Source organism: Enhydra lutris, unplaced genomic scaffold (assembly GCF_002288905.1).
Source record: "Enhydra lutris kenyoni isolate GAN:26980312 unplaced genomic scaffold, ASM228890v2 scaffoldscaffold42, whole genome shotgun sequence".
NCBI lineage: Eukaryota > Metazoa > Chordata > Mammalia > Carnivora > Mustelidae > Enhydra > Enhydra lutris.
In genome coordinates, this window is record NW_019154126.1 from 12,480,693 (window position 1) to 12,624,871 (window position 144,179).

General features: G+C 38.9%; 1 protein-coding gene across 3 annotated transcripts; it reads left to right on the forward strand.

Moving 5' to 3' along the window:
- Positions 1-5,309: 5,309 nt before the first annotated feature.
- LOC111155548 (UPF2, regulator of nonsense mediated mRNA decay) lies at positions 5,310-116,533 on the forward strand. 3 transcript variants are annotated; one of them, XM_022515762.1, is made up of 22 exons: positions 5,310-5,384; positions 10,793-11,172; positions 14,519-15,298; positions 24,698-24,858; positions 31,699-31,896; positions 40,289-40,438; positions 42,426-42,529; positions 47,330-47,415; positions 64,379-64,487; positions 73,006-73,119; positions 75,354-75,470; positions 77,178-77,363; positions 79,628-79,831; positions 80,526-80,801; positions 82,987-83,170; positions 88,513-88,652; positions 91,980-92,084; positions 92,388-92,486; positions 98,854-99,021; positions 108,087-108,228; positions 109,375-109,495; positions 115,241-116,523. In XM_022515762.1, exons 2-22 carry the CDS (start codon positions 10,811-10,813, stop codon positions 115,248-115,250), a joined length of 3,816 nt encoding a protein of 1,271 aa, XP_022371470.1. In that variant the 5' UTR covers positions 5,310-5,384; positions 10,793-10,810; the 3' UTR covers positions 115,251-116,523. The 3 variants fall into 3 exon arrangements, with proteins under 3 accessions (XP_022371470.1, XP_022371472.1, XP_022371471.1); XM_022515763.1 differs by lacking the exon at positions 5,310-5,384 and adding an exon at positions 9,765-10,365 and having other exon boundaries at positions 10,570-11,172; positions 115,241-116,533; XM_022515764.1 differs by lacking the exon at positions 115,241-116,523 and having other exon boundaries at positions 109,375-109,499.
- Positions 116,534-144,179: the final 27,646 nt, after the last annotated feature.

The window sequence follows — 144,179 nt, forward strand, 5'->3', positions numbered from 1 at the left end:
GACTGTGTTTCCTATTTCCGAAATGGCTTAGTACCAGCTAACACAGAGCATACACTGTGAGCACTGTGCTAAATTATTTTTTTGAATCACCTCATTTACTGTTCACAAAGCCCTATGAAAAAGTACTGTTATTATCAAATTTTTTAAATACTTTATGTATGTATGTATGTATTTATATATTTAAGGGATGGGTGGCATGCGAGTAGGAGTTGAGGCAGAGGGAGAGGGAGAGAGAGAATCCCAAGCTGACTCCAGGCCCGGCATTGAGTCAACATGGGGCTCAATCTCATGACCCTGAGATCACAACCTGAGCTGAAATAGTCGGCTGCTTAATCAACTGAGTCACCCAGATGCCCCTATTATCAAGATTTTTTAAGAATTAAGAGCTGTGACCTAAACTGGTTAAAGAATTAGCCCATGCTCAAATAGCCGGTATATTTTGGAACTAGAATTTGAATTCACGTAGTCTGACTTCAGAGATGCATGCACCTTGCTTTCCATGGACCAGTTCTCTTTCATCCTCTTTCAAAAGCCTCAGCTCCTCTGGATTTGTTCATTCCGTCTATAGTCTCAGTTACTGCAGCTCTCCAGAACAACATTCTGATGTCCTCATTTGTCCCCTTTAATTCACTAAAGTTCTTGGCTTTGTTAAGAAGAAAAGCACAAGCCCCAAATGGAGTCGTTTAGGTTAAAGGCCTCCCTTCAGCAAACCAAGACTTAATACTAAACCTAATTGCAGTTTCAGTCCCCACAGGAACATAACCTTTAACCAGTCAACATGGAATTTCCTGGTCAGTAGTAGAATATATACTGGTAGACCACTTCTTCCCCTCAGGAAGGTTAACTTGTCTAAAACAATGAATTCTTTGCTAATAATTTCCTTTATTCCCCTCTTTGCTTTAAACACTGTCCTTTTTCTACAGCTTGATGGAGCTTTTTTCTGTTTGCTAGATGGGATGCTGCCCGATTCATGAATCATTTAACAAGGCCAATTAGATCTTCAAATTGACTCGGTTAAAAAAATTTTTTTTTTAAGATTTTATTCATTTATTTGACAGAGAGAGATCACAAGCAGGCAGAGAGGCAGGCAGAGAGAGCGGAGGAAGCAGGCTCCCCGCTGAGCAGAGAGCCCGATGCAGGGCTCGATCCCAGGACCCTGAGATCATGACCTGAGCTGAAGGCAGCGGCTTAACCCACTGAGCCACCCAGGCGCCCCTAAATTTTTGTTATTAAACAGCTCTTTCATCACCATTTTCTTGGCAATCTCTACTGTTAATCCATTAACTCCAAACACACTCACACATATACCTCATTCCCCTTAACTTCCCTCCAAACCCAGCTGAGATTCCATGATCTTTCATGACTATCATCTTCTTGCACACACATAATCCCCCTACTTTTCACTTTCTTTGTCATCACTCTCATGGGTGGGGAGCCACAGCCTTGACTAAAACTAACTGTTCATCTCTTCTGGAGAAATTGGCATATGTAGGCTGCATGGTTTTAAAATTCATGATCAGAAACACCAAGTAGTGTCAGCAGCAATCCTGTATCTCCATTGCTTTCATGCTCTTCAAGCTGTCTCTTTTCTATTTTCCCCCCTCTTTTCAACTTCCTCCAATCTCTCCCTTACCCCACTCTTACTGATGACCTTGCTTCCAATTTCATGTATCTAGGAGGAAGTCCTTTACAATCCCCCTTCCAAGTCTATAAGCCTATCTGTCCATGCATTCATCTTTGTTTTCTCTCTTAATGTCTTGTGGAAATGCCATTACTTCTATCAAAAGCACTCTTTCTTCTCCTTCTCCTTCTTCTTCTTTTCCCTTAAGATTTATATATTTAGGGTGCCTGGATGGCTCAGTCGGTTAAGCGTCAGCCTTCAGCTCAGGTAGTGATCCTAGGGTCCTAGGATCAAGCCCTGCTTTGGGCTCCCTGCTCAGTGGGGAGTCTTCTCCCTCTCCCTCTGCCTCTCCCCTTGCTTGTGCTCTTTCTCTCTTTCTCAAATAATTAAATCTTTTAAAAAAAGATTTAATTATCTTTAAATCTTTATTATCTTTAAATTTTTTAAAAAAGATTTTATTACCTTTAATAAAATCTTAGAGAGAGAGAGAGAGGGAGACTGGAGGCAGGCGGTGGCGGGGGTGGGAGGACAGCAGGAGAGGAAGAGAATCTCAAGCAGACTCCAAGCTCCCCATGGAGCCCAACACATGGGCCTCATCTCACAATCCTGAGATCAGGACCTGAGCCGAAACCAAGAGTTGGATGCTTAACTGACTGAGCCATCCAGGTGCCCCTCAAAGGCACTCTTTCTTTGTACTTCAGATTCTATTTCTTCTCACTACCACAAGGATTTTGCTCATTGTTACCTTTTTTCTTTCTCCCTGCATCATTAATATTTACCCCCCTACTGGATTATGCCCAGGAGTATACTTCCTCTATATCTCTCTTTAAAAATACAAAAAGATACAAACATAAAAGACACAAATCTAGCTTAAATTAGTCAAACTAGACATCAGCTTCTAAAAGATGGAGGTAGATTTATTTAAGATATAGCGCACATTCAGCAGGGCACCAGGCAGTTCATATCACATGAACCCCGTTTTTTTTTTTTTTAAATTTAGGATTTATCCTGCCCTGAAATTGTAATTGCTTTCTCTTGCCTTTGCTTTCTTATGCGAAGCAGCATTGTAACTGGGTTTTAAATAGAAAATAGTATCATGTAAATTATATGTATATCCGTTTTTTCATTCGGTGTAGTTCTGTCAACTGAAGCAGGCAAAGAGGAAAAGGCATTTTTTAGAATTTCCTCAAATAATGAAATATCTAGATAGACACTTAAAAACTAATTATAATGTAGTTACAGAAAATAGTGAAGTTTGAATGATCAGAATGCAAAAATGGTGACTTCTTCAGAGAATTGTATTTCTTCCAGTTAGACATTGCAAATGGTATCCTCACACCAGAAAGCGTTGGTGGCTTTTGACATTTTTCTTTGGAAGGAAGACAACAGGGACCGTTTTCAGTCTATGAAAAAGGCTAGGCATTAAGGCAGTGGGATACATCAGAAAAAGCTTGGGTTTTTGGAGTTGGACTTGTGTGTAACAGTATGTTTACTTGTTTTGTGATATTGAATTAATCTTTCTGTGACTCAGTTTCTATAAAATGGGGATTGTAATACTTATAGGATTATTATGATTATTAATTAAATAACAAATTTAAAATAAGCAGAAGGTCAATAAAAATGCTCTCCTTTTGATCCCTGTATTCACATGATTTCCTTTTAATACCTCATGAAAGGTAAAGACCGACTTGGATAGGCATATTTATTCATTAATAGCATAGAGGTAAATTTTCTTAAGGTAGGCAGAGAAAATGAGAAAAACTTTTCCAAAAGAACAGCAGTGGCCATTTCCAGTATGGTGGTTTGGGACAGTTCTCTTCTGTTTTGTTGTTTTTTTGAAGTAGGCTCCACGCCTAGCATGGAGCCTAATGCAGGACTTGAATTCACAATAGTGAAATCCAGACCCGAGTTGATATCAAGAACGAAATGCTAGGGGCGCCTGGGTGGTTCAGTGGGTTAAAGCCTCTGTCTTAGGTCATGATCCCAGGGTCCTGGTAGCGAGCCCGGCATCGGACTCTCCGCTCGGCGGGGAGCCTGCTTCCGTTCTTCCTCTCTCTCTGCCTGCCTCTCTGCCTGTTTGTGGTCTCTGTCTGTCAAATAAATGGATAAAATCTTAAAAAAAAAAAAAAAGAAAGAAATCATTAAAAAAAAAAAAAAAAGAATGAAATGCTTAACTGACTGAGCCACCCAGGTGCCTCCCTCCTACTCATTAATCAGTGTATAGAATAACAGCATATCTTTCTCTTTCACTACCCTTTAAATGATTGACCTATTAGCAATGTTTTGGAAAAAAAAATCTAAGTACAGTAAACATCAACACTCAATTTGTGAAGGCGATTTGCCTGCTACTAATAACTGTAAAGCGAACCAGTGAATAGAGGCAAATGGCCAAAAGCTGAATGCAAATGAATCTAGATCCAGCTCATGTATTTGAGGTTGGTAGCAGCTCATTTTGCGGGCTTCTGTATCAGGTGAGGCGCCACATGTCAAGCAAGAATCAAGACCAGTTTTGCACCCTTGTTCCTTTGGCTCCTGACCAGTCAAAACCAACCAGTATGAACACCCAGTGAGATCATGTTAGCAGATTCAAGCACTGTTTTGATAAAAATCGGAGGCCAGATACAGAGGAGATACACAATTTAAGAGCAGTTAAGTTGTGTGGATAAACGAACACCCATTTTAAAAAGTTGACTTGGTTTTGCATTTGGAAGAAATGACAAGACCAGCCAATTTTTTAGACAAGTGATTACATTCAGTAACTCAGATCATTCCATTTTAATTTTTTAAAAAATTTGCTTGCTAGGACAGGGTACTTTCTAAGATAGGTTGAGAAAAACCTCTGTTCTTCACTCTGGGTTGTTTTTATGTCGAACACCCAAAAAGTGCTTCTGGAAATTCCCCCACGGGACTTTCGTAGTCTTTCTAGGGCACTCTTAAATCTAGACCCATTCCTAACCAACTTTTACATTTCCCACCAGCCATACTCTTTTTAGCTTCTCCGGTTTCCAACTTCCTAAATCTTCAACCTCTCCTCTCAAATTAGTCCAATCAAACTTTCCCTTCTTAGACCTCTTCCTTACGTTCGCTCCAGGAAACTCCCCTGAGAATCACGTGGCCAAATTTGTCCTTAATGGCGTTCCGTAATTCTCCTACTGTTCCACCGCCCTTCCTTACCTCCTGTTAGCTCCGCCCCCCCCCCTTCTAGCCCCCCCCCCCCCCCCCCGCCGCCAAGTGCCTGCGCCTGCGCATCTACAATTCAGGCGCTTTCCCTTTCCTGGCGACCAATCCACTTCCTGCCTCCGGTCCTTGGACCACTCCTCCCCTCCGCTGGGGACCTCACTTGATATGCTGGTTGTGGCTGCCCTGTTCATTGCCTGTCTGAAAAACTGGCTCCTCTTCTCCGGTGGACAATTTCAATAAGTCTCTATCTGTAGCGCACCTGTCTGAGCCTTTGTTCGCGATCCGCCACTTCGGGGTTAAGCTAAGGGCATCGATATGCCGGGGGCAGGGAGACCCGGACAGTTTTCGATCAGGCAAGCGCCCGAACAGCTTCCTTCTTTCCTCCTCCCTCCGCCCCGCCCCCATTCGCAGCCCGGCCGCGCTGGTGAGTGGCGGGCGGGAGGGCCGGCGGGCGGAGGGAGGAGGGGGAGCTGAGGGAAGGCGGGCCCTCGGCTGCGAGATAGGGGGGGGGAGGGGAGGGGAGAGCCCGAGCGCTGGAGTTGGTGCTGGGAAACCCGGGGCTAATGTTGACAACAGGCTCGAGGTGAGTCCCGGGGAACCTCCTTCCCCTCCGCTTCAACGATCGGGAGGAAGCGGGGCCGGGGGGCACCGGCCTGGACTCCTACTCCCTGAGGGACCCAAGAGGCGACTCCGCACCCCAGCTCTCCGGGGGCGGCGAGCAGTAGACGGACCGCAGCTCCGGCGTCGTCCTCCTCAGACCCCTCTCCCGGAGACTCCGATCAACGCGGGCGCCCCCGGCCCGGGGCAGACATGAGGGGCAGTCGAGGGGGTGTCTGCCCCACATGCCCGGGCTGGGCCTCGGGGCTGAAGGCGGGCAGCCTGCTGTGGCGGGGTGAAGGTGTTTGGGGGTGTGGAGTAGAGCGAGGGGAGGTTGGGGAAAGCTCTTCGGGAGCCGGGAGGGAAGCGAGGGCGAGGAAGTGGGGAGGGTGCGTTGAGTGGGAGGATGTGGAGTAGGGAGACCAGCCGGAGAGTCTCGGTCTCGGGTGGTGAGGGAGTGTGGGGTGAGAAGTTAGGGTTGGGGCGAGGATGGTCAACGAAGGTGACCGTAGGTACTCGTAAGAAGGAGAGTTGTGGCGGGGAAGCGTGTGGGGTATGGGAATGTGCAGCCGGAGCAGGGGTTTGTGGGAGATACGTGTGGAGGGGAAGGGGTTTCGGTGTTTGGGAAGGGTGGGCATGGGTTATTTGGTTTACTTCTTTTTAGTCCCATAGGCTGAGGGTTCTTTGCTTTGCCTTCGCCTTCATCCCAAAGCTCCTAGTATTTACTCTCATTGGTACTTTTGAACTGAGGAGATCATCACAAGGTATTTGGTTGTCAGGTTGACCAGACAGAGCCAGCTTACGAGTTTGGGGTACACACTGAGCTGGGCCATCAGCTCTCCTGCTCTTTTAGGACTTGTATGTGGTAATGCATCAGACCAAAGTAAAACGATCACTCACCCTTATCGTTTATTGTAGTTTTTAGGTGTTTATAAAAATTGTACAACTCATCAAGAAAACCAGTTTTGAACTCTGGTGAAATTTATAAAAACTTTGAACGAGTCCTTGATATTAAGGGCTTTTTATAAAGCCAGACACTGGGAGATAAAGCCCTTGTGCAGTTGGGGCTTAGGACATTTTGAATAACACAGAATGAAAAGGTGAAACAGTATTGTCTTTCTCTGGACTATTTTCAGAGCAGTCTGATTGTGATTTCATACATGGTCCATATGGTACTTTGCTAGAGGACTATCTCTAAAAGGGAAACACCCTTACTCTGCACTCTGTCCCCTGGTACACTCCCTGGGTACCTGTTTTGCTAATGAAGTAGTTCTACTTTCTTTTGGACATTCAGAGTATGTTTAGAAAATCAAATAAAATATACAGCCCAAAGGCCAGGGCACTACTTGGGGAGCTAGGAAGGTGGTTTTAAAACATGGCTTCCTTTTAAGGACTGGCTGTAATTGTATTGAGTAATTTGTAAGAACTAAAAAAAGATCACTAATATTGATCTTGATTATTTTGAGATGAAATCTATTTATAATTTAAGTTTTTACTTGAAAAACATTTTGAAATAGTTCAGTTAAAATATTTGGGTGTTTATTAAAGCATGATTGTCAAAATAATTTAAAGAAATATTAGCATTTCACTAAACAGTTTAATTGACAGTACAAATGCATACGGATCTAAATTAGGTTCTTGGTATATTTTGTTTGGCTTTTAAAATCTTGAGTCATATATAGTGGAGAAGAGCACTGGACAGTGAGTCTTGACCCAGCCATTAAACTAGTGTAATCGGGCAGGTCACGCCTCTGCTGCCATGTCAATGTAAAAATTGAGAATTGGAGTAAAGTCTGGTGGTCCTAATTCTAAAAAAAAAAATCTCATCTTCCAATGAACTTTTCAGTGTTCTGTGTGAAAGAATAAACATTTATTGAATGCCTTCTTGATACTACCTTCCATGTTAGTAGATTAAGAATTCTGTAGGAGATGTAGAAATACCTCCACTTTATCAATGAATAGACTCAGAAGTAAAGTTTCCCAGTTCCCATAGCTAGCAGGTTGCAGAGTTGGGATGCAAACTTTAAAAGTCTGACTTCAAAGCCTATACTGTTTTCACATGTTGCATTGCTGGTGTTTACATGGTCTTTACATTTCTGTCACATTTTTTGTTCACTGAAATTTAGTTCAAAGTGTATTTTGGGTATGGATATGCTTTTAATACAAGGATGAAGTGATTCAAAGAAGTTATCAGTATGAAGATTTAAGGGTCTTACTTTTTATGTTCTAGAGCAGGATCAATTCATGAGTGCCTGCTACAGTTTGATATAATAGGCACTTAAACATTTATTTTTTTTTAAAGATTTTTTATTGATTTGACAGAGAGAGAAATCACAAGTAGGCAGAAAGGCAGGCAGAGGTGGGGGGAGGCAGGCTTCCGAGATCATGACCTGAGCTGAAGGCAGAGGCTTAACCCACTGAGCCACCCAGGCGCCCCTAAACATTTATTGAATGAATAAATACTGTAGAGAGTCACAAAAGTTTAGGAGACTCTGTAAAGCTAATACATGATCTTTTATGAATTTGTTAGATTCCAAGTGAATTTAATGTTTTTATAGAACTTAATATCTAAATTATCGTCATAAATGAAACATTACTTGTAAATTTTTAGGCCATTCTTTTTATTTTCTGTAGTTCTTGTATCATTGAAGTATCGCTTGTTGATAAACTTCACTTCAGAAAATACCAACTCTGTATATAAAGAGTATTATTTTTTTGCGCATAATGACAAATATCCCTAAGTAAGATTGTATTGTTAACATTAGGAATTATCTTCTCCTGTATGTTTTAGCTAGGGTCTAACAAAAGTTAAAAGTGTTGTAAAAACTGCTTAGCCATTATCAGGGACTTTTTCAATTCAGATGCATAAGTCTATGATTTGTCAATATCTGTGATCAAGTCTTCCACCTCACAGTTTGGTACTCTCAAGGTTCTTAATAACTTTAGCTGAGAGTATGGGTTCCAATTCCAGCTGTCACCAGCTGTGGAGGCCTTGGTCAAGTCTCAGTTAACTCATTGATAAAATAGGGAAAATAATACCCACCTCATAAAGATTTTAGTATTAAATGAGATAATGTGTGTAAGATGTTTACTGTGTGGTCAGTGAGTGGTAGCTATGAGTACTTTCTTTAAAGTTTGCTTGGTTTAGGGCATGGTTTTTTCACACTAAAGGTGGTTATTTGAAGCTGCTATTCTTCCCAGATGATACAAATGTCAAGACTGCCTTGACACGCAAGTAAGTAATTATGCTGTTTGGCGTTTTAATGATTGCTTCAACAGGATTAAGAGCTTTTTTTCTTGAGTTCCACCACTGAGGTTAACTGAAGCCTTTGGGCGTCATTGTTAAAATAAGTGCACAGAAGGTAGAATGTAGGGGCGCCTGGGTGGCTCAGTCAGTTAAGTGTCTGTCTTCAGCTCAGGTCATGATCCTAGAGTCCTGGGATCAGGCCCCACAAGAGCTCCCTGCTTCTCCCTCTCCTCCCCACTCATTCTCTCTCTCTCTCTTAAATAAGTAAATAAAATCTTAAAAAGAAAATAAATGCATAGAATGTGGACCTGGAGGAGAGTCAGAGTAAAGGAGAAAAAGGGAAGGGAAGAGATGGTTGAGAGAAAATAGAGTGTTGCTTGTGCCTCCAAAAATTACTTAAAGGGCTTCTATTGGCCTGGGTTTTTTTTCTGTGATAACATCCTATTGGACTGCTGAAATAAATGTATTGTGTTTATAAAATATTTATTATTGCAAATGTTTTGTTTGCTAACCTAGTTTTTATTGCTATAACTTAAAATCTGTGTTTGAAAATGATTAAGAATACTGTGTATATTTTTAGCTCTTAATAAAATTAGGAACTTTAAATAGTTTAATTCTGTATTAAATAGAAAGTATTTTGATTTTCTCATATACAATTTTCAGATGATGTAGGACTTACAACATGAAGCACTATCCATAAAAGAAATTACATTAGAACACTAGTTCTAAGTAGAGAAATTTTTTAGGAAAGAAAAATGCTGAATTTTGCTAAGAATTACAGTTTTTTGTCCCCCAGTTTATTTCCATTTAACTGTATAGAGCCTGTACTGTCAACCAGTGTTATCCAGTAGAACTTTCTGTGATAATTAAAATGTTGTGTTTCTGCACTGTCTGATGTGGTAGCTGCTAGTCATGTGAAATTGAGCGCTTGAAATATGGGTAGTGACTGAAGAACAAAATTTCAAACTCTTAATTAATTTTCATGTAAGTAGCCATGTGTGGCTAGTGCACTGTTTTTCAGCTGGTGGTGATTTTGTCCCCAGGCAACATTTGGCAGTTTCTGGAGTAGTTTTTGGTTGTCAGAAGTGGGGAGATGACTGCTGGCACCTCCTTAGTAGAAAGGCAGGGATGCTGCAAACATAAAGTGCACAAAATAGTGTCAGTATCCTCCCTTCCCCCACCAAAACTCCCAAAGAATTAGCTTGCCTGAAATGGTAGTAGTGCCAAGCCTGAGAAATCCTGAGCTGGTGGCTACTGTATTGGCAGATGTAGACAGAATATACAGATTTTGTAAACATCATTATGTTTATTAATAGATTAATTTTGACTAGTACTAATGAAAAGATTAAAAGTCTAGTATAATTTGAGATAGTTGATGGTTTCTGTATTCGAAAGTTTGATAAGGTTAGAATGATAACGTGAAATCTGTCTTCTGTCGTCTCTTTTGTCATGTCAGTTCATTTATAGGAGGCAAGAGCTTATGTTCCAACTTAAAAACTTCTATTCCATGTTGTGTGAAATATGTCACCAGCACCTCCTAACAGATGTGAAATGTTGGGATTAAAACGGATTGAAAATATTCTCAGATACATACTGAAGTATTTAATTGAATGTTATGTTTTGTAGTTGCTAATGGTTGAATTTGGGTAGTGAGTATGTGGAGGTTGGTTATATTGCGCTCTATACTTTTGTTTGTGTTTCAGTTTTTCCTTAATAAAAAGCAAAAAAATGGGGCGCCTGGGTGGCTCAATGGGTTGAGCCTCTGCCTTCCGCTCAGGTCATGATCTCAGGGTCCTGGGATCGAGCCCCACATTGGGCTCTCTGCTCGGTGGGGAGCCTGCTTTCCCCCATCTCTCTCTGCCTGCCTCTCACCTACTTGTGATCTCTGTTGGTCAAAGAAATAAATAAAATCTTTTAAAAAAAGGTAAAAAAATACTTAGATGAGGTGTAACTAATAAAGATAGGATGTGGAGTGTAACCAAGAAATTATTTTTATCACAGAAATAGTGTTCATTTTGCATGCATTTATTTAATCTTCCACAACAATTTCATTAATATGTTCTGTTTAGAAAACAGTGTCACATTACTAAAAGTCACTGCATCTACAATAGTACAAAGAATACTGACATTCTTTTTTACTCTTACAGATTGTTCTGGGTAACATAATGCCAGCTGAGCGTAAAAAGCCAGCAAGTATGGAAGAAAAAGAAACTTTACTAAACAACAAGGAAAAAGACTGCAGTGAAAGGCGGCCAGTGAGTAGCAGGGAGAAACCAAAAGATGAGATCAAGCTTACTGCCAAGAAGGAGGTTATTAAGGTCCCTGAAGATAAAAAGAAGAAACTGGAAGAAGATAAGAGAAAAAAAGAAGACAAGGACCGAAAGAAAAAAGAAGAAGAAAAGGTGAAGGCAGAGGAAGAATTAAAGAAAAAAGAGGAAGAAGAAAAAAAGAAACATGAAGAGGAAGAGAAAAAGAAGCAAGAAGAGCAGGCAAAACGTCAGCAAGAAGAAGAAGCTGCCCAGTTGAAGTAAGAGCAGTTATTGATATGAAGGAATGGGAAGATTGAAATAGTAGGAAAGCAGTGATTATTTGGATCAGACTTCTGGGTGCACTTCAACGAGAGTATCTTCGGTTACTTGATCTGTTATTTTCAGTGACTAGAGGCATGCTTATGATGCTTTAATAATTTGCATTTTTTTTTAAAGATTTTATTTATTTATTTGACAGAGATCACAAGCAGGCAGAGAGGCAGGCAGAGGGAGAGGGGAAAGCAGGCTCCCCGCTGAGCAGAGAGCCCCATGCAGGGCTCGATCCCACAACCCTGAGATCATGACCTGAGCTGAAGGCAGAGGCTTAACCCACTGAGCCACCCAGGTGCCCCCTAATTATTTGTATTAAATAATAGGAATTTTAACATATTTTTTGAGGTGTGGAGTAATCTGGATTGTTTCTGACTTTTTTAAAAGCTTTTTTTTCTGGTCTCTGTCTTATGTTGAAAATCTTCAGTTCTTAATGGGTCTTATTTGCTAAATTCTTAATATGTGCGAGGCACTACAAAATATATCAGCACATGTCCTAAAGGCAGCCGTAACGATCCTTGTTTGAAAGACTAATAAAATGAAGTTTGAGGAGGTTACAGTGAACAGTGGAGTTGCTGGGTTTTTTGAACCTAGGTGACTTTAAAAACTTGTCCCTAAAAAGAATGCCATAATGCTTCCCATTTTTATTTTCATCTAAATCTGTTTTTAGGGACGCCTAGCTTAATTGGTTAAGTGTCTGTCTTTGGCACAGGTCATGGTCCCAGGGTCCTTGGATCGAGCTCCACGTCTGGCTCCCTGCTCAGCAGGGTGTCTGCTTCTCCCTCTGCTTCTCCTCCTGTTCATGCCTGTTTTGCTCATGCACGTGTGTGCTCTTGCTCTCTCTCTCTCTTTCCCTGAAATAAAATCTTTAAAAAAATATATATATATATTTTTAACCTTGTAAATCTATATAGGTAGCATAATGACCTGGAGAAAAGCAGTAATTCTCAGGAAGACTACTAGGATGTAGCATGAGTGACAACTGTTGAGTAGCATGGGCTGTCCCCTTTGTGTGTGTGTGTGTGTGTGTGTGTGCGCGCGTGCGCGTGCTCAACTAGGAATTTTCATGGATCTGTGTGTGTGTGTGTGCACAAATAGGAATTTTCATGGATCTCTAGAACAGCTCAACCACCTATTCTCCTACCAAAGTTCTTTAGCCCTTCTATTTTTAGTGAGGTACTGGAGCCTTATGTGTGGAAGGCAGTAGTAGAGGCCAGTTTGGGAATATTCAGAGCCATGATTCTTGAGAGTTTCTTGCTTATAATTTACTTAAAAAAAAAAAACAAACAAAAAAACAACTTAAAAGGAGCTGTGGACCCATAAAGAATGAGGTGGGCACAAAATGAGATTGATGTAAATGTGAGTGTTAACACTTGATTTTAAGGCTCATGAAAAAAAGAACGTAATGTATTTCACTGCTTATTTTATTTTAATTACATGTTAAAATTAAACTATTTTAAATTTGTGCTAAAAATGTATTCAAATTAATTATAAAATATTCAGAAGGATATTCAATTTCACTGTGACTTTTGCTCTTCCCTCTACCCTAGTATAGAAAGAGCAAAAAAAAAAACCAAAAAAAAACCCCACACACAAAAAAACCCCCCAAAACCCCACAAACAAACAAACGAAAAAACCAAACCACCAGACTCCCAACTTCTTATTGGGAAAAATCCAGATATGCAAAAAACAGAGTAGAATAACGAACCAGTCCTCCCAACTCCCTCAACTGTCTATCTACTCAGCATCAACAATTATCCCCTTTTTTCTTGGAGTACTTTAAAGCATTATTTTTTCAGTGGTAAATATTTCATTTATGTATCTTAAAGTATTTCTATTGCAGATGAAAATGGACTTACTTAAGGCATATACATGATGAGTTATTCTTAAAGTGTGCTCTCACTGTTAATCCTTTATTTTGTGTGTAGCTGGGAGACTCCGAGAGATACTCATATATCCTGTGTTCCCAGTGATGGATGCAACTTCTTGTTAACTTACTGTGGCTTTTAGTTGAAAAGTCATAGAAGTGTAGCTCAGGGATGGTTATCTCTGAAAGGTACAAATCTGTTTTTTAGAAATTTATATTTTAAAGTTACATACTTTGGTATCACAGTAGCCTCAAAGTCAGATTGTACCTTCCTGCTCCTGCTCAAGTTATTTTACTACTTTTGCGATTTAAACATGTTCCATTTTTAAATTTTTTTTTTCAGGATAAACTGTTAGCTTTTTTTAAAATTAAAGGAGTTGTATCTTATAATTATCTTCTGGTTCCTTTTCAGATTTTCTTAATTACACTTGAAATTTAAGACCCAAACTGAGAAAGGTACTTTATTAGAGGTTTGGTTTAGCCTGAAAAATATGGAAAAGTGGTACTTAACATATCAAAACATTTTTTTTTTTTTAAAGATTTTATTTATTTATTTGACAGACAGAGATCACAAGTAGGCAGAGAGGAAGGCAGAGAGAGAGGAGAAAGCAGGCTCCCCGATGAGCAGAGAGCCCGATGTGAGACTCGATCCCAGGACCCTGGGATCATGACCTGAGCTGAAGGCAGAGGCTTTAACCTGCTGAGCCACCCAGGTGCCCCCATATCAAAACATTTTTAATGCATTTTTTAATAAACATTGTTCTTTAAAATATTCTTAGTGGACATTTTTCTTTTCCCCTATATTCCCAGTGCTTTTATCTGTTTTAGGTCTTATATCTTTCCCAGGCATATTATTTTGTATTTTTCATTTAGTGCTTTGTGTGTTTAATCCATTAATTTTTGTAGCTTTATTGAGGTAGAATTGACAAAAGTATTTTATCCATTTAGTTTGCCAGTTGACAGAATGATGTTGCTCTAGTTAGTCAGAATCATCCACTCTGCAACATTTGGTATTTTCAGTATACTGGGTTCTTACCATCCTAAGTCATTAATAAAATGTCTTTAGAAGTTGGAAAAGGGATGCCTGGCTGGCTCAGCTGGTATAGCATGCAACTTTTGATCTCAGGATTGTGAATTTGAACCCCATCTGGATGCAGAGATTATTTAAAAACATAATCTTAAAGTCAGGGTACCTGGGTGGTTCAGTTGGTTAAGTGTCTGACTCTTGTTCAGGTCTTGATTTCAGGGTTGTGAGTTGAAAAAAAAATCGGAAAAAAGGTAGGAAAAGGGCTTTTTGTGTGTTTCGTTTCTTTAGGATGCTGATCCTTATACGATTATGTTTTCATTGTCTTTCAGTCTTATGACATTTGTCAGTGATTTTTCAAAATATACAAGGTATTTTATTTACGTGTTTGTTTTTTATGTAGAGAGAAAGAGGAATCCCTTCAGCTTCATCAGGAAGCCTGGGAACGACATCAGTTAAGGAAGGACCTTCGTAGCAAAAACCAAAATGCTCCAGACAACCGACCAGAGGAAAATTTCTTCAGCCGACTAGACTCAAGTTTGAAGAAAAATACTGCTTTTGTCAAGAAACTAAAAACTATTACGGAACAACAGAGAGACTCCTTGTCCCATGATTTTAATGGCCTAAATTTAAGCAAATACATTGCAGAAGCTGTAGCTTCTATTGTGGAAGCAAAGCTAAAAATATCTGATGTGAACTGTGCTGTGCACTTGTGCTCTCTCTTTCACCAGCGTTATGCCGACTTCGCTCCATCACTTCTTCAGGTTTGGAAAAAACATTTTGAAGCGAGGAAAGAAGAGAAAACGCCTAACATTACCAAGTTAAGAACTGATTTGCGTTTCATTGCAGAATTGACAATAGTTGGGATTTTCACTGATAAGGAAGGTCTTTCCTTAATCTATGAACAGCTAAAAAATATTATTAATGCTGATCGGGAATCCCATACTCATGTTTCTGTGGTGATTAGTTTTTGTCGACATTGTGGAGATGATATAGCTGGACTTGTGCCACGGAAAGTGAAGAGTGCTGCAGAGAAGTTTAATTTGAGTTTTCCTCCTAGTGAGATAATTAGTCCAGAGAAACAACAACCTTTCCAGAATCTTTTAAAAGAATACTTTACATCTTTGACCAAACACCTGAAAAGGGACCACAGGGAGCTTCAGAATACTGAGAGACAAAACAGGTGATTTTCAAATATTTCTCAGAATTGAGAATTTGTTTTGGAGCTCATACTTAAAAATTTCCAAAGTCTTCATTCATGCCACTGAAAGAACTTGTGGAAAGGGCTCATTGCAGGTGATTTCTTAACATTTCCAGGAGAATTTCAAAGTCCCAGTCTAAGTACTCATGTTTAAATGGGAGTCTGTGATAGATTTTATTTATAAATTTGAAAGAAATCTGGCAAGTATATGGTGATTTTTACTTTGTGGATGTGTTTTCTTCCTGTGACTTAAAAAAAAACTCCTTGATGTTGAGGGATAAATTTTCTTTTTCTGTCGCTTTAACGTAACCTGCTGTTATTTTTGTGTGTTTTGTTGTGCCCTCTCTATAATAGTTTTGCTTTCATTGTTTTGTATCCTTCTTATTGATGTCACTGTTGATAGTACTACTTCTTAGAAGATGAGTCTTTAGAGCAGAAATGAGAAAAAGTACAAGTTAGATGTGAAAAAAAATTTCTTAAATGCTACTATGTAAAGTGCATTTATAGGAGTCTTTCTCCTGGGAACATCCATTTAAAGTTTCAGGGAATAATGTGGAATAATGTAGGCCTGTGGTAATTAGTGAAGATACCTGATTGAGCGGCCACCTTTGACTGCTGTGTAGCCTCTGTACCTGGAAGGTATCAACAAGTTAGAAGCTGGGAGGCGTCAACAAGTGAGAAGCTGATGTAGTTGGTGGGCAGTAGATCAGTTTTTATGGAGGGTGCATTTGGAGGAGGGCTGAGGAGTACAGAAAGGAGACAACAGCAGTAACGTTTGGCTGAGTACTTTGCACCTGTTTAAAGTGCATGGTTAAGAGTCTGAAATTGCTGTTTTTCAAGAAGTAGTATGGGAGGGTACACTTTATTTCTGTAAACCTGCAGTTGCGAAGGACGTGCTGGTTTATTCAGAAGGTGATTGACTTAACTAGAAGCGAAGACTGTAGCAGTACAGTTAGGTCTGCATCAAGATAGGTCCACAGACCATATGACTAAACCGTGATGGTTGAGGGTCACTCAGGATGGGAGAGTTTAAGATGGCAATGGTGTTCCTCAGGGTTTCTTTAAAAAAAAAAAAGAAAAAAAAGATCTTTGTTTTGTGCTTTTGAATAGTGAGGTCTGTTTTAAACTTCGAATAGGCAACTTCAGGGTGTATTTATGTAGTCAGTAATGAGTTTAAAAAGAAAATGGTGGCCCTCTAATTCTTACATATTTAAGGTATCTTAATTACAGCTGACATAGTGTTTTGTCATTTTCTTAGTCCTTCCCCCCCCCCCCATATGTTCTACCTAATACCTCATGGCTGATTTTATAGTATGCTTTGATTACTTTTTATTGGCTACTTTAGGGATTTTGTGTGTGTGTTTACTTCTGATTGGCCTCAAGGGAGCTTAGAGGGTAGAGTCTACAATGATTTAATCCAATCATCTTACCAGTGCAAGAGTCCATTTTATAGATTATCTGACAGATAAAGTATTCTTTCTTTGAAAGTGCCATTCCAGTGTTGGCACACCTACTTACTGGGAATTCAAGCGGCAATTTAACTTCCCATAAAATGGTTCCCTTTGATTTAACTTCTGGTAAATCTGGATTTTGATTTCTGGTACAATGAAATAAAGCGGCTTAAAATGGGGGTTCATGAACTGTTTACCTATTTGCAATGAATTAAGTATAGGAACAGACAAAGCATTTAGACATCTTTATAACAGTTTTCCATAGTTCTTATATTGTTACTGTATTTTATAAAAGCATCTGTAGTGATGAGGAAAAAAAACTAATTCCTTTACCATAGGTAGTTTGAGAAACACTGATGTGGGACATGTCTCCTCTTTCATACCCATGATAATAGCTCAGATATTTGCAGACTGCTAGGATGTTTCCCTTTTCATCTTCTCAAGGCTAAACACCTCTTGTTCCTTCAGCTTGTTGCATGATTCCTACACGCCTATCCTTAGGACATTCGTTTTGGATGCATTTTTTTCCTACTGTAACCTCAGATTCCATTGCTTTTTATAGCTGCCTTGTCATTCTTTTGACTGTGAACTTGTATATACCAGAAGATTAATTTCTCAAATGAACCGCTGCCAGACCAGTTCTTCACCTTGAACTAGTGGAAATCATCTCTTAAACCTGAATGCATTTACCTCTTTCAACTTTATTTAGATGTTTTTGGCATATTACTTTATCCTAATGATAATTTTGAATATTGATTATGTTATTATCTGCTGTATATATTATTATGTACTTACATGCTGGTCCCATTCACCTTTGATAAGCAGACCTGTTCTTTTATATTATTCAAGTCGTCATGAAAATTTTGAACGGGATGTAGTGTTAAGAGCATGATTTTGTGGCCTTTACCTAGAAATTTTTACTCATTTAAAGAGAACTGTTAACGTGTGGTTATTAGAGGAGGTTATTTACCTAGTATAAATTCACCTAGCATTGTAGCAGTCATTTTATCATGGGATACTGTCTACTTAGATGTAATAATTTGGGAGATGGGAAAAATTTTTTTTTTTTAAGATTTTATTTATTTGACAGAGAGAGAGTGAGAGTACAAGCCAGGTGACAGAGGAAGAGGGAGAAGCAGGTCCTCTGCTGAGCAGGGAGCCCAGTGTGGGGCTTGATCCCGGGACCCTGGTAAAATGACCTGAGCTGAAGGCAGCTGCTTAACTGACTGAGCCATTCAGGCAGCCAGGGAGATGGGAAAGTCTTAATCACAGTGTAGAAAATAATTGGCCTATGGCTTAATAAATAACTCATGCCTTAGGATAGCTTTAAATTGAGCAGCCTCTGTAGTGTAGATTTGAATACCTGACTGACTGAGAGAACATGAGGAATGGATTAGTGGAGTCCCTTGGCCTAGTATTAGTACATCACAGTGTACTGTTAAAATGACCAGTTTCCCAAGGTTTTCCCTTCCTGGTCATTACCCAGTAGGTGTTTTGAGATTATTCTACATCATGGGAACAATTGTGGACAATAGTCTACCCAGTAAGGTTTCTTTTAGGCATGGTAATGCTGGAAATCTCAGTGCTGAGCTAGCGGATATTTAAGACTCATGCAGTTAAATTACTTTAAGCCTTTATTCAATATCTTAATAATGACAGTTAAAAAAATGCTTTCTATTTTCAGTCTGTGAGACCTAAATGCTTTGGGTCATTTTAATTAACTTGGGAGATGGCACTGTTCATAGAGGTTGTGAAGTCTTTGTCTATACTCATTAAAGTCTATACTTAAGAATTCTTTCAGCCAAATTAAAAAAATAGAATAATAAAATCTCTGGTATTTTCTAAGAGACACTAATGAGTGAATGAAGACAGTGACTGGATAAGACCTGTTGAGCCTTAGCTGTTCTTTTCTCATGTTACGTGGGCTGATACTACAGGTGTTAGATAGCTAGTCCTGTTTCAAAGCCCCTATAAGCAAGTAATACAGCTGACCTTAGGATTTGGTGAATTCTCATAAATTTGACCTTGTTAGCTTTTTGTACCTCAAAGAACTTTTAAAATACATTTTGATTAAGTGATTGATCCTGGGGAGTATAATTAATACTTACACATTTGAAAATATGTGGTAACATCTGCCAGTTTAGAGTTAATAGCTTTAACTTGGTAGGTTTTGCTTTTTATAATATTCGGTGCTCTTTTTACTTAAAATGCTTTGTGCTATGAGATATTATCCTCATGAAGGTAATATGGCCTACTATTTTTTGGCATTTAATAAAAATTGAAGAAATTATTTAATTTTATTAGATATAATTTAATATGTAACTGTTTCTTGCAGAAGTGAAATCATGAATTCATATATTAAGTCAGTTCTTGCTTGAATAATTTTGAAATGTCTTAATTCCTTTCTTTCTCCCTAACTGGTGGGAATGGTGGCAAAAGTTTCTTTTTTCAGTAGTGGTGAATAGGACCTTTATGATAACGTGTTCAGACAGCGCTAAGTGATTTGATTGAAAGTATAGGAGAAAGATAAGTAGAATGTAGGCTTTCCCCGTTGTTAATAAAATCGGAGATTTATTTCATTTATTGCAAATTCATGCAGTATTACTTTGCCAGTGTTAAAACTTAAAAGCACATTAATGTAAAATTAAGTAGTGTTGCTTTTACCTTCCTCTTTCCTTCCAGGTAAGTTGTACCTTGCTTTTATAGGTGGAATGTTTGATAAATTGTATAGCATTTAAGCACTATTAAGATGTTCTTTCACTGTACTTAAGGCTCAACGAGGCTTTAACAATTTTGTAAGTACTCTAAAATAGTTACATCTTTCCTGAAATTCTCTCTCATTCAATGGCTTTGACAGTTACTTAATAAATACTTGATTGAGTAGTTATGCTTATTATGCTGTAGTGTCTTTTCATACAGGATTTTAAGACACCCATAACCAAATTTTTCTTTTAAATTTTATTTATTTATTTGACAGAGAGCAGGCACAAGCAGGTGGAGTAGCAGGCAGAGGAAGAGGGAAAAGCAGGCTCCCTTCTGAGCAAGGAGTCTGACACAGGGCTCAATCCCAGGACCCTGGGATCATGACCTGAGCCGAAGGCAGTTGCTTAACCAGCTGAGCCACCTAGGCACCCCATAACCAAATTGTAAAATGAAACCAAAAGAAAATTTCATTGGCTTGAAAATTTGACTAATTGCTAAAGGAGACAAGTGAAACCTAGTTGTTTTTCATAGTCTGCTTTATGATTATTTTTTTCAAGATTTTGGCCATGTGTTCTGTGTTATTTTGCATGACTGTATTAGCTCAAAGCTAAAATGGATTTTCTGTGTTCTTGCCAAGATTTCTTTTCTTTTTTAATTTGGCTAATACAAGATCAAATAATATTTGGCATTGAAGATCTTACCTTTTTCACAGTGGGCTGTCGCATTTTTTTCTCATTAAAATACTGTTGTACATTGATAAAGTGCATCACGTGTTTGATTTTAATTGACCTTCATAGTACCCTTGAAAGAAATACTTCTGTTTTGAAGGTGATCAGATCTAGGGATTAAAGAGCTTGCCCATTGTGATTTATATAGCAAGTGACAGATACAGTTCTTTCCATACCTCGTCGTATTGTACTTTTCACAATTTCCATATTACTCATCTTCATCTCCATTTAGTACTTGTACTTGATTTTATTTTATTTTATTTTATTTTATTTTTTTTAAAGATTTTATTTATTTATTTGACAGAGAGAGATCACAAGTAGAGAGGCAGGCAGAGAGAGAGAGAGAGAGGGAAGCAGGCTCCCTGCTGAGCAGAGAGCCCGATGCGGGACTCAATCCCAGGACCCTGAGATCATGACCTGAGCCGAAGGCAGCGGCTTAACCCACTGAGCCACCCAGGTGCCCCTTGTACTTGATTTTAAAGTGTCTGGTAAACACAGTAGCCTCTAAGTACTTACCAAGTGAGATCCAAACAGAAGAACCCGAAGGAATATAAAATAAACACCCCAGTGTGAGAAGGCTTGCCGTTGATATATGCATTTGAGAGACATTCTGATTTCAGTATAGGGTACCAAGTGGGTAATTTTAATTTGGGAGGCAGTATAGTCTAATAGTTGTAAGCATGGACTCTGGAGCCAGTCTCCTTGGGTTCAAATCTTAGATCTGTTATTTACTCAGTTCTGTAATTCTTGGCAAGTTATCTCACATCTCTGTGCTTCAGTTTTCTCTTTGTGAAATGGAATAATAGCAGTCTACCTCTGAGATAAATGTGAGTGATGCAGTGAATTCACGTGTAAAAGCACTTTTAATAACAGTATCTGGCTCATTGTAAGTATAAATGTGAGTTTATTATTTGTAATATATTGCCTGCTTAATCCTTCAGAAAGACTTGATGAGAATTTCTCTTGTGCCTTTTGATGATTTTGAAAATGTGTATTTTTAAAACAATGCAAAACAACAGTAAACAGTATATAAAATAAAAGAACGAAAGTGTCAAGCAATAAGAAAGATTTATAAAAGGAAAACAAAACAAAAATATGTCTTTTAATAGAATTTTTTTGAGGCATTTATGACTTTTCTCATGAGATAGAATGCTCCATTCAAGAATGGACTATTTGATATTTTCTGTCAGCTTTACAGTGTTGAATTAGTAATATAAAAAACACTAGAAATCAAAGATTGATGTACCTTAGGATTGCTTCCAGATAGTGATAACTCATCATCGAGTGAAGGAGGTCTACTATCTTGTATTTTTATTACAATGAATAAGATTTGGAATTAATTTTGTTTTCATTGTTTTTTACATCTTTAAAATGCTCCCAGTAACTCCCTATTTTATAGTGATGTCATGAGAGAGAATGTACTCACTTGCAATACATTTAACAGATGATGATTCAGTGAACTCTAATTATAGCACGGATTGGCAAACTATGGCCCACAGGCCAGGTAGACCCACCACTATTTTTTAAAACAGCTGGTGAGCTAAGAATAAGAATGGTTAGGAAAAAAATCAAAAGAGAAATATTTTGTGAAATACTAAAATTATATGAGTTCAAATTTCAGTGTCCATAGATAAAGTTTTATTGGAACATAGTCATGTTCATTTGTTTATGTATTATCTATGGCTGCTTTTGTGCCGTATCAGCAGAGTTGAGTAGCTGCAACAAAGAATGTGTGGTCTGTAAAGCCTAAAATACTTATATCTGGACACTTTGCAGAAATAGTTTGCTAACCTCTAATTTATGACCATCTCAAAAAGAATGGCTTCTATTCAACTTTCTGAATATATGTCCTTCTGAAGAGATTGTAATTAAAATGATATGTGATAAATCATGTATTTAGCTTGATTTTGCATAGTGATATAGTCCCATGGAATTCTCATAAGAAAATTTGGTGAGATTTATACAAGAGAGTAGGTACTTTGGTCAAATGTGCTGCATAATGTTTAGTTCCCTCATATAGGTCTTCTAAAAAAGTTAATCAAACTGAAAATCTTTTCCAGGGGATTTCATAAACATAAAAAACTGCCATGTATGGTATAGTCATTAAAAGTTGTTTCATTTTAATTTGATGGGCACTTCTAAATGACTCTAGGGATTTTGAATGTTCAGGTACCTATGATGCATTTATTTCTCTGCTTGAAATTTATAGTCTTACGAGGTGTTGTGTGTTTAGTCTGATGCTTAGTAAATATATTAAATAAATGGTCAAGGAAAATATGTAGGACTAAGTAAATTTTGTGTATGACAGAACTCTTCCAATGCCATTTCATTGATATCTTGTGCTGCTTGCTAAGCTTTTAGTGTAAGATATGATTAGAAAATACATCTGCCAAAACCTAAGCTTTTGTCCTGAGGACTGTTCTCGCTAGGTTTGACCTAAGCACATGTAGGTTAAGCAGTTAGGTAAAATAGTACTGTTAAAAAATTTGATCATGGGATTGAGCTTTGGGGGAGTGTGGGAGTTACCTCTGGAGCTTCAGAATTTCTAATTTGTTTTAGGGTGATTGGAAAGGAACTGGAATGTGTACAGAGGGAACTATCATAGAATTAAATCACTGTTAATTGATCGAATGCGAAGTCACAGGCAGATGTTTGAAAATGAGATTGATATTGGAGAAAGTATCAGTCTTTTACATTGTGATAAAATAGTCATCACTTTATTACTGCTTATATATTATAAATGCTTGGTGAATATATAACCTAAAACTGCATATATGTTCTTCAGATTACTAGAATGTCAGAACTTGTTAGAGAAAGTTCCAGGTTCTGTTATTTTGAGATGTTTTCCAATTTCTTTTCAAGTACTGAAATAATTTTGCATCCTAATTGTCAGTAGATGTTTTGAAATCTCTCAGGACTGTTACTATCACTCTGAACATAATCTTACAGTTAATCTTACAGTAAATCTTACAGAATAAACTGAAGTTTTTATTGACTAACATTTTTTCTAATAGTACACTGCAGAACATTTTAGAATAGCCTACTTTTGAGTATTAATTTAAACAATTTATTTAATTTTAGTGTCTTTTTTATCTTCAAAAATGATACAACTTCTAATTAAAAGTTCTAACAAGCTTCCTCATTCAGAGTAATAGTCATTGCTTTCATGAGTTCAGCATTTTTGAATGTTTTGGGTTTAGAATTCATTCATAAAACTTACTGAAAGAATTTTTTCCTGTAAAATTAGTTTGAAATCAGTGGTTAAAGAGAGAAACTCTATTCTTGTTCATTGAATGATACTAGTGTACTTTTAAATAGTAAGAAAATGAGTGAAAATTCTTCGTTTTGAATTCCTAATAGGCTGGATTTGAAAACAGAAGATTGGATTTAATGAATAGTATCCTATGCATTGATCTACCCTGTGCTTATAATGAGAGCTGATATTCCTAACTTAGAAAATGTTGGCTGGAATGTTACAGCATTTAAACAAAAGTTTATGTGGGTAGAAATCGGGTAAGATAGGAAAATTTGGAAATTGTTCTAGGTAAGCTGGGATGAGTAAATTTAGGCATGGTTTTTCACTTTATTTTCTGTAGCTCTTAATAAGATAACATCACCAAAAAACACCTCATTTTCTTCCTTGTTCATAAGAAAACTCAAATGACAAGTAATAAAAAACTTGCATATTTTGAAAATAACTTTATTTATATTTATAATTGGCTTTTTGAAACATACTGTATTTGCAGTAAGGTTTTACATTTCACATGTTATTATGTATGTACTTAGTCATAAGTAGATGCAGGTATAGACATCTCAGCTATCTGTTTATATAGTAAGATTTTTATTTCACTGTTCATTTTGAAAATTTTCAATAGTTCTGTATTTCTGATTATGGGTGGCTTATTAGTGATTTGTTTGTAGAGTGGAAGACTAGTTGTATTCTCTGTTCCTGAGATGGCCTGGCCTTGCTTAAGTGTGTTGCTCCATTAATATTCATTAAATGGATAAATAACCAGTACTTGTACAGTAAACTGAGAATTGGCTGTTTGGGAGATGTGGGCTTTTTCAAAAAATCTTGATTCAAATCATTGTAAAAAAATTTAAGGATACTGATTTTATAACCTGTTGTTTTGAATAGTAACTTTTTTAGGTATGTTAAGTATTTTTGATTAACTATCTGAAGGGAGTATTTTTAACAAAATACTTTTAAAATAATTTTTAATTAGTGGCATTGTCAAATTTTACATTTCTGCAGGCATAGTTAATCACAATCACCTTTGAAGAATTAATGTTGAAGTTTAATTGCTTAGGTGAATTTGATTATACCAGTTTTAATTTTCAGATACATCTTGAAAATGTTAATAAAAATAAATTGAAGAAAATATGCAAAAAGCTTATGTGATAAAATAAAATTTTATGGAACATTCCCAGTGTAACAATACATGATGATCACATGTATTTTGATGAGATTATCAGATTATTTCATCATTTGTTTATAGGCGTATTCTCCATTCTAAAGGGGAGCTAAGTGAAGATAGACATAAACAGTATGAGGAATTTGCTATGTCATATCAGAAGCTGCTGGCAAATTCTCAATCCTTAGCAGACCTCTTGGATGAAAATATGCCAGATCTTCCTCAAGACAAACCAACACCAGAAGGTAAGATAGCCCTAAAAACATTGTGATTTTTCAGTAAGCACTATCACTTGTCTTTACTTTGTCAGGTGTATAGTATTGAAAATTTAAGTTTTAAACATGCCTTTAAAATGTTTTAAATAAAGTACAGTGTTAAGACCTAATAAGGACTTTGGGGGCGCCTGGGTGGCTCAGTGGGTTAAAGCCTCTGCCTTCGGCTCGGGTCATGATCCCAGGGTCCTGGGATCGAGCCCCGCATCGGGCTCTCTGCTCAGCAGGGAGCCTGCTTCCCCCTCTCTCTCTGCCTGCCTCTCTGCCTATTTGTGATCTCTGTCTGTCAAATAAATAAATAAATAAAATCTTAAAAAAAAAAAAAGACCTAATAAGGACTTTGAAAAGCTGCTATTTGAAACACTCCTATGAATGGAAAAGGCTTTGCACTCAGAGAACAATAATTAACTCATGATTTTATGATGCAGTCCTTCGGGTTCTTTTATATTAGGTATCTTTGAATTATATCCAACAGGGGCCTCTTTTTATTTTTTTTTTTAAGATTTTATTTATTAGAGCAAGCACATTTCAGGGGGCAGGGAGGAAAAGAGCGGGAGGGAGAGGGAGAGGGAAAGAATCTAAGAATCTCAAGCAGACTCTGTGCTGAGCGTGGAGCAGGTCACTGCGCTAGATCCCACAACCCTGAGATCATGACCTGAGCGAAAACCAAGAGTTGGACACTTAACCAGCTGAGCAGCCCAGGTGCCTCCAATAGGGGCCTGTCTTAAACCATAGTTGGGGTTATAAAAGGATTCACTTTATTTTTCATAAGGTGGAATGGATTTTTGGGATTCTAATATTTTTTATATTTATTTTTAATCTATTTGTTTTGAATGATACAGTATCTTAAATTGTTATTTAGAATTAAAAGTTACCTTACAGTTTTGTGAGATAAATTGTTTATCATTTTGTGAGATGAGTTTTCCATACTATTTCAAAGGTGTTTTAAAGTTCCATTTTGATTGTCCTTAGGTTGGTAGGGCTCTTAATACATTAATCTGTCACATCAGCTACTTTATATAATAATTATATTTACATTAGTAGGTGTGTTAATGTGTTACTAATCCTCAAGCTATCTGGCAATCCTGTTCACTTAAGAATTTTAAGAGTAAAGTATTTGTAAGATAGCCTTCTATAATACCAAAAGATATTTTATATTTTACATCTCAATAAGAAACAATTAGTGTATAGTGTGAATGTATTTATTTTATTAAATTTATATATAATCATGTGTATAATGCCTACTAATTTTTATATCCCTTCATCAGTGAACCTCAAAATTTTTGGTTTTTTAAAAGAAGTTCCACTGTGGGCGCCTGGGTGGCTCAGTGGGTTAAAGCCTCTGCCTTCGGCTCAGGTCATGATCCCGGGGTCCTGGGATCGAGTCCCGCATCAGGCTCTCTGCTCAGCAGGGAGCCTGTTTCTCTGTCTCTCTCTGCCTGCCTCTCTGCCTACTTGTGATCTCTGTCTGTCAAGTAAATAAATAAAATCTTAAAAAAAAAAAAAAGAAGTTCCACTGTATAATTTGTGTTTGTTTTAATCTGGCAGGCTTCTTGGAACTTTTCAGTATATTTATTGCATTTTAGAACCAAAATCTTTGATATTGTTTGGCATTGATTTGGTATTGATTTATTTCTACTGAAATTTAAGGTAGTTGTTCTTTTAATGTTAAATGACTTGAAAAGTATTTTTAGGCATTTTCTAGAGGTAACAGGCCAACACAACACAAAATTCTGTCCTCATTTTAAAAGATATTTTAACCAGGTATAGAATTTTAGGGTGACATTTTTTTCTTTGAATACTTTTTTTATTTTTTATTTATTTATTTTTTTACATATTGTGTATTTTTCCTCTGGCTGCTTTAAAATTTCTTAATTATGATGTGGCTAGGTGTGGTTTTCTTTATTGGATTTCCTGAATCTTTGAGTTTATAATTTTCATCAAATTCAGAGAATCCTGACCCTTTTTTCTTCAAATATATTTTCTGTTACTCTTCCACCTGCTACAGAGATGTAATTATAACTATGTTAGGTGGTTTGAAGTTGTCTTTTTTATTCTCTAATACTTTTTTCTCTGTGTTTTGTATTGGATAGTTTCTATTGCTGTGTCTTCAAATTCACTAGTCTTTTATTTTACAGTGTCTGATATACTATTAATCTTTTTTAAAAAGATTTATTTAAGAGGGAGAGAAAGCACAAATGGAAGGGGCAGAGCGGAAGAGGGAGAGAGAATCTCAAGCAGACTCTGTGCTGATCTTGCGCTTGATCTCACAATGCTGAGATCATTACCTGAGCTGAAACCAAGAGTCTGATGATCAGCTGTGCTACCCAGGTGCCCCATATTATTAATATTAGAGATGTAATTTTTATTTCTAGAAGCTTGTTATATTTTCCAGGGTCTCAAACATGCTTAGTCTGTCTCCTAGCTTATTGAGTATATGAAATATAGTTAGAATATCTGTTTTAATGTCCTTATTTACTAATTTTATCATATATGTCATTTCTGTGTTGGTTTTTAATTAAGTGATTTATCTTCTCTACAGCTCTTATATTTTTCCTACATTTTGCCTTTTCATCATATTTAAATTGGATAACTGCTGGATAGTTTTGTATTTTTTTTTTAAACACTATTCTTTTTTTTTTTTTTTTAAAGATTTTATTTTATTTATTTATTTGACAGACGAAGATCACAAGTAGGCAGAGAAGCAGGCAGAGAGAGAGGAGGAAGCAGGCTCTCCGCAGAGCGGAGAGCCCAATGTGGGGCTCGATCCTGGGACCTTGGGATCATGACCTGAGCCAAAGGCAGAGGCTTTAACCCACTGAGCCACCCAGGCGCCCCGATAGTTTTGTATTCTTAGAAATGTCATTGACCTTCATTCTGGGGCACAGTTAAGCTACTTTGAAATAGTTTTACCCTTTTCAGGTTGGTTTTGTTAGTTGGGATCAGAGCAGCCTTTAGTCTAGGGCAAATTTTCCCTATTACAGAAGCAATATCCTTCTATACTCTATTTGATTTCCCATGAATATTCTATGAAGATTCATAGTAGTTATTTTCCCAATCTCAACAAGTTCCCTCAGACATAGGGGCTGATCAGTATTCTGCTGAACATTCAGGAGGAGACCTCTACTGATCTTTAAGGTCTGTCTCTGTGCTTTTCTTCTCTGCGGCACTCTGTCCTGCAGTATCTGGCCGCATGGGCTAGAGTCTGGCCACACTCTCAGCTTCTGTTGTTTTCATCTCACGGAGATTCTGGGGTCTGCTTTACTTCTCCCTTACTTGGCTATACCCTGGAAAATCTTATCAGGCAATAAGCTATAGGAGTTAATTGTAGGGCTCAGGTTTTTTGTTTCTTCTCTCTAGGAATCACTTTCCTGTGCTATCTTATATCCTGTTCAAAAGCTTATGTATGTATTGTCTGGTTGGGTTTTTTTTAGTTGTTTTAGAACACTGGTGCCTCATCTTGGTCTGAAGAGGCCTGAACTTTTTTTTTTTTTTTTAAGATTTTATTTATTTATTTGAGAGAGAGAGACAGTGAGAGAGAGCATGAGCGAGGAGAAGGTCAGAGAGAGAAGCAGACTCCCCATGGAGCTGGGAGCCCGATGTGGGACTCAATCCCGGGACTCCCAGGATCATGACCTGAGCCGAAGGCAGTCGTCCAACCAACTGAGCCACCCAGGTGTCCCGAGGCCTGAACTTTTAAGTGATCAGAATACAGGTTCCTGCCCTGCTGAAATGAGATTGTATTATATATACTGTTCTGCAACTACTCTCTTTTTTACATTTTATTTTTATTTTTTAAGTTTTTTAAAAATTCCAGTCATTTAACATATCGTGTAATATTAGTTTCAGGTGTACAGTATAGTGATTCAATACTTCCATAGGGTATATGTATTTTAAGTTTAAATATATAAAGTTAAATATTCTTCCAGAGAAATTTACATGCTACTAGCTATGTGAGAATGAGTTTTTCCTTACGTTCTTACTGTATTGTAGTTCTTGACTTTTATCTTCTGAGTGAGGTTGAGCATCTTTTCTTTAAGTTCATTGGCTGTTTTATATATATGTTTGTTTCTCTGTGACATACTTGTTGACATACTTTGAATCCTTTACCCCTGCCTTTTCTTTTTAATCAAATATTTATCTATTTTTAATTAAAGTATAAAAGCACTTTGCATATTTAAGAAATTATTCTTTGTCATATGCATTGCAAATAGTTTCCTGTGATTATCTACTGCTTTTCGACTTCGTAGCATTTTTTTCCTTCTCAGAAGTTGATTTTTTCTTAATTTATAATTACTGTGCAAATGCATTTTTCATATATGTAAAATATTCATGGATATTACAGAGTAGAAAGTGAAAGTCTCTTGTCTTATGCATTCTGCTTTCCAAGCTATCAATGGTTAACAGTTTAATATGCCTCTATCCAGACTTTTTAGTACAAAATACATATGTAAAATATATAATCAGATTTTGATACATAGCTTTCTTGTTAATTTATATAGTATGTTATTTTGTATTAACTTTTCTATTTCAATAACATATTTTTGAGAAATTACTGAATTCAGATAAATATGCTTCATTCTTTTAGTGTCTCATTAATATTACAGAGTGTATATATGCATTTTGTCAGCCCTTTTTGGTAGATATTTAGATTCTGTTCAGTTTTGCTCTGTTACAAACAGTGCTACAGTGAATATCCTTATAAATCGTATTCACATTTTCTTTTATTTCTTTGGTATAGATTCCTGGAGGGAATCTTACAGGATCAAAGATTATACTGATCTTAAATATTGATAGATACTGGGGCGCCTGGGTGGTTCAGCGCCTGCCTTTAGCTCAGGTCATGATTCCAGAGTCCGGTATTGAGCCCCATGTGAGCCCCGTGTTGGGCTGTGCACAGAGGGGAGCCTGATTCTCCATCTCCCTCTGCCTGCTGCTCACCTGCTTGTGCTCTTTATCTCTCTGTCAAATAAGTAAATAAAATGTTAAAAATAAAATAAAATAAATATTGATAGATACTGACAGATGACAATCCTTAATGCTGTGTTAATTTATACTCTAGATAAGAGAGTGCTTATTTCCCTGTGGGCTTGTCAACATTTGCTTATATCAGTCTTTTAAACATAATCTAATGTGTTGCAGTGATAAATGTTAGTTTTATTTAACATTATCCTTTTTAGTATTGAGGTTAAGGTTCTTTTCATACGGTCTTTTACTTAACCTGTTCAGGGGCTTTATCCATTTTCTGTTGGGATTTTGGTCTTTGCTTGTAGGCCTCTTTATGTTATGAATATTAATTTCTTTGTATGAATATTGCCAGTATTGTCTTCAATTTTGTTTGTCTTCGCTTTTGTTTATATTTTTCATTGCACAAAAGTTATAAATTTATCAGTCTTTTATACTATATGGGTTTGGTGCTCTGTGTTTAAATATATGTGCTGTAAGGCATATAAGGAGTGTGTTAGGGAGCCAGTGTTGTGTTGATTTTTGCACTTGGTCTTGTTTTTGCTATGAAATGAATCATTTTCTTATGGCTTTTTTTTTTTTTTAAAGATTTTATGTATTTATTTGAGAGAGAGAGAAAGAGCATGAGAAGGGGGAGGGTCTGAGGGAGAAGCAGATTCCCTGCTAAGCAGGGAGTCTGATGTGGGACTCGATCCTGGGACTCCAGGACCATGACCTGAGCTGAAGGTAGTTGCTTAACCAGCTGAGCCCAGGCATTCCTCTTATGGTTATTTTTAATCTATATGATCATTCTCCTACTTACAGTTCTAGTTAGGAGAGAAGCACAGTGAGAATAGATAAATTCATGAGTGATCTCATGATCATGAAGTTGGATATTAATTTTATTCTTCTGATTTTAAGAAGTTATAGTTGTATGTAAAAGGTAGATTCTGTGTGTGTGTGTGTGTGTGTGTGTGTGTGTGTGTGTGCATGTGCATGTACATGTGCAAATATTTGTGTGGTTTTCTACCATCTACTGAAATATTTTCTTACTTTTTCTTCTTCTGTTCTTTTTCAGTTATTTATCACTTGACACTTTATAGCAACCTGCCTTATACCACGGATTATACCAAAGAATCATACCAAAGCTTAATTAGAACCTTATGGTTTACTTCTGGGGCACCTGACTGGCACAATTGGCAGAGCATTGACTCTTTTTTTTTTTTTTTTTTTTTTTTGAGAGAGGGAGGGAGATCGCGAGCGTGCGTGTGCGCGCGCACACACACACACACACACACACACACACATGAGTGGAGTGAGGGCAGAGGCAGAGGGAGAAGCAGACTCCCCACTGAGCAGGGGAGCCTGACACAGGGCTTGATCTCAGGAACCTGAGCTCAAGGCAGATGCTTAACTCCCAGAGCCACCCAGGCACCCCAGAGAGCATGTGACTCTTGATCTCAGTGTTGTGACTTTGAGCCCCACATTGGGTACAGGGATTACTTAAAAAAAAATCTTAAATATTTTTTGGTTTACTTAGGAAGATAATTGTGATATAAGTGGTACAGAGGGTTGGGAGTCATAAAAAAAAATGCTTTATGGGAGATGTGAATATTTTAGGAATGGTGAGGCTTATGTATTTCTTATATAAGAGAAAAAGCATCTTTCACATATGTTGTCCTCTAGTCTGTCCTGATTTGATATTAAAGATGATTACATGAACAGTCCAGAGTATGTGTTGATTGAAGAAGCTTCTATTAATTGAAACACTCCGGATTCATCAGTTGTAAAATAGAAAATATCTTGTTACATGGTTTTGCATACTATACCTGCAATGGTTTTAATTTCCTCTGGCTTATTTTATTGTAGAGCATGGGCCTGGAATTGATATTTTTACACCTGGTAAGCCTGGAGAATATGACTTGGAAGGTGGTATATGGGAAGATGAAGATGCTCGGAATTTTTATGAAAACCTCATTGATTTGAAAGCTTTTGTTCCAGCCATCTTGTTTAAAGATAATGAGAAAAGTTGTCAGAATAAAGATTCCAACAAAGATGATTCCAAAGGTAAATTCTAGAGGATAAATTTTTACATTAAGTGCTGTAAAAATTAATTTTAAATTAATATTTGTAAAAGTATTTTTTTAGTTACTAGTTTTGCAGTATGAACATTGAGTCGTTAGATTAAATAGATGACAGAATAACATGGAATGGAGCATGAAAGGGTGATAGATGACATAATTTCAACAGTACCAAAACATTTATGTTAATGTGAAATAATTTGAAAATGTTTGTTTATAATGTAATGAGTTCATGTGAGATCTTGGTAAGAGCTGAAATTCTCCCAGTTGGAGAATTTTCCCAGTTAGGAGAAGTGTCAGTTCCGTGGTGCTCTTTACCTATAAGACTCTTTCTAGGCCAGATAACCCTAACTCTTTGTGAAGGAGAGTTAATTTAGAGAAATCACAAGCTTTGAGATCATTAACATGGTGGAAGGTCCTGAATACCAGTCACTCCATGTTTTCTAAAGGGAATTCTGCCAAATTAGAGATGGGGGGGAAATGGGAGGGAATGGTGGCAGGGATTTGTAGAGATAGCAGATAATTTTTTTTAAATGTACTTTTGTAATCCGATATATTTATTAGGGAACTCGTGTAAAAAAATGATAGCTAGTAATTTTTATTTAATAATCACTTCATGCCAAACATCATTTTAGTACTTTATAAGTAAAACATTGTTTAATTCTCTTAATAATCCTGTGAAGTACAGCTACTGTTATTGTCCCTGTTTTCAGATGAGGAAACTGGCACGAAAGGGTCGAGTAACTACCCAGGTTTAAGTAACTTAACACAGCTAGTGAGAGGTGGATCTGAAATTTCAGCCTTGTTAATGAATGACTTGGGCCCTAAATTCCTGTGTTAACACTGCTTTTTGAGTTATGTTAAGATTAGTAATTTACGTGCCTTACACTAGAAACTAGAAAGTAATATTCTTTGCTTTTGATGCAGGTATTATAACACATACTTCTAAAACAGTCCATCATTCCTATATCATGAAACAGTTTCTCTGCATTCCTCCCTTTCTCTAACCCCTGGCAAATATCAATTTGCATTCTGTGTCTGTGGATTTATTTTTAGTGTGTCATATAATTGGAGTCACAAAAGTATGATCTCTTGTCTTTTTCTTAGCATCATGTTTTGGAGGTATATTCACATTGTACTTTTGTCAGTACTCCATTCCTATTTATGGTTGAACTATATTTCATTTTGTCTGTGTATCACATCAGTGGACTTTGAGCTTTTTATTTTTTTAGTTGAAGTATAGTTGACATGTTATATTAGTTTCAGGTGTACAACATTGTGATTAGACAGTTCTGTATGTTGTATGGTACTCACCACTGTAAGTATAGTTATCATCTGTCACCATACAAAGCTATTATAATAACTACAGACTGGGAGAAGATACTTGCAAATGCTATCTCTGATAAGGGGTTAATATCCAGAATATATAAAGAACTCCTACAACTCAACACCAAAAAGCCACATAATTTGATTAAAACATGGGCAGAGGATCTGAATATACTTTTTTTTTTTTTTTAAGATTTTATTTATTTATTTGACAGAGATCACAAGTAGGCAGAGAGGCAGGCAGAGAGAGAGGAGGAAGCAGGCTCTCCGCTGAGCAGAGAGCCCGATGCGGGGCTCGATCCCAGGACCCCGGGATCAGGACCCGAGCCAAAGGCAGAGGCCCAACCCACTGAGCCACCCAGGCGCCCCCTGAATATACTTTTTTTGAAGAAGACATATAGATGGCCAATAGACCATGAAAAGATGCTCAACACCACTACTCACCAAGGAAATACAAATCAAAACCACAGTGAGATATCACCTCCCACCAGTCCAGATCACTAGTATCAAAAAGACAAAAAATCAGAGGTGTTGGTGAGAATGTGGAGAAAAAGGGATCTTCATTATTATTGGTGGGAATATAAATTGGTACTACAGATAGAAAACAGTATGGAATTTCCTCAAAAAATTAAAAGTAGCAATATCATACAATCCACTAATTCCACTATTGGGTATTTGGGAGAACAAAAACAGTAATTTGAAAGGATATATGCACCCCTATGTTTATTGTAGCACCATTTACAGTAGTCAGAATGTAGAAGCAAAATAAGTTCCTGTTGATAGATGTGAATGGGTAAGAGGATATGGCATATATATAAAATGAAATGTTAGTCATAAGAAAGAATAAAACCTTGGGCGCCTGGTACTCGGGTAGTTAAGTGTTTGCCTTCCTCTCAGGTCATGATCTCAAGGTCCTGGGATGGAGCCCTGCATCTGGACTCCCTGCTCAGCAGGAGGGTCTGCTTCTCCCTTTGCCCCTGCCTGCCCCACTCCCCTGCCCCCTCAACTTGTGTTTTCTCACTCACTCTCAAATAAATAAAATCTTAAAAAAAAAAAGTAGAATAAGATCTTATTTGCAACAACTTGGGTGTTGTTGGATTGACCTAGAGAATATTATGCGAAGTAAAAGAAGTCTGACAAAGACAAATACCATATGATTTCATTTATACGTGGAATCTGAAAAACAAATGAAAAGAAAAAGAAAAAAAACCAGAAACATATTTATCAATACACCCAACAAACTGGCGGTTTCCAGAGGGGAGGGATGCAGACGGATGGATGAAATAGGTGAAGGGGATTAAGAAATACAAACTTCTATGTTTAACTTTTAGAACTCTCAAACTGTTTTACAGTGGCTGGACCATGTTAACATTCCTACATTTCTCTACATCCTTACCAGCACTTGTTTTATGATTTTCTTTTTCCTACAGCCGTCCTACTGGGTGTAAAGGTGGTATTGTAGTTTCGATTATGTTTTCCTAATGACTAGTGATGTTGCATATGTTTTCATGTGGTTGGTGACCATTTGCATATCTCTTTTTAAGTCCTTTGTCTATTTTTTAACTAAGTCATCTTATTGTTGTAAGAATTTTTTAAATATTCTGGATATTAGACCCTTATCAGATTTGCAGATATTTTTCCCACTCCAAAGATTGTCTTTTTACTTTCTTGATAATGTCCTTTGACACACAAAAACTTTTTTTTTTTTTAATATTAGACTTCATTTTTTAGAGCTTTAAAGCTTTAGGTTCACAGCAAAATTAAGCTGAAAGTATACAGTTCCCGTATCCCCCGTCCCTCCACACACATACAGCATCCCCCACTGTCAATATCCCAACCACAGTGGTGCATATGTTACAGGTAACGTATGTAGTAACATATCACCCAAACACCTAAAGTTTTTAACTGAAAGCTTTTTTTTAAAGGATCAGTTTTGTTTTCCTTTTTCATATATAACATATATTTAAAATGGGGGATAGGGTGGTGCTGCATACTAATTGAAAGAAGAGTAATAAAACAATTTCATTTTATGACATTATTTAGAATCTAAGTTCTAAAGTATACTGAATGTGAAATGAAAAACAGGCTATTTTTTAAAATTTTATTTTTATTTAAATTTAGTTAACATATAATGTATTAATGGTTTCAGAGGTAGAGGTCAGCAATGCATCAGTCTTACATAATACCCAGTGCTCAGTACATTACATATCTTCCTTAATGTCCATCCCCCAGTTACCCCACCCTCCACCCCACTCCCTTCCAGCAACCCTTAGTGTTTCCTATGCTTAAGAGTCTCTTGTGGTTTGTCTCCTGCTCTGATTTCATCTTTTTTTTTTTCTTCTCTTCCCCTATGATTCCCTGTTTTGTTTCTTAAATTCCACAGTCAGTGAGATCATATGATAGTTGTCTCTCTCTGACTTATTTCGCTTAGCCTAACACCCTGTAGTTCCATCTATGTTGTTGCAAATGGCAAGATCTTTTTATTTTTTGATGGCTGAGTAGTATTCCAAAAATTAGGCTATTTTTGTGTAAACGATAGAGTTGAGGTCATCCTATGGTAAGAATGCCATAGGATGGTGGTACCATAAAAATATGTGGTACTATATTGTGGTACCATAAAAATATAAAAACCTCTTGGTTAATCTCAAAGATGTTCTTACCTTAAGATAAATTTTACTTTATATTTTATGGAAAGTAGTGTTGAAATATTTGAAATGTTTCAGGAAGTATAAGGAAAAAATACATAAAATGCTCATTTTAGATACCTACTGCTCAGTTTTGTCAGTTAAAGTTTCTCAGAAGGCATTTCCTCATATAGGTACAACTGAAGCCCTGAGGAGTAGTTTCTAAAACATTAGTTACCTCAGTATTTCTTTCTGCCATGGTAGGTTTTTCATAGCATCATTCAAGTTTGACTTACTTGAAGGGTTCTAATATTTGTTTTTCTTTGAGGTAGTGGGATTAGGGTATCAACCTCTCTTGTGAGATAATGTACTGAGGGACATGGACGAGACAAATATGAGCAAGTCTGCGGACTTACAGTCACATTAGTGGGGAGCAGCCTGGGCCTCAAAGAATTAGAATATGAAGGAAAGTAGGAGTGGGGCCATAGGAAAAGTATAAGAACTGTGGCAGTTGAGACAGTGGGGCTGGGGGCACCTGGGTGGCTCAGTCAGTTAAGCTTCTGACTCTTGATTTCAGGTCATGATCTCAGGGTTGTGAGATTGAGCCCTGAGCATGCAGCTCCTTTGCTCATAGTGGAGTCAGTTTGGGATTCTCTCTGTTCTTCTCCCTTGTCTCCTCCCCCCCACCCCATACACCATGCACTCTCTCAAATCTTTAAAAAACAAAAACAAAAACAAACCGCATGGGGTCAGTAACCATGGTTGGAGATCAGATAAAACTCTGTGGCAGAAATGGACTTTTGTGACAGACTTTTTGAAGCTTAACTTGAATTTTGACAAGAGATACTGGGGTGGACCTTCTAAGTAGAGAGAATGGCATGAAAAAAAAAAAAGACACAGAAGCTGGAAATTATCTAGTATATTTGGAGAGGAAATAAGGATCAAATAATTCATTCTGCCTTTTTAGAAGATATAATAAATTTGGAGGGTAGTGAAAAATTCATTTGAATTATCTCACTACAGACCATGAGTATCATTTATTTGAAGTTTAAATAACATAGATGCATAGATGTGATTGATACACAGCTTTTTGTTACTGTTTTGTTACTTTCTGTTAAAAGGTTACTCTGTCAGTGGTATAGGATAAATTAGAAATATGGTGTGGACCAGCAAGTCTCTGTTTTAGTAATAGATCAATCCTGTGAACAGTATTATGAAAGGAGAAGGGGGGATATGGTCTTATGTACAGAAATATACCCAAGAATGAATAGATCAAAATTGGTGACTGACTAAGCAGTTGAACTTATTAAAAGAAAGAAAATGCTATTTTATTTGGTAGAGGTATTCTGTGGATAAAAAATTATAGGACAGTTTCTACTAGTAACTGGTTTGAACTTAAGGCATCTCTCTTTACCTTTCATTGTTACCAGTAGGATAGAAATTAATCTTCCCAAACTGCTCCAGCCCTGAAATTACCTCAAACCACTAACTTAGATACCTCTGTGTCCTTATACCTTACCTTCTCAGGTACCCTCACTGCCCCTCTTCTGCCTCTTTTGAGACATCTAGTCCCTTGTTTGGCTTCCTCAGTTTTTAAAAATTTTTAACTTTGTATTTATTTTTTATTTTTTTTGGCCTTCCAGTAGTTTCCACCTGCCTTCACTTACCTTCTTTTCTAGATTGCATGCTGCTATACATCTTTAATATTTCTCTTACACATTCTTTCTCCTTCTGTCCTTCATTCATACATGCCTATCAAGTTCAGCCCTGATGAACTCAGTCATCCACCATATATTGATTTCTGTATCCAAACTGTTGAGTTCTCTTAGAGATGATCATTTTGATAGCTTGATAACTTGATAAATTCATGGTCACCAATCTCAACTAGGTTCTCAACACTGCATGGAAACTTGACCAAATCTCTGTCCTTAGTTCCCTCTCCCACACTCCGTAATACATTTTCATTGTCTCCAGTTTTCATTCTGCTTCCCTCCTTAGCAGAAGATGATGTGCAATATAGTACTTCATAAAGAAGATGGAGGCCTTCAGATATAATTCCCTCAACAGTGTACCCCTTCTAATTTATAAATCTGCCTGTCTTAGGGCTTATACAATGTTTCTTCCCTGGGTGATAAGGTAAAATTCTGCAACTTCTGTATAAGGCCAGGTGATCTTCTTGCTCTGAATCTTGTTTCCTCCTTTGTCCTGAACCCTGTGGCAGTCCATTATCCCTTTTTATCTCTTTGATATCAAATTCTCTGTCTCTCTTTCCTTCTCTCTACTGGATCCTTAATCTCAGTATTCAAACATACTCCCATCTTTAAAAAACAAAACAGATCAAAGCAAATTGTGAATACTCTGAAACCTCCTGGGCCTCCCATCCTTTGTCGGCTACTGTCCTGTCTCTTTTTTATGTAGTCCTTTTGAAACACGCAGATTGTTCACTATCTTACTTCCTCATTAGTCTACTTCAGTCTGGCCCAGCCTCACCTCTACACCGAAACTGTTTTTTGCGAAAATTACCAGTCAAGTTCATGTTGCTTTATCTCATGGGCAGGTTCCAGTCTCTGTCTCATTTGATCTCTCAAACCATTCAACACAGTTTACTATTTCCTTTGTGGAGTATTTCCATTCCGTGGCTTCTGTGGCACTAACCCTTCTTGTCTTCTCTACTTATCTTCAGTTTCCACTTTCATTGGACCTTTTAAATGTCAGTGTTTTTCAGGGTCCGATAGAAGAGGAAGGAGCAGTCACTGTAGTAATCAAGTCTGCTTATTTCAACCTTTTATATGTATCTGAGATTGGTTTTGTTCTTACTGCTTCTATTCTAATCTAAGGAACTGTTGTCTTTTAACCTGGGCCACTGTATGATTCTTCCTCCCTGGCTGCCCTGGATTTGTTCTTGCTGCCTTCCGTACATTCTAAAAATTAATTTTAATGGCTTATAGAATCAAATTCTAAAAATTAATTTTACTCTCCTGTCTTTTAATGGCTTTACATTTATTTGGAAGATAATGTAAACTTGTTAACCTTGTCTCTTGGACCCTGTACAGTTTGTTGTAGGTCTTCCTCTCCAATATCTGACACCACATTACCCTTACTTTTTTCGCCTTTTTAGCATCTGCAGCAGGATAGTCCTCTTGCTTCATGGTCTTCCCTCGTCATGTTTTCTGTTTGTAATCCTCTCTTTACCACATTCCTCTGACTCACTTGTGTATATTAATTTAATTTCCTTGGATAAATTATACATTTCTTGAGAGCAAGAGTCACATTTATGCTTTTTGTGAATGTTCAGTTTAGCATAGTTTTGAATACATAGTAGCTGGTAGTAAATGTTGGTTTTTTTTGATAGCTAGACATCAGAGAATACTGGGAAATGAGTATATGCTCCATATGGGCAGGGGTTTTTATCTCGTGCAAAGTGGTATCCTTGTTGTTTAGAACAGTAGTTAGCATGTAAGAATTTAAGTGTTAGTTGAATGGAAGGGTAAATGAATGAGAAAACTGTCTCCAATAGAGGTAGCAGAACCAATCCATATTAGAGTTTCGATTCTTCCAAATATGGGATGGGATCATGTATCAGTAAAACATTTCTGCTTTTACTGCAGAAATTACGAGATTAGAGACTCCAAGAGAAGATGAGGCTGAGAAATATAATTTCAGTGGACACCCTAAGTCTACTACTTTTTAAAGCATAAAGTCTTGAACTCGGGCTTTTTTGTTTCTTTCATTTATGAAAATTTTCAAACACAAAAGTAAGGGTAATCCATTGAACATTATGGCAATATTGTTGAAATTGAGTTTACTTCCGCTTTCATTTTTATCCTTTCTGTTGAGCCTTATTACCAACTCCTGGCCATTTTCCTTGGTTTTGTTGCATTTTTTAATTTCTTCTAACCCCTGACAGCTGAATTATAAGGATGTTTCCCCAATTGGTCTTTTTGCATCTGGTCTTTCTGATTAATCTTGTGTATTGTTGCTAAGTCAGTTTTCACGTCACCTCACATTTAAATGTTATCCCCTGCTCATGACCCAACAAAGCTCATACTGTGTAAAAGAGAAAGTCTGAACTTGTCATCATGGAGTTTGAGATCCACCTTAATCTGAGTCCACTTTATCTAATCAACTTTATTTTCCTCTCTTTACCATGTATGTCTCCATCCATCCATCCATCCATCTACCCACCCACCCATTCCTTCGGTTAATAGATGGCTTATAGAATCAAAGAAGTTATGGTTTTTGTTCTCAATGAGTATACTATATTTTATAAAATCTGAGAATATTAAATATATACTCAAGTTTATTGCCAGGTATATATGTAGATTCTAAGACAAATGATGCAGGTTTTGTGAATTCTTATCTGTTTTTGTGACAGGATTTCATTATGACTTTTAATTCAGAGATAACTGATTCTTTGTTTTCAAATAGAGACAAAAGAACCTAAAGATAATAAGGAAGTATCAAATCCTGATGATTTGGAACTTGAGTTGGAGAATCTAGAAATTAATGATGACACCTTGGAGTTAGAGGGTGGAGATGAAGCTGAGGATCTCACAAAGAAACTTCTTGACGAGCAAGGTGAGTGTTATTTTGCTAACAATTTAATTCTTGATTAATTTTTATACACAGAGCTCCTCCTTTACTCTTTAGTTCTCTATTTTCCTGTTCTTTCCAGGCCATCACTTTTTTGGAATTTGATTTGGAATAGAAACATAACATGTCCCATGTAATGTGAATACACGCTTTAATGATCATCCAAATTCTCAATATCTTAATAGATATTTCTTCTGCATCTTTACTTGCTAGTTTGTCCTGAATTTATTTTAATTTATGGTATGATCTTTACAGTCTTAACATAAAAGTATTTGAAAGTTATTCTAAAATGGTTGAGAGATAAAAAGACAATTAGTAGATCAGTTTGTTATAATTTTATTTGTTTTTATAATTGAGTAATACTTTGTATTTAGTAAAAAAAAGTTACATTGTTAATTATTCCCTAAATACTTCCTATTAGGTTTTTTTTAATTAGTTAGGACTTTTTATTGAAGTACAGTTAACATACAGTATGTTATATTAGGGACAGGTGTACAATATGATGATTCAGTGATTCTGTACATTATCGGTGCTCATCATGATGTCTACTCCTGATCCCCTTTATCTATTTTATCTGCCTGCTCACCTGCCTCCCCCCTGGCAACCACCAATTCTCTGTATTTGAGAGTCTTTTATGTTTGTCTCTTTTTTCTTTGTTCGCTTGTTTTGTTTCTTAAATTCCACATATGAGTGAAATCCTATGTTATTTGTTTTTCTCTGACTTATTTCACTTAGCATTATACTCTTTAGGTCTATCCATGTGTTGCAAATGGCAATATCTCATTCTTTTTATGGCTGTTAGTAATATTTCATATATATATATACACACATATATATATATGTACCACATCTTTTTTTTTTTTTTTTTAAGATTTTATTTATTTATTTGACAGACAGAGATCACAAGCAGGCAGAGAAAGAGGAGGAAGCAGGCTCCCCGCTGAGCAGAGAGCCCGATGCGGGGCTCGATCCCAGAACCCTGAGATCATGACCTGAGCTGAAGGCAGCGGCTTAACCCACTGAGCCACCCAGGCGCCCCTATATGTACCACATCTTTATTACCACCCATTTATTAGCTGGGATTTTTTTATTAGAAGGATACCTTTTGTCGGTATTGCTTACTTCTCTATTGTCTTCATTGTTTCCTACTGCAGATTTTTTTTTTTTAAGATTTTATTTATTTATTTGTCAGAGAGGTAGAGTACAGGCAGGCAGAGTGGCAGGCAGAGGCAGAGGGAGAAGCAGGCTCCCTGCGGAGCAAGGTGCCTGATATGGGACTCGATCCCAGGGCGCTGGGATCATGACCTGAACCAAAGGCAGCCGGTTAACTGACTGAGCCACCCAGCCATCTCTACTGCAGATTTTCAGATTTTCTTTTCTCCATGTCATGAAGGGAGGGTGGGCATGGTTGGAGGCTGCCCTAGGCCCAGGTCCTATCAGCTGTTAACATCGAAGGACAAGAGAGTCTCTCTCAGTGTCTGTACATAAGTATCATGGAAGGATTTGGCTAGAGGTTGCCTGTGGCTAAGAGGAAGGCAATATGCTGTGCTGTGGCTGTGTCCTTCCCTATCAGAATCCCATGGGTTGCCTTCAAAGGCAAGCAAGTGATGGGAGGGCTGTTATTACTTGAAGACATGGGGGTGGGATGCTCAGCAGATAAAAATAACAAATTTACTGTAAAACTACATGCAGTTTATGTTTGAGTTTTTATGTCTAATGCAAAAGTTTGCCTTTTCATATTTGATACCTGAAAGCCTATAGTGTCTTTGGGTTCTGATTCTAGATAATACCCAGATATTAGGGTAATAGCTTCCATTTTTCATAAAAATGTTTCCATAAAAAGGCTTCCATTTTTTCATAAAAAATCCAGATTATCTATTTGCCAAATAACTTAAAATTGAATGTTTCTATTCTTGTCTGTATTGTCTCTTTGTATTTTTTTTAACCTATTTAAAAAATAATTTTATATTAGAACAAGAGGATGAAGAAGCCAGCACTGGATCTCATCTCAAGCTCATAGTAGATGCTTTCCTCCAGCAGTTGCCCAACTGTGTCAACCGAGATCTGATAGACAAGGTATAATTGTCATGGTTTAACTTTATGCAAGCACATAGACCTTGTGGGATAGCTCTAATTAGGAACGCCTTTGGGTTTTGGACAGTTTTGGCCATAGAATGAATTATGTCTTCAAGTGGACTCTTGGGAATCCAAGATAAACATAGAAAATTGGAGCCAATTTGTAGATGTTATCTCTTAGTGTGAAACTGTGTCTAGAATTGGCTTGATGCTTCTCCCCTTCATATAGAGACCCCACAGTTTGAAAAATATGGTTTTAGACCCGAAATTCTTAACGTATGCTTTGTCAGTTCCTGGAGTCTTCTGAGGCGCTTTCATGAGGTCTGTAAAGTTAAAACTCTTTTCATACCAAAACTAGGGTCCCCCCCAACTAGCTTTGCCTTTTCATTGTTTTTGACATTTGAAAAAGCAACTGGCAATTTAGCATGAGTGGGTGAAAACTGTGCTAGTAGCCTTTGTATTCTTTGCTGCCATGATTTGCAATTAAAAAGAGAATGCTACTTTCACTTAAGACTCTCCTTGATGACTGTAAAAATTTATGATTTTATTTCATTCGATCTTTGAATGCACATCCTTTTAATCTGAAAAAATGGGACTTTCATATAAGGCACTTCTGCTTTCTCAAGGTTGTCTTGGGAAAATCCAGTTGTGTGATTGAGTTTCGAGCTGAACTAGTTGCTTTTTTCATAGAATACCATTTTTACTTGAAAGAAGTGATGGACAAACTGTTTACTCAGACTTGGGTATTTAGCAGACAGTTTTCCAACATGAACAAGGTGATCCTGTCACTTCAAGGACAGCAACAAAGTATTTATTACCAATGAAGGAATTAGTTTTTTCAACAAAAGTTAGAATTTTGGGAAACTTAGGTCTACCACGACAAGCTTGATACCTTCCCAATTGTTTTCTGAAGAGATTCATTGATGAGACTTTCCTGATGAGATTGGCAATGTTCTTAAATAATGTAATTTTAAATATATAAAATTATGTCTGTGGAAGATCTGCATCACTCAGTGAACCATTGTTCTAAGTAACCACAAGACAGTGTTCACAGAATCTTGCTTGGATGTTAAAAGATTCACTCAAAAGTGCAAGTTAGACCAGTGGATTTTAATGTAGCATGAAAAATTGATTTATATGGTTTTGGTTCCACATTGCAACTAACCGTTAGGAAACTACCATTTGTCAAGTTTTGGGTAGTATCAGAGAATATCTACAATTAGTGGAAAGCATACTAAAGTACACCTCCCTTTTCTAGCTATGTATATATGTGAAGTTGGATTTTCTTTATTTACTTCATCCTAAAAAACAAAAAAACACATCATGAGAGACTGAATGTATAAGTAGATACAAAAATATAGCTGTTATCTAAAAAGGTACCACTTTTGGCACTAAATTTTTTTCATCTTGAAAAGTATATAGTTATTTCCAAAAACAAGTAACAACTAATAGATTTATTGGTATTTTTGAGTGAAATGATATTTTAAAAGTCTCTCAGTTTTAACTTCTAATACAGTAAATGATGATAAATGTAACCCATGTAAACAAAGTTCTTTCAGGTAAAGGGCTTTTGAGACCCAAAGTTTGAAAACTTGCTTTAAGCCATTTTTTTTTTTTTTTTTTTGGGTCAAAGTATAATATAATATAATCATTTTTTTCCCCATAATGCTCTGACAGTCTCCTGTGGAGAACGACAGAAGTTAAGTTATTTTTCAGCTTTGAACTCATTTAGTCCTCCTTCAAATAATTTAGATGTATTTCACTAACTATTCATGTAAATCAAGTAGGCTTGAAACTGTTTCCAAATTGGCTTCTTGGAGTGATTAGGTCATTGTACAGTTTTCAAAAACTTATTAGCAAGTTTGAAATATGAATGAATATTTCCTCTGCCAAATTTTCATGTATTTATTCATGTGACATAAACAGAGGATGATAGAGAGATACCTTGACACTCCTGCTTCATCCCCATACCCCATGTTGAGTTGTATCATGAAACTTGAAGGTGAGAAGGAACTCATCAGTTTTGTATATAGTAGCATTATTGTAATGAGTCTGCATTAGAAGTTATCCTCTAGTGCCCTGCTCAGTATTAAGAGTTATTGCAGGTAATGACTGTATAGTAAATTCTGAGTTAGCCCTCTGAGGGTCACGTGGGCCACTCCTCCCTATGGGACCCCAGTTTGTTCCTCTGGGGATTGTTCCTCTGGGGAGTTAGCGTCCTCATGAAAGGAATTTCCTCCATATACACTCACAGATGTCCAAGTGGCTTAAAGAGAAAAGTACTTGGGAAACAGAAAAATCCAAGAATTCTTTGAATTCAGTAATTATGTAACACTATAGAAACCAGAGTGAAGATTTCTTTTAGGTAACTTCTGTGAGTAATGTCATTCATGGTGATATTTGTTTATTATTTTTTATAAATGTTTATTTCTACATACATTTGATGATCATAAGAATTTATTTTTACTTAATAAAATAAGAAATGATTATTGAACTTTCATTGACCCAAAATGTTTTGAAACAAGTTTTCAGAATACTGCTTATTGAGTTGCCAATCAGCAGTTGTTCCTCAGGCAGGTAGATGCCGCCAGAGAGACTCTTTGCTTCCATTTCTCCCAAAAGGACAGGACTGGTTAAATCTAAGAATAATATACATAGGAAACTTTTCTCTTTTTATTTATTTATTTATTTTATTTTTTATTTTTATTTTTTTTTAAGATTTTATTTATTTATTTGATAGACAGAAATCACAAGTAGGCAGAGAGGCAGGCAGAAAGAGAGGAAGGGAAACAGGCTCCCTGTTGATCAGAGAGTCTGATGTGGGGCTCGATCCCAGGACCCTGGAATCATGACCTGAGCGGAAGGCAGAGGCTTTACCCCACTGAGCCACCCAGGTGCCCCAACTTTTCTCTTTTTAATTTTCTGAAATTTAATAATTCTAACAACTTTCTACTCATCTTGTCTTTTATTTATTCTATATACTTAGAGTAGTAGAACCCCTACTGTGTGTTAGGCATTGGAATGCTCTAAGGACTCCTGATCTGTGGAGAGTTTTGAATATTGTAGGTTTTTTTTCCCACCTAACTGGCCTCTGATTATTGTGCTAGGTGAAGTGATTATTGCTTTTTCTGTCTAAAATTTATTTAGATAGAATATCTAAATAAAGTATTTATGTATTTTAAAGGACAGAGTTCTAAAGTAATCACTGAAATATATTTTATTTTTCATGTTTTCTAATTTGTAGTGAAACATTAAGCCATTATTGGCCTTTTAAAATGTTTCTTAATATTTTCAAAAATGTTGATTTGAGAGTTTGTGTGTGTATGTCTGTATGCGAACTTTTCCAGTGTTAACCTATTTAATTTTCTGAGTACATGACTTTGGGGTTTCTATTTATTAGGTCCAGAATTTTTCAATGTTGCAAATGGGTGAATTGATTATAGGAAATTTATTGTATTTTCTCCTTTCTCTTTAATTTGCTATGAGAAGTTACTTTAGTTACTTTAATTTGCTATGAGAAGCTTTAATGTTATAAAATGTAAGCTTTAATAACATTGATTATACTCTCTTTACAAGTAGAAGAAAATTCTAAATTGATTTTTCTGTCTTGACTAATGTTGATGTACAGTTTTGATCTTGGCGAATACACATTCTTGGCGAATGTGAGTTAGTGTCCCAGGTTTGAATCTAATCAGTGTTAGCTGTGCCATTTCCTCAAAAGATTTAACCAAATGGGAGATATTTCAGTGCGTTCTGTCAATAGTGAAGAGTAGAAATCCTTAGTAGATCTGGAACCTGTGGATCCTTTATGTGCATCCGATAATCAAGAAACTAAGGATTGGGATTATTGATAAAATAATCATTATATTACATGTGAACCTATGGAAGGACAATATTTCAAATCCTCAGAAGTGTATTTAAAGGTAGTTTATTCCTTTTAGAAGTGTACCTTCCTTATTTTTCTTAACCAAATATACTGAAAATCTTTAACATTTTAAAATATATACACCTATGTTTTAAAAATACCAATTACTCATATTTTTGCCTTCCACTGGCTTCCTACAACACAAACCTCTCTCAGCTTTTCTTTTATGCTTAATTGTCAGACATAGTGATGAAATACTGAACGCTTCTTTGTTCTTGCTGTATGGAATGGTAGATTGCTGCACTAGATAACAGGTGTGGGTATTTATTGCAATCCTGTGATGTTTTTTCTTTAAGTTGTCGAATCTGACTGTTGACACTAAACTAAAACTTTTTAGTCAATGCTTAGGCACTTATTTTTACATGTTCCTGAGAATAATATATACCATTCTCTCATTTCTAGTTTATCTCTGTTCTTTTTTGATTATCCTGATTAGTGGCAATAATTTTCTTGGTTTCTGATAACTTTTCTTGCTACTTTCTAATTCTGTCAGAATATTTTTCCAGTATTAATGTTGATTTACTTGACTTCAGTGAGCTCAGAGGCATTAATTGCCATTTCATATAAATATTTGCCAAACAATTTGTGGCAGGTCTTCAGTCCACTCACTTGGGTTTCTGTTTGTAACACTAGGTTGCAACTAAAAAGTTTATGAGACATGTATTTTGAGATCTAAAAAGAGAGAAGACTTTAAACTTCAGTGATCTTTTAGTTTGGCATATGCTTACAATGCTAGTGTTCTAAAACTATTTTGAAATGTTTAGGAACAAGTAGAAGTCCTTTGTAGCATGCATGGTTTCTGCTTTCATTAGCTAAATTGAAAAAAAAAATTTTTTTTTTTTTTTAAGAAAATAAGTTTGCTTTTTCTCCTTTAGGCAGCAATGGATTTTTGCATGAACATGAATACAAAAGCGAATAGGAAGAAGTTGGTACGGGCACTCTTTATAGTTCCCAGACAAAGGTAGGTACTAAAAACCAAAAAGTAATTTGTTAGTGTTTTTACGCTGTAGTGATGATTGTAAGATAAATGTTTTTACTCAGCTATCTCTTTAAAAACATTTCTTGTCAACAGACATTATTATTTTTAGCATATTTTCTGGAACTTTTTTCTCATTGATTTCTGTTCTTTTGTTCATTAGTTTTAGTGGAAATATTTCTTCTGATGCTAATCTGTTATTTGAAGAGCAAATGTTTGAGAATAATAACAACCTAAAAGTAGTAATAACTTAATCATTTCTAGAAGCAGTTGGTTTACATTTTTGCCTCTGAGAAGAAAAAAATAACAAAAGGTATATAAGTTTTTTAGAGAGTTTTTATTTGTGTAAGGGTCAGACCAATTTAGTGTTTCTAATTTTTGCAGTTGTATTTAAATGAAAAGTTCCATGTTTTTGTAATTATGATAGTTTAGAATTGAAAGTTATATTCGTGATTATGTTGCTAGTAATTCAGGCAACATATTAGTTGCATAATGCTTTTAGAGAATAATAGTGCTGTAAATTACACTAACTTAATGATCCTGAAATATGGAGGACCACTCAGTCTATTGACCTTACGAACCTGGAGGAGATATTTTTCTGTTTATTCAACAGTGAGTAATTAAGTAATTTTGTTCACTGTTACGATGATTACATACCACATAGCTAATGTAGATACTACCCCGGAAAGCAAGGGTTCTGAGGGATTTCACTAAAGGTTTCTTAAGCAAAGTTTTCATTAGGTCCATTTGTTGGTGGAGGCCCATAATCTGTTGATATAAGGTTTCTCAGTGAAACCAAATCGCTACTTCTTTTTCTTTCATACGGGTTTTTGCCTCCTGCCAGCATCATTAGTATGAGCATTTGATTTTTCATCTTAGTGGGATAAGAGAGATGGAATGTATTAATAATAATAATTAAGCATTCTCTAGTTGAGAAAGTCATGTACATGAATATTTTTATAATATGCATTTGATTTCATCAAATCTAAGGTGCCATCAGTTATGAAGTGCACCATTATGTAAAACTAAGAAAAAATATTGCCATTATTGTTAAGCCCTTAATTGTGAGACACATCCCACTTTTATGTATTTGTAAGTGGGAAAAAGAGTATGCCTCTCATTGATGAAAATTCAGATACTTTTTCCTCAGTATCTTGGACTGATTTTTTTCAAGTGGTTCTCTTATACAGATTTTTTTTCAACTCTATTTGAATGAAGAAATATCTATTAACAATTATTTGAACTTAATATAACACAATAATCCAAAGTTAGCAAAATAAAAGTCTTTGTTTACAAAAGAGATCATGCAGTGATGTTTAAATAGTTTGTTTACAAAAGAGCATCCTGTCTTCCTTCATCCCTACTCTGTCCTGTTCCACCACACCCTTCCCCTCCTCTGGCGGCCCACCCCCCAAGAAGGCCCTCAAAAACTGCATATTATTATTTGGTCTTTGCTGGTTGTATCCTTTATAACTCAGTTTATCTGCTTAGCTCATCAAATAGCTGCAAATTAGATGTACTTGGAATCTGCTAGAAATGTAGACTTAAAGGTAGTAGTAGGTGACAATTTATGGTTTGAGAGGAGAGGGAAAAAGTAAAGAGACAAGTGTATAGTACGCTAGAGCCATGAGGAAGAGACCTATATGTAGTCTTATATACCTGAAATGTATAAATTCAGTCCTTTAGGTTTTTTTTTTAAAGATTTTATTTATTTATTTGACAGAGAGATCACAAGCAGGCAGAGAGGCAGGCAGAGAGAGCGGAGGAAGCAGGCTCCCTGCTGAGCAGAGAGCCCGATGTGGGGCTCGATCCCAGGACTCTGAGATCATGACCCGAGCCGAAGGCAGCGGCTTAACCCACTGAGCCACCCACGCGCCCCTAGGTTTTTTTTTTTTAATAATATACCTGAGTGATCAGAAAAGATTATGTTCTAAAATTTATTTATTTATTTATTTATTTATTTTTTTTTTTTTTAAAGATTTTATTTATTTGTCAGAAAGAGAGAGAGAAAGCACACATGCAGGCAGAGAGACAGGCAGAGGTGGAGAGAGAGGCGGAGCGAGAGGCAGGCTCCCCGCTGAGCAAGGAGCCCGATGCGGGACTCGATCCGAGGACCTCAGGATCATGACCTGAGCCGAAGGCAGCGGCTTAACCCACTGAGCCACCCAGGCGTCCCTAAAATTTATTTATTTATTAACTAATTCATTAAGAGTCTGCTATATTCTGTGCTAGACTAGTGTTAGAGATACAGTGGTAAATAGGACAGATTAGGCTCTTGTATTCACAAAGCTTACACTTTAGAAAAGAAGAAAGACAAAGACTTCTAAGTGCAGTTACCAAGAAGAATCAAAACAGCATGCTTTGAAGTATATAGCAAGTGGAACTGATTGATTTAGTTTGGGGAGTCTGAGAAGGCTGCCTGGAACAAGGGTCATTTAATGTGAGTCTTGAGAAAGGAATTAGGTAGGCAGGGATGGCTGGGGAAGGGGAGTGTAGAGAGAGCATTCTCGTGGAGGCAGCTGAGTATGTGCAAAGAGCTTAGAGACGGGAAAAGTGTTGCAAGAACTGCTTTCTTGTTTCCCTGGACGTTGTCCTCTAGACTAAATAAGCTGTAGGGAGGAGGCCATGTTTACTTCTTTATCTCCAGCACTCAGAGTAATATTGGACAGGTAGACAGTGATAAAATTACATACCATGGTATTTAATGCCTTATCTTATTATCTAGCCCCCTTTCAGCTTTAGATGGGAATTCTGTCCACTCTTCTCTTGCAAAATCCTGATTTCTTCAATACCCTTCCCACTCTCTGCTTCCATGCCTCTCTCTTCTAATCTGTCTGGGATAATCTTTATTTTTCCACTGAAAATTTCTGGCTCACCGTTTAAATCTTAGCCCAAGAGCTATCTTTGAACAGCCATCTTCATGCCATTATGTACATATAGATGCTGTTATAGCACTTTTAACATAACGTCTTTGTATGAAGAATCAGGTACATTTCCCAGTATTGCTTTGCCACCTGTATCCTTACCAAACTGTATAAAATACAGGCTCTTTAAAAGGGAGTTCTTCCCCAATGTCCATAACCCATTGGGGAGGGTATGTGCTGTGGTGAGTGCTGTGAATTGTGTAAGACTGATGATTCCACAGATCTGTACTCCTGAAGTAAATAATACATTTTATGTTAATAAAAAAATAATAAAAAATAAAAGGGTAAGATGTGGAAGGAAAAAAAAAGGGAGTTTTGGGGAGTTCTTGAAGTACCTGGCTGGCTCAGTGGTAGAGCATGCAACCCTTGATCTTGGATTGTAAGTTTGAGCCCCACATTAGGTGTTGAGATTACTTAAAAAATAAAAAGAGAGTTTTGGATCTTTTATTTTTTATATTTTCAACATGTGTAGTTCTGGTAAGTGCTTGAAAATATTCGATGAATTAATGTTGGTCATATGCAAATCTAAAATTTCATTTTAAAAAATAAGTGAGGCTCAAAACCCAGAAGTGTCAAACACTGAAAAGTATCCTTTCCACCCTTTTCTCCTTATACCCAGTTTCCACTTTTCCATCTAGAAACCCCTGTCTTGATTCTTATATATCCTTCTAAGTTTCTTTTTCATGTACAAGAAAATGTAATTATAAATTCTTGTATTTCTTGTTTTTTATACAAGGGCAACTTACTGTACTTGTCATTCTGAACATTACTATTTTCATTAATAATATATCTTGGAGAGCTTTCATATCCATATATAAAGATTTCCCTTGTTCTTTTAAAGCTGCAGTGTTTCTAATTATGGATGTACTATATTTAACCATTTTGGACATTCCAGTCTGCCATTACAGACAACGCTGTGTTTGTACTTCCTTTTTCTTTTTTCTCCTCTTAAGCATGTCAGCTAGAGGTTTATCCATTTTTGTTTTTCCTACCAAAAAACCAGCTTCCAAATTATAATTTTTTCCACTATTTTACTATTTTTTTACTCACTATTTTTGGCTTTTGATCTTTACCAATTCCTCCTCTCTTGCTTTCCTTCATTCATTTTGTTACTTTTTTGGCATTTAACATGTTGTCTTGAGAATGGTCTTAGCTGTATATTGTAGTTCTGACAAGTGGTGATTTCTATTTTTGTTTTTTAGAAATTCTCCAATTGTAGTTTTAAGTTTCATTTTGTTCCCTAAGGAGGTATCTGAGAGAGGTTTGAAACTTCCAGAAAGTGGGACTTTTTTTGTTCTGTTTTCTTGTCTGACTTGGTTAATAATTCATATTTTTACTACATTATGAATGAAAAATACAGCCTAGACTTTTTGGATTTTTTTGAAATTTTCTTTATGGCCTATTATATAGTCAGTCTTTGTGAATATTCCACAAGCATTTTTTTTTTAAGATTTATTTATTTTTTAAGATTTATTTATTTATTTTAGAGGGAGAGCATGTGGGGGCGCGGTGGGGGACAGAGGGGGAGAATCTTCAAGCAGACTCCGTACTGAGCTAGGAACCCAATGCTGGGCTCCATCTCATGACCCATGAGATCATGACCTGAGCCAAAACCAAGAGTTGGACACTTAATTGACTAAGCCACCCAGGTGGGGGACGCCCCTCCCCCCCAAGCATTTTTTTTTAAAAAGGTTACGTTCTCTGTTTTTATGGTACAGAGTTAGATGTATTGATCAGGGAAGTTTACAGTATTAAATTAACTTTTATTAAGTTTCTCCATTTTCTTGACTTTTTTTTCTCTACCCAGGGGTTCTGGACTAAGGTGAATTAAGACTGCTGTTGATGTGTGGTGTTTTCCTAATAACTGCTATGATTTCAGCTTTTTAAATGTTACTGTTGTTATTTTGTATGAAGATAAAACTTACACCTCACTGTGGATTGAACCTTTTATCACTATAAAGTGTCATTCTTTGTCTTAATGCTTTTTCGGCCTGTTACTACCTTATCTGGTATTAATTTCTTTTTCTCATACGCTTTTGACCTTCTATACTGACCTTCTATATTCAGTATTTCAGAATCACTTTATTTTAGTTAAGTCTCATATATTCTGGAATTGAATTTTACTTTGAGATCTTTTCTGAAAAATATGTTTCTTATCATTAAGTTAGGCTATTTACATTTTTTTTTATTATTAGATCATGAGCTGAAAGTGGAGGTATGGGGGAGGAACAAAGGGAGAAGGGAGAGGGATAAGCAGATCCCTGGCTGAGCAGGGAGCCCGACGTGGGGCTCGATCCAGGACCCTGGGATCATGACCTGAGCTGAAGGCAGATGCTTAATGACTGAGCCACCTGGGCACCCTGTTTACTTTTTGATAAGATAGATATGATTGGTCCAAGTTCTGTTATATTATTTGTCCTTTTGGTTTTATTTTTAAAAAGTCTTTCATTATGTAATCTGTATTGTTTTATTTGCCTTACATATGTGCGTATTTGTATTTTCTGATTTGAGGAAAGTTTGCATTTTTATTTTAGTAGTTCCCTTCATAATTGTTGGTTTACTTCATGATCATTTATTTAGATAATCTTTGTTTTTCCTGCCACAAGTGATGATGAAATTAGCTTGTGTTCTCTTCCTTTCTTCTCCCTCTCCTTACCCACCTGGTGTCGGTCTGTAATGTTACCTTCCTTGACATTTCCTTTTTCAGTGTTAAGTGTGCTCAGACTTGTGTCATTTGGTTTGTCAGCTTTCAGTGTTAATTCTCTTGCAGCGCTACAGGCAGGCAGGCAGCAAACTTACCAGACTTCCCCTTTTCTCTTCTCTTGCGTCCACCCTCCCGTTTTGTCTCCATGTTGATAACGCATCCTAATTTGTCACTCTAACCCCCTCGTTTGTTTTGTCTTAGTTCTACAGTTTAAAATACTCCATGCTCCCAGCCAGCCCTGTTTCTCTGGTTTTCTTAGTTATCTCTTGGTTTGCTGAAGTTCATCTTCTAATAATTTTCTCAAGAAGAGTTCTTGGGAAAAAATACCCCTTGAGCTCTTGTACATTCAGTGATGTGTCTGTGGATTTCTTTCTTGAAGGACAGCTTAGCTAGTTGTAGGATTCATGGCTCATACTTTATCCCTTAAATACCTTATCGGTGTTACCCCAGTGTCATCAGACATTTGGTGTTACTGTGGAGAAGCTGTAGGCCAGCCTGCCTTTTTCTTTTTCTCCTGTGTGATTGATTTGGTCATTCATATGGCTGCCCGAAACTCTTTCTCTAGTAAATCCAGTGGAGATCCAGGATGGAGATTCCTCAGTGTTGTTGATCATTCTCCGTGCCCTTTCAGTGTTCATATTGAATACTTCAGGGAAGTTTTCCTGATTTTCGTCTTTAAGTATAAATATATAATTGTTCTGTTCTCTTGTTTTGGTTTTCTTTTTTAGGTACTCCTAAAATCTCCTTTGCTTATTTCCAGCTACTGTATTCTCACTAATCACTTTTTTCAGTGTCTTCTTTTAATCTTCTGCGTCTTAGTGTTCTCAAAGTATGTTCTCCCCTGTGCTCCCTTCCTCATTTCTTGTTTTGGGTTCATTTCATATTTTTATTATTTTTAAAAGACTTTATTTATTTATTTGATAGAGAGATCACAAGTAGGCAGAGAGGCAGAGAGAGGGAGAAGCAGGCTTCCCACCAAGCAGAGAGCCCGATGCGGACCTTGATCCCAGGACCCTGAGATCATGACCTGAGCCGAAGGCAGAGGCTCAACCCACTGAACCACCCAGGTGCCCTTCATTTCATATATGTATTTTTTTAAAGATTTTATTTATTTGTTTAACAGAGAGAGACACAATGAGAGAGGGAACACAAGCAGGGGGAGTGAGAAAGGGAGAAGCAGGCTTCCTGCTGAGCAGGGAGCCTGATGTGGGGCTTGATCCCAGGACTCTGGGATCATGACCTGAGCTGAAGGCAGATGTGCAATGACTGAGGCACCCAGGTGCCCTCTCATTTCATATTTTTAAAATCACAGCAAAATGGCCAGCATTTTAATATATTTTGTGGCAATATTTTTCTGGTAAATTTTGGTATGTTTTAAGGAATTTTTCCTTTTCTTCTTCTTTCTTTATTTTTATTTTTGTAAATGCCAGTGTGGGGCTTGAACTCATGGCCCTGAGACCAAGAATGATCTGAGCCAGCCAGGCACCCCTCTGTATTTTTTAAATAAATTGTGGCTAATAATATTAATAAATAGATTTTGAAAATTTTCCCTGTTTGGATTACTTTTCACTTGTGGCTTCTGCTGTAATTTACCTTGCATCAAATCTGGATTGATTTTGGTAGCTCCATTCAAACCTTATGCAACATTAGCATTTACTCTGAAAAATGAAGTTTACAGACTTCATCTTATATCGTTGCCATTACTTCCAGGATTGTCGTGGCATGAAAGGACAGTGTGTGATCTCAGCTCATTCCTGGGTACCTTGGACAAAAAGTTACACATCGTTTTCACTCAGCCCAAAGCCTAAGGTGACAACAATGACATTTGGAAAATATAGGGAAGCACATGGAGCACTTGGGTAGTGCTGTTGCCGTTGCTTCAGATACACTCATAGGGATTTGTTTGAGGCCATTAAATTTTTATTTCTCTAGTACGTTTTCTCACTGAAAACGATAAAAGAGATATTAAGTATGGTTTGGCTGATAGAGGGCAGTCTGTTCAGCAGTGGAGTTTACAAGTAGCATTGACTGTTAACTCTTTACTGGCATTTCCATATTTCATAAACATTTCAGATGAGCTGAGTTTTAGAAAAATCTCTAATTTATGTAAGAACAGATGTCTCATCTGTCTACTTTTCTAGTGTAAATAGTACTCTCTAGTCTCCTCTAACGATTTCAGTATTTAGCTAGAACTTGTCTTGTTTATGTTCCTGAGTGACTTGGAAAGGCAAGGACTCTGTTTACACATCTTTAAAATGGTGAATTAGAGTCTCGGACAAGGTTGATGCTTCCTGGTTAACTGCATATTTTTATTGATTGGGATAGCCTTTAATTTTGAAGGGCTTTTGTTGTTGTCCTTAACCCCGAGGCTTCTTTCTACCTTACCTGCGCTATTTGGGTTGTCCTGAGGATTATAGCTTGGTCCCTAAGGAGGCCAGAGTAAAAATAATAGTCAAGTGCCATTAAGTCTTCTCTCATTCCATTTTTCGTTCTCTTTTTTTTCCCTTATTTCTTCTCTTCCCTTCTCTCATAGGCTCACAAACCCGTCTCCATCTTTTATTTATTTTATTCATTCTGTCTTGAATAAAAGAGATGACTGATCGCCTTTAGGAAGAGTGGGAGGAAGAGGGAACAAAGCAGGTTGAGTCTAGAGTGAGTATGCTAGAATGTTCTCTCGCGTAGCCAGTTATTAGTGTATTAGGAGTAGCAGTTATTTGAGCCCTCTGGACTTGGGGACAAACTAGGACACTTTGGGAGAGAGGGCCAAGGAGATTCTTTACACGTTTTAGCTCTTGCTCTTATCTACCCCCACTGCTGTGTCCACGTAGACTCTGTGGGACCCCTTTGATAAGGTGCATCTTTCTTTTTGGGTGGCATTTTCTCTCCCCCACCCTCCCCAAAGGACATGATTCCTTTTTTTACTATGGCCAGGATTCCTTCCTTCATCCAGCCCATCCTGCCTGAGCTGACCAAATAATGTGCTACCAAAATCAGAATAAACTATTTGTTGTTTGAGTGCCTATGGCTGTGAGGGCCCAAAGGTTTTATATATACAGTGGACTCTTGAAAACATGGGGGTTAGGAGCACCAACCTTCTGCACATAAATTAATGTATAATTCTTGACTCCCCCAGCACTTAACTAAGGGCCTACTATTATTGACCAGAAGCCTTACTGCTAACATAAACAGTTGAGTAACATGTATTTTGTGTGTTACATGTGTTATATACTATTCTTACAATTAAGTAAGGTAGAGGAAAAAAAAGGTTATTAAGAAAATCATAAGGGAGAGGCACCTGGGTGGTTCAGTGGGTTAAAGCCTCTGCCTTTGGCTCAGGTCATGATCCCAGGGTCTTGGGATGGAGCATACGGCTCTCCGCTCAGCAGGGAGCCTGCTTCCTCCTACCCGCCTCTCTCTGCCTGCCTCTCTGCCTACTTGTGATCTCTCTCTCTCTCTTTCTCAAATAAATAAAAAAAAAAATCACAAGGGAGAGAAAAATAACATTTACAGTGTTGTACTGTATTTATTGGGGAAAAAATCCATATTTAAGTGGATGTGCACAGTTCAGTCTTGTGTTTAGGGGTCAACTGTATACAGGTTCTCCCACCACCCAAAAGTAGAATGTTCCTTTGAAATCTTTCTTAAGTTGAAATCATATAAAGCAGTAATTACCATAAATTTATGTGGAAGTCTTTGAATGTACCCAGACCCTTCCCACCACCGAGAAGAAACCTCTCTTAGACTTTTCTGATAACTTGGGACACATCTTAGTAACAGAATCCAGAAATAAATCTAGCTAAGGCATGGATGCTCACAGACACAGTTGAAAGCTCTGGCGATTTGATGTCAATCTGTGGAGTGTAGTTCTTGGGGATGGAGCCACTCTGGCTGCTCCCGGTGTGCACCGCCTCTGCAGCTGCCTCACTGCAAAACCAACGCTGAACCTGATACTTGATTTTCACCTTTTTTGTGCAAGTGAAAAATCCTCTCTGGATTTCTTCCAGGTAGCAAAACCAGTATAGCTGTAGGTCTTAAGCAAAAGCAGAGTGGTATAACGTGAACTTTTGAAAGGCAAGGGATCCCTATATGTTTGTAGAGCTAGTGTTTGGTAGAGAATTTGGCTATCTTACCTAATCTGTATATTTTAGTTTAGGAAGCACTAAACTAGATAACTCTTAAGGTTCTTTATGGATCTTTTCTTTTTCTTTTTTTTTTTTTTAAAGATTTTATTTATTTATTTGACAGACAGAGATCACAAGTAGGCAGAGAGGCAGGCAGAGAGAGAGGAGAGAGGAGGAAGCAGGCTCCCTGCTGAGCAGAGAGCCCATGTGATGATGTGATGCGGGGCTTGATCCCCCTGGGATCATGACCTGAGCTGAAGGCAGAGGCTTTAATCCACTGAGCCACCCAGGCGCCCCTTTATGGATCTTTTCTTAAAAAAAAAAAAAAAAAAAAAAAAAAGCTTTATTGAGCTGTAATTCACATACTGTACAATTCACACCTTTGAAGTGATACACTCAGTGTTCTAAATATCTATCACTATGATCAAATTTTAAAACATTTTTATCTTGCCCAAAGAAACCTTCTATTAGTAGTCAACCCCATACTTTCTCTGTCCACCTTTTCTCCTACCCTAAGAAACCACCAGCCTTGGGGTGCCTGGGTGGCTCAGTGGGTTAAGCCTCTGCCTTTGGCTCAGATCATGATCCCAGGGTCCTGGGATCGAGCCCCGCATCAGGCTCCCTGCTCAGCAGGGAGCCTGCTTCCCTTCCTCTCTCTCTGCCTGCCTCTCTGCCTACTTGTGATCTCTGTTAAATAAATAAATAAAATCTTAAAAAAAAAAAAAAAGAAAAGAAAAACCACCAGCCTATGTTTAATTGCTATGGGTTTGTCTATTCTGAGTGTTTCATATAAATAAAATACAACATACGCCCTTTGTACCTAACTTATTTAGTATGGTGTTTTCAAAACTCATCCATGTTATAGCATGTATTAGAATTTCTTCCTTTTTAAGTCTGAATAATATTCCACGCAACATTTTGTTACTCATTTATCAGTTGAGGGACAATAGGATTGTTTCCACTTTTTAGCTACTAGGGGTAATGTTGACATGACTGCTTGTGTACAGGTTTTTGTGTGGGTATTATTTTCATTTCTCTCCGTGTATGTCTAGGAGTGAAATTGCTGTGTCCTGTGGTAACTTTTTAACATTTTCAGTAATTGCCAGACTTTTTCACAGTGGCTGCACTATTTTACATTCCCATGAGCCATGCATGAGGGCTCCAATTTCTCAGTATCCTCAAAACACTTGTTGTTGTCCCTTTTTTGCTTATAGCTCCTTGTCTGAAGTGGTATCTTGCTGCGATTTTGATTTACATTTTCCTAATGGTTGATGGTTTTAAGCATGTTTTCATGTGCTTATTGCCATCTGTATGTTTTTTTTTTGGAGAAATGTCTGTTTAAATCCTTTACCCCCCTTTTAAAATATGTTCTTTATTACTGAGTTGTAAGAGTTCTTTGTGTGTTCTTTGTACGTGTGTCTTATCAAATATAATTTGCAAGTATCTTCTCCCATTTTGTGAGTTGTCTTTTCACTTTCTTGGTGTCATTTGTAGCATAAAAGTTTTAAAATTTAATGTCCATCTGTATAAATTTTTTTTAAACCTGTACAGTTTTTAAAGGTCCAGTCTGAAACAGTGTTTTTACTGTTAGTGTGTTTTTCCTTCATTAAATAAATAGTTGCTCAAAAAAAAGTCTTAGAAGCCTGGCATTTTATCTCAGCCTATTGAAGGGCTCCATAGAAATGAAATCTATTAGAAATTCCCTTTGATGTTTCATATCATCTTATAGTTAATTTGTAATTTAACTTTAACACTTATAATTGAAATTTTGTACAAAGTTTTCACATCTTAGATATACCTATGTATCCGCCACCTAGATCAAGTTAGAGATTGGGCTTAGTATCTCAGAAAAGCCCCCTCCCCTAAACGAACTTTGAGTGTAAAGTACCTAGAAACGGCTTACTTGTTCATTGTTCTGGTACAGTCGAACCCAGTATTGCTTTTAATGACTTTGAAGTTGTATGAATTTCCAAGTTTTTATAGATGGATGATCAGAATCTCTTTAGATTTAGATTAATATAAACTTCAGAGAATGAAGTGTTTGATTCTTTCAACAGCTTTTCCTTAGTCTTTGAAGCGTGTTAGCATGTTATACCACTTGATGGCGCTGTTGCACTGGGAGCGGAACATTGTGAAAAAGTCTCTAGGGCGTTTGGTTGTTGATTTCAGAGTAACTGACTCCAACATTTTGTTACGTTTCATATGTTTTAATCATCTGCTTCATTGTTTCAATGAAGAAAATCCTTTGTATTCTTTTAATTGAATGGTGGCAGTATTCTTTCACATTCCTCCTTTTTCTAGGCATTTTTGAACAAGGTAAAATTAATACCTTCCAACACTTAAATTCTTTACATTTTAAAGAGAAAAAAAAAAAAGCTGGACATTTCTTTTTGATTATGACATAAAAACCTTTAAGAATTTCTTTTCTTTCCCCTCAGTAACAAAATGTGTTTCTGCATTCTTTATTACTTGTAGTTAATGACTCGATGTTTACTAACTTGATGATCATTAACTGCTAGTAAGATACTTAAATGTGTGATTTAAGAGACCTTAAAATGTAAGCAAGGTTTTATTGTTTAAGAAAAAAATGTTCTTTTTCAAACGGTTCACTCATTAACTGTTGGTAAAAATAATCCTCACTCTGAAGACAAAAATTGTTTTCAGAGGGAGGATCTAAGTTTATTTTCTAGTTGACTTGCAGAAAAGTCTAAAAATACATACCTAGCTTAAATTTTAATATAAATTTTACTCTTTAGTTTCATTAAAATGTTTTATTTTGTGGTTAATACCTTTAATGTGGTTGGCATAGCATTTAACACTCCATTCCCTTGCAGCCTTGCATGCATAGAGGGGTGGAACAGACAGAAAAGCATACTTAAGCTGGATTAACATTGAAGAAATATATAATTTATTACCTTATTTACAACGTAAGGGGTTTTATTTTGCGAAGTAATAGATGAGCAGTCAAGAAATTGAAGATTTAAATAGGGCAGGGTGGCATTTACTTTCAGCCATCCTTTTAATTGTGACAGGTATAATGGAAAAGAAAATTTATTTATGTATTTTATTTATTTATTTATTTATTTGACACACACACACACACACACACACACACACACACAGAGAGAGAGAGAGAGAGAGAGAGAGAGAGAGAACACAAGCAGGGGGGAGAGGGAGAAGCAGGCCTCCTGCTGAGCAGGAAGCCTGATGTGGGACTCCATCCCAGGACCTGGGATTGTGACCTGAGCTGAAGGCAGACATTTAATAACTGAGCCACCCAGGAGCCCCAAAAGAGGAATTTTAGAAAAGTGTTAGTTTGGGAAGAACTTGGTGAGCTTTATATGAGTAAAGGATTCCGAGAAAATAGAATATCTAACTTCACTTTCATGTGGCCAGAACAAAACCCAGGATTTCTAACTATCTGGAATGGTATAAAAGAGTTAAGATCTTCCAGGGAATCCTTAAACTATTTTTTAAAATCGCTTTGGAAGCTGAAAGCACTTACCTGTTTGTTAGTTCACTGATAAGAACCTGAATGGATAGCACAGACTGGTTTCCTCTAGAAAGGTTAACTATCTCTACCTTTCTTTTGGGACTAGGAAAATATAGATTTAGTTGATATAGATTGGGTTTGATATAGATTGGGTTGATTTTGTAGAGAAGAAAATAATGAAATAAAGTATAAGTGACTTGTCAAGGAAAAGAAGAAAAAGGAAATGATACAGTTAGGTTAAAATTTTTGTGCTAAGTGGATATGATTTTAAATTGTATTGAAAAATACATTGAGAAAGACAACCAAAATTAAAATTAATTAAAAAAACTCAAGAGCTATTTCTTAAAATCCAAATAGGGAAGCATTTAGAAAATTTAAACAAAAAGAACATTTAAAAGTTTAAGAAATGAGCCCGATGATATGCTAGAAATATTTTTAAAAGCACTTGAAAGAATCACAGCGAAACTGAAATTTTGGGGGAAAATATATATTTCCAAATTATTTCAAGATAAAGTAGACCAGTGAAGTTATCAGTTAATTTCATCTTAAATAGAGTAAGACTGGATAGTTTTTTTGAGTTCTTTCAGTCTTTTATGGAAAAGTGATTTTTCTGCTGTGTTGTTTGTTTTAGAGCATAGAAAAGCAAACTTGCCATTTCCTACTATGAATAAGCAGAATGTAACAAAGAGCAAGGGAGTTTGAAGGATTGGCCAGTCTCACTTTTGAATGTCCATATAAAAATTCCAAGTAAAAAACTAGCAAATCATATTTAATAGTATAATAAATAAAAATCCAACAGGATCAGAGGATTAATCTTATGATTTAAAAGATATTTTAAATAGGAAACCTATATATAAAATAAGAAAATATATGATTATCCTATTAAGTACATAAAATATTTGATAAGCTAGCTTTGATAAAATGTAAAACTTGATGAAGTTTAATATTATTTTTATAAAAATCAGATGATCCTTCCTCAGAGTGGTGAAGAGTATTTTTGACTAAAAGCTAACAGTAAACCTGGGGGAGCCTGGGTGGCTCAGTTGGTTAAGTGTCCAACTCTTGGTCTCAGCTCATTTCTCAATCTCAGAAGTTGTAAGTTCGAGCCCTGCATTGATCTCTGCGCTGGGCGTGGAGTCTGCTTAAAAAAAGAAAATAATTAATAAATAAACCTAATTGTGAGATACCAGTAACATTTATTTATCTAACAAATGTTTACTGAGCACCCACTGTGTTGTTGGCACTGTGTTGAGTACTAGTTAACTGTTTCCCTAGAGTTAACTTATGTTCTGGTGGGGAAAGGTGACAAGATAATAAACATAACAAGTAAGTAGATTATATAATATGTTAGAAGGTGAAAATGTTACTTTAAAAAAATAGTGCTGGGTAGAGGATTGTGGGCATGGGGCCCGGTGGATTTGTGGTTTCCGGGGAGTATTTGGAAGAAGTCTCATTGAGGAGGTGAATTATTAGCCAAATAAGATTTGGCCTTTGTTAGGGTGTAAGTGTAGATACTTGGAGAAAGAGAAAAGCATCTTCCAGCTGAAAAAAGAGCCAGTGCGGAGGTTCTGAGGTGAGCTTCCCAGCCATGGGAGGGTTAGCCAGGGCAGCTGAGACTAGAGGTTACAGAAGTACTATTTGAGAGAGTTAGAACCTGAGTCTCCTAACTCGGAGCACATTCCTCTTTGTTGTCTTATGACCTCAGCTCTTGTATTTATTTAATGTATTCTTCATTTTTCTGATTGGAAATTGTGGCAATTGTGGGTGGTAGAACCTAGGCACAGGTATAAGTAGTTTACTTGTATTTGGCGATTGGTTATGAACTGAAACAAAAAAGTATTTGTTGCTCAAGTGGGTTTGAAAAACAAGTGAAAAACCAGATAATATATTCTAACTAAAAAGTATTGCAATTATATTAAAATACAATATTCCGACCAAAGTTTAAAAATTTATAAAGTAAATTTGCTATTAGTGTGAATCCATCTGTTATGCAAGAAAGTTGAAGGTCATTTGTCCTAGGCTTGCTTTTTATGCTAATAGACATGAAGAAAATTGCTATTTATTTATGAGAATATATCATGGGAACACTTCATTTTTATAATATAAAGGAGTAATGTGCCCCACATGTGCGTATTTTCTGTATGACAGGAGCTTAACCTTCAGTTGATAAAACTTCTTAAATAATTCAAAGAAACATTTAAAGTAACATTTAACATTAAATATTTTGCATTAGACCTTTATATAATGGATTGAACTTCTCATTGTTTCAGTAAAGAAAGGTGTGATGCCTTTAACAAAATTTACTGAGTCACTAATACAAAGCTATTTTCCTGACTTCTCTCAGCATCTGTTCCCTTATTTCTGAAATGGTAGTTAAAATATCCACCTTATGGGATGGTTTTTAGTATCAACAAGTTCAATGAAGTATATTATTAGGTGCCTAGGATAGAGCCTGGCACGTAAGAACGAACTAAATGATAATTTTTAAAAGAAATTATAATGGTCGAAGAGGAATGCAAAGGTTTTTAGGCTCTCAGGTATGAATTTGAGCACTTCTCTCCACCTTTCAGATTAACCTCCATTCTTTCTTTCTTTGCTGTGTTTCTTCTTCCACCTGAGCCTTAATCTGTCCATACTTTGAGTTTTCCAGATCTAATCCTAAGCCTTGCATGGTGTGCATACTTTTTCCTCTGATGATGAAACTGTTTTCATCACTATTCTGTAGTGATGTATTCAGGGATAAATGTAGGATTTTTGTGTTTCTGTTCTCCATGGCTGTGGGCTGCTTAGTTTTTTGAGCTTTTGTGTTGAATTTTTATAATTTTTAACTTCCTTTCTCACTGTTAGTTCCCTATGACTTGATGCGGTCACCGCAGCTGCTTTTGTTAATTCCTCACTGCTGCTGATCTGCAGCGTCTGCTGAGTATTGCATCATCTGGTAATCGAATTCTATAAAATAATGGCTGTGGCAGGAATGGAAAGTAATTTTAGCTTGTGTATTCATTCTGATTAGTAGTGGCTGCCTGGAGTGCTGTGTTAAGCAGGACTCTGGGGCTGTGTTCAGGCTTGATGAGAAAGTGCTCTAATAATGAAAGGGGGTGGCAGCATGAATAACCACATATTTGCCAGTTATTGTCTAAATTAAGAGAGGATAGGCACTGTGGGTGAATCTGAGTAGCTTCTGTAATGAATAAGATGCAGAAGTTAGTGTGTGGGTTTTGGATAATATTTTGACTTCTTAGATGCCATCTTGGTTATTGGTTACCCTTTCACTTCAGACATTAAAGTTTGCAAATAACTTACCTGTGAATAAAAGAAGGAAATAGTTTAAAAGGATTCTGTTTTGCACTATTTAAGTTACCATTAGGTTTGTTTACTTAGTAATTTTGTGATCAAAAATTCAGGCCATGTCAAAACTTGATGTTTTCTGCACTTGGTATTTCATATATTACCAAAATTGTATACTTAGTGAAATTGCATATGTGCAGTAAATGCACTGAATAGCAAATGCCAGATTATTAGTAAGCTTTCACAAAGCAGGTTGAATTTCCATAGGCTTCATTATGATGGCAATAAATAGGCACGTCTGTACGATTACTAGTTTTTATCAATTAATGTGTGAATATATCTGAGAAAGTTTAAATTTTAAGATTAATTACTTCTGGTATGTCTTTCCTTTTACATATATCACATATAACTTTTGCAGGTTGGATTTGCTACCATTTTATGCAAGATTGGTTGCTACATTGCATCCCTGCATGTCTGATGTAGCAGAGGATCTTTGTTCCATGCTGAGGGGGGATTTCAGATTTCATGTATGTATTTAAGCATTTATTTTGTTATATATGTATACACACATATTTATATACTTATAAGTTGAGTGAGGATTCTTTAAGAATATAATTTTGTATTGGTAAGCATATTTCTGAAATTTGATAGTGGTTAAGAGTTCAGAATTAATGGGCTTCTGAGATTTTAAAATGTAATTTTCTCAACAAAGCTTGAAATTGATAAGTAGTATATTCCAGTTTGGAGATGAGCTGTTGCTGCTACCTTGTTTCCTACAGGTACTGCACTTTTTTGCTTTTGTAAATTAAAAACCATTCTCTAAGGTCAAGAGAGCCAGCAGGTCTCATTGGTGTTCCCAGAAGAAACATAGGATTGGCTGTGCAAGTCAGGGCACAGTGCCTGGGGGATGCCCGTTGGGGTGTCAGGAGTCCAAATGTCTGGGGTACACGAGGTTGTATAATTTATCTGAGCAGTGAATGGTGTGATAGTCCATGTTTTTATTGATTCTTGCCTTAACAATCTTTATCTGCTATAGCGGTAAGTTCTTAAAGAGTATCCTGGTAAGTACCAGGGACCAGTTTCCAGACAGCTTCTCTCCCTTTCTGGTTCTAGGAGTCTTAAATTGCCTGTTAGCTGTTCTCCAAATCCATACTACCCATCGCCTTGTAAGGGATATAAATAAAGCCTTGAAAGAAGTAAAATGGTTCCTTAAACATGACTGAAAGTGAATATTGTAGACTGAAAACGCATGAAATTCAAGTGGTTATATTAGCCAATGGGAAAAAATTGACAAACTTAGCTTTTTTTTTTTTTAAAGATTTTATTTCTTTATTTGAGAGAGAGATAGTGAGAGAGAGCATGAGCGAGGAGAAGGTCAGAGAGAGAAGCAGACTCCCCGTGGAGCTGGGAGCCCGATGTGGGACTCGATCCCGGGACTCCAGGATCATGACCTGAGCCGAAGGCAGTCGTCCAACCAACTGAGCCACCCAGGCGTCCCGACAAACTTAGCTTTATAGCAAGTTGCTTGTGATGCACATAAATGTTTGCTGTGCCCAGTACGCACTTTATTGCACTCATTGTACAGAAATTGGTATTGCTGAGTGCTCAGAGAACAGAAGTAATTCCTGAGAACAGGGATCTCACAACCTAGTTGTGAAGAAAAGGCATAAATACAAAAATGAGAGTGAAATAAACATTTAAACCCTGAATATATTCGATATTATAAGAAATTGCATGTTTAATTGCCAAACGAATTGTTCAGGAGTAAGAACCTTGAGTTCAGAGAAGGAAAAAGTCTTCAGTGAAGAGTGGGATGACTTCTAAAGGCCTCTTGCCATAGGAGTTAGTTTATATGAGATTTGTGGTTAAGATTTTTCTGGGGCAGTTTTTGCTGAAGTGTGTTCTGGATTTTCATACGTAGTATTAAGCAAGGACCGGTTTATGTTGTTTTAAAGGCTGTTTGGAAACACTTGAGATCAAGAGAGTTAAATGATTTTGTTTTGTTCTCTTAAGAATTCCCAAAGCTTTAATAGGGTAATGTGCACTTTGAATCTCTTGGAAGGGGTCAAAGAACACACTTTGATAAATGCTGCCAGTTCAGGGATTGATGCATCAAGAATTATGATATTCTTTTTGATTTATTTAATCGCATTATGCAAAACAAGAAACTTTTCCTGGCAGACAGTATGACTCTATTATATGAGTCACACATATACCCCTCAACCAAATCCAAAAATAACATACATGCTGGACCAAGCATAATTAATGCTTTTGGTGAGAAATTTAAGATTAAGAATATTCTATTCATGTATCTTTCACTTCCCACCGAAATTGATAATTGAAATTGATAATTGAGGTGAGAGTTGCGGGACTTGGAAGTTTCATTCCTGATGTAATGCTTTGTTACAACTCAGAGACTTAGCAGAATTCTAGGAGAATACTGTGGGAACCACTGCTTTCAGGGGAGAGAAGAGTAACTTGAAGTCACTTGATCAAATAACTTGATCACTTCTGCCTCCTCCAGGATCTATCTTTTCTAACCCTGACATCTGCAGACTTTGCCAGCAACTTGCTTTTTGTCTCTATATGTGCCTAAAGTTTCCCATCCTTAAGTGAAACTAAAATAATAGCAACAAGAAAATGTCTTCAACCTCACCCCCTACTCTCTTTCATTTGCTTCTTGTTCGAGTTGTTTTAGAGTATACTTGTCTCTTCTGCTTCTGACACTTACCCTTTGTTTCATCATAGCACCCTGGCAGAGACCACCAGCATCCTCTTAGTTACTTTAAGTTAGTTGATGTCCCTACAGATTCTAAACTGCTGGACTGTTCTTTTTTTCTGCCCTTCTGTCTGCCCCACTTGCTAGCATTGTTAATGCTGGTCGAGTCATTAAGTGGGGATAATACTGGTATCTTTTCAGATGGGATTGTTCTTATGTATTACACAAGATAATGGATATAAAGTTCATCACGCAGTGCTCAGAGATAGATATTATTACAATAATAATGATCCCTTCTCTCCCACCACACTCTTGTGGTTCTTACTTGACTGCTTTTCTCAATATCTTTTATCAAGAATAAAAATCTTCTCCTTTTTTCCAGCTGAGTCTGTATTTTTACATTCCCCAGACCTCCTTCTTCACCCTCCTTTTTGACAGAACACATTTTACCTGGGCTTTAGTTGACTTTTATTTCTCAGCAAACTCAAATACATGTCTCTTGCCTGAACCTCTCTCTTGGTGCTTAGAAAGTTCTCATGTAGTTCTAGGTAAATATGTTTACAAAATAAACTCATGAATTCTCAAAAAAAATCTTCAGCTTTCACTTCCTCATATCACCTTTTATTCTGTCTGTAAATTTGCAATATTTTTTCTCTAGTCCCTAAGAGAAGGACTTCTACTTTTGCTCCTTGGACATTCTGGAGCCAGCCTTCACCAAATTCTGTTGGTACTATCTTCCAAAAACTCCTCCAAATCTAGCATCTCCTCTTCATAGCTTGAATTATGAGAATAGTGTTTTACTTAGGCTTCCCTTTCTCTGTCCTCTAATTCCAGCATATTATCACAATCATACCCTTTGCTTAAGAATCTCACCTGAGAAATAAAACTGGTTAACAGAACTATATGAAATCTCATCTAGTAGTCAAAGAAATTCTAGTTAAAACAACAATTAATCTACTAATTTGACCAACAGATTAGTAAAGATAATAGAAATGAAAAACTACATGCACCTGAGGTCAGAATTTGGAGGAGGAATTAGGTAATAGGTTTCAGGATTCTTACAGGCATTTATACATTGGACAACTTTGAGAATCTGTCCTAAGTAAGTAATCCTGTATACCCAAAAAAGCTTTATTCACATCATGAATTGTGGGGAAAAAATGGAAAGTAAGCTAGAAGCCCAACAGTGAATTAAGAAAACGGTCAGGTAGTCGCAGTGCTGAAATGATATAGAGCCATCGAAAGTAATACTAAAAAATTTTCGTAACAGAAAAGTGCTTCTTTTGGTGGGGAAAAAAAGCAAGCTGTAAACTCTTACACAGAATAAATGTATAGTTATGTTAAAATGCTTGGAACGTAAAGAAAGAAAAAAATTACATATCGATATGTTAGCAGTGGCTGTCTTTGAATAGTGGGGCAATAAGAAATATTTTTTTCCTTTCTAATTTTCCATGCTCTCCAAATTTTCAGCAGAGCCTACTTTACAGCTAAGGGACAGCTTTTATTTAAATATAAGCATATCAGACTGACCTTTTTTTTAAAAAGGTTTTATTTATTTATTTGACAGAGATCACAAGTAGGCAGAGAGGCAGGCAGAGAGAGAAAGAGGAGGAAGCAGGCTCCTTGCGGAGCAGAGAGCCCAATGCGGGACTTGATCCCAGGATCCTGAGATCATGACCTGAGCCGAAGGCAGAGACTTAACCCACTGAGCCACCCAGGTGCCCCTGACTGACATTTTAAAAATTAGCAGTCTTTCAGCTTTTTTTTTTTTTTTAATTTTATTTATTTATTTGACAGACAGAGATCACAAGTAGGCAGAGAGGCAGGCAGAGAGAGAGGAAGGGAAGCAGGCTCCCTGCTGAGCAGAGAGCCCGATGCGGGGCTCGGGGCTCGATCCCAGGATCCTGGGATCATGACCTGAGCCGAAGACAGCAGCTTTAACCCACTGAGCCACCCAGGCGCCCCAGTCTTTCAGCTTTTTAAATCAAATCTCTCTAGTGGTAAAGTAAATTGACCACATATCCCAGTTTGGCATACTTATATATAAATTGTATATATTTGCAGTTGTATGAAATATTTTATGTAAATTCATAAAATAAAAGTAAATTGAAAAGTGTGAGATCAAAACATAAATAGAAATTCCTAGACGTTTTTTTCCGACACTCTAGTAAATCAAGAGTCTTACCTACCTTACCCTGGAGATCAGTGGTCCACAGCACAAAATAAACTTTGAAGGCAAGTTTACTTGTTTATAGACTTAGTGCCTTCTTAGTGTCTAGTGTATAGTAGATTTTCCAAAAAATTAGAATGATTAAATGAATAAAGTTTATGTAGAACAAAATGATCAAATTATAGAGGACAATGTATCATGTCTATTTGGGTGAAGTTATAGAAGGACCAGTTTGAGGAGGAGGGTCTTCCTAGATAGGCCTCGGAAAGCCTTAATTTTTATATGTTGATGTATCCAAAGAGTTTTTATTAATGCTTAGGAATTTAGTTATTCAGTTGATCTCAGTTTTAGCTGTCATTAATAAATGAGTTGTAAGCAACATTTTTGCTACATAAGATTGATTATGTGAGTAAAATTCTGTAAGAGACATTGAACTAGAAATATATAGAAAAATTTTTTTAAAGATTTTTTTAAAGTTTATTTATTTGATGCAGAGAGAGAGAGGAGAAAGGGAACATAAGCAGGGGGAATGGGAGAGGGAGAAGCAGGCTTCCTGCTGAGCAGGGAGTCTGATGTGGGGCTTGATCCCCAGACCCCTGGGATTGTGACCTGAGCTGAAGGCAGACACTTAACGACTGAGCCACCCAGGCGCCGCAATATATAGAAAATTTTACATTGTTAGTTTATTTACTTCCGCAGAAATGTTTGGACATATCTTTTTGATCATAAGGAGTCAACAAATGAGACTAGAAAATAATAAATAGTCAGAATAAGTCAGTCTTTTTTATAAGTTATAGCCTTTTAAAAAGCCTTTTTTTTCATATGAAAATGAGGGAATGAAGTAGAATTGATTTTTCATAATTCATTTAAAAATTCTACAATTTTGTCATGTTACTTAGATTGTACCTCCTTACCCTCAATAATATTTAAGAATAATTGTAGATGGTACACTGTGTTACTTGTTTTGAAAGTTACAATGCTCCGTAATACCCAAAATTGTATAATGTTCCACAGCAGTTACTAAGAGCTTGTACATGCAGAGTCACCCAAAGAGATTTTTAAAACCAGGTTTGTATACTTCTCAGCCCCACTCCCTCAAGATTCAGCATTAGTATATTATTTTTGAGTTGCTTCCTTACACATTTTTTGTTTCCCTGTTTCTTCAGCTGTAGAAGAAAGACATGCTCAGCATGGGTTCTTTAGAAAATATAAGATAATTTAGAAAGAAGAGGGGAAGCCTCATAATTTCATCACTTTAAAGCAGCCCTATTTCTTTTTTTATTTTAAGATTTTTATTATTATTTATTTATTTGACAGACAGAGATCACAAGTAGGCAGAGAGAGAGAGAGAGGAGGAGGAAGCAGGCTTCCTGCTGAGCGGAGAGCCCGATGTGGGGCCAGATCCCAGGACCCTGGGATCATGACCTGAGCGGAAGGCAGAGGCTCTAACCCACTGAGCCACCCAGGTGCCCCAAAAGCAAACCTACTAATCTTTTTGTATATTTTCTTTACCTTTTTTTCCTCCGTAGTTTTTTCTGGCGGGGGGGGGGGTGATGAGTTTATAGTATATAATTTTCCATTCTTTATTTCTCACTGAGAAGCATTTTGCCATCATTTAAAACATCTCTTATACCATTTTGAAGGGGATGTATTTTGTTCTGTAAACCAGTTGCTTAGAAATCAAGTGAAGCATAGCTGTCGTTATTACCACCACTGCCTCTGTCATCATCACCATACTTATTTTTATCTATATTTTACTAGGCGAGCCAGTGGTTGAGGAAATTTGTGTGAGTTACCCAAGATTATATACCCCCAGAATGGTGTAGAATTACTGAAAGGGGCTCAGATTTCTGACTATAGATTATTTGCTCTTTTTTGTCCCTGCGATAATCTATAAACATTAAGCGTTTTCATTTATTTGTTCACTCCATAAACAATTATTTCATGTCCACATAATAGTGATACAAATATACAGAGATGAATAAAATTAGTAGTAGCTAATATTTATTGCATTCTTCCTAGTGCCAGGCTCTGTTGTGTGTGCTTTACATATATCAGTTGACAACAACTTTGAGGTAGGTTACTTTTATTAGGTCCATTTTAAAGAAGAGGAGATCGAGGCAGAGTTTAAGTAACAGCTAGTAAATGATAGAGCTGGGATTTAAACCCAGCAAGTCTGGTCCAGAATCCATACTCTTAGTGTATCCTAAGAGTTCATAAAATAAGATAAATCAGTGCCTGGGTGGCTCAGTGGGTTAAGCTAGTTAAGCCTTCAGCTCGGGTCATGATCTCAGGGTCCTGGGATCGAATCCTGCTTTGGGCTCTCTGCTCAGCAGGGAACCTGTCCCCCCAACCCCTGCCTGCCTCTCTGCCCACTTGTGATCTCTGTCTGTCAAATAAAATCTTAAAAAAAGAAAGAAAGAAAAAGAAAAAATTATAATTCAGTATGAGGAGCTTTTCTTTTTTTTTTTTTTAAAGATTTTATTTATTTATTTGACAGAGAGAGATCACAAGTAGACAGAGAGGCAGGCAGAGAGAGAGAGAGAGAGAGAGAGAGAAGCAGGCTCCCTGCTGAGCAGAGAGCCCGATGCGGGACTCGATCCCAGGACCCTGAGATCATGACCTGAGCCGAAGGCAGCGGCTTAATCCACTGAGCCACCCAGGCGCCCCGAGGATCTTTTCATATGTAGTACTTAAACATTTATTTGTGAAAGGATCTTTATGAAAGCTGTGCTCTTTTCTGAATTGCTAAAACAGTCAAAGTTAAAGTTCTATAAGTTGAATTCTGTGATTTTATTTTTAATCGATGCAGTTTTATTGATGCTTTAATAAATGCTTATAGTGAGCTTCTAGTTTGCTCTGATGTTTTAAATGAGTAAACTTAGTTTTATTTAAAAATTATCCCTGAAGAGCTAAAAAATCTTAACACCTATTTCTGCTTGCTATAGAAAGTAGGTCCTTAAAAATGAAGATGATAAATTCAATCCAAGTGTTAGCTCCTTGAGTATGTAGGAGTTTAGTATTTATATAAATGACTGTCATTAATCGTCTACCTGCTGGTGAGGTTAGGCCTTATTTTAAAACCCAGCACATACTAAGGTAGTGGAATTCTCAAGTAATAGGAAACTGGGATTTTAGTACTGATCTTTCATCAAGTCATTCGAGAGCTTTGTGTTGTTTTGTTGTTAAATTATTAAATCAGATTATAACCTATTGTTCCTTTCTCAGAATGTTGTTATGTGGAACAAATAAGATAGGATAGTAATCTGGAAAAGAAAACACTAAACTGGTTCAAAGCACCACCATTTTGAACAACTGAATAAGACAGTAGAGGATTCTGAAAAAGTATATTAAACTAGTTCGAGACACCACCATGTTATTGTCACTGTTGTTCACATAAAAGATTTTTAGACTGTTTGCTGTTAGTCTTTTTGCTGATGAAATTGTAATCCATTTACATTTATCTTAACATACGTTTGCTTTGTACTATTATAATAGGATATTGTTATGCTGAATATTTTTTGAAACATGCGCCCAAGTTAGAAGGCTTATATTTGCAAAGGGTTTGAAATTTGATATACAGCCATGACTGATGATAAAAAAAGAATAGGGATTATATCAAAAATTTCACTGTAATGAATTTATGATAGAAAATGCATACTGTACTACAGTATGTAGTAATACATACTACAGTATGTATTAGTATAATACACTAAGCCTTGCTAATATTTTTTGCTTAAGTAAGCTCTTGGTACTTATTATTTTTAAAGCAGCATTTCGTTAAGTGTGTTCCTTATAATATTAGTGAGATGTTAACTCGTAGTTGCTAGCATCTCAAAAGGAGCCTTATGTTGTTAAATAAAGGAATTAAATTAGGTTAAACAGGCTTCTTTATTTGAGAACCTATTTAAGCCCAATAAAGTGTATCATTTCCCAAAATTATTTGACCATGGAACTGTTTGCAAATCATATCCCAGCACTCGTGTTTCACAGAGCTTACGTTGCCTTAACTTAAATTAATTTGAATAGCAAGAAATTTATGCAGATTTATTTAAAATATTTGGGGTGAATGCAATTTTATTAAAATTACATTTCTTATCAGAGATTTCAAAATGTTAATTCTCTAAGTTAATGTCTCTTTTCTTTTAATTTGTAGGTACGAAAAAAGGACCAGATCAATATTGAAACAAAGAACAAAACTGTTCGTTTTATTGGAGAATTAACTAAATTTAAGATGTTCACAAAAAATGATACATTACATTGTTTAAAGGTTAGTGCCACATTATTTGAGTTGTTTTTAGTAGACAAAGTTTTAGTTATAAATGCTGGAAAAAAATGAAATAAGTAAGGAATATTTTTTTAATACGGAGGACAAGAAAAGAGTGAAAAAGAACTTTAAATAGATGAGCAGAGCCAAAAATAAATAATAGTATGGTAGATAGAAATACAGCTATCACAGTAATTACATGAAATGTAATGGGACAAAATACATGAAGTAAAAGCCTGAAGAATGTAAGACTTTATTAAAACAACACTGTAAAATAAATAAATAAATAAAACACTGTAGACTACCTTCAAGAAAGATAAATATGAAGACCAGAAAGGCTAACATAAAAAGGTGGGGGGAGTATACCGTGGAAGAACTGACTAAAAATCACTTGGTTTTGGGGCGCCTGTATGGTGCAGTTGGTTGAGCATCCAACTTTTGGTTTCACTGATCTCAGGGTCATGGAATCGAGCCCCACGCTCAGTACAAAGTCTGACATCCTCTCCCTGTCACTCATGCTTACTTTCTTGCTCACTCTCTATCTGAAATAAATAAATAAATCTTAAAAAAGAAAATACACCTGTTTTCATTATCATCAAGCAATTAAGGTACAAAGCATTTATTGTAAATAAAGAAGGACAATTCATAATGACGAAGAGCTGATTTTAGCAGGAAACTATTACCTTCCTGAATAAGTATGAATCCAATAAGGGACCTTCAAAATATATAAAGCAAAAGTCAACAAGGAAAAGAAGTAAACAAATCCATGGTCATGGTGAGAGATTTTGAAACACCTTTCATTAACTGAAAGAAGAGGCAGATGAAATTAGTATGTGTATACAGAACTGAACAATACAGTTAACAACCTGGATCTAATGGACACTATACCCAGCAGCATCAGAACTTAAAATCTCTTCAGGTGTACATGGATCATTTACCGTAACTAACAACAACAAAAATCGCAGAAAATTAGAAAAGACTGAAATTACTCGATTATGTTTTCTGTCCACAATGGAATTAAGCTAGAAATTAGTAAGTAATTATATGTGGTAAAGCTGATGCAACAGAGATGGAATAATTCTAAAATTTGAATTGATCATGACAGACAATGACAAATTTTGTATCAAATTGATTTCCTTAGGTTGTTAGGTATATTACACAAAGTGGGTCTCATGGATTCAAGTACATTTGGAAAACCCCAAGTTAAATTTATCAAGTTTCTTTATTGCTTGATTTCTTAAGAGTGTTTAAAATATTAATAGTCATTGTAAATATTTAAGGGGTTAAGTTTCCTAAATCTACTTGGAGCATCTCAGAGGACAGCAGAGTACATTTAGGGAATCTCTGGACAGCATTTCAAAAACGATTGCGAAAGATTTCTCAGGGCTGTATTTGAAGGGAATCATACCATGGAACAATTTAAACGTTAGTATATTTCTTTATAGTAATTATTACAGATATATAGGAAGGGTATACATTTCTTTGACCTAGAAATTCCATTTCTATATGTTTGCTTTAAGGAAATAATAAATGTACAAATTTATCTACAAGGATATTTGTCCCACAGTTGTTTAAGTAGCAAGAAATCGTAAACAATTTCAATATCCAATAAGTAAGAATTACTTAGGTTTTAGTGTAGTTCATATTATGCAGTAATATGCCTCTTTTAAATCATGCCATAGAAGGATAAATAAGGACACAGAAAAATAGTCATATTAGCTAAAAAACACCAAGTTATTAAATAATGTGATATGTTTGAATCTGTTTTGGTTTAGAAAATGTGCATAGAGAAAGATTAGGAGGATAAATACTGAAATGCTGTGGTAATGTGTTATGTTTCTAAATTTCATACAGTGCACCTGTTGTGGTCAGAATTTTACAAGTGAATGTCCCATAAACCAAAACAACAAAGTGATTTAGAAAATGTTAGTTGTGTTGTATATGTCACAGGTGCTTAAATAAATAGCATCTAATAGTCATTATATACAAAAGGCTTTGATATTAGTTTTCGTGTATTTATCTGAAAGAAAAGACATTAAGTATATTGAAGATTTTATATAAAATTTTTGTGACTGAACGCAAGATACTCATCAGTGAAGCTTGTTAAGCCAAAGTAGACTAGCTTTTGTTTTTCACACTTGACATTTCTGAAGTTGTTATACACATTAGATCTGTATTTTCTTTAACAGGATTGAAGTGTTGTCTTTTGTGTTTTCTCATCATCATTGTTGTTACAGATGCTTCTATCAGACTTTTCCCATCACCATATTGAAATGGCATGTACTCTACTAGAAACCTGTGGAAGATTTCTTTTCAGATCACCAGAATCACACCTGAGGACCAGTGTACTTTTGGTAAGGGCTTGAGGGTCCTAGCAAGAGCTTGAGGTTCTTGATTTACTTAGGGGTTAGAAATACTGACCAGTGCCTATGATCATGGTCTGCTATATAAAAGGAAACATTTCTGCCTAAACTAGAACCTCCCATATTTATGTGCTGTGGCCATTCCAGGAGAGTTGTAGGAATTTTCCTCACTTGTCTGCCAGTGAGTTTACTGTATGGTAAAGGAGGATGAAGTTCAACCCCAAATACCTTTTGATAAATGATGCAAATGAGCAAGTACTGGTGATACTGTTGTGTTAGAGCCGTTTTTTATGGATGTTTTTGAATGTTTAAAGAAGCTGTTGTTTATGTGCCATAAGCATATAAATTGTAAGCTTAAAAATATAAAATTTAATTTAAAAATTAAAAACTATAAGCTTGAAAAATTAACTTGGGGTAGAAGCTATTTCTTAAGCTACCTAGGATGCTGAAATGGCCATCAGGTTTATTAAGCAATTAAGTTCTTATGCTTATGGATAATATCCATGCATTCCCTTGCAGACTCGGGAGGATGGGAAGTGTGATGGCAGAGGGAATATTGGTGTTAGTGTTAAAAAGAGCTCAGGTTTAGGAATCCCTGGGCATAGACTGTCATTACATTAGTGTTACTGTTATAAAAGTCTTGATTATATCATTTTCTTTAGATAACTTAGTTTTTTTAGAATCCAGTTGTGAGCTTGAATACTCTCTGCCAATAATATTTAATATGAAGAAACAGAATTTATTTCTAATAAACAAAAATATTAATGTGGAGGCCATCAAACAGAATTGATTTCCAAATTTTCTGTAGGCTTGTATCACATTAACGACTTAAACGTCATTACAAGTTCAAATTTTTATCCTAACAAGGAAAAAGCTCTTGTTCTTTTGGCTCAGGCTCTTAAGGTTAAAAGAGACTGTATATATAAAAATGTGATAGAGCTAGCTTTTAATGTCTTGTATTTATTTACAATATTTGAATCCTCTATTTTTGCTAGGAAAAACATTTACTAGTCATGGTGGTATGGGCGATATTGGATTGGCTCAGTGGATCTTTTCCCCTCTTACAGCAAAAGCCACGAGCTTTTATCACTGGTTGACTAGATGTGTTTTGAATCAACACCTCTTGGGTTGATGCTCAGATCTGTGGACAAGTTTATAAACCTGGGGTGCTTTTAGTTTTCTTGTTTGTAGAGCTGTGTCAGAGCCTAAGGCCTAACACCAAGTAGTCATGGACTAATTTGTTCTAAAAACATGATTTTTTAAAAATTTGTTAATTTATTTTCAGCGTAACAGTATTCATTGTTTTTGCATCACACCCAGTGCTCCATGCAATCCGTGCCCTCTCCAATACCCACCACCTGGTTCCCCCAACCTCCCACCCCCCGCCCCTTCAAAACCCTCAGATTGTTTTTCAGAGTCCATAGTCTCTCATGGTTCACCTCCCCTTTCAATTTCCCTCAGCTCCCTTCTCCTCTCCATCTCCCCATGTCCTCCATGTTATTTGTAAAAACATGATTTTAGTATAATAGTGTGCTAGTACATTCTTAGAAATACCTAGTGGTTGTTGCGTTTTTTTTTGTTTGTTTGTTTGTTTTCTTTTCTAGTTCTTTATCCTGAAATCCTATCACTGAGAATAGAAATTTGGTTAGGAATAAACATTAGAGTGAAAGTATTTTGATTTAGACATTTTTATTTTAGGAGCAAATGATGAGAAAGAAACAAGCAATGCACCTCGACGCAAGATATGTTACAATGGTGGAGAATGCATATTACTACTGCAACCCACCTCCAGCTGAAAAAACAGTGAAAAAGAAACGTCCTCCTCTCCAGGAATATGTCCGGAAACTTTTGTACAAGGATCTCTCCAAAGTTACCACTGAGAAGGTAAATCCTGTTGAAATCATAAAGTAATAGTCAATTTGAGATTTGCAGTGGTGCTAAGATGATACAATATTCAGCAGAATTAATTCTTTTTCATTCTAGTGATTGTAGTATTAAGAACAGTGCAGTTGGCTACTAGCCTGTGTACTAAAATGTTTCGGTCCAGGACATATATTTCAATTTCTCCACATCAGCTTGTTTATAAATTGCTTCAGTGTTCGACAAATTACCGATAAGGAATGTCAGCAGCTTGCATTATTCATATTCTGTAACTGGAGAAATGGAAGCAGAGCTGTTAAAGTTTCAGCAGTGAAGTTTAGGAGAGTTAAGATTAGATCACAAGTTGAATTGTGACTGCTTCTATACAAGTCATCCTAAAGTGAAAGTCATATGATGAACATAAGATACAGGACATATGTTTTGTTTTCCTTTTGTGACTCTTACTCTGAAGTAATTATTCTAATTTTAATTTTGGTACTGTTTATATTTGAAATTACTACTTTGTCTCTGATATTCTGTAATGAATTTGACTTTTAATATTCTGCTTCAGGGGACGCCTGGGTGGCTCAGTTGGTTAAGCAGCTGCCTTCAGCTCAGGTCATGATCCCGGCGTCCTGGGATCGAGTCCCACATCGGGCTCCTTGTTCTGTGGGGAGCCTGCTTCTCCCTCTGCCTCTGCCTGCCACTCTGTATGCCTGTGCTCGCTCTCTCTCTCTCTCTCTCCCTGACAAATAAATAAATAAAATCTTTAAAAAATATATATATATATTTTGCTTCAGTACAGGGGATCCTAAACTTGAGTGGGCTTTAGTAGGTCCATGGCCCTCCGAAATTTCATAATTTTGGTCATTTTCCAGAAAGGTTAAAAAATGCTGACCTGTTTTCATAATTATTGTAGTTACCTTGTTAGAAACTTCACTTTCAAGTAGGATATGTTGAACAGAACATTTCATGGTTAACTCTTGAAATTGAAACAACACATTGTAGAACCTTTTTCCTCTTTAGGAAAAAAAAAAGTGAAACAGATAAGCTGTTGCACAGAGAAAACCTGTGGGGAGAAGAAAAGGTGTGCAGTAATACATGGCATTATACACGGGTAATGAGCAATGATCATGTGACTTTGGAAATTGGACTCAACTTTCAGAGAATCACAGATAGTAGTTGTTTTAAACAGCAAGCAATTTGAAAGCTATTTTAGAATTAGCTATAAGTTTAAAAATATAGGTTGCTCTGTGGTTGAGACAACATTAATATTTCCACTGAAGCTAATTTGAGAACATATTAAGTGCTTGAAAGATGGATGGTGGCTACAGTGCCTGAATGGCTCAGTTGGTTAAGCATCTGCCTTCAGCTCAGGTCATGATCCCAGGGTTCTGGAATCAAGTCCCACATTGTGCTCCCTGCTCAGTGGGGAGTCTGCTTCTCTTCTCCCTCTGCCTCTCCCTGCTGCTGCTTCTCTTTCTCTCTCTCTCAAATAAATAAAATCTTTAAAAAAAAAAAAAAAAAAAGATGGGTGGTGGCTATAGAGATGAAAAGAGTGCTTTGCAGTCTGCTAATAGTATCTTTTTTTTTACTTTTTCTTTGTAAAAATGGGAGGAACTTGATTATAGGTAGAGCTCTGCTCACCATCTCATTACCAGTAGAGTTTTTGAAATAGTAATGGCTGACTTTTTTGTCGTACTTATAACGAGTCAGACAGTTCTATGTGCCTCACATATTTTAACTTGTCTAATCCTTAACAATAGACTGTGGAGTAAGTCCTGTTACTATCCCTCTTTACACTTGAGGAAACAGGATGCTGTATAATGTTAATTTTGTATAATATCGTATCCTCCATATCAAGTGATCTTTTAACCCACTGATCTTGGGTTTATTTATTTACTGGAAATTTTTGATTTACAAAAAGTACCTGAGATTATTTACATTAGTGATATGCGAAAGAAAATATTATTTTTGGTAAACCTTGGGTATGTGTTTGTAGTGACTGGTATTATGGGTATATACTATTAGCCTTATTGAAGATCTGGAAACTCTAGGAAGTTTAGGGGCATCATGAAGAGATGTAAGGCAAATGTGAATAAATTTTGCCAATAATTAAAAATATTTCACTTTTCCTGTCTCTAAAGTTAAGAAGCTGGCAGAGGATCTCTAAAGTATTTTTTATTTCAAAAGTTAAATGACTGCAGAATCAAAATATTTATATTATTGGGTATATTGGAGTATTATGTACTTATCTTAGTAATTGAAACAAAATTCTCTCCGTGTAGGTTTTGAGACAGATGCGAAAGTTGCCCTGGCAGGACCAAGAAGTGAAAGACTATGTTATTTGTTGTATGATAAATATCTGGAATGTGAAATATAATAGTATTCATTGTGTAGCCAACCTCTTAGCAGGATTGGTCCTCTACCAAGAAGATGTTGGAATCCATGTTGTGGATGGAGTTTTAGAAGATATTCGATTAGGAATGGAGGTAATAAGGACTTTCCTTGAAGTCATCAAATTGGAGTTTGTGGAGAATTTAAACAACTTTTAAATCCAATTATTAAAAAGAGTAATTTGGAAACCTTTCTTTCCCCTTGTGATGTCAATTTACTGTTTCTTTAAAGTTACTGTTGTCTCAGATTTCCTAGTCATCTTTCAGGCTAGTGCCGGAGAGTTTTTTGCTTCTTTTTCTCAAGTTCAGTTAGGCTTATTTTGGAAGAGTATAATAGATTTTAATTATTTCTAGGGCAATAGAACTCAGGTTTTAGGAAACTATAAATCTCTTAATTAGGTGAATTGGTAATCTTTTGGTAAGAATTTCTATATACTGTTTCCTCTTTCTGTTGGCTCATTTCCTTAATTCATGGATTACAGAAAAATAAGTTATGGAGGGACCGATAGGGAGAATTACATCTTAACTGTATCATCAACTTAGTTAATGATAATACTAAATTTTAATATTTAACTTGTTCTTTTTAGTAAAACATTTTAAAGATAGCCATTTCTTAAAAAGGATATGCAGAAGTGATCACTTTACTAGAAAATAAGGGAAGAACCCATTTTTTTCCCCCTCTGTTAAGTGTTCTTTCAGTAATTGGTATTATCAAGTAACAAAGGAGAATTTTACCTCTTATCAACACATTACTGTTCTTTAATGGAAATCTGTGTTTTTTTCCCTTTAGGTTAACCAGCCTAAATTTAATCAGAGACGTATCAGCAGTGCCAAGTTCTTAGGGGAACTTTATAATTATCGAATGGTGGAATCAGCTGTTATTTTTAGAACTCTTTATTCTTTTACTTCATTTGGTGTTAACCCAGATGGCTCTCCAAGTTCGCTAGATCCTCCTGAACACCTTTTCAGAATTAGACTAGTGTGCACTATTTTGGATACCTGCGGCCAGTACTTTGACAGAGGTTCCAGTAAACGAAAACTTGATTGCTTCCTTGTATACTTTCAGGTATGTAAACTAAATACTCAGTTTGGCATCATTTAATGCGTTGCTTGTGTTACAGAAATATTAGAGAAGAAACACAGCATTCATATATCACATATAAGATGTGTTCATCATTAGATTAGATTTTTTTCTTCCTGCAAGGATGTTTTAGAAATTAAACATATATGATGAAAAGATTTCTACTATATAAACATTCTATTTGCATTGTTGCTTTTATGATTAACAATGATCATTGGGGAATTATTTTGGTATGGTTTATAAATTTGGTTTAATTTATGGATTATTGTTTTAGTATGATAATTTATGACTTTTTGTATGTCTGATAACATTTTCAGCTCATCTGTGTTCTGATTTTACATCTAAAATTCTAGTTTCTAAATGATTTCACTTTTTTCTATCATTTTTGGGAAAATATGCTCTTAACACAGGAAAAAGTATTTGTTCATTCATGGTAAATTCTTGGGTTGTGCTTCTCTATCTTAATATCTATCAGTTAATTATATAAACTTAAAATTTAGACTAAGTATAATATAAATTAAATTCAGAAACAAGTATGGAGACAGTTCTACAACTTTTATAAGGTTGGTGTTCCAAAAGTTAACTTAGGTTTAGGTTTAACTGCTCACTATTGAATTTTCCAGGTGTTACTAAAATAAAGTACCAAAAGCACCATTCAGTTATATATGATCATTCTAACGATATAATCTCTTGTTAGTGTTTTCTTCACTTATTTTGGTGAAGAAAATACATTTAAAATTATGACTTTTGAAGTATCAGAAATACATCCACATAGTGGCTGCTGTTAAATGAGGGCAAATGCTCTGGGGGAAGAGCAGATAACTTTGTTCTGTCGCTGTACCTATGCAGTAGAGGACACCTTGTTATTCGCTTGTTTTCTGACTTGATAAGAAGAAAATGGGGAGGGAAATTCTACAGATTTGAGAGTCAGATTGCTGGTTATATGCAAGGACTATCTTACGTTGGAGACTGTATCGAAACCAAACGTTTGTGGCAAAATGTCACTTGTAACTCTCAGCATCAAAAGTAAACTTTCTTTCAGAAGAGTGTCCTTATTTGCATTCACTCTGAAATCCCAGACTGAGAGAAAAAAGCCACTCAGAACTATCCAGGAGCAGAAAGAGACAAAAGTAGTTTTTGAGTAACAAGCAGAAATGTGTAGCAGGATATATACCTAGGGAATTGGGAGTAAGGAGTGAGTGAGGCCTGGGGGATGAGGGCAGTGTGTTCTAGGTCAGAAAATGTACATGTACAGTTAAGTATGGGAAGGCCAGATGGAAAGGACCTTCGCAGTGGTGCTTCTAAACTTTAATGTACATATGCGCCACCTGGAGATACTTTTAAAATGCAGATTGTGATTCATTTGCTCTGTGGTGGGGGCCCAAGAGTCTGCATTTCTAACAAGCTCCCAGTTGAAGCCCTCATGTCAGTAGCAAGGACCTAGAACAAATTGGAGAGGAGAAAGCACCCAGAAGGATACCCTTTTATATATAAGCAAATTCTTGGGTTGTGCTTTTTAGTTAAATTTACAAATTACAAAGTAGAAAATAGAATGAAGGAATCAGGCTAGGAGAAGCGAGGGAAGATCTCTGAACAGCACCATATATGACACAGTAGCTGTCCAATAAATACTTGTGGATTAATGGTTTTTATATGTTTCAAAAACTGTTATCTTCAGATACTTTTTTTTTTTGTATCTTCAGATACTTTAATTGACTTGCTTAAAAATCAAAGCAAGTAGCAGAGAGAAAATAATAAAAATGTATCAAAACTATGGCTTTGAATTTGGTTTTTTTTGTTTTGTAAAATAAATATTTAAACCCTATTTGGGGTTTGGGAGTGGGGTTTCTGCCTTGTTTCAGTACCTAGAAATTTATTTGATATTTTATTTATGATTTTTCCTTGCCTTTAAAAAGGATTTTTTTAAAATTTTTTTTTTAAAAAGGATTTTTGACAGTTGTAATAAAAAAAAAAAAATTGAAATCACCAAATGGCTTAGAAAGTGGATTAGGGTTATTACTGTTGACCATTAATAAAAATGGTAGGTGTTTTGTACAACTCTTTAGCTTAGTTATTTTAACTAGGTAATATCACAATATAGATTATTATTTTTAAAATATTTTTGTTCTTTAATTTCCTATAGCTAAACTTATTTTTCATTTGTTATCAGCGTTATGTTTGGTGGAAGAAAAGTTTGGAGGTTTGGACAAAAGACCATCCATTTCCTATTGACATAGATTACATGATCAGTGATACATTAGAACTGCTAAGACCAAAGATCAAACTCTGTAACTCTCTGGAAGAATCCATCAGGCAGGTACACGACTTGGAACGAGAATTCTTAATAAAACTAGGTAAGCAATTAATTACAGAGAGAAAATGAAGATGATGTTTGGCAGATTGTTTCTAGAATTTGCTTTATATTGTTGTCAGTATTTGCTTTTGTATACTTTCTGTTTTCAGTGTTGAGTGTTGTATAATAGTGTTAGGTAAGACCTGGGTGACATACTTCTTGATTTCATTAAATAATCCCAATTTGGAGGAGAATAGTCATGTAAGGAAAGGATAGTGATGGAAAAACACTTCCTGTCAGCCTCTCTTAATTAGTAGAATTTTTACTGTTAATAGAAAACACTTTGGATGAAAGCATCTCTTACATATACAGTATATATTTTAAACAAGCATTATCTTCTAACGTAGTGCAGGCAGACACTGTAGGGGGGAGTATCAGAAGTTTTGGAACTACCTTGTGGAATTTCAGACATTACTTGGGAGAGTAATCTCTATTTCTTAGGACTAGAGAAAATGTGAGAACTATGTGCTATAGGACAATTGGTCTGTTTACTTTCTCAACATTCTTCTGAGACTGTTCTTGAAGAAGAGTTAGCTCTTGAACAGCTCCCACAAGGGACTAGGAGCTGACTAACTTTATCAGCGGAAATAACTGGAATGAGATGCAGCCTTACCAGTCCGGTTTGCTTGCTAATAGTTCTTAGCATGTTAGCATGTTTTATTGTAGTCATTTCAAAGTGACACATTTTTAGGCTTTAAGCTAATGTTTTATTTCCTGCCAGCACTTGGTACCCATATGTCTGTCATTAGGGGATCCTTAAGCTTCACCATTTATGCTAACTGCATAAATTTACTATGTTGCATATCTAAAGTACTTCCTTTCATGGCAGAAGTATTTGTGACTTTTTTCCTCTAAAACTATTTTTTTCATATTATATCCGGCATTTTAATTTCTTTCTCCAAGGGTCCATCCTCTGGAGAATATGATTGCTGTTATCTATTTGAGCAGTATTTTTAAAGGTGCTACTGATTGTGCAGCTGTTCACTTTTCTACCAGTCCACCCAGAAGGGCATATGTGATTCCTTTGTTCTTTGAACTTTGTCCCCAGTTAACTACCCTTTTTTTCCTTTTCAGATTTCCAGTTGTATAAAATGATCATTTCAGGCAGAGTACTCACTTCTCTTGATTATTTCATTTACTTCAAATGCTTTTTAAGAATTTTTTATTTTAAAGATTTTATTTATTTATTTGAGAGAGAGCATGAGAAGGTGGGGGAAGGGCTGCTGCTGAGCAGAGGGCCCAACACAGGGCTAAGTCCCAGGACCCTGAGATTATGACCTGAGATTAAGGGCAGAGGCTTAACAGACAGCCACCCAGGCGCCCCTACTTCAGATGCTTTGATATAGTTAAGTCTTAGCCTTGTTTCCCAAAAACTTTTACAGATGGTACATTCTGTGTAGTGAGCATCAGGTAACACAAGTTTGACACCTGGTTTGGTAGCAGTAAAGGGTATGGTGTATTTTATCCTTTTTATAGAGCAAAGGGTTAAGTTAAAGGACCTCAGGCTTCTTTTGAAGGGTCTGTTCTTGTTTAGAATATGGGAAGGAAAACACAGGCCACCATTTGTGGATCAAACTCTAAAGATGATGGCAACCAGAATCAGTATGCTCTCAAGTTGTCCCATTTTCCTCCTGTTTTAGAATCTAAGTATCAGGAAGAAGATGTACAGGAACAGTTTCTATTACTCTATTTCCATATCTTGCCTTTGGTAGTTTTTTTTGTTTGTTTTCAAGTACTTTGTAAATTCATTATTATTTTAACTTTGTAATAGCCCAATGCTAAAGAGCTACAAAGTTCCTTTTTATTTTGAAAGTCATTTTTATATTATTCAAAGTAGTACTTGTTTGGAGCACCTGGGTGGCTCCATCATTTAAATGGCTGACTCGATTTTGGCTTAGGTCGTACTCTCAGGGTTGTGGGATTGTGCCTCACATCAGGCTCTGCACTCAGCACAGAGTCTGCTTGAGGATTCACTCTCTCTCCCTCTGCCCCTCCACTCACTTTCTCTTTCTCTAAAATAAATAAATACATCTTAAAAAAAAAAAAAAAGTAATGTTTGTGGCAAAAAATGAGAAAAATACCAAGAAAACAAAAATCATGTTCCATACACAAGAATAATCACGTGTTGACATTTTTTGGTATATGTTCTCGTCCTTTAAAATTTTTTCATGTTTGCAGTTTTATAACTAGATTTTTTCTACCTAATATATTATGAAATTTCTTCCTGATATGAAATATTTTTCTAATTCTTAATTGGCTGTATTCCTTTGTATGAATATGCCATAATTTATTTAAACCTATTGTTTGGCACTTAGGTTATTTCCAGTTTTACATTACTATAAATAACATTTTTGTGTGATATTTCTGTGTATCTTGGTGTTCTCAGTATAGACTTAGAATTACTGGCTAAAACATTCTCTTTAAATTTAAGAACAAAACCAAAATGGTTATAGGCAATATAATTTAATCTCGTTTTAGAACTTCTAGATTATATCATCGTATAAGGAACAGAAATGAGGGAAATGGAAGTGAAAAAGAAAGAAGCCACATGAATAAATTATAAAGCCAACAGTGTATTTCACGAATTAGTAATAAAATCAGTAGAACAGAATAAAAGGCCTAGAAGCACCCCCCAATTAAATACAAAATAATTTATATATAATGAACTAGGAATCTTAAAAATAGGATAAGGGCAGCAGGTCAGCATTTTGGAGGAAAATTGATACAGAGCCACATCCTATCAAACTGCAGATGGATTATGGAGTTAAATATTTTTAGGGACACCTGGGTGGCTCAGTTAAGCATCTGCCTTTGACTCAGGTCATGGTCCTGGGACTGAGGTCCCGCATTGGGCTCCTTGCTTGAGTCCCACATTGGGCTCCTTGCTTAGCAGGGAGCCTGCTTCTCCCTCTACCTGCTGCTCCCCCTGCTTGTGCGTGCTCTCTTCTCTCTCACTCTCTAACAAAATCTTTTTTTTTTTTTAAACTATTAATTTTTAAAAATAGATCTGATTATCAAATATTTGAAGAGGTGTTAATTTCCCCAAATTCTAAAACAGTAGAAGAAAGCATATACATGGCAACAGATTGGGGTGTTTAAAGCTTTTATACAGTACAAAAATAAAATCAAAGTGAAAATAGTCTCCATGCCAGGTTACTTTCACTTACAAAAAGAGCAAAGACAAATTGGTAATAAAATAGAATACCCCAATAGATAAATGAACATGACATAATCACATGTTGTGGGGGGGTAATTGGTGTTTTTATTGAGTACTGTCTGATGCCAGGGTGACACAGGAAGGTAATGTTAGTTAAAACGCTGGTTTAACCTGCCAAACCAGAATTCAAAGACTGCTCTCTCTGACATATTAAGTATGGGAGAAAATGCTCAACATCTCTCATAAGCAGAAAAATAAAATTTAAAGCAGTCTGAATGGAAGTGTTATTACTCTCTCTGTTATGAGCAGGAGAACTGAGGCACCAAGAAGCATTTTATTGTTTGTATTTTGTTAACCCTATATCCTGTGGGTGTACATTTTTATCTCCATTGTTTAAGATTGACAGTGTTCTAGGGATCAACAGCTAGATAGTTATTATACTGTTTAGCAAATGCAAAATATATTTATAAATTGTTTTTGAAAATATCCTGCAATGCAAATGAAAATGTGTTAGAAATAGTATGTATTTTCCTTACAAATTAGACTGTCAGAACAAAGCAACTTCTACATTATAGTTCTTCCCACTATGCATGTTTTTTTAGGTGGATAGAAAAAAGGTGTAAGGACAGCTTGTGCTATGTGAGTTTATCAGCACTGTGATATTTTTTACTCAGAAAGTTTAGATGTAGACAGTTGTGACTAAATTTTTTGACTTTGATAGCTTAAATAACAGTCTAATATTTTGCTCTTAAAGTGCCTGTATATAAATAAGTAAATAAATAAAATGTTTCTGTATAAAATCTGTATTTGTGTTTGAAAACTAATAAGTGACAGAAATTTTAAGTTAATGGATTCTCATTCTGAAGCAACAACTTCTTTTCTCAGTATTAATTTTTTAAATTTTAAAACTTCAGTTACCTACCTTAATCACCTTGTACTTTCATGTTTTTGTTACTTCTTGGTTAATTTCTTGAACTTAAGACACTGGAATAATTTTTTACTCCTATTGGATAGGTTATTCAAATTCTTTGGACTTCAGTATTCCTCATAAAATGAAAGAGTTAAATCATTATATGATTGCTAAAGTTTCTTTCTGCTCTAATCATCTAAGAGTCTGAATAAATAATTATTTACTAAACACCTAGTGTGTATTTATCAATATATGGCCTATGATAAGTTTTGGATATATAAAACAATTCTTTGTCTTCAAGGGCCTTATAATCTGATATAACGGTTATGAAATCATTAGAAAAAAAAAACGTTGTAATGGTGTATCCTTAAATGTAAAGTGCTATGAGAAATTCAAGTGCTTTAGGAGCAAGTAGGAAGAGTAATAGGTTGAGGTACTCATTGAATTTATGCAGAAAGCATAAAATTTAGACTGAACTTAGGGAATGTACAGGAAGGACTTGAAAGTGTACTTTGAAGGATATTCTCTATTGAGAAGAGTATCAGATGAGCAGGAGTCCAAGATAGTATGATTTGTGACAAAGAGGCCCAGCTATCAGAGAAGGCTCACGAGAGAGCAGCAGAAAGTCAGATCAGATGAGGCATCTTGCAAGTAGAGTGGTTTGGAATTCAAATGTTAATTAAGAATTGACTAGGCCTTGAGCTGTGGAAGCAAATTCAAGCCAGGATTCTCTGAGGAGGAGAATGCCAATATTGAAGAAAAAAATTAAGCCCTTTGGTGATACAACTTTGCCTCCTTCCCTCAGTCTTAATGTGCCGACATTCAGATTGATAGCCAAATGATTTCTCTATGAAGGCAACTTAATTTTATATCTTTGATGTTGGAGGTATTCTAAAATGTCACATGATAAAAAGTGTGGCTGAGGCTTCATCTTACATGGTTAAGGCTGCATTTTATATGCTTATATGGTTAAGGCTGCATTTTATATGTTTTGTGTTCTGAGATGGAGATAAACAGAAGCTGAAAGAAAAAAATATGTATGTGTTTATATATGCGTATAGATAGACATATATATAATGTGTTAATGCTTTTTTGTTGAAATGAAGGTCTCTGTAGTTTGTAAAATGTTTCTCAAATAATTTTAAATTTTAAATTGTATTCTTTAAATTGTATTCTGAGAAAATGGCTGTTAAATTATCTCACTTAAAAATTAAGTGGTATAATATTGAAAATTTACTCCTTTTTGTTTTTTATTCCACTTTCTCCTCATTTCAAGGCCTAGTAAATGACAAAGATTCAAAAGATTCCATGACAGAAGGAGAAAACCTTGAAGAGGATGAAGAAGAAGAAGAAGGAGGAGCTGAAACAGAAGAACAATCTGGAAATGAAAGTGAAGTAAATGAACCAGAAGAAGAGGTGATGACTTTTGTTTATAGCCAATAGGTACATCTGTACAAGAGTATCTTGATTATTTGAGCCAAAATTTTCTTTAATTTATAAAATAAGATCTCCTCCTTAGTTTTATTATAGGAACTGTAACTAGTAGTATATGTCTGTTATAAAACCCCTGGAATTAAGGTGTTTGTTTTTTGTTTTTTTTTCTTTTTAAGTAAGAAAATCATAGTATTGACCAGAAGATCATAAGACATTTTTTTAGTAGGAACATTTTTTTGGAGTAGATTTTGCTGCTGCACTAATTAGATAAAGAGAATCTAAAAAATTAAACATCCTTAGTAGGTGTGTCATTGAAAAGTGACTCATTTTCCTATATTTCTCATCTGAAGAGTTGGGATGTATTTTCTCTTTTTAAAAAGTAAACTATAACTTTGAAAGTTGTATAATTTTTCACCATTGTTTACTTTTCCAGTTGCAGTTGTAAATATCATACATGATACACGTGTGTTTGCTAAGGAGAAAAACACAGTGTTCAGTTGGCATTGCATGAGCCTTGTCTCCTTCTCAAGACCACCCTTTCCCATGGCTGCTCTCCAAGTATAAGGAAAACATTTTATTTTATTTTATTTTTTAAGAGATTTTATTTATTTGAGAGAGTGAGAGTGAGAGCATGAAAGGGGAGAAGGTCAGAGGGAGAAGCAGACTCCCCATGGAGCTGGGAGCCATCCCCGGACTCCATCCCCGGACTCCAAGACCACGACCTGAGCCGAAGGCAGTAGATTAACCAACTGAGCCCCCCAGGTGCTCAGGGAAAACATTTTAAAGAGAGAAAATAGGTTCATTCATAAGAGCAGTGTGAGATATTCTACAACTTCTGCTGAGAAAGGGCTACAGTGTACTCTTCAGACAAATTGTGCTCTTTTATTCTTCTTGGTCCTCAGCTTGGTCCTTGGCTCCATATGGCCTTTCAGAGTTATTCCTAGCACCAAATAGCCAGAATATTTCCTCCTGAATATCAGCTGTGTAAATTAAAGATAACAGTAAAGATGAAGTAAATGTTCTGCTAAAATTCTAATTTTCTGTAGTATAGCATTTATATAATTTAGCAGTAAGTACAAGATTTAATTTATCATTATAGTAGTAATAATATTTATATTACCATTTCTCATACCGTGGTGTGAGGTAGGTGAGAAGATAAGGCACAGGTAGTTTAATTTGCCCAAGATCTCACTAAGTGCTGAGCCAGTATTTGAATTCAGACAGTGTGACTTGTGCTCTGCTGCCCCTCCTGCTTTCCTTAGCCAGCTTTTGTGGTCCATTCACTTCCAGATCTCACAGATTATTATGTATAATAGGCATTAGGATAGTGGAATTCTTGTTCAGCATTTCAGTTTCAAAAGTTAATCTATTTTTTTTTAAAGATTTTATTTATTTATTTATTTGACAGAGAGAGAGAGAGAGAGAGAGAGCACAAGCAGGCAGAGAGACAGGCAGAGGCAGAGAGAGAAGCAGGCTCCCCACTGAGCAAGGAGCCCGAGGCGGGGCTCGATCCCAGGACCCTGAGATCATGACCTGAGCCGAAGGCAGGCTTAATCCACTGAGCCACCCAGGCGCCCCAAAAGTTAATCCTCTTTTGGGGCACCTGGGTGGCTCAGTGGGTTAAAGCCTCTGCCTTCGGCTCAGGTCATGATCCCAGGGTCCTGGGATCGAGCCCCACATCGGGCTCTCTGCTCAGCGGGGAGCCTGCTTCCTCCTCTCTCTCTCTCTCTCTCTCTCTCTCTGCCTGCTTGTGATCTATCTGTCAAATAAATAAATAAAATCTTTAAAAAAAAAAGTTAATCTATTTTATTTTGCCTGAGTAAAAATAAAATGTAAAAATAAAGGGTAAGGAGGAAAAGGAGGAAGGAGGAAAAGTTTATGCGGTTTAATTTAGCTTAATTTTTGAATAAGAAGTATTTTTTAAGTGTTAAGAAATGATTACTTTTTTCAAGCAAATTTAACATCTCTTGCAAATTTGATTTTGAATTACAGACTTATGTTTAAAAAAGTTAATACATTTCGGGGCACCTGGGTGGCTCATTCCATTGAGTGTCTGCCTGTGGCCCAGGTCATGGTCGTAAGGTACTGGGATCAAGCTCCCTGATCCAGATCCTGATCCTGACCCAGATCACGTTGGTCTCCCTGCTCAGCAGAGAGCCTGCTTCTCCCTCTCCCTTTGCCCCTCCCCCTGTCCCAGCTCATGCTCTCTCTCTCACTTGCTTTCTCTCAAAAAAAAAAAAAGTTAATACATTTGAAAAAAGTAAATGCATTTCTTATATTCCCAAAATATTTCCATTTTAGAAGCGCTAAAAATCTCTGTATAGTAAATTATAATACATTCTTTGGATTTTTGGAATTAATTGTTATGTATACTGAAAAGGTTGTGACACATTTAAATAATTCATTTTTTTCTTAGGTATTATTTTTCATTCACATTATTTCTCAGCATAATGAGAAGCAGCTGGATTTAGTGTAGTCTTTTTTTTAAACTTATAGAACTGAGTGAGACTGAATTTTGTTTTTGGGAATGGAAGAATACACAGATATGGTGCAACTGTGCTTTTTTTGTGTGTGTCCTTGTACAGAATCACTGAGGTTATTTCCAGTCTTCTGTTTGAAAAGGAAATTTGGCTGATAGAAGAGGAGGTGGGGACATTGACAGGAGAGGATGGGGAGAAGTGTGGGGATCAGAATGTCTACCTCCTCTGCTTAATAAGCAAGTGTGCCCTTGGGCAGGTCAATTAACTTACCCAAGCGTTGCTTTTGTCCTGTATAAAAATGGGGACATGAAAGCTTATCCTGCCTTCTTCAGAATTTAATAGAGCAAACAGAATGAGGTATGTCCGCACACCTTCCAAGCTGAGGTGCTTGATACACTGTAATGCTTTATAAATTTTAGTGTTCTTGATTTCAACTGCTAACCATGTTAAATTTGAACTACTTATTGACTTTTAGAGTTGGATGGGTATTAAAGAACTACTGTGAGAAATTCAGTCTCAAAATAGTCAGGGAGGAGAAATATATAAAAGGTTCAGGAAGCTCATTCCTTCTGCAGTGCAAGGAAGAATTTCTACAAAGGATCTTTGTGTTACTAGATCAGTGGAAGATCGTGAGATGGGTTTTCAGCTACTGGTGTGCATTAGTTTTCAGCTAATGCCAGCTGACTTTGCTCTGAGTTGTAGGCAGACTACATAAAAGGCTGGAACTTGAGAATAATGAACAATTATACAGAAATTTTTAAATCTTAAGGCATTTAAAATAGAGATCCTTTTCAAAATGTTTTAATCTTCTAATGTTAAATAATTTCAGGAGGGTTCTGATAATGATGATGATGAAGGTGAGGAGGAAGAGGAAGAGAATACTGATTACCTTACAGACTCCAATAAAGAAAATGAAACTGATGAAGAAAATACTGTATGTATGGCTGAAAATTGGCTTTTGAAATCATGCCACATTCTCTTTATTATTTCAGTTTTAGCCACTGAAGTTGTGTTTCTTGTGATTATTGAAAAATATTCCTTTGGAAAATCATTTTCAGTTTGTTTTCCTAAATACTTTACTATATTAACATTTTTTTTTTAACATGAAGTAATGTTAACATACTTTACTCACTCATTCTTTGAGTTATGTTGAACCAACTTATCAATACAAAAGACTCTGCCATCCAAAACATGATCTTAAAATTTGTGGTCTGGTTTCTTATTTTGTTTTATTAAGGAGGTAATGATTAAGGGAGGTGGACTTAAGCACGTACCTTGTGTGGAAGATGAGGACTTCATTCAAGCTCTGGATAAAATGATGCTGGAAAATCTTCAGGTATGAATGGTTTCTCTACTCCAGAGTGTCTTCTCACTACAGAATAGTGTGGCACGTTCCATTCTGGTTGACACAAGGATCTCCACATCTAAACAAACATTTGCCTGCGCGGCAGCTGCTTCCTCACGTATACAGCTTGCACTTGCCAGTGCTTCTCGCATCCCACATCCCAATTTGAACATTTTTTTGAGATACACTGGGGGAAATGTTGTAAACATTACACTTAGAGTAATTTCATCGTACCAGTCACTGCCTTTTCTCTCTGAAGTCCTCTCTCTGTTTCTAAGACCTCTTTACTTAGAGTTTGCTTAGGATTCAAACCTTGACAAAGATAAATATTTGGGGAAATTTAATATACCAAATTCTTAAGTTTGATTTAAAATTTGAATAACTTGTTTGTAAATATGTAGAGGAATATTGGTCATTTGGTGTTTAAAGAAATGTTTAACATATTCTTGACATTAATATACTGGACTTATAAAAAGCTCCATTTCCCAGTAATTTAGATTAATTATGTTTTTCTATAATTAGAGGTCACATCCTGTGGACTGTTTCCTTCCAGCCTCTTTATGGCTGCTGTTAAATCTGTTAGTGATTTGAGGAGAGTCCTTCTTCTGGGATAGGGTATGCGGGCCCCATGCTGTAGGCTCATTGGAAAACAAGAAGGGAGAAAGTGAAAATACTAGATACAGAGACAAGTGACCCTAGAGGAGTTTTACTAGGAAGGGAGGAGAAATGGAGAGGTGACTAGAGGTAAAAGGGCTATTTTTGAGATGGAAGGTTTTGTAGTCTTTCTGTGCTGGTGGAGTAATCCTTAGGGAAGAAATACTGGATTTTACTTTTGTGGATGCTACCAAGTCCAAAAGCTCTGATAAAGTACAAATTAGTGCTTTAGGTTTTTAGTCCAGTTTGTTTCTTCCTATGTTATTAAAGCTTCTTCATATATCTAAAAATAGGAAGTCTTAAATTTATCTCATTTAGGAGCATAAGTCATCAGATAATCATACTCCCTTTGAAGAGACAGATAATAAACAGTTTATTTCTTTAAAAAAAAAAAAGATTTTTATTCATTTGAGAGAGAGAGATTGAGCACAAGCAGGGGAGAGAGGCAGAGGGAGAAGCAGACTCCCCGCTGTATTGGGACCTGATGTGGGGCTCAATCCCAGGACCTGGAGATCATGACCTGAGCTAAAGGCAGATGCCACCCAGGCGCCGCAACAATTTATTTCTTAAAAAAACTTTTCCTGGGGTGCCTGGGTGGCTCAGTGGGTTAGGGCCTCTGCCTTCGGCTCGGGTCATGATCTCAGAGTCCTGGAATCGGAGCCCCGCATCGGGCTCTCTGCTCAGCAGGGAGCCTGCTTCCTCCTCTCTCTCTGCCTGCCTCTCTGCCTACTTGTGATCTCTCTCTGTCGAATTAATAAATAAAATCTTAAAAAAAAAAAAAAAAAGCTTTTCCTGTCTTAAATAACTTTCCTATCTTACATAAGTCAATAGCTGTTGACTCTGTTGTTCATTTGTTTAAGTATTTATTGAGTATGTCTGTGTGCCTAACACTATGCAGTGGGCTTTTAGAAAGTAGTAAATAAAAACAGACCTAATTACTGCCCTCAGAGACTAAGTTTTATGGGGGAAGATACATGTTTAACAACTAAACAAATACATAATTTCAAACTGTGCCCAGTGCTGAGGTACTGAAAGAACAGAATGCTTTTGTTAAGATAGGATAATCAAAGATCATGAATTTTAGACAAGACAGGCAGAAATGGAGCCATCTAGGTGAAAAATTGGGAGAATATGGGGACAATGTGTCAGAGGTCCTGAGGCAGAAGATGATGTGTAGTGTTTGAAAAACTAAAAGGAAGCCAGTATTACCAGAGCGTAGTCAGGTCAGTGGGGAGGGTGGCCTGGTATGTGAATGGATATTTATGATGGGTTTTCTTTGGATTTCTTTCTTTTCAGTCGTGTATGAACCAAAGGTTCATATGAAGGTTTAGGATGGGATAAGACGAAAAGCAAGGAGAGTGTCAGGAAGACTGATTAGAAGGCTGGTGATCCTGGTGACAGATGATGATTATCTGTCTAGAATAGTGGCGGGGCACAGGGAATGAAGTCTGGATTCAAAAGCTGTTTAGGAAGAAGAATGAACCAGATTTATTTGGCACTTGATTAGATAGCGGTGGGGTAAAGGAGTCCAGGACAGCACAGGTTTTTTAGTTTAGGCCACTGGCTAGTTATCTCTGGTCGGAAATAAGGAGAAAGTGAGCAAGAGTTCCATTTGGCTATGTTAAGTTTGAGAAGCCTGTGAAATGCCAAAATGGAATTGTCAGATATCAGAAGAGAAACATAAGTGGATTGGTTGTTAGAGCATACTTAAAGATGGAGCAATAAATGAATCACCCACATAGAAAGTTTGGAGGGGGGGGGGGGCTTGGGTGGCTATCAGTTCAGTGTCCAATTCTTGATCTCAGTTTAGGTCTTGATCTCAGGGTCATGAGTTTGAGCCCCACACTGGACTCCACACTAGGCATGGAATCTACTTTATTATTTATTTATTTATAAAGATTTTATTTATTTATTTGACAGAGAGAGAGAGAGAGACCACAAGTAGGCAGAGAAGGGGGGCAGGGAAGCAGGCTTCTTGCTGAACAGAGAGCCTGATGTGGGGCTCGATCCCAGGATCCTGGGATCATGACCTGAGCCGAAAGGTAGAGGCTTTAACCCACTGAGCCACCCAGGCGCCCCTAGAACCTACTTAAAAAAAAAAAAAGTTTGGAGAGAGAGGAGGAGCAGATTCCAGTCCTGAGCAGCCCCTAACATTTAGAAATAGAAAAGCTGATGGAGTCAAGATACAGTCTTTTGATAGGGTCCAATAATCATTGGTTATTGGGAGTTCTTGAAGAAGCAAGCTAGAAGGATGGGAGTATGTGATCAGAGAGGAGGGAAGCTTGAATTCACATTTATGTGTATGTGTTTAGCCTACTGGAGAAAATTTAATCCCAAATTAAGCACTAATTTTCAAACATCGTCAAATACCCAAAGCAAACAGCCACAGGGAGTTTTTTTTCTTTTGATAAAGTTGTCCCAGGAAGACACAGTAGGGTAAAAGATACTGATTCTCCATAAATCAGGTCCTTAGATTTTGTGTAGTCATAATTTGTCCCACTGGAAAGATTGGCAGGGGATGGGAATGATGGATGGGGGGAGGAGGTAGTTGGAGAAGAATAGGGAGATAGAGGCAGAATGAAATTAACAAAATTCTTTTTTTTTTTTCTTTTAATATTTTATCTGGGGCACCTGGGTGGCTCAGGGGGTTAAAAATATTTTATCTATTTGAGAGAAAGTTTTTTTTAAAAGATTTTATTTATTAGAGAGAAAGGGCTTGTTTTTAAGATTTAACAAAATTATTCTTAAATGTATCTGTAAGAATAAAATAGCTAGGAAACTTCTGGAAAGTAGGGGAAGATACTCTATAAGAAAATAAAACATTTTAAAGACATAATAATTTGCACAGCAGTAAATTAATGAAATAAGAGAGTCCAAAATAGACCTAAAACATGGCAGCTTAGACTGTAAAGATAACATTGCAGATCAGTTGAGGGAAATGGATTATTCAGTGAATGGTCAATAAAAATAAAACTGAATTTCTATTTTATTTCCACAACAGAATTAATTGCAAATTTATCAGAAATCTCAAGAAATGTTCAGACTATTGAGTACTGCATTAAGACTTCACATTTATTCTTCATACAGTGCTGTCAGATACTGTTAATATTGCCATGCCGCAGTTAAGGCCATAAGCCTCGTAAGTGGTGTAGTCTGTTCTCAACCACCTTGCTATTTTGCTTTCCATCATAGAATGCCATAAGAAATGACAAACCGGGCAGGGGGTGGGGGAAGGGAGGGTGCGTGGCGGGTGTGTGTGTGTGTGTGTGTGTGTGTGTGTGTGTGTGTGTGTAATATAAATATGTGTGTGTGTGTATATATATATATACATATAAAATGCAGGGTTAATAGCTGTACTATAGCAGCAGATCCTGCTAGCCAATGAGAAAAAAAAAATCCATGACCTGCGGTCTTTTTGTTGATTGAAAAAATAAGTGAAACCATGCTAAAGCTCACGATAATCAAAAGATAAGCAAATTAAGGGTGCCTGGGGGGCTCAGTTGGTTTAGCATCTGCCTTCGGCTCAGGTCATGATCCCAGGGTCCTGTGGTTGAGCCCCACATCGGGCTCCCTGCCCAGCGGAGAGTCTGCTTCTCCCTCTCAGCCTGCCTGTTGCCTCCCCTGCTTGTGCTCTCTCTCTCACAAATAAATAAATAAAATCTTTAAAAAAAAAAGATAAGTAAATTAGGATGAGCCTTTTTATCAGATCACCAGATATTAAGATTTAAAAAGTAATAATACCCATTGTGGTTAAGTGTTGGTAAACATCTGCATTTGGAATGTGTGAATTAGTCCAGCCTTTTTAGAGGGAAATTTAGTAAACCTATCAAATGGGGATGCCATTTGATATAAAAATTTACCCTTACTAATTGTCTCTCAAATGCATGAAGTTAAATATGCAACGATGTCATATTGTAATAGAACAAGAGTCTAGGAGCCCCTGGATGGCTCAGTCGGTTAAGTGGCTGCCTTTGGCTCAGGTCATGATCTCAGGGTTCTGGTATCAGGCGCTGTGTCTGTAGGTTGAGCTTCCTGCTCAGCTGGGAGTGTGCTTTTCCTTCTCCCTCTTCCCCAGCTTGTGTGCATGCTCGCTTGCTCTCAAATAAATAAAATCTTTAAAGAAAAAAAAAAAGGAAAGGAAAAAAGTCTAGACTATCAGTAGAGGACCAATTACATAAATAAGGGCATAGCCATGTAATTAGCTCTATATATACTCAACTAGAAAGATGCCTATGGAATCAAAAAGAAGAAAAACGCGTATAGAACAGTATGCACATTTGCACCTTGTAAATTTTTATGTTTATATTAGTATTTTCAAGAAAAATCTGAAAGAACATGCCCCATTGATACTGGTTTTTGTACCTTGGAGCAGGTAGAGGTGGTCGGTCGAGGGAGAGGTTGGTATGGATGGACACACTAGCTGATACATTTCTGTATTTAAATAATTTACAAAGAGAATATGTTAATTTTATAATTAGAAAATGGTTAATTTATAAATCAAGGGTGATCTAACCTGATCCTTTCAAGTTTTAAGTAAAAAGTCTTTGTAAATCTTACAGACCTGGGAGAACTTCAAATTCTAACAAAGTGGAACTTAGAAATAACAAAATTTTACACCTTATTACCATTTTATTTGATTTGAAATCTCTTGGAAATAAGGAACCTATATCGAAAGATCTTTTAAATTGTAGTAAAGCAATTTCAAAACCTTCATGGCCTTTTCAGCATTACCTGCTTAGCTTTGAAGAATCATGTTCAGCTCTTTCCTCATTTGTGCTCCTTTCAGCAAATACGGAAAATTGTGTGCAGGTCCGTAAATGCACCATGTTTCATGTCTTCGCTTTGCACCTATTCTTCCCCTTCCTAAATTCCTTCCAAATCCCCCAGACTGCTCTGCTACCGTCTGCTTATAAGAAATCATATGAAGCCTTAAAGATATTTTCAAGTGTCCCATTTTTATTGTCTTTTATGAAATCTCAGCATCCACCCACTCCCAACTGGGCCTATATATAGCCACTCTACGCCCAACACAGGTTATATATGACTTGGATGAATTGTAATTAATTGATTTCTCTCTCTTAACAAGTTATGAGCTCTCTGAGGATAGAGACTATATTTTTAGTATTAGTACCTCAAAGCCTAATGCACAGTAAGTCTTCAGTGAAGGTTTGTTTAAATAATTGGTTGATGAACCTGGCGTAAATGTTAAAAACTTGGATGTTAACAAACATAAAGCTAATCTGAACATTAATAGATTTCATTCATTCTTAAACATTAATTGAGCACCTGCTAGAGGACACCAGGGAAAGGGTGTCCAGTGCTGAACCCCACCAGTCTGGTGGAGGATTCTCACAGAGGAGCAGGCACTTGTGACACATGGTAATTATGTAGGAAGATGTGTGGTGTGGCTGTGCATTTCAGGACCGGGTAAAGTTAGGAGAACCTACAGCATTGTGTGTTTTGGCCTCAGGGGAGGCTACAGTGATAAATAGGAGCTGGTCACAGAGGTCTGCCAAGCCGGCTGTAAGAGCAGGGGCAGGGGAGGGGCCAACTCCGGTTTTGGTTACCTTTCAGAAAGATTACTTTGGCTCCAGTGATTGGTGTGTTTTAGGAACTATGGCACTGAATGAATTGTTCACAATTATATTTACATATATCCATGTGTACCTTGGAATACTTATATTTTTTCATTTCTGTCTTTAAGCAACGAAGTGGCGAATCTGTTAAAGTGCACCAACTAGATGTTGCTATTCCCTTGCATCTCAAAAGCCAGCTGAGGAAAGGGCCTCCACTCGGTGGTGGGGAGGGAGAGGCAGAGTCTGCAGACACAATGCCGTTTGTCATGTTAACAAGAAAAGGCAATAAACAGCAGGTAAGAAACTGTCCTCTGTGCATTCACAATTGATTGTTAGTTACTGAGTTTAACTAATAACTGTTTTGTAGGTTCTAAGTTATCTTTTGCCTATGAGGGGAAAGAGTTGGAAACATTTAAAGTATTCAGAGGTAGAAATAATTTTATTTTTTATATGTGTGGAAGACACATCTGACTTGTAGTGAATGGATATGTTTTAAAAGAAAGGACATTTAAATTCATATATATTTGTTAGAATATATAAATACTTTGACTTATAGGTTTCATAAGTAAGCTCGGTGGGAAAGGAAAGGAGGATGATGACAGATACAGCTCAAGAAAATGTTCAGTTGTTAAGATTTCTCTTGAAGGGGCGCATGGGTGGCTCAGTGGGTTAAAGCCTCTGCCTTCAGCTCAGGTCATGATCCCAGGGTCCATGGATGGAGCCCTGCATTGGCTCTCTGCTCAGCAGGGAGCCTGCTTCCTTCTCTTTCTCTGCCTGCCTCTCTGCCTACTTGTGATCTCTGTCAAATAAATAAATTAAATCTTTTAAAAAAAAGATCTCTCAAATCATTGTTTTCTGACCTCTTATCCTTCCCCATTCTCCTTATACTGCTTCCTCCTTCTTTCCATTATCTTATAGACAGTCCTCAAAATCATTTCCCTGACTGCTAAACTATTACTTAAGGGATTCATACACTGATTCATTGTTTATCCATCAAATATTTATTGGTTATTGAGCATTTGCTAGATGCCAAATACCAAGTACGGAGGCTCTGGTGATCTATAAGATAAAGTCCCTGCCCTTGTGAGTTGACATCCTGCCAAGGTTGAGAGACAAATGTATTTGCAGAGAGTGCAGTGTGCTATGAAGAAAGAAAAAGCTCAGCTCTCAGATACAACTCTAGGATATATCACCCATTACCAATTCTATAAAAATTTTCTCACATTTTAACATTTCTGAAATCAAGCTGCCTCCTAGCATTGATTGTATCTTATGATAATTGGCAGCATTTTTTCCTGTTTTAGTGGTGTGTAAAATAATGGAGCATCTTAAAATTAAGGGAACATTAGGTTCTATGAAATATGGTAGCTACCACAACTTACCATAGATAAGTCTATAATATAGACTTATAATTACAGACTCTGTAATAAGTCTGTTATAGATAATTCTAATAACCTGGCTTCTGTATTCATTCAAACAGTCATGTAACAGGTAATTTCTTGTTTGCTCTGTATGTACCAGGCACTGCCCCAGGTGCAGAATGTACAGTAGTCACCAGAGTCCCTCCTCTGGGCAGGAGGGGGTGGGAGCGTGGGGCGGGGCTGTGGGGGTGTTGAGGAGAGGGGAATTTTCATCCCAGTGCTGGGAGGCAGACAGTGAAGAAACACACAAGGTGAGGTTGAGGGAAATCCTATGAAGGAAAATAAAGCAAGATAGAGGCTAGAGAGAGACAGGTGGGGAGAGAGGGAGGGAGCCTACTGTGCTGGAGTGGATGGTCTGCAAGATCTCTAATGAGATGTCATCTGTGACGGAAGGGATAGTCTATTCCCTCCTCACCAGTACAGCCACCAAGAGATGGTGCCCAAATTAATTTTTTATCTTTGCTTTTGTCGGGTAATCTTATGTACTCAGGGGATCAGAGTTGTCCAGTATTTTGCTATACTGCAAGTAAATCTTGAGATACAAAACTTGTACACCAATTAGAACCCTGGAAAGGAGGGCCAGAGAAGGCTTCACATCATGTTGTATGTCAGCAGTTAACTTTGGCTCAGGCTCAGAGCACTACTGTGTCTTTCAAACACTGCCTTCATAATTCTTTTCCAGTCATGGCCTTTCCTCCATCCTGGCCTCTGGGGTTGTTGTGCATTTAGGGGAGCTCTGCCTTCACCCACCCTCAGGCCAGGTTTGAACTCTGGCAATTCCCCCCTACCCCATCCTCCACTCAGTCCCTAGAAAAATAAGGGTTTTTTCTAATCAAGACCCTAAACTTGGTGTTGAATCAAGATCTTTGCAAAACTGCTCTCAGAGCACCTGAAACTGCTAGTTCATCACGGTTCCTAGGATTCTCAAAGCCCAGAGTTTCTGCTTTTCTTTCCTAGGGACTACTACATTCTCTGAGGCTCACTATCCTTTCAGTCATTACGTTTTAGGTCTGCTTCATTCTCTGTTTTCTTTAAAAGCTCTTAGCTCCTCCCCTACCCCACACCAGATTTTCTGGGCCCAAAAGAGAGGGTTTTTGTTTTGTTTTGTTTTGTTTTACTGTGAAGGGCAGTACTTGGCGACTTCAGTTAGATGTGCCTTGGTTCCCATTCCAGAGCAGCTACTGAACATTTGTATTACTGGCATACTTCTTGAAACATTTTTCTTAATCTTTTTTTTTTTTTTTTTTAAGATTTATTTATTTGAGAGAGAGTATGAGCTGAGGGGTGGGGGCAGAGGGACAAGCAGACTCCCCATTGAGTGGGGAGCCCCACCACATGGGGCTCGATCCCAGTATTCTGAGATTGTGACCAGAGCTGAAGTCAGTTGCCTAATTGACCGAGCCTCCCAGGTGGCCCAAACCATTTTTCTTATCTAAAAGGGGGCTTAGGAACATCTTTCTGTGAAGATTAAATTGCACAAGATTTAAATCCATTTTCATCATTTGTCCCTCCCTTTTTTGAGGCACATGTGGAAATTCCTTTTAACTTTGTCAATTCATAGATACCATTTGACCTTTTTAGGACATGCAGGCATAAATTAAACCACAGCTAAGAAACTTCTGAGCTTTGAAAAATAAATTCTTTTCAGCAGTCCTAAATTCTAAATAGTATCGATGGAAGTAAAACTTGTTTATTTTTTAGAAGGAATATTTTTGGTTTAAAGTAGATAGATTATATACTGTATAACCCATATAACTTTATACAAAATGAGGAGTGGAAATTTTTATTTCTTAAAATGTGAAATTTTAATTTTTAAGGAAACATTTTTATTGAACTTTACTAAAAATATATTAGCAAGATGAAGTGAGAGTTCAGAGTACTTGGTTAATAAGTAAATTTTCAACTCAAACTTTATTTGGAATTTTGGAAAATGTTCAGTTTTAGGAACATTTGAAGAAACATCACTGGTATTTTGTGGTCTGAAAAAGAAAGTTACTTTGTTCTGATTTTTATTTCTTTATTTAACTTTTGGGTGTTGGCCCTTATTATGTAACGGTTTTTCTAGAAATGTGAAATGTTTTGCCTTATAGGAATCTTTAGTTCTTAAGTGAATGATCTCTTTGTGTACCAGATTTCTGCTGAGAAATAACTTTCTTCTGTAGTCATTAGGAAAATAAAAGTAGGTACTGATGAAATGAGTAGTTGAAAAGAGGATAATGCTATTCATAATTTATTTTTCTAGATTTAAATATTTATAAATTAAATAAGATGTTTTGGCTATTAAGATAGAAGTTTTAATAGAACCATTATATAATGTTTTAAAGAGCTTTTTTGACTGCTCTAAACAAATGTACAGTATATTTTTTATATATAATCGTAAACCCATTTTTTTGCAGTTAATATTTATAAGGAGTCATCATTTGTTTTATATATCTTTTGACTATAGCAATTGATACTTGGGGTTATGTGTGTATATTTCAGTTTCAGCTGCAGTTATGAAATAGCTTTAAAATACAGCCTAAGTCACCTTTATTGCAATTATTGCATTCCAGAAAATGTAGTTTAAAAGACTTTCGTCTTTTTGTCATCTAATTTGCTATAAAGTAGTAACTCTCTTTTAAAAATGTTTTGGCAGCTTTACAGTAAAGTCAGTTGGTGATGGTGGCATCAGGAAATTGGTCTCTTGTGCTCTCTGTATTTATTACTCTCTTTTATATCCTTTTTAAGGATTTCAGAACATTTTCTTTTGTAGAACTTATCTCAAGTCAGTCTCATAAATGAATAGAAGCCTATATTTTTCATATTTTTTATCAAATCATTATGAAATTTCTTTTATAATGTTTTATTAGTGTGGTAAGTACCATCATTATTCATCTCTTTAGTACTGAATTATGAAGGACAGTTTAAATGTTACTATCAGAAACCCAGAAAGGGGAAAAAAACGGCCACCCTGTTTTCTCTCTGAGTGTGTTAATGTGGTAACAGATAGAAGCATCTTTGAATTGCAGCTTGTGATTTCAAGAAATTATCTGTCTGCCTTTCTTATTGGGCCGCTTTGCCCTGAGTATTTTGTGAAACAGTAGCATGTCACTCTGTGTTTGCATATATCTACACATGTTTAAAACCAGTTTGTAAAGCTTTTAAGGAAAAGCAGCTAGCTGAATAGGTAAGAGCATTGTAATATTAGAGTCTGTATAATTTACTTTGAGAAACTCAGATTTTCACCTTTTTTTTTTTTTTAAAGATTTTATTTATTTGACAGAGATCACAAGTAGGCAGAGAGACAGGCAGAGAGAAAGGGGAGGAAGCAGGCTCCCTGCTGAATAGAAAACCCTATGGGGGGATCATGACCTGAGCTGAAGGCAGAGGCTTTAACCCACTGAGCCACCCAGGTGCCCCTCACCTTTCTTTATCCTTATCTGAAATAAGGCATCTTGATACTAGGATCAGAGAGTGACTTAAAATTTAGTTGTGATTCTTGAAACCTAATAGGTATCTTGTATTCCACTGCGACAGTACTCAGCATTGTCCAGATTTCTGACTTCTAATAAAAATAAGAAAGTAATTGTGGTGATAACAGTAACAGCTGAAACATACTGAATTCCTACTTTATTTCAGACATTGTTCTTTTATGTGTAATTATATCTTTAAAACTAATGTATTAATTTATACAGCTCTGTCTTTATTGATTTATACTGGCAGATTAAATTTTATTTAGAGTATTTGTATCTCTGATATATCTGCTAACCAGATTTCACAATTGTTCTGTTAAGAGAAGATTGGAAAATTGCTTTAAGTCATCATTCTGGAAATTGTCCTCATTCTTGTGGTCTTCCTGGAATTTGATATACCTGCTTCTGCTGTCATAATAATTGGGCCCACTTCTGTTTGCAGTGTCTGGATTGTTTTGTTGTTGTTATTTTGTTTTTGTTTTTGTCTTTTTTTTTTACAATTTATTTTTTTAAGGTTTTATTTATTTGAGAGAGAGAATGAGCAAGTAAGAGAGAGAGAGAGAGGATACAAGCAGGGGGAGAGAGTCAAGAAGACTCATCGCTGAGCAGGGAGCCTGATGCTGGGCTCTATCCCAGGATCCTGGGATCATGACCTGAGCTAAAGGCAGACACTTAACCAGCTGAGCCTCCTAGGCACCCCTGTAGTGTCTGTTTTAATCAGCTTTTTTTTTTTTTTTTTTAAAGATTTTATTTATTTGACAGAGAGAGAGAGAGATCACAAGTAGGCAGAGAGGCAGGCAGAGAGAGGAGGAAGCAGGCTCAGTGCTGAGCAGAGAGCCCGACGTGGGGCTCGATCCCAGGACCCTGAGATCATGACCTGAGCTGAAGGCAGAGGCTTAACCCACTGAGCCACCCAGGCGCCCCTAATCAGCTTTTCTCTACCAGTAGTTTATAGTACCTGGATTTGGGAATGTAGGTGAAACAGAATGCTTTCTTCACACATAGTGCTGGAAATTTAAAATTTCATTATGAATTAATGCAACGTCTCAGTAATTCTGCTTAGGAAGAGTAAATTTATTATGAGGTTTTTGTTTCACCTATTAAATAACATGTAAAGAGTCTGGCAGAAAGGTTACTTTGAGCTGAACTTTTTCATTAACTTATTTTTTGTGCGTCTTCTTGATTTGTGAAAAATGAAAGATTTATTAGCAGGAATGATGACCATTTTAACTTTGTTTCAGTTGTTTTTGTTAGTGGAAATAAGACACAGTTGGGCAAGTCCCATCTGATACAGACACATTCCTGATGTAGACTACTACACAGGCCTCAGGACGGGAGACAGAGTAGTTAAGGTCTTCAGTTTCTACTTGGTGGTTGTCAGTGTCATTCTGCTGAGAAAGTGATGTTTTTAGTTGACTTGTGATTTTATTTTTCTGCAGTTTTGGTTTCAGCTGTATAGTAACTAATGAGGGTGACTATTATTCTGTACTTTGTTATTTTGATGCGTTATTAATAGGTAATATTTATGGAGAACCTACTGTGTCCTAGGCACTGTACATATTTATCTTACTTAATTCTTACAGCACCCTAAAAGATAGTCTTGATACCATTTTATAGCTGAGAGAAAGAGTGTTCTTAAGTGATTTGCCGAATTGTGCTAATATATAGTAGGCCTGAGCTGTGAACCTCATCTGTTTGACCACAAAAATCCATGGTCTTCTTTGCAGCACTGCCTGGCAAGTGTATATTTCATGAAAGCACTGATTGTAATGTGGAACTGAAAGGAAGTTTGGGGTAGGGGCAGGAAAAACACAGAATCATAATTGTGGATGAAGGAGAAAATGGACTATCGTCAGACCATAAACAGTCCACAGCTAGCAGTTTTTAAAGGAGATGTAGAGGATGTGTAAATGCTTTTTCTTTTAATTGAAGTATAGTTGACAAGAGGAAGTACTTTTTAAAATGCTATGTTCAGGATCATAAGAACAAGGAAGGGTAATCCCACCGTTTGTGGAGAGATTTTGGGCCAGGCAGGCGGGGGCGGGAACGAACCAACCATTCACTTTTGCTTTTATCAACAAGGAAGATTTCATCCTGGCAGTTGGTAAGTTGAAGATCGGGTAAAATTAGATAGTGTCGAAAGGGATAATTTATCTACTTTAAATGAGTCCCAGTCTTTAGTTAAAAACCAATTATATCCTCAAAGACTGAAATAACTTCTATAAGTAATTATAGAGCAGTTGTCGTTAAACTTAGAAAGTCTTTCATATTGAGGTAGTAGTCGAAAGGTTCCTAATGGGCAAATAATTTCCTTGTTCAAAGAGCAAGGGAAAAGTACATTCTGAAAACTGTACAATCCAGTAAACTTATATCACCTTTTAGCATAGTTCTAGATTGAATTTTGAAACAGATGATTTTAGTCATGAGGAAAATGAAAATTAAAACCAATAAAAATACCACTGTATACTCACTAGAATGGCTAAAATTAAAAATTTAAAAAAATTAAAAAGATAAGCCATCCCAAGTATTGGCAAGGGTGTGGAGGAACCAGAACTCTCTTACACTGCTAGTGGAATGTAAAGTAGTACAAATACTTTGGGAAATATTTTTGTAGTTTCTTAAAAAGTAAAACGCATCACAGGGTGCCTAGCTGGCTCAGTTGGTAAAGCATGTGACTCTTGAATTCAGGGTCATGAGTTCAAGCCCCACTTTGGGTATAGAGCTTACTTGAAAAAAATTTAAAAATACACCAGCTAGTCCCAGCTTTTCTTTACTAGCATTTTGTATTTGAGAAAACTGGAGACCTGTGTCCACACAAACATTTGTAAATGTGTTTGTAATAACCCAAAGTAGGAAGCCCAGGTGCTGTCAACAAGTAAAGCAGATTGCAGTATGTTCATATAAAGAAGTACTGCTCTTCGATAAGAAGGAACAAACTATTCATGCACGCAGCAACATGGATGCATCTCAGAATCATTGTGGGAATTAAAAGAGGCTGGACAAAATGAAATACATGTTGTATGATTCAACTTACATAAAATTTTAGAAAGTTCAAACTAATCAGTAGTGACAGAAATAGCAATTGCCTGGGGTTGGGGTAGAGGAAAAGATGGGTTACAGAGGGACAGAGGAGTCTTTGGAGGTAATGGACATGCTCATTATCTTGATTGCAGTGAGGTTTTCTTGATTGAATGTGTATGTGTTTTTTTTCTTTAAAAGATGGTTTTGAACTCATAAAATAGAAAGGGATAGTTTCAGAAAGTCTGTCCTTGACCACTAAGAGCACATTAAGTCAAACTAATCTCATTGGGGAGAATGGGTAAAGTCTGCTAGGCTGGTAGCCAAATGGACTACCTTAAATATATTTGTATTTTGAAATAGGAGATACTTGGTTATCTACTGTGATAAAAATGAAATGCAGTTAGTTGGGTTTGTAGATGTTTCATACCCCCACTTAATATTTTTTACCTTAGTGTATCTGGCCTGGTGCATTTAGTGTTCTGGGTATTATATTTTAAGAGGAATGTTAACTGACTAAAGTGCATCATACACAAGTGAGTATCAAGAGAGGACATCTGAGATAATATGAAGAACCAGATTGTCTGATCAGATTCACATGAGTCAGACTTAAACAGTGTTAAGCTTTACTAATTCAAGGATATAAGCATTCAAAATGGCATAGACCCACCAGAGAGAGGATCCTGAGCACAGGTCTTGATGTCCTTTCTTTCCTCATCAGGCATGCCATTGATCCAGAGTATTTGAGAAGTTCTCTTAACTGAGGTGTGCACATTATCCACAGCAGAGAGAATTTCCTTTTTGTGTTCAGATAGTTATGTAACTTACTCAACGATTTCCGGGGAGCTCTTAAACTCATAGCTTCTGTCTAGGTTTGTATATGTTGCACAATCCTAACTAGAGACATCCTGCTAAAAACAAAAGCATTTCATAGATAAGGACTCTCCTGTAACAGAGAAATAGATCTTACAGGGTAGTTTCTTAACTCTTCCTGTATTCTATCTTTAGAAGTAAGAAGGTGTGTCAATACTAAAGATGGCGTAGATTTGTTTGTGGTATGGTCGGGGAGGCCAGAACTGGTTCCAGAGGATAGAAATAAAAAGGATGCAGGTTACAGCTTGCATAAAAAGCCTTTTTGACAATTACCCATACATAATAAGGTCTTTTTGATGGAAGTTGATACCCTGTTGCTAATTGAGTGTTTCTAAACAATGCAGGCAAGAGGAGCTTCTACTCTTCTTGAGATTGAACTTGATAGTTTTCCACTTCCTAGCCAACCTGAGTGGGTTTGTCTCTAGAAGATTAAGACTATTAATCTGTTTTATGTTCTTGGATGATACTGTCTTTATTGACTTAGAGGAAAGACATTATTTTTTCTAAATTTGTTTAATTCTACTTAGCATTTTATTTGAAATTGTTTTTCTTCGATTTTCTCAAGCCATTTGTTATTTCTTTGTTATTTTTTCTCAGTTTAAGATCCTTAATGTACCGATGTCTTCCCAACTTGCTGCAAATCACTGGAACCAGCAACAGGCAGAACAAGAAGAAAGGATGAGAATGAAAAAGCTCACTTTAGATATCAATGAGCGGCAAGAGCAAGAAGATTATCAAGGTAAATAATCCTTTATAAGACAGAAGTGGAAAAGTTTTATGCTTTTTGGGCTTTTTAAATATAGAATATCAGGGTTTTTTACACTCTCCTCCTTTTCATGTCATCTTTGTAAATATTAAACTTAAGAAATTGCTTTTATATTCCATTCTGTCTTCACTTACTTGCAAAATAACAATGTCATTTTCATCATATTCTGCCAGCTCCATAATTCAGGTTAGATTCTGTACTCTTTTAGAGCTATGTCTGCATAATTGCCTCATGTTGCCAGTCATCTGTGAACAATTAATTCATTACATATTTATTATCTCATTTGTCTGGGAATCCTATCTCGAGGACCCCATGCTTCTTCAGATTTGAAGGTATACTCAAATTAAGATTCTAGTTTTGTGCAGATGTACCCAACACTCTTCAACTAACTGGAACCTCATGTATAGAATCCACGAACCTCATTAGCCAGCCTTTTGGCATTTCTCTGGCACCCAGATTTTAGAGCCATAACATGACTGTTTTTTATATAGCACTGTATTGACAGACTGCTTTCTGTGCAAGAGAGATTGTTAAGTAAATAAATACTTGGTTTTCTATCTTCAAATCGTTCCAGAATCTCTTCTGGTAGATACCCAACATTTTTAACAGTCAGTAGTAATGGCTAACATTCAGCAGAAGTGCCTACTACGGGCTGGGCACTGACTTCTGTACTTTTACAAAGCACATAAGCCTCACCACAATTCCAAGAGATAAGTGCTTATTATTACCTGCATTGACATTTAGGGAAATGAACTGGAAGTCTCATAGCTAGTAAGTACCAGAGCTGGGATCTGAACCAATATTGTCTGGCTCCAGATGCTATGTTTGTAGCTATTGAACTAGACTGCTTCTCATACTGTTTTACCGCCTCACACTTATGTAGTGGCCAGATTGACAGTATGGGGAATCTTGGATAGTAGATGCTTAAAGAGTGTGTCGCCTCTCTTGGTGTGCTCTTTCAGAACTTCTTAATCATTGTAGTCTGTGTGATGGTTATTTTTCTTTAATCACCTACCTGACAGAACTAAAAAAGTTGATCTCTTAGGGTTTTATTTGCTTCATGGAGGGGAGTGCATTTACCACAGTTAACCACTTTTTCTGTTTTGCTCCTATGTACAGAAATGCTGCAGTCTCTTGCCCAGCGCCCAGCTCCAGCAAACACCAATCGGGAGCGGCGGCCTCGTTACCAACATCCAAAGGGAGCACCTAATGCGGATCTAATCTTTAAGACTGGTGGGAGGTAAGATGGTCTCTCTTTTTTTTCCTCCTTTAGTTACTTGTTTTTCATGATGTCTGTATGAATAAATTAGATAGTTTTGGATTATACTTAATGATAGAGGCCTAATTTTTAGCAACATAGAAAAGTCTTTGAGTTGTAGATATTTGAGAAAAGAAAACATTTATGAAATAATTACAGTTTTTTTGTTTTTTAATTTCAGCCACATTGATCTTGGCTTTCACTCTGTGAGTGGACTTTTTTGGATTCTTTAATTTTCACTTCTGCATTCACAGAGATGACTAGTTATAGATGAGTTTGAGAGAAATCACACTTTTCTGTTAGGATTTTTCAGGCCAGTGTTGGATAATATTTGCAAAAACTCAAAACCTATTTCCTAGACTTTTAAGCCTGCAGGTTGAGTTTGTTTTGAGGTATTTGTTTGTTTTTAATTATAGAATGTCCTGCCGGGATCCATGCCAGTTCTGCTTAAACTTGAGTTGCTTAAAGTGAAATAATTATAATTACATAAAGAATTTCACATAGAAGATTGCCAATAAGACCTTATTCATCTTCTTTTAAGGGAGAAAATTACTTTAAGTTTTTCCGGGATCTGATCTAAGGACCCATACCATTAACTCAATTTTCTGTCTTGTGGTCAGGTTATAATCAAAGATAACATTGGCCATGCTGCTCTTACTGATCTCCTTCAGGGTATTGGTGTTTTAGCCTAAGGACAGACAATAGGCCCAGGATGTCACCTTGCTGTTGGTGGCAGGCAAGGTGGGTATGGGAGGGAGTGTGTTAGGGATGGGGAGCAGAATAGTTCATTACTGTGACAGCAGTGCTGGGGAAGTATAAGTCTCTGTCTTGTACGCACTCTGTGTTTGTGTGTACCTGGTAACATTTCTCTTTGACCTATATGCCGAGACAGCTCTAGTCAGATTATGGGTTAACACATTGGTTTGTCATGACAGTTTAGGGGTCTGTTTTTTAACATCTAGTGAGTGTAATGTTTTTAGAAAGCCAAGCTAGGACTGATGTACAAATCCATCTAATGAGGCGCAAGATATTAGGTTATTTTTAATTATCCAAGCTTCATTAAAGTCCTTTAGTAAAACCTTTTATTGCCACTAAAACGTAGAAGCTAGGTAGTTTTAACAAGCCACGAAAATTTTCATTTTCTGCGTTTTACATTTTCTTACAGAGCTTTGAATATATATCAGTGTTTTTGATACTGCCTTTTTCTCTTGTCTCCTGGTTGGCAAACAGATCTATTAGAATATTCTTATCTTGATGTTTTCCACCAACTTCATCTTACGTATTATAGCTTCACATCTCTGAATGGCATGATTTCTATTAATACCTAATCCCTTCTTGAATCACGTAATGCAAGTATAGTGCATTTTCCTAGTTTTTCCCAATTTTTAAATGTTTGGATGGATTTAAGAATCGGTAACTATGACATTTGATACATATTTGATACTTGCGGTACGATTTGCCCCCCTTACCTTTCACTCGATCCGCACTTACCATGGGCTCAGTCCTACACTATGGCAAATTAAGAAGTACAAAAAGACAAAGTCTTTATGCTCAAGCTTATAGTCCAGTGGGAAAACTAAGTATAGGTATTTGAAAGAGCTGATTTTGTCCAAGTCATATAATTATTTAAACAGTCATTGAAAGTTTATTAAGTACCAGGCATTTCTTAAACAATAGGAAAAAAAATAGGAAAACGTGTAAATTTATATATGCTGATGTATAATAGATGAACACAAGGGTATGCCTTTTAGCTACCAGTTATTCAGTTGTTTATCAGAATTCTCTTTGTTAACTTGTGTTTTTGTTCCCTCCCTCCAGCCCCTAGTTAACCAAACTTGGAAGGATTGGCCATGCGCTCTTTCTTCTCACCTCTCACTGGTCTGGCTGACTGTAGTCTACTGCCCCCTCACCCCAGCCCCCAGCCACCTCCCAGTGTTTCATTCTGTTTCTTTCAGGCTGCCTCAGCAGCACTCAGCACGTGGGCCCTCTTTTCTTGACATACTTTCTTCCCTGGGCTTACATAGCTGTCCAGTCTTCTGGTCTTTCTTTTCCCTCCTTGACTGCTTCTTCCTGTCTCCTGATTCCTTTTGGGCTTGCTTCTGCCTGGAGACGCTCATGTCACTCAGGGTCACTCCTAGACCCTCCTCTCTTATCCCTGTACTCTCTGTGGGAGGTGTCCTTCTCTCCTGTGGCAAAGTTTCCATCCATAGCTGTGGCTCAGGTCACATGTTTTAGTTTCTGATTGTATGTCTACCTGTCTTCTAAACAACCACCTAGGAGATGTGTCTCTTGCCCTCAGGTCTGTCTCCTCTGTTTTCTGGCTCAGCGAGCAGAGGCACTGCTGGGCCACTTGTCCACACTAGAAAAGGAGGTTTAAGTTTGGACTATTCTCCATATCTAATTAATTAACAGTTCCTTTGATTCTACTATTGAATACCTCTCATAATTGCCTATTTTATTCTACCTCTGCTGCAGACACCCTAGATCAGGCTGCTGTCACTTCTTCTTCTTCTTCTTCTTTTTTTTTTTTAAGATTTATTTATTTATTTGACAGACATCACAGGAAGGCAGAGAGGCAGGGGGGAAGCAGGCTCCCCGCCGAGCAGAGAGCCCGATGCGGGACTCGATCCCAGGACACTGAGATCATGACCTGAGCTGAAGGCAGAGGCTTAACCCTCTGAGCCACCCAGGCACCCCGGCTGCTATCACTTCTTACTGGATTGCTGCCCCCTGATTACTTCTCAGTCTCCAATATCAACCCCTTCTAATTCATTCTCTTTGCTGTACTCACTTTGTTCTTTCTCAGTTTGCCCATCTGCTGTCTGATTAGGTGAACTCTTCTACTTAAAACCTTTAGTGGCTCCTCATGGCTTGTAGGATAAAGTCCAAACTCCTAAACTTAGTAACCAAGGCCCTGCATTATTGGGGGAGGGGGGTGGCGTTTGTACTTACCTTATTGACTGTATCTCTTTCTCTTCCTCTACTCCCAACCAAGCTGGCCTTTTAAGTCCTTCTAGTTATGTTTTCTGTTTGGAACTTTCTCGTGTTTTCGTCTGGAAATCTCCTGTTCTTCCTTCACATCTTACCTGATAGTCTCAAGTCTGACGTAAGTTGGTGCATATATGCTGCCCTGTATTTCCACAGACTTTGTCCTGTGTAATCACCTCCTAACTTGTCTTTATATTCCCCATGAGACTGAAGATTGAGGACAGAAGTGAAGCCTTATCTTGTTTTCTGTTATAAATCCTCCATGGCTCTTGGGCCTAGCACATAGTAGATGCTCAATTAATATTTGTTGAATGGACAGAGAAACGTTGAAAAATCTGTATTTAGTAATTTAATAAACTTTTTCCCTAAGCTCTGTCCCCTAGCTCTTCCCTCATTTCCTGATTTTGTGAAAGTCCAATTCTTGAGTTACCATCTCTTCCTGTTTCAAAATCTCTTCTTAAAGTCATAAGTCAATAAAAAATGCTAACTTATCCATCATTCTTAAAAATGGCTTTCTGTAAAATATTACGGTGGTCTTATAATACAGGCATGAGTGAGCATGGGAGAAGAACAAGCAGTCATGCAAACATAAGTTTTTGACCAAATGTTCTTTGCCATTTTTTTAAACAAATTTTAAGTGAAGAAATGTAGTCATTTGAAGGAACATAACTGGTAGGGTGGAGTCTCCTGGTGGTTTGGCACCTCTTTATTTATTTTCTATTTTTAACACTGGGCCAGACAGTAGAAAGATGTGTATCTAGAGCAGTGGTTCATCAGATCCCTTAGGAAGAATGTGCTGTGAGATAAATTCCTAAACAGAGGAGGGGGAAGAAAACTTGAGTCAGGTCTGAGAAACTGTTTTCAACTTGTCTCTTAACTTGGCTACCATTTATTTAAAAAAAAAATTAGTTATTAATATTGTCCATGTTATATGTTAGATAAGGAGAAATTCATTTGGACACTGGTTATTAAAGCAGATTTTGATAGGTTCCCAGGCATTAATTATAATGATTTAAAATTTTTCTAATCACAAGTGATCCTTAAAATAGGTTTGAATTAAAATTGCAGCCCTTCTCACTGGGCAGTGATACCCTAACAAAGGATAGGCATTTGCTTATAATGCATTAAAATTGTAATAACGTTCTAGTAAAACAGTTAACCAGTGCAGAAAAGGTTGTTTTCCACTCTGCCAGTGTTGAAAATACTGAAACTTCACATCTTTGGCAAGTATTAGTGCTGATACAGTTTCTGTGCTAAAATTCATATGAATTAAACCAGTGCTCCTTAAACTTTAAAATACATATACATATAATTATATATATATGGTTTTATTTTTTGTTTTTTTTTTGTGTTTTTTGGTTTTTTTTAGAGAGAGTACCCACACGAGCAGGGGTGGGGGTGGGAGAGAGAATCCCAGGTGGGCTCCACATCCAGCATGGAGCCCAGTGCAGGGCTGGTCTCACGACTCTGAGATCCTGACCTGAGCCAAAATCAAAAGTCAGTCACTCTGCCAACTGAGCCACCCAGGTGCCCCTAAATATGTATTTTAATTTTCGTGGCTTTTATTAAACTGCTAGTTTTCACTCATTTCTAACATCTCTCAGGTGATGTCAAAGCTGCTGAAATACAAATGACACTCCAAGTAGTCCAAAATACTTTAGGACTTCTTTTAATCCATCTTAAGGAGATGTGCTTGGGCTCAGGTCATGATCTCAGGGCCTTGGGATGGAGCCCTGCTGCATCGGGCTCTCTGCTCAGCAGGGAGCTTGCTTCCCTTCCTCCCTCTCTGCCTGCCTCTCTGCCTACTTGATGTCTCTCTGTCAAATAAATAAATAAAGTCTTAAAAAAAAAAGACTGGACATTTTTTTCCCATCATTTATTGTATTTATTTAAAATATTCTATTTTAGACCATTTGACTTGACTTCAGGAGAGACACTCTCTCAGGGAATACTTGTGTTACAGACCTTGTTCCGTTCAGTTCAGTGCAGTTACAGATATATCGAGCTGAAGATACACTTCGCCATATTCGCATCTTATTCTTTGAAATCTGTTTCTTGCTCGTATAAGCTTCTCTTGTGAGCAGTGAACTGTTAGTGCTGCCAGAGGACGCAGCACCCGCTGGGTGATGGCGGCCAACTCCTCATCTTGGTGCCAGGTGTCTGCAGGCTTGCCTCCTCCTGACACCTGTGAGGGGGAGTCTGTTCAGGGTCCTCCCTCAGCTCCCACAGCACTGCCAATCCCTGCACCTCCATCTTCACCTGGCATTCCCCCTCTGAGTGATCTGTATCCAAATTTCCCCTCCTTAGAAAGTCACACTGGATTACGGGCCTGTCCTACTCCAATGTGGCCTCATCTTAAACTAATTACATCTGCACTGACCCTTTGCAGATCAGGTTGCATCCTGAGGTCCTGGCATTAGACTTCAACATGCGGATTTGGGGGGTGGGGTGGACACAGTTCAACTATTATACAAACCCTAGGCACTCAGCACCTTAGAAGGTAGTTACAGGCAAGATTCCAGGACCACCTGTCTGATCTCTGTCAGAATTGCTTGTTTTAGTGCCCCTCTGCTCCTGTTGTTTCTTTGTCCAGTAGGAGTTTGTGTGCTCTTTAAGAAGCACCGATTTGCCTGGGACACCTCAGGAAACAGCGGTTGGTGGTGTTGAGGGGGCCTTTTCTTGCCAGAAGTTTGCCCTCAGTGCTAGTTCTTTTTAACGTTGCCCTGTTTGTGCCTCCAGGAGACGTTGATCCAGCAGCACGTGTCATTTCATTAGGTCCTGTATCTGATGTTGTGGATAGTGGAGTCCTCCAGCAATTGAATGAGAGCAGTGGACACATCTCAGCATGTCGGTCTAGAGAGTTGCGAATCCAAACCTGGGACAGGCTGGGGCCGTGAGGCGGGAACAGCAGCCTCTGCCAACACCGGAACAAGCCGAAGCTTCCAGATAAGGCGTAAAGGCCTTTTGTAATGGAAATCACGTGAGGGTTACTCTTCTCTTGTGAATGGCGGTCAAGAAATGAGATGGTTAACTTGACTACAGAGCAGTTACACCAAGAAGAGCGTCAACGAGATGACTGAGCCAGAGAAGAAACGGTTGTGATGGTAATGGTATGGGGGAAATGAACTTGAGTTTTAAATTTGATTTGAGTTACAGTGTCTCTGAATTGAATATCCCATGTTGGAAGAAGATACATTTGGGGGCTCCAGGACTGCAGTAGAAAAGTATAGAGCAAGCAGTAAAACCTTCTAGTAAAAACTTACATGCAGGACAACAAAATGATGAAAGATAACCAAATACCAGATAATCCACCAGGAAGGCTTTTGTTTAGGAATTTGTTTCAAGAGGAACAAGGGATGAGGGAGAAAAATCAGTTTTATCCATCAGAGTCAGTAATACAAAATTGCCTACTAGGGTAAAAGAAAAATGTGAAGACTTCTACTACACAAAGAGCAGGAGTTCAGATGGCTTAGAGGAATCTGACACCAGCCCAAGAACAGGGAGAGTTGAGCCCATTGTAAGTATCATAGAAAACAAACAGCGTACCAGTCAGCATGTCACAGAAAATGGATGAAGGACAACAAGGAAAGGGGATCAGAAGATTTTGTTGACCTTCATGGGTTTACAGCCTCTGTCTTTAAAGAAAGTATGGAAACAGTAGAGCTTTTATTTTGCATTTGTTTTTGTTTTGTTTTGTTTTGTTTTCCCCCCCACTAAATAGAAATGAGGGTTCTTAGTCTGTTTCTGGCAATCTGTTAATTTATTAGGATAGTTGTCTTTCGTTTGCTTTCCGATAGGCATAGTAAATTTAGTTAAAGAGCACATCTGTATGCTACAACTTGATTACATCTTTTTTTTCTAGCTATTTTGCATTTTTTTCTTTTACCATGTTTCAGTTTCTGCATGTAGAATTAAATAAGAACAAAACTTGTAAAGTTGTAACATTTCACATGGAAATGCTGCCCGATCTTCACCAGCTTCAGAAATCTGACCTTTGCCGATGCTGCAATAAAGTGTTGTAATTTAGATTTGCCATGGTTGTGTTTTATTTGGTTTGGGTTTCGGAAATTTTATTAAATGGGTAGATCTTTGTCTTCAGAGGTCATCCTTGTCCTTTCTGAAATAGTCTCAGAGATGGTTTCTTGGGCATATCTGTGGTAGTGCTACTCTCCCACTAGCATTCTGGGTTTGCGTGGTTTTCCTGGGCGCCTGAGTTACCTCACCTGAGAGTCTGTACACAGATTAGCCAGCCCATGGAGACCAGTAGAATAAGCATTTTTAGAATGGGCTTAAAAAGCTGGTTAGGTGGAAAAGGTTGACATGGTCTGGCCTAGCGTGAGGCAGCATTTCTGGTTTTACCCATGTATGTGCAACAGGATTGACAGACGCCTCTGTGCAACTCAGAAAGGAACCACTCTTTTCAGTTTCTTTCCAGGTGTTCATTTCAAGGCAGCCTTACACAATCCAGAAGACATGATTGTGATCGCTATTTCTAAAATGCATCTGAGGGTCATTAGAATTTGAAAAGAAACAAGCTTTTAATTAAAAAAGGAAGTTTCAAAACTCTGCTTAATTCTATTAATCACATTTTCCCCACCTTCACTGCTATCTTTGTCGTGGTTTGGTATGCTATTACTTGTGCTCCTACGTTGGGGAGAATGATTTACAATTGTTATTATTTTTACATTCTTTCTGAGTTTTAAATTGTTAGAGGAAGCCAGAGATAATTCAAATGTATATCATACACAAGGCAAAGAATATCTGAAAATCAGCTGTGATAATTCACCTTCAGTCTTTCATCTGGAAAGAATAAGGTCACTAGCAGGTGTCCCATGTTTTGGGAACCGTAAAGAGAGTGGACCAAATAAGGTGGAGTGCAACATTGGTACTTGACTCAGCTTACTGGAACAAAGATAGATTACTGGTGACCAAAAGATCAGTGCTATGTAAGATAGGTTATGTGTTAACCATCAATAAGCTTGCGTCTATTAAAAAGGGGGGAGAGCCTCCTGACTTTTGGGAAACATTGTGGTTCTCATAACTTTGTCAGTCTTCGGGGCCTCTTTTTCCTCTTACGGTCCATTAACGGTAAACAGATGTTAACAGATCTGATATGAGGCTTTGAGCCCTTGATTCCTTTTGGGAACTAATGAGCCAAAAAGGCCTCTGGGCAGCCTAAAGTTCCCTCCTCAGATGAGTCCCTGGGGTTCGCTGTGGGAGTCGCCCATACCTCGAATGCTCTCCGTAGAGTCATCACCAACATGCCCATATAAACCTCAGCCAAGAATAAGGAAGAAGGAAGGACAGTGGTAGCACACACCTGGAAGAGTGGAGAAGGAGCAAGACCAGAAAGCTAACAACCACATGAGCAAGACACAGACACAGAAAAGATAAGAGAACGTGGTGCAGAGCTGGGCCCTGTGGGGTGGTGGTAGTCAAGGAGTGTGTGGGATGTTAGTACTGGAAGAAATAGTCTACAGATGGTAAATCGTTCTGGAAACTATGGCCATTTTACCTCACTTAATGCGATGAGGTCAGTCATTGGTGATACCAGAATTTTTGTGAGCAGAACTTTTATAGGAAGGAAATGGGTCCAGAGTGGTGAGGCCAGTAACAAAGAGAGGTAAACCTCAGATGTCCTAATAATCTCCCACTGTAGTATATAATATCTTGATAGTACTCATCATGGAAAACCTGACATTTAAAAAAAATACAAAAACCTCATAAAAGGCAGAGGTGAAACATTTTGTGCTTCCTTCTGAAATGGTTTTAAGGTTTTTTACATTTATGGATGACCTTCCAGCTATCCAGAAGCCCAGTGTGCTATGTTGTCACAAATGAAAGATACCCAATTTGAATTTGCTTAAACCCACGGGAGACTAAGGATCCTAATGTTTGAAGCCAACACGGGAGTATTATTGGGCTTTGGAAGTAACGAAATGCAGTCCAGATTCACACTGTGCTTTCTGCTCCTCCTCTTCCTCAACTGTCCCAAGTCTGCTCAGGCTGCCTTCACAGAGTACCACAGACTGGGCAGTTTAAACAGCATTTCTCACAGTTGTGGAGGTTGGAAGCCCGGGGTCAAGGCGCTAGCGTGGTCAGGTTCTGGTGAGGCCTCTCTCCCTAGCTTGCAGCTGGTGGCCTTCTCACGGTGTCCTCACTCTTCGTCCCTCTCTGCATCCTCCACTTCTTCCTCTTGTAAGGACACCACTCCTATCACATTAGGGCCCCACCTGAGGACCTCATTTAACCTTAGGTACCTCCTTTAGAGGCCCCTTCCAGGTTACAGTTGCCCTGGGGATTGGGAGTTCAACCTAAGAAATTTGGGGGAAAAGATTCAGTTCATAGCATTCACTGTAAACTTGGCTGCCAACATCTCCTGAGTCTTCTCTGTCTAGCTACAGAGATGACCTGATGGTCTGCAGCCACATCTGCATGTTACTCAACTGCAGGCCATGTTTGGCACAGGTGTCTGACCTTGGGCTAGTGAGCTATGCTCAAGGGGAGGGCCCTGCAGTACCATGGCTGTCCTTGCAGGGGCCTTATCAATTATCCAGGGAAGGGCCAATTCCTGTACTCGCTTTTTCCAAAATTGGGTTTCTCTCAGATTTTATTTATTTATTTTAAGACTTTATTTATTTATTTGACACAGAGAGAGAGATCACAAGCAGGCAGAGATGCAGGCAGAGAGAGGAGGAAGCAGGCTCCCCGCTGAGCAGAGAGCCTGACGTGGGGCTCAATCCCAGGACCCTGGGATCATGACCCGAGCCGAAGGCAGAGGCTTAACCCACTGAGCCACCCAGGCGCCCTCTCTCAGATTTTAAATGTGAGGTTTCCCATACTGCTATCTCTCAAGTTTAGTTTTTAAAGAACCCAAGTGTTTTTCTCTATACAACCTCTTGTTATAGCATCCCTTTTACTTTGTGTGGCTGCATCGAGGTGTAGCTGTCCACCTTGCCATCTGATGCTTGTCCTTATTCTTGTTTCGGATGAAAATAAAATGAGGGTGGGATCCATTTAAAACAAATTTTAAAATACCTAACATCCTATAGTAAAATCACATTTTTTACATTTATTGAAAAAGTTTTTTTCTCTTTAACCTTTGGAAATCCGAAGGACACTCAGCTACCTGTTATCTCAATAGATAAGCTTTCTGGAGGAATAACTTAGAAAATTGTTGGATTATTACTCAAATGTTTGTTTCCTTAGAAGTCATTCTAATTTTCTAGTTTTTGAGGAAAGTATTTCAAATTCTGTAGAGTGTGTATGTGTGTGTACAAATACTCCTATTTTTATGTCATTCTGGTTCTATGAACTGTTTGCTTCGTGATCTAAGAGGTAAACTTTTTGTAATCTAAGAGCTGGGTTTAATGTGTCTCCCCACCAAGAGCTGTGTGCCCCTGTATACACTTGCCATTAGGGGGTGCTTGGGTCTGGAACATATTATCGGTAACACCCAAAGGCAAGAAATGCCTGCTATGTTCAGAGGGGCAGTGAAGGCGCCAGGCTGACCCCTGATCGCTCAGTCATTAGTTGTAGATTGAGCACCATCTCCGACACTTCCTTCCTATACGACCTTAGGTAGTTACTAACCTCTAGACCTTGGTTTTCTCATCTGTAAAATGGGGTAACTTTTTAGGGTTGAATGAGGAAATAATGGGATAATGGACATGAAGGTCTTAACATGGTGGCTACTGTGTAGTTAGTGCTCAGTAAAGGTTAACTAGTAGGAGTGGTGGCAGTAGTCGTAGTAACTGCGGCTTCTATGTGCCACACGCAGTGTCAATTGCAAAGTTGACTGACACACTCTTAGCGCTCGAAGAACTCCTAAATCCTTTAGGTGTTCAGACAGTAAATATGAAGTTCAGACATGGGTGGCTAAAATCACACGCATGACCTCCAACAAACTATATACATTATCACCCACAAACAGATGTCTCCCAAAAGCAGTGGGAATGCCACCCTTCAAGTGACTCCGGCCTGGACTAAGCCCTCTTTCCTTGCCAAGTAGAAAAATAACGTCCCATCTCCCCAGAGAATACTGGCCATGTAAATTCAGTCATAAACCTTTTACTTTCTCATTGATTTTTTTCCCCTATCTCTAACTTCCTCAATGGCAGAGGGTTGCTGGTTGACTTGACTATTAAGGAAAACTACGTGGTGGTCCTACTTCATATGACTTCAAAAGTAGGGTAGCTTCTGAGTCCTCCTAACATTCCTGAACAAGATAGAACTGGCTGTTGGGTCAGGCCATGCCCAGTGTTTTCCAAAGTATATTGTGGATGGGGTCAGACTGACCAAATGCCCTGGTGCTCTTTGGAAGAGATGGGTTCCTTGAAACTCCACAGGCTGGCGATGTCTTCCAGCAGGCAGGATGGGCCAGGAAAATACTTGAGAGTCATGTTGAGATGCAGGTGGTGTTTTTGCTGGGCTTCTTTGAGAGGGTGTTGACAAAGAATGAGAAGTGAAGGGGACAAAACAGGAAGCAGCTTTGCAATGATAAAGTGGAGTTGTTCCTTGGTTTAACCAGTTTGACTCCCTGCTGATGTGTGTAGCACCAGGCCATGTGGGGCTTGGCCTTCGAGCCAGTGAGTTGACGCTTGCTACGACTTCTGTGTGCACAGGGGCCATTGATGAAGCCTTGAGAAGATGAGGAATTGTAAGGAATGGCCCAAATGCTTCAGAAATGTATAACCTTGATCAAAGCTGCACTCAGAATGTGTACCCTTCCACATCAATGCAAGACCAACTACTGCACGGCCCCCCTTCCATGACCCTGGTGTGGCAGAGGGATGCTGGACAGCGCCAGCCGGAATTCCAGTCCTGCCCCTTGTTGGGTAACTGTCATAACCTAAGCCTCATTTAACTCATTGGGACAATGAGAAATGATGAATTTTCCAAGTTGGTTTTGAAAATTGAATATAAAGTGTTTAATCAACACTTGGTATGTGCTAGGCAGGGGTGACGGGGACGCACAAGGCAAAATCCCACTTCTACAGAGCTTACAGTCTAGGAGGGAGAGACGTAATAAAAAATTAAAAAAAAAAAAAAAAAGGGTCAGAGAAGCCTCGAGGGATGGCTCCCGTGGTGTGTCTCTCAGGCCTCCTTGGCTGAAGGCCTTGTTCCAGGAGTGCTGCTGGCTGGCGGCCTTCACTCCTAGAACTGCTGGCCTATAGGTGTTGCTAGGCATGCCCTGGGGCTGTCCATACATGGAGACTGGTCAGTGCAGGAGTATGAAGGCCCGGCCATCCTCAGCCCGGGTCAGGATAACTCCAGGGCCTTTCCAACGGCAGAGCTCCCCATGGGAGTGTTGTTGGGCTTGCGTCCCAGCTGACTTGCCCTTCTACCCATGCATTCTGCTCACACTTCCACAGAGGTTGATCCCAAGAGTCCTTCCTGAAAAACATCTGTCTCTGAACTCCTCCTCAGAGTCTGTTTTCCTGAGACTACACTGTAATGCACGTACTGTGCTGGCTAGGGTACTGTGGTCAGCCGGCTCCTTGAGACTGGGCCCGTAGAGAAGGGGTGCTCCCTGCAAGGAAAGTGGGCTCAGCCAAGATGTGAATGACAAGGACCAGCCCTTGGAGATGAGGGACACACATTCCACAGGAGACTGGAGAAAAAGCAAAGAGCGTGGCACATAGAGGGACTCAGGGAAGAGCCAACAGGAGGCAGGGCCCATACCGGAGAGGATTTTAAAGCCAGAGTGAGAAATTTGGATTTCCTTCTAGATGTGACAACATTGATTTGATCTGATTTTCATGGGTCACTCACTGCTGAGTTGAGCTTAAGAGACGTGTAAGGCAGGAGCCCAGAGGAGAGGACGAGAGACAATGGGGGTGATGGTGGCAAGAAGGATCAGATTTCAGACCTATTTCCTGAGGGCCAGCCGGTGGGTTCCATGGAGGAGGGTGGGGGAAAGAACCTGAGCAGTTGGGTGGGGGGTGCTGCAAGAGACAGTGTCCAGGGGGTGTCATTCCTGGGACAGGGAGCTACATGGAGGCTCCTGCTTCCTCTGCTCGACTGGTCTGCAGGGCCTGCCCCACACCTTGTGTTTTCGCAGGCTACCAGTGAAAATGGCTACTGCCAAATGGACCTGGTTTCTGGAGACTTCCTAGTCTGTGGGTGGGTGGGCAAAGGTCTTGACCAGCCCAGAGAGCTGAGATCACGTAACCCTGGAAAAGGGAAAGGAGGCACCAGGGGCCTCTTCTCCAGAACTGCTCCACATAAAACTTTAAGAGCTCAGTCTCTCCTTGTCCTCTGGGACCTGTGGGCCCCGGCGCTGGGCCTGAGGCTTGGTGAGTGAGGGAAGGCTCCCTGCAGGGCTGTGCAAACCTGTGAGAACAGGGCTGACTGCAAACTGATCTCTGGCTCTCTGTTCTGTATGACCTGGATTTTCCTTTCCTTTCAATTTGACTTTTGTTTGATTGCTTTGCATCGTCTCTGAGCGACTCAGGAGACATAACAGGCAGCCGGGCTGGCGGTGTCGTTGCACACCTGGGTCGGGCCAGAGGTCCTCCAGCCGCAGCCTGCAGGTGTCCCTCTCTGAGGCCAGTGCTCAGCAGCAAAGGTTCGGGCACCAGGCAAACCACACCTACCTGGAGCCTTTGTCCTCTCCCTCCCCCTCCCTTGCCCACTGCAGTAGGAACCAGGGGAAGGTTCCATTGGACCGGCAGGCACAGCCCTCATGGGAGAAAGGCTTCTGCTTGCTCAGAGCCTGTCAGGAGAGAGGTGGAAGGTGAAAAAGAAGATCTGTGGCTGGCAGAAGTGTTTAGATTTCTAGTGCCAGTCCTGTGTGATTCTGCCCCCTCCCTAGTCAACCAGTGTTTCTGCCCTTTCAGTTCCTGCTGGCTCCAGCTGGAGAACAAATGTGGAGATCAAATGCACGAGAGGCGGTCAACCCCCTTGCGTTACTGGGGACAAAACCTAAAATATGCACAGAATCCCTAATTCCACTTGACTTTTTAAACTTTTTAGCTGGAAATAATCATAAACCCTGGAGAGATTGCAAAAAACAGTACAGGGTCCTGCAAACACTTCATCCAGCGGTGGCTTCTTAGATGACAATATTATGGTATCAAAACCAGGAAACAGACATTAGGTAAATACTGATAGACTACATACTGTGCAGTTCTCACTGGTTTTTATATATGTGTTCATATAGGTGGTTCTGTACAATGTGATTCCATGTATAGATTCATGTAACCCCTCCACAATCAAGACACAGTTCCATCGCCACAAAGGAACTCATGAGTTAGCCCTTGTGGCTGGGTAGAGTAGAGTTTGAAGGCCCAACATCTACCATCCCTTGTGTCCAAGGGCAGGAGAAGACGGATGTCCCAGGATGAGCAAGGAGAGCACATTTGCCCTTCCTCCACTTGCTGTTCTATTCAGGCTCTCAGTGAATTGGATGATGCACACTGACATTGGGAAGGGCCATAGTCTTTACTCAGTTGTCCGATTCAATGGCTAATGTCTTCCAGAGACACTCTTCTACACAGATCCAGAAATAATGTTTGCTGGTGATCTGGGCATCTCTAAGCCCAGTCAAGTTGACACATACAATTAACCATCATGCCTAGAAATTACCAATCTGGCTTCATCTCTATCATTTTGCCATTTTGAAAATGTTATGTACACTGTGGACTTATGTTTCCCTAGAAATCCATCCAAGTTGGTGCATGTGTCAATAGTTTATTTCTTTTTTATTGCCGAGCAGTATCCTGTTGTGTGGGTGTACCAGAGTTTGTCTAACGGTTTACCGTTAGACATTTAGACATTTAGACTATTCCCATTTGGGGGCTATTCTAGATAAAACTGCTATGAATATTTGTGTACAAGTTCTTTTTCTGCTATGGCAAAATATTTTCACAAAGTTTACCATTTTAACCACTTTTAAGTGTACAGCTTCCTATATATTGAGGTTTTTGTGTGAATCTAAGTTTTCATTTCTCTGATTTAGATGTTCGAGAATGCACTTGCTGGATCCTGTGGTAAATGCATATTTGAGTTCATAAGAAATGAGTGATGGTACCAGGAATGTATGAGAGCTCGAGTTTCTCCATGTCATTGCCAGCATCTGATCTCAACCACTGTTCTTTCTTTTAGCTACTATTATAGGTATGGAGTGCTATCACCTTAGTTCTAATTTGTACTTCCCCAGAAGCTAATGATGTTAAATATCTTTCTATGTGTCCATTTGCTAATCATTTCTCTTCTTTGGTGAAATGTCTATTCATGCCTTTGGCCTTTCTAATTTGATTATAGGCAGGCTTGCATTGGTGTTTTTACTGCATTTGTGTATTTGAGTTTTGAGAATTTTTTCTATAGATTCTGGATACCAAGCCCAATACATAGTTTTCAAATATTTTTCCCAAACTGTAGCTTGTCTTTCATCTTCCTAATGGAGTTTTCTTGTCAGCAAAAGTTTTTAATTTTGATGAAGTTCAACTTACTTTTTTTCCCCCATAAATTATTTCATGCCCAAGAACTCCAATCTTTGCCCAGCCCTAGTTCTCAAAGATTTTCTGCCACCCTTCCCTCCTAAAATAGCTTTATGGTTTTTACATTTTACATTTAAGTCTGTAATCCATTTTGAGTTTATTTTGGTGTAAGATGTGAGATTTAGGGCAAGGATTTTTTTGCTTAAGGATGTTCTGTTACATGTTACAATGAAGAGGCCATCATTCTTCCATTGGATGGCTTTTGCATCTTTGTCAGAAAAAAACAAAAACAAAACAAAAAGCAACCACAGAACATTCTGTGTGGGTCTGTTTTGGTTTCTTTTTTTTTTTGTTCCTTTGATCTCTGTATCTCTCCCTCTGAGAATACCACACTGTCCCGATTATGATAGCTCTGTAGTAAGCTTCCATATCAGGTAGAATGGTTCCTCCCATTTGATTTTCTTTGTTAAGATTGTTTTAGATCATCTAGTTCCTTTGTCTTTCCATACAAATGTTAGAGTAAGCTTATCTATGTCTATAAAATATTTTGCCGAGATTTTGATAAGAATTGCATAATGATTTTTTAGCTATTGTGAAGGAATTATTTTCTTAACTTCATTTTCAGATTGTTCATTGCTCATATCTAAATGCAGTCAATTTTTTTTTTTACATTGGTCTTGTATCTTGTGACATTTTCTGACCCTTTAATTAGCTCTAGTGGTTGTTTTGTGAATTCCTTAGGATTTTCATCATACAGGATTATGTCATTCTGCAAAAACAATTTTACTTGTTGCTTTCCAATATGAGTGTGTTTTATTTCCCTCTGTTACCTGATTGTGTTGGCTAGAATCTCCAGTACCATAGTCGGTAGAAATGTTGGCTGTGGGCATCCTTGCCTTGCTCTTGATTTTAGAAGGAAGTATTCTATTTTTCCCATGCTGTCTAATGCAGAGAAAACCATGTACTGACTAAGAACTAGCCTCTTGACAAAGGGGGTGGGTGGGTTGGGCAAGAGCATCCGGAAAAGATTCCCAAGATGAGTTGGGAGGATGAGCTCACCGAGGTCAGGAAGTCTGTGAGTTTGTCCTGACTTTCTGAAGCTGGTTGGACTCAGGACCTTCTGAAGAGGTTGGACTCAGGACCACCAATGCTATGTCAGGCTTCACTGTGCTTCCCTAACAAGGTAGATCTCTCCCTCATGCCATACTCATGGAGGAGACAGCCAGAGAGCCTCCAGAGGGGCCTGTGCCACCACAGGGGACAGTCTCATTTCCCATCACTCCAGGGGATGGAGCAGAGTTGGGACTGGGGAGGCAAACTGAGATGCTCCCCACTGTTGCAGGGAAGAAAGCGAGAAGCCAGCCCATGGAACTCTTGTCTTGGGGGTGCTGCCAACAATGGTTGGTTCACCCATGAACCTTCTTCCTGTAGTAGGAAACTGACCTTCATTTGTTCCTTCCTCCAGTAATCCCTGCCCTTACTGAACACATTTGTCCAGCACCGACTAGATACAAGGCATCTTTTGAGACATAGCATGGGGTGAAATAGACTAATAAGGTTGTTATTCACCAGACATTTGTCATTTACAACAGAGACATGAGTCTCAAACACACCTCAGGAGCAATGTGAGCTCTGACAAGGGAAGCATGAAACAACTGTTGTGGTCATTCTGAGAAAGCAAACGACATGTCTGTGTGTTTATGTGTGTGTGTGTGTGTGTGTAGAGGGGTGGGTTAGGGTAGGTGGGAGCAGGGGAGTTCCATGTAGAAAGGTACAGGTGAGGCCTTAAAAGATACACAGGATTTTGACAGATAACTGGCAGGAGCGTGGAGTAGATCATCAAATACTCACATGGGTGTGACCCACTTGAGATCTTGTTAAAATGCAGATTCTAATTTGGTAGGGCTTGGAGAGGGCTTGAGAGTTCTGAGAAGCTCCCAGGGGAAGCTGATGCTGCAGGTCAGAGGGTGGCTCTGAGTAGCCAGGGTGCAGAGAACATCTGCTATGATTTGGCTAGAGACTAGTGGGAGAGAAGGACAGAAGAACTGGACAAATAGGAAGGGCCAGATTCTAGCCTGAGTTTACACTGTGTTTGGCAGGCAGTGCACAATCTCTGAAGGTATTTGGGTCATGAAGAGAGCCAATTCAGACATTAGGAAGATTGGCCTCTCACTCAATAGAGAGACAGAGCTGGGCAACTAGAGGCAAAGTGATTTTTCTATTCATCTATCACCCAACCTTTCAGCCGCCCATCCATCCACTCACCCACTCAGCCACCCATTCACCCATCCATCCACCCTCCCACCCACCCATCCATCCATTCAGCCGCTCATTCACCCATCCATCCACACGCCCACTTACCCATCTATCTTCTGTCTGCCATCCACTTACATTTTTTAGATGCCTGTTATGCTCTAGGCCCTGGGGGAGGATGAAGAAGACCCAGGCTTTCCTCCCACAGATCCCAGAGTCTAGTGTGATTAATGAACCCATATTATGTGTGCATGTTCCATGTGAGCACAGAAGGGGGTGAACCAGGGGCTTCCTGAAGAAAGGGACCCTTGACAACTTTCAAAGAGCAGTGGGAGATACTTCAATAAAGAAGAGTCGAACTAGAGGGCACTGCCTGGGCCAAAGCTAGCCACAGCAGTGTGATGCATGTGGGTTGCTGCTGGACATTTGGGTTGACAAGGGCTCAAGGGGTATAGTTGGGTCCCTGGTCACAAACAGTAGGGACACACTCGCATGTGCACACACACACACACACACACACACACACACACACACACACACAGAGTCTCTTCTCTCTCCTCTTTCTGGTCCTCTGTGCCTTCAGCTCCTTGCAGGCTCTGGGTCAAGGGCCTTTTGCCAGTGAAGAGAATGGGGTAGTGTGTGGTGGACCAGTGAAGGATGATCTATATCTGAAAGAATTCTTCAGAAGCAGACATTCCCTGCCAGAGAGGGTATCAGAAACAGATCCCCTGCTAAGAATATTTGGAGAGCCTGTGGGTCGCTGGTTTTCCACCAGGGCTCAGGCCATCTTAATGTCTCTCAAAGGTGAGAGTGGCAGCAGACCTGGCTTAGGTCTCATTCCAACCAAACTCTGCAGCACAGAAGAGCAGATCCACTTAGAGACCCAGGATGACAGAGGGAGAAGAGCCTGCCATGGGCTGCCATGACCAAGTCCCAGGGACATTTAGTTCTCACAGCTCTGGAAGTTGAAGTCCAGATCAAGGTATCAGCAGGGCTGGCCCTGGGGAGGGCTCTCTCCTTGGCTTGCAGAAGGCCACCTTCTTGCTGTGTCCTCACATGGCCTTTCCTCTGTCATTTACAGGAGAGGGAGTTGGGAAGGAGGGAGAGAGGGAAGGAGCATGCATGCTCTCTGGTCTCTTTTCTTATAAGGACTCCACCCCTATTGGGTTAGGGCTCCACCCTTACACCCTCATTTAACCTTAATTAGAAGCCCTTAGAGCCCTATCTCCATTTTTTAAAATTTAAATTCAATTAATTAACATAGAGTGTATTATTAGTTTCAGAGGTAGAGTTTAGTGATTCATCGGTTGTATGTAATACCCATTACATCATTACATCACCTGCCCTCTTAATGTCCATCACCCACTTACTCCATCCCTCCACCTCCCTTCCCTCCAGCAACCCTCAGTTTATTTCCTATGATTAAGAAAGAGTCTCTTCTGGTTTGTCTTCCTCTCTGATTTCATCTTGTTTTATTTTTTCCTCTCTTCCCCAAGATTCTCTGTTTTGTTTCTTAAATTCCACATGTAAGTGAAATCATTTGATAATTATATTTCTCTGATTGACTTATTTCACTTGGCATAACACCCTCTAGTTCCATCCATGTCGTTGCAAATGGTTAGAGCCCCTTTCTTCAAATGCAGTCCCATTGAGAGTTAGGACCTCAACATATGAATTTGGGAAGGGATGTAATTCAGTCCATAGCAGCGCCTAAGAGACTGTCTAGTCCAGCCCCCTTATTTCCTGATGAGGAAATTGAAGCTCAGAGAGGTTGAGCAGTTTGCTGAAGGTCACATAGCTAGCTACCTTTGCACCCAGAATCGGAAGCTGGGTCTGACGTCTCCTAGACACGTGGCAGAAAGAACAGTGCCTTCTGGCTGATGTGGCTGCGTGTGGCGAGGCCTGCCATAGGCACCTTCACCAGCAATTCTTTGTTTACGTGAGACACAAGAGCAGAAGGGAACAGGCCCACCCCGAAACCTAAAGGGTTTAGTTCAGACCTCAGGAAGACTTTCTGTTTGAAAAAGTTGAGTCACCGCCAAGTATGTCCAATGGCAATTATTATTTTTTTTCTTTCCTTCTCAGAAAATGGCAGAAAGTTTGGCAAAGGGCTGGGGTACAGACTTCATAACTGTGAAGATCCTTCTAGACTTAGGTTTCTACACTGAATAGGGAATTATTCCATTGAAACTTCCTGAATCCAGAAGTCTTGCCAGCAGGAAATAGTCCCTGAAAAAATTTCCCCAGGCAAACCTTTGGCCCAGCAGCCTGACCTTGGGGGGTGGGGGGCAGGGACCAGGCCTCTGTGGGGCTGTTTACCTTGGTTAGGCAATGCAGATAAGTCTCCCTGTTTGTGTTTGCAGGCGGGGGCCAATGTTTGGGTGGGCAAGGTCAGGTCAGAGCAGGCAGGAGAAGCTGTGGGCAGCTGGCTCCCAGGGTGGGGTGGGGGGGCGCTGTAGGGGCTGGGGGTGGGGAGGCCAGGCAGCTGCAGCCCAGCTGAGAGGCCTCTGCTCCCCTGCAGGTATCCCTCTGTGCTCTGCTGAACTTCTTCTGTTGTGACGGCCTTAACCTTGAGGTTGCTTCTCTCTCTCTCCTCTGTCTCTGTCTCTCTCCCCACCACACACCCTTGGTAGCAAAATTCTGCACTGACCCAGGCCCAAAAGGCTTTTTTTTTTTTTTTAAATGATGTTTCCATTGAAACATGAATTTTTGCAATCCCTTAAAGACCCACAAATGCCATCTTCAGGAAAGTAGGAACATTCTGAGATCTGCCCAGTTGGGTCATAGGAGCCACTGGCGTTCTGAGCAGAATCACTCACATTGGCAGTGGGAGAGCATGGTCTTTGGAGAGACTGCATGAAGGCACAAGAGTGAATCAGTCTATTCTTACCACAGCCTGATTGTGACCTGTGCTCAGTGTTTTCTGGCTCACTGTAATGAAGCCATTGCCCCCTCTTCAGAAGACCAGGAAAGAAAGGAAGAGGCAGGAAGGACATCTCTGGGTGGCTGCCAGCTGCTGAGGTCCCCACCTACCCTCGAGCCTGGGAGGCCATAGCTAACAAATAGCATCCTCTCCTTATAAAGAGATTCCGAAAGACTATACAGAACACAGATCCCGTTTCTCGGACCTCACCTTTGGGCTGGGACAAAGTCACGCTCTGTGGGATCTGTGGGACCCCATGCCCAGCCCCTCTCCACCCCACCAGGCTGAAGGAGGAAAGGCCCAGCCGGCAGTTTGCTCCATGTCTTACGTGCCCCCCTGCCTTGGTGGGCATGTGGAGGTGTGTGGGCAAAAGAGGGAGGCAGAATGTCCAGTGGCCACAGGACCCAGATTTGGTTCAATCCTGATTTCAAACACTTGGCCCCACTCTCCCTAGAGGTGGCTCTGGGGGAGACTGGTGATTTGGGAAATGTGGTCAGTGGGCATAGCCTTCATTCCAGTGTTTGGTTTACTAAAAAAATGAGTGCATTTAAGACTCAGTGGCCTCTGCCAAGGAAGACAAGATTTCCTGCTGATGTGGCAGAATCTGTTTCTGTTCTTAGCACTCGCCTTGTTGACCCGGGGTCAGCGTGAGTCTTTAGGCCCGTCGTCGCCGGCCCCTGCGAGTGTGGGTGTGAGCTGCCGCCTCTAGATCCTGTCCCGTGTGTGACTGAGATCTCAGGGCTGCAGGGGTGGAGAACGTCACCTCCTCTGATGAGCTCTTGAGTGCCCTTGACCAACATCCTACGCAGCTGACAGGATATTTGGACGGTGCCCCTGACCCAGCCGCTTGAGCTCAGATGTGTGGATGCAGCCTCACCAGCCTGTTGTATCCCCTGGAGCGATCTCATCCCACACTCAGGACTCTGGGTGGGGTAGGGCAGCTGGCGTCAGACAACTGGTGTGGTGCCCAGTCTCTTTGGTCACTTGCTGGTCCTGTGGCCTTGGAGCTTGTTCTCTCTAATCTTCAGCTTCCTCATCCTTCAGTAGAAGTTAAAAGGGAAGCTCCTTCACGGGTTCGTCATGAGGAGGCATCCTGGCAATCCACATAGAGCCACATAGAGCATGGCACCTGGCACAGAAACACACATGGCCTGTGTGGCCCCCAGGGGCTGTCCATCATGAGCGCTTCCAGTTGAGGGGGGTCAGGACTGAGTCCGAGATGTCTGCTGTAGGAGAACAGCGAGCCAGGGGTCATTTGAATGTGAGAGAGTCCACAGGGCTTCATCAAACTGAGTGCTGGACACTTGGCTTTGAAACAGCCTTACCTCAGATGGGCTTTTTTGGCCCTAATTTACAAACTCAGCTTAAATATGTGAACTCCATGCCGACCCCCTTGAGCACACCGAGGCCCAGGGGCATTCGTAAGACCTGACAGGTCTAAAGTCATCCTAAGCTGAGAGGGCTCCTGGGCCCCAGTGACTCATTGGACAGGCTGCAGTAACCCAGACGAGTCAGACTCGAAACCCTTCCCAAGACCCCTGAGGAAAGGGTATGCGGCTGGCTGCCAGTAGTGAAGACATTCCAGCAAACCGTCCTCTGGGTTCTGGGGATGGGGTGGGGGTTGGGGGAAGCATGATGTCATTTCTGGCCTGGCCTGTTAATCACCTTCGGGAGGGCCTGGCTACGCCATTCGGGGCTTCCTCCTCCACAAGGGTGGGGCCCGGGCAGCCCAGGAGCCAAGAGGGAATGAAGAGCTGAATGAGAAGCTGAAAAAGGATCTCCTGAGGAAGCTGCCCAGCTTGATAATTATAGTGGCCTGAACTTCCAACCAGGTCCCAGCCAGGTTCTGCTCTCCCTGGGGCTTCCACACAGCCATCTCTTGGCAAGGAGCCTCAGAATGGAATGTTCTGGGACCAGCAAGTGTGTTACGCATGCTACAAATACCTGGTCCGTGATGTCAGAGGATCAGGACTGACCCAGATGCAGGGAGGTGAAGGCTGACTTTGCTAATCCCAGCTTCCCTCCTCCTTCTCCACCCCTTTGGCTGCCCCTTTGCATCCCTGTCCTCTTTCTTTCTCTCCTCCCCTGACTTGAAAACTCCTCAGGAAAAGTAGACTTTAGACTATAGTATTTAGACTATAGTGTAAATGACTAGCAGCACTCTGCCATCCCCCTGTCTCCATCTTTTTAACAGGCTTCACATGGCCATAAGTCTTGGCTTCTGAACCATGAATCTCTGGGGATACCTGGTTTACCCCTGTATGCAAGACGTAAATCCTTTTCTGAAGATTTACAAAATGTTTTGGGCATTAAGGTTAGACTTTTCTATCAGCATAAGCCCGTGTTATCCATTCTGAACCTAACACAGAGCTTAAAGGGAATTCACAAGAATGTTCTGGTTTTCTGAGCCTGTGTTTACTTAAAGGCTTGCATGTTTTCAGAAGGGCAAACATGATTGAACTAGCTGTAAAACTGCAAAATTACAGGAGAAAACTTTTAATGAAACCTTGGCAGAAAGCACAGGCTCCAAGGACAGCTGATGCTTGGAGAGCAGCAGGGAGGGATAGCACCAGACCCTCAAACTGGAGCTGGACAGAGTTGGGAAGCTGTAATCAAGGCCATGAGGAGCAACCCAGGACCCTGTCCTCCTCCTACACCCACACCCAGCACGCCTTGCATCTTTCCAGGGAGAAAGTTCCCTAGTGTCTAGCTAGCTCGCAGACAAAGCCACAGGGACTGACAGTATCTGCTTCTATTTCCCCATGCTTATATTCACTCTCTGATGATATTTGCTCCCATGGTGCTGTTCTCGAGGCTTTCGGTATCGTAATTAGTAAACGTATGTTGGGAAGAATGAGATTAGTTGCCTTTATGGTGAGGCAGGTGAAAAAATAAGCAAAATGCATTGTTTTGTTAAGGACTCAGTCCTATCTCACTTTTCATGGGGGTCTGTTCCTGGAACTGGCATCTTCCTTTGGGGAACCTTCCCCTTTCCTCCTGAGACCCCTGGGTCTCCTGGCATGCCTCCATCCAGGCACCCCTCAGCTCCTGTGGGCTCCAGGACTGACGGGGAAGAGTTTCCCGAGACTCCAGAAGACTTCCCGGGCCACTGGTCCCAGCATGCACCCGGGCGCTCTGCCCGCCTGCCTCTGTCCTCTGGTGGTGGTAGCGTTCTGGCGGTCATGGGGGTCATGGGTTGGCCAGAACACAGCACAAAGTGCAGGAAAGCCACACAGATGAACAACACACTTGCAGAACCCCCTCTCCGGATTGAGCACCAGTATGAATGCTCCGTGGGGGAGGAGGGGATAAGCATTTTCTTCCCGCTCTTTATAGAGAAGCCAGACCCAGGAAACATACACATCGAAAACCTTCTAGACATGTAAGACATTTTCACCCTGAATGTCCCACTGTGAGTGTAGAAATAGTTTCCTTATTTATGTGCAAGGGGAAACTGAGGTTCACAGAGATTAAGACCTAGGAGTGGCTGATGGTCATCAAAGGCTTACTACAGGCCAGGCACCGATACGTGTTACCCATTTATTACTCACCAACCTGACCACGCACAAAGATCCCCATTTTACATATGGGAAACCAGACCTAGATTCACCAGGTGTCTTACCCATAGTCCCAAGGTAATAAACACTGGAGCCAGGACCAGAGTCTAGAAATTCTGGTTCCAAAGACTATGTATTTCCCCACCACGCTGCACTGCTCTTCAGGTCACAGAGTTGCTAAACACAAGACTCTGAGTTGCCCTATCTCCACGCTCTGCAGAAGCCATCCCGAATGCCCAGTGTCTGAGGCCAAATGTCACCTCCCTCAGTACACAAGGATGCTCCAAAATGGCTCAGTTGCAAAGAAATACGGGGATGCAGCTGCCAGCCACGTGTGCAGCTGGGCCCTCACCCTGTGGTTCTTGGGCATATCTGCCACTGACACAGGGCGCACATGTGGGGGGATGGTGATTTGTTCCCTTTCCCTAGGTGCTGGCAGGGTTGGCTCTGACTCCTGCCCACAGGCTGCTGGATGAGCTGGAGAAGTCCCCCTTGGCCAAGGGAGGCTTGTTTCTCCTGGGGCAGTGGGGGTGAGGGAGGGGAGGGGAGTTAGGGGGGTGGGCTAGGGATCACCTCTCCCTGGCCAGATGAAGGCAGGTGAAGTCTTGCCCAGCCCCTTCCCTGATTGATAGAACAGGAGGCCCAAGCTGAGTCCAAAGCAGAAAGCATGTAAACAAGATGAGAGAGAGAGTGTGGAATGTTAGGACAGATTCCTGAGAGAGGCGAGGCACACACACAGGTCTAGTCTGGCTCAGATCCAAGCGTGCATTTCTGAGCAGAGAAAATTGGGTCTAGCTTAGGTCTGAAAGAGTGAGCACTGGAGAAAAAGACTTCTCCATTCTGAGCCGCTAAAATGTATTACCCATGTGGCAGAATTACTAGTCAATGCCCAGCACGCATTTATTACATAGTGCTATATTGCATGGTACTATTATTATTACATAGTACGCAGTACTAGAGTTGCTAGGTTCTTAGCTTTGCCTTTAGCTGCGTGTGACCGTGAGACAAAGTTCTGTCAAATGCAGTGTGCATGGGAGTGAGGTGTGTGCAACTTCGGGGTCATATCCTTAAAAGGAAGTGGTGTGCCCTTGCTTTTTGCCCGACCACCTTCCTCATGACTGGAATGCAAACTTGATGGCAGGAACTGGAGCAGCGATTTTGGGCCACAAGATGGAAGCACATGTTGAGGATGACAGAGCAGATAGTTAAAGGATCCTGGATCCGGACAGTTGTGCAGCTACTGTACCAGCTCTGCCTGCTCATTTGAACTTTCACAGGACAGAGGTATAGATTTCTGTCTTAAGCCAATATTATTTGGGTCTCTTTGTTACAGCAGGGAAGCTGATGTCCTACTCATGCAGCTCAAAGCTCAGATAGGCTCCCCAGGTGTCCTTTGGGCGTGATGGTTTTGTCATTTCTCCTGTGTATGGAGCACCATGCCGGAAGGGCTCCACACACACCAGACCTCATATACCTGGTCTCAAAGGGAGCAAATTTTGGAATGAGTTTGTAGGAAGATGGAAGAGAAGACCATACAAGCAGCCTCCTTCCCTGCAAGCCTGTGACCACTTTCAGGCAGGCTGTCCGTGCTCTTAGAAAAGTGGGACCAGACCTGGTTGTTTCATTCAAACTGTATTGTTATCATTTCTCTAGAGAGAAAGAGAGAGTACGAGGTGGGGGTGAGAGGCAGCGGGACAGAGAGAATCTTAAGCAGGCTCCACGCACGGTGCAGAGCCCGAGGCGGGGCTCCATCTCAAGACCCTGAGATCATGACCTGAGTGGAAATCAAGAGTTGGAAGTTTAACCGACTCGGCCACCCAGGAGCCTCTCAAACTGAGGTTATTTTGGTGAAAAGAGCTGGTAGAGGAAGAAAAATCCCAAGGGCGGGGGAAGGATTGTGTTCTGGTCCTGACCAGGTTGCCGAGTGGCCCTGGACCAGTTTCTTTACATGTAAAAACAGGAATGACAGCAGCCGCTCTTCACAGGGCCTTGACACCCTGTGTGTCCCTCAGGAGCCTGGGAGCACTGTTTCTATCCAAGTCTATGGCATGTTGCGTTTTTTAAAAGATGACTGCCCAAAAAAAAAAAAAAAAAAAAAAAAAATGACTGCCATCTTTGATTTGATGTCTCAAGGAGTTTGACTTAAAGGGAAAGCCCCTCCACATTTTGATGTAAGGATTTCCAGCCCGGTGCCCCTCCTGCATCCCCGGAGCCATCCCACCTGTCACACAGCAGCCACGGGACCTCAGCAACTTCTGTGTTCCATTTTATTTTTTATTTTTTATTTTTCTTTTTTAGATTTTATTTATTTATTTGACAGACAGAGATCACAAGTAGGCAGAGAGGCAGGCAGAGAGAAAGGAGGAAGCAGGCTCCCCGCCAAGCAGAGAGACCAATGCGGGACTCGACCCCAGGACCCCGAGATCATGACCTGAGCCGAAGGCAGAGGCCCATCCCAGTGAGCCATCCAGGCGCCCCCTGTGTTCCATTTTAAATCATGAACATGACATTCCATCTTATGACTTTGTGGTCTTATGGGGCTTGGTTGGCACAGAGGAGACCATCTCATGGTCAAGGGCCAGAGCAGCTCAGGCAGCCTCCCTGGGTCTCCTGCTGCTTTCCACCGAACCCACGGCCTCACCTTCTAGCTCTTCCCTCCCCTAAAGTACACATCCTTGTCTCCCCTAAAATCAGTGTCTTTTCACGAGCGATCTCTACCTCTCTCCTGGAGAAGGCTTCTCCTGAACTTCTCCACCCAACCCCCTTGCACCCACGGGCCCCTGGCACTTAAATGGGCCACAGAGGCAGCTTCTTTTCTTGAGAGGAACTTAAAGATCGACGGAAGGTCCCCGACCATCTGGGTTTAGCCCTGATTGGCAAGTCCACACTTAATTCTGTTACGTTTTCCTCTTCTGATTTCATTGTGGAGACTTCCTGACCAGGAAAGGACCCCATGGTGTAATGCAGGGTTGCAGTGGAGGGGCGCCCCTTGAAAAGGTACCGGGGCAGCCTGTGCTGTTTTATGTCTGCTGTCATCCCCTCCTTTAGCCCCATTTATGAAACAAGGGTCCAAAGTCTCACTATGCTTCCTGCTCTGACTCAACTATCTCTCCTGTGAAATGGGGGTAATAAAACCCATCCAGGCCCCAGGACAGGGGGCCCGACTAACCAATCTGTTGAGTTCCCTGCCATCCCCGGGAACCATAATTTTATGGAAGACTGACTGATGCATTTCGAAATGACCTCAAACTTTTACAGAAAAGTTGCAAACACGGTATAAATATTTGTCCAGGCCCACGTGGGGATAAACGGCTGACATGGTGCCTCGGTTGCCCCTGGATGTTTCGGCGTTGTCATCCCCACACACAAGGACATTCGGCTACATGATCACAAAGCATCCGTCAAATCGGGAGATGTGTCCACTCCATTCCTACCGTCCAGGCATTCTGTCCCCTTCGGATTCCCCCACTGTTCCCAGTAATGGCCTCTGACCAGATGTATCCAGCAGAGAATCATCTGGCTGTGAGCTCTCTTCTGTCTCCTGCCATCCATAAGGGTCTCGTGCGCTTGCCCGGTATCTAGACTTTTAAGCACCGCAGACTCCGTTGCGTGTGGGGTGTCCCTCAGGGATTCGGGTCATCGCGTTGGATTCAGTGCCACGTGGTCTCCCCTTGCTCCATCACACCTGGAATGTTGATTCCCTGATTAGGGTCCGTCTGCCAGGTCCTCATGGGAAGCCAGTTTGCGTTTGTGATTATTCAGTATTTTTGTGGGGAAGCTCTTTGAAACCATGGAAATATCCATTTACTCCTCAAATAGAGTTATTTAATTCTAAATATGATTATGATAACTAATTGATATAATTAACTAATTGGCGTACGTGTGGACTTGTGGTTTCCGAGTCCATCCTGTGGGTTCTGACTCATTATTATTATCATGTGTCTTGATGCTCCAGTTGTCCCCAGTGTGGTCAGCGGGAGCCCATTCCAGATGGCTTCTGGAGTGTCTTTCTGACATGTCCCTGTCATTCTCTGAGCACTTCCGGATTCTCTGGCACAAAAGTATGTTTTAGGCTGATCTTTCAGTTTCCTGTCCCAAGCTCTGGAGCAGCCATTCCTGTCAAAAGCCCCAAGTCTTTCCAGATGACAGTGGATGGTGACAGAGACTCCCCTTGATATAACTTTACTTGGGCTCCTCTGAACTCTGCGCTGCTGGGCTCAGTGTGGGCTCCCTCTCTGTCCTTGTGGAATCCACTTTGATAAAGAACCACACTAAGTCAATTTATCACCGCCCCTCTGGCCCACACCAACCACCCTGGCTGTCTGGTCAAATTCCTCATCCCCAGCCTGAACCCCTTAGCAAGAGTTCTGTGGGGTTGTCGGGCAGGAATGGCCCTCACCCCGACTTCCCTGTGTTGGAGTGGGGTCCGGTCACATCAGTCTCCCCCACCACAGACCCCCGAGTCACCCGCCATCCCATCCTTCATACGTGTCACAGACCAGTCTCCTCTTAGTGGTATTCAGAAGTTTGCGTCCACGTGCCACGCGTGGCTGCGGATACCGCAGTGTTGTGGGCAGAACACGGGAACCTGCATGCACAAATCTGTGTGCACACACGCTTACGGCCCATCTATTTCTACTTCTCTCTTTTTTTTTTTAAAGATTTTATTTATTTGACAGAGAGAGAGAGATCACAAGTAGGCAGAGAGGCAGGCAGAGAGAGAGAGGGGAGGAAGCAGGCTCCCTGTGGAGCAGAGAGCCCAACGCGGGGCTCGATCCCAGGACCCTGGGATCATGACCTGAGCCGAAGGCAGAGGCTTTAACCCACTGAGCCACCCAGGTGCCCCAATTTCTACTTCTCTTGATGTCGACTGGAAACATCCAACATCTCTGATTCCAACCCAACACCACAGGGTTCCCTCTAGTTTTCTCCTTTCTGTGTGGGTAGCCCTCTTCTCAGACATGGACAAAGCTGGCTCCCACTGTCCTTAACATTTCGATTCCCACTGTGTGTGACTCACCTGCTATCACATTGTCCCCTCCTCCACAAGGATACCATCCCCTGACCCTCCCTGGCTCTGGGACCCTCTGCTGGACCACCTAAACTCAACAGCCCTCTCCCCGCCAACACCCCCCACACCCTCCTCAGCCCTGGCCTCCTCTACAGTGCGGCCCCTCCCTCATGGAGCCTCACTTTCCCCTCCCCACCTCACCTTCCCCTCCCCACCTTCGTGGCTTTTGCCTGTCCTTGCTGTTAGGGAAGGCAGAGGGAGGAAGAGCCTATGAGAACCTTTGATGATGGAATCTTCCAGTCAGCGGTGAAGATCTCTGAAGCTTAGGAACCAAAGACAACCCGTGGCAATGTTCACACAGACCGTTCCCTAGAGACTGAGGCTTTCTGACTTGGGTCATCTGTGACCCTGTCTGCATCTCTTAAAAAGAAGAACCACTGGTGGCAGTCAAGAGAGAACAGATCTTTTTTTCCTTCTGTGCTTCCACATGACCTTCAGGCCACATGAGTGACCTTGGATGGGTTACATTTTAATGATCCCACCAGCTTCGGGGCTGGTCAGAAAATTTTCCACGTCTCTCTCCTGGCTGTTCATGCTTTCGGGAAGCAGGCCCAGTGCCCACAGCTTCTGGTCTGCCTCTCTCTGAGCACCACCAGGGCTCCCAGCCTCCAGTGCTCCCCCCAGCTGAGCTGAGAGGGGTACGGGCTATTTTGGGATTTCCCTCAGACCCCTTGCAGATTCCCCTCTGAGATGGGGGGAGACAGACAAGGTGCCGGTGGACAGAAGAGACTTCAGGAAGCCTTCGTATAGCTGACTGGCGTCTAACAGCCCCAGAGCTGTAGGGCAGGGCCCATCCACTACAAGGCCAACGTCACTGACAATGCAGGGACCTCCCCTGCTCAGCCTCTTCCACAGCCTGCGTGATTTGCAGTCACACTTCTCAAGTCTTTGTCTTCAAGAAGGACCCCCAAATTGTCTAAGCTGTGGGACCCACAACCTGGGCCTACCCTGGGTCTAATGCTACGTGGGATGTGACTCCCAGCTCCTGTGTGTCCCAAGGGGTGGGAAAGGTCCAGTGATGGGACATCCCCTTCCCACCCCGGCTCCGGGGCATGGGAAAGTGGCCTAGTGTCTCAGTCAAGAGCAACAGCGCCTGGGTTCAAATCTCAGCTCTGATGTTTGCCAGCTAGCTGTGGGATTCTGGAAGTCACCCCTCAGGACTGATGTGAGGTTCAGTACATTCATCTGTGCGTGTGAACTTTATCATCTATCTACCTACCTGTGTACCTGTCCTCTGAAACACACAGACACAGAAGGAGTCCCCGGAAGAGCACTTAGACGTGTCATCCCTCCGTTCAGCTTTTTATGAAACGCAGCCATGAAAAGTACATGGCCTGCAGCTTGGAGAGCCCTCAGTCTTCCCCTCATTCTTCATGGCCAAAGAATGTTCCTTCACTTCTTTGCCTTATTTATGGAAGGTTTGAAAGACTCATAAAGGTTTCAGGACATTTAGAGTTTGGAAGTGTGGTCCTGGGCGGCTTTGCCAGAAAGCAGAGTAGACTCACCCTGACACGTGGGATCCTGTGTGCAACTCAGCTGCCCGGGAAGCAGAGGGCTAACAGCTGGGCTGTGCCGCTTCCCGGCTCTGTCCCTCAGGGAAGGGCCTGCTGTCCTCTGTCTTGAAGAGGGAGAAAATGAAAGGACTGGGTTGCTCAAGAAGGATTAGGACATTCGGGGGGTTGCTGGCTGCGAAAGTGAGGAGGGTATGAACCAGTTTTGTGGGGGAAAACCCCAATACTAGCCTCAGAGGATACTCTTAACTGAGGGTACTCTTGCTTTGTCCTGGGAGTTTCTTCTTCTTCTTCTTCTTTTTTTTTTAACGATTTTATTTTTTATTTGCCTGAGAGAGAACACAAGCAGGGAGAGTAGCAGGCAGGGGAAGAAGCGGGCTCCTGCCGAGCAAGGAGCCCGATGCAGGACTTGAGGCCAGGACCCCAGGATCGCTTAACTGACTGAGCCACCCAGGCGCCCCTGTCCTGGGAATTTCAAGCCTCCCGCAGTAGATGGACCACATAGGGAATTGTGATCCCACTTGCCACCATCCTGCCCACCTCTTCCCTCATTGTCAGGAAGCCAGGTGCTAGACACTGGAATTTCATGTGCGTTTCTTGCTTCTCCCCTGGCCAGCTGTGTGAGGCTACAGTGAGCAACCGACAGCATGGCCACTGGTTCTAGATGAGGCCAGCCTGCCTGGGCCTTGGCTGGGCCTTGGAGATCGGCTCCTCCCATAAAGAAACCCTCTGTAGCCACCTGCCTGCCATCCCAGAGCCTTCCCTTTCTATCCTGCCTTCCCAGAATTCGATCTCCCTGGCCCCCACCACTATTTCCTTTCCTGATCCTCTTCCCCACCCAGCTACCTGTCCTCCCTGCCAATCAACCAGCCTTTCCTCTCCTCCTCCCATGCATACTGAGGCCCCAGAAGGGCCACAGCTCTTCACTTAGTAGAGGGAAGCTGTATCATTTTTGTCCCAAACCAAGCACTTCTGAAAATAAAAGGGGACTGTGGGACAATGAGCATAGGCAGAGACTGTCCCGGGCAAGCTAGGTTAGGTGGTCACCTGTTCCACCTCTAGTCAGTCCAGCCTTCTCCGGCTCAGCTGATGCTCCCACCAACCTGCATTTTCCTTCTTTCTTCTTCTGGAATAAGCCCCATGCTTGCCTCCACTCAGCTCAGGCAGAGCTCCTGCCTCCTCGGACCTGCCTCTGGGTGTCAGCCATTGCCAGGTTGCCTGGCGGGACAGACTGTGAAGTTTTCAGGACTTTTACAGGCCAACTGTTCAACGCAGCCATCACCCCAAATTAAATGATATGAACTCACCATTCAATAAGGCAATAGATACCCTAAATTCATCTCTTCTCAATTACATTGTTATATCCTAGGCTCTTGATATGATTTATGTCCTCTCTCTCTGTCTGGTGGAAATACCCTGGGCAGGCTTCCTGCCGCACTTTGCTTTCTGACTCTGTCTTCAACGATGTCAGCTCTGTAGCTGGGAAGTGGCCACGGTGGGAGTAGTCACACCACTGAAATGGCAAATTCTAGAAACCAGGCCTTGATTTGTGGATTGTCCATACTTCAGAAAGTGACGCAAGAAAGAAAATGTTGGTAACGCAGGTTAAACTCAAAAGCACATTTGGGGTCCCTAGCCATTATGTGATGAATAATACAAAAAAATAGAGGGAATATTTCTCAGCATTTGAAAATTTAACTGATTTAGCAGAGAAGTTGCTGATATTAAAAGAGGTTTCGGTTTACGGGTGTGTGGGTGGTGCAGCTGGTGAAACCTCCAACTCCATTCGGCTCAGGGTGTGATCTCAGGGTCATGAGACTGAGCCCCGCATCGGGCTCTATGCTCAGTGTGGGTCTGCTTGGGGTTTGCTCTCCCTCTGCCCCTCCCACTTGTTGTCTTTCTCTCTAATAGATAATAAATCTTCTTCTAAAAAAATGTTTCGGTTTAATAGATATAATTAGCATGAAAGGGAGAGATAGTTTATGAGCAGACTGCACATCAGACTGAAGGACAATAAGTTTCTTGGGGAGAGAGCTGATTGGAATGCAAGGCTGCTTGTCAACCCAGGGCTGAATGCAAGGGTTTGGCAAAGATCAGTGAAGGCATTCTATGAGAACCCATTGGCTATGCACAGCGTAGAATATTGTGTATTTCAGCATTGTTTATAAATTGCATGCTGCGTGTCCTTGACATCAGGAAAGTTCATGATACACATGCGTACATCTCCATAGGCATACACGACTCTTCTTATGCATGCACCGTGGTCCACTCCTTGGCCAGGCTGGGCTGCATGCCTCCTTTTGCTGCTCCCACAATAAACCATGCAGTCTGGCTCACCCACTGAACTTCGTGAGGACCAGGACATCTCTGTAGCTCTAACACTTAATTCCATGGTACATATTAGGTACCCCTCCCAAAACGTAATTAAGTAATTTCTGGATTTAATAGTTGAGTTAGTGAAGGCGACGCTATGTACTCTCCATGCATTTTTCTCTTCCTGGGGAGGGACTGCGTTCTGGGCCCTCTTACACGGGGGTGTGGCTGTGGGATGTGTGTGCGATAGGAGGGATGCCAGCCTCTTTTCGACAAGACCTTCCAGAAGCTTCTTCCTTCCCTGCTAAGGGGACCCTGGAGGCCAAGTCTTCCGGATCGGGTAGGACGTGATAGAGGAGAGCTGTCTGGCCCACAAGGTGACTGAGTAAAAGAAACTTTCATCTGTTCAGCCTCTAAGATCCTGGGGGTTCACTTGTTACCACAGCAGAGCCTAACCTATCCTGACTAATACAGGCAGGTGGACTGGGACTATGTGGACTGGGACCAGGTGGACTGGGACCAGGCAGCCGAGATGTGGCAGGTGGACTGGGACCAGCTTGTATAGCATGTTAGCGGCGGGGCCAGGTCAAGAGCCCGTCTTCATTTTCCCTATGCCGACTGCCTCCCGACACTTTTCCGGAAGTATAGAATAAAGTCTGAATCCAAGGTGGCTTTTGTTCCAAGCCCCATTTCAGAAGATAACTGGTTAGGACCCACTCATGGTGAGGTCTTCTGAGGCTACTAGCGCAGCAGGCACGCCCACCAAACACCCTCCTTCATCAGAGGATCAACAGGTATGACTGGGGTGTGGATTTCAGTCTCCCATTAACTGTCATTAGCCTGGCTGATGTTTCAACCACAAGCACCCTCCCTTCTCCCGTCATTTACCGCTTCCCTCCAAGCATATCCAAACAGGTCTGAGACTTGAAGGGAGGGAAAGGCAGTTTTAGAAGTGATATTCTCAGGGTGTAGAACTTGTGTCCGAAAGGCAAGCAGAAAAAAAGAGGACCCCCTCCCCAAATATGAGCTAGAGAAGCCTTAGCTCAGTCTCACAAACATTTATAAAGCATGGATTATGTGTCCCGTGGTAGGCTATACTATAGTATAGTATAAAGAGTATGGGTTTAACAGGTATGGTGCAATATTAGCATAGTATGTATAGTATATGTATAGCATAGCATAACATTAGTGTAGCATAGTATGGTCTTTATGGTATAATGGCATGGTATGGTATAGTACAGTGTATCAGTATATTATTAGTAGTATAGCATATTGTATATTAGTATATTAGTATATTAATATAGTATATTGTGTATGGTATAGTCTAGTATGTATGCTATAGTAGGTATAATATATATATAGCACAGTATAGCTTAGTGTACTACATAGAGTACAATATGCTATATTATACATACTATACTATGTTATAGTTCTACTATAGCAAAGTATGTGAAGTATGATATATGTAGTGTAATCTATAGTAAACTATGCTATATTATACATGCTATACTATTCTATATACAATTTACTATATGCTAAAGTATGTATAGTATAATATGTATAACATAGTATGGTATGTATAGCATTAATTTAGCATTGTGTAGTAT

Excerpts from the sequence above, each read along its gene's own strand:
- LOC111155548 (XM_022515762.1), top strand. The coding sequence starts at position 10,811 with ATGCCAGCTGAGCGTAAAAAGCCAGCAAGTATGGAAGAAAAAGAAACT. Across the intron at positions 15,299-24,697 it reads AATACTGAGAGACAAAACAG|GCGTATTCTCCATTCTAAAG; the intron begins GTGATTTTCAAA and ends ATTTGTTTATAG. Across the intron at positions 80,802-82,986 it reads GCTTCCTTGTATACTTTCAG|CGTTATGTTTGGTGGAAGAA; the intron begins GTATGTAAACTA and ends ATTTGTTATCAG.